The sequence below is a fragment of the Panthera leo genome, chromosome D2 (assembly GCF_018350215.1).
Source record: "Panthera leo isolate Ple1 chromosome D2, P.leo_Ple1_pat1.1, whole genome shotgun sequence".
NCBI lineage: Eukaryota > Metazoa > Chordata > Mammalia > Carnivora > Felidae > Panthera > Panthera leo.
In genome coordinates, this window is record NC_056689.1 from 85,246,411 (window position 1) to 85,387,814 (window position 141,404).

At 56.3% G+C, this 141,404-nt stretch overlaps 1 protein-coding gene and 1 long non-coding RNA gene across 7 annotated transcripts; one reads left to right on the plus strand and one right to left on the minus strand.

Moving 5' to 3' along the window:
• Positions 1 to 45,579: 45,579 nt before the first annotated feature.
• Positions 45,580 to 114,485, minus strand: TCERG1L (transcription elongation regulator 1 like). Of its 6 annotated transcripts, none has more exons than XR_006194363.1 (9): positions 114,399 to 114,485; positions 111,258 to 111,346; positions 97,763 to 97,917; positions 86,681 to 86,750; positions 66,789 to 66,924; positions 54,285 to 54,374; positions 50,311 to 50,429; positions 46,012 to 46,287; positions 45,580 to 45,859 (listed from the first exon to the last, which is right to left on the minus strand). XR_006194363.1 is itself a non-coding variant. In XM_042907881.1 (8 exons), the coding sequence occupies exons 1-8, from the start codon at positions 114,444 to 114,446 to the stop codon at positions 46,131 to 46,133; spliced, it is 864 nt and encodes a 287-aa protein (XP_042763815.1). In that variant the 5' UTR covers positions 114,447 to 114,485; the 3' UTR covers positions 45,580 to 46,130. The 6 variants fall into 6 exon arrangements, 4 of the variants coding, with proteins under 4 accessions (XP_042763815.1, XP_042763817.1, XP_042763816.1 ...); XR_006194362.1 differs by having other exon boundaries at positions 45,580 to 45,902; XM_042907881.1 differs by having other exon boundaries at positions 45,580 to 46,287.
• On the plus strand, positions 53,902 to 56,485 carry LOC122201892. The gene is made up of 4 exons (XR_006194366.1): positions 53,902 to 53,988; positions 54,358 to 54,688; positions 55,262 to 55,355; positions 55,952 to 56,485. It is a non-coding gene; the product is annotated as an uncharacterized LOC122201892 (long non-coding RNA).
• Positions 114,486 to 141,404: the final 26,919 nt, after the last annotated feature.

The window sequence follows — 141,404 nt, forward strand, 5'->3', positions numbered from 1 at the left end:
ATGATCTCGCGGTTTGTGGCTTTGAGCCCCGAGTCAGGGGCTGTGCTGACAGCTCAGAGCGTGGAGCCTTCTTCAGATTCTCTATCCCCCTCTCTCTGCCCCTGCCCTGCTCACACTCTGTCTCTGTCTGTCTAAAAAATGAATAAAAATTAAAAAAAAATAAAGTGACAGTGATGAAAAAGTATGAAAACAGAACTTTTTATTTATTTATTAATTTTTAATGTATATTCATTTTTTTGAGAAACAGAGCACAAGCCAGGAAGGGATAGAGAGAGGGGGAGACACACAAACCCAAGCGGACTCCAGGCTCTGAGCTGTCAGCACAGAGCCCGATGCGGGGCTTGAACTCAGGAGCTGTGAGATCATGACCTGAGCCGAACTCAGACACTTAACCGACTGAGCCACCCAGGCGCCCCAACAGAACTTTTTAAATAAAGGTACCCAGAGCCTTGGTATAAACAGGAGTACAACTCAACCTGAGACAGAAGCTGTGATTCAGGTGTAGACGTGTGAGTGATCAGAGACGCTGCCCTCCTTCCAAGAAAGCAACAACCCTCTTTCGTTTCCGTTATAAGCCGCCCAGAATGCCGCCTTGGTTTCCATTCCCTCCCCGGATTCCCAGCCCTGCAACATCTCCGTTTCCCGAGGCTGTGGTTTACTCGCCACCCGCTCACCCACCCACCCACCCCCCTGCCAGCCAGGCGTCGGGACGGGGCAGCCCAGGTGGAGCCGGGGCACGAGGGAGGGAGGACGGCGAGGGCTCTTGTCTCTCCTCGTTCTCGGTTCCGTTCCACTCACTGGAGGGGCACAATCCACCCTCGGCCCTTTCTGGACGTGTCCCGGGTTGGCTCCTGTCCAGGAAGGGTGCTCAGCTCATGACTGTCAACATCGTGCAGGCACAGGTGGCTTTCTCTGCTCCTTCGCATTTTCAGTGCCTTCCTCACCTACGCTTCTCTTATTGATTTACAAAGTTCTAACACTGGAGTATTGACTTTCAGATTTAAAAGCTGCTCAGTGGAAACAGGTATTTGTGTAGTCAAATTTTCGTTGTTCGTGTCTCCTCTAAGTAGTAAGGATGCTCCCTGCCTGTTCCGTTCTGCTTGGGCTCTGCTCGTTGACGGCAAATTGAATCAGGAGCTGGTGTGGCTAAAAAGGCAGGGTGAGGCGCGGGGGCAGAGGCCACCTGTGCGGCACACCCGTGTCACGGCCACTGGACGAGGACAGTTGATTCTGTGCTCATTCATCTCCGCCAGGAGCTTCCACAATCGAAAAGCAATCAGCGCCCTGACCCCTCGGCAGCAGCTTGGGCTTTAGAAGATGGCGTTCTCTCCCTTGCGTTTCTTCTTTGCCCATCAGACACTCCCACGGGTCACCGGGGAATCTCTGCTGATTCTCAGGGACATCTGCGGCCAGGCTGGGGGCACCGTGTGGCTTCTGAGGTTGGGGGGACATGGCAGTGATACACACGGGGACTCCAGGATGGCCTGCGAACACGGTCCGCCGGGACCCCGCCTGGCAGGCCGCTGGCTTTTTGCCCACGGCCATGCAGGAAGAGAGCTGGTGGTTACGGAGAACAGTCTTGACTTAATGTTGCCTCACTTGTGTCTCAGGGCAGCCTTCTGGAGGCAGGTGTCCCTGTCCCCCTTTACAGAGGCACAGACACGAGAAGTGACCTCCCAAGGACACAGAGCTGGGGTGACCCCAACCCAGACTATTCCCCTTCAAGGAACAACCTTGCGGCCTGAAGTCACAGGGGGTGCCTGCACTGTTTCTGGGACAAGTCCAACAGCTGGAGCAGTGCTGACTCAGTAAGCTTCTCCGTGCCTGCCAGGCAGGTGATGGGGCTGGAAGGAGGCCAGGGTGTGGACAAGCGGGGGTGACGGGGCTGGAAGGAGGCCAGGGTGTGGACAAGTGGGGGTGACCGGGCTGGAAGGAGGCCAGGGTATGGACAAGAGGGGGTGACCGGGCTGGAAGGAGGCCAGGGTGTGGACAAGTGGGAGTGACCGGGCTGGAAGGAGGCCAGGGTGTGGACAAGAGGGAGTGACCGGGCTGGAAGGAGGCCAGGGTGTGGACAAGAGGGGGTGACGGGGCTGGAAGGAGGCCAAGGCGTGGACAAGTGGGGGTGACGGGGCTGGAAGGAGGCCAGGGTGTGGACAAGAGGGGGTGATGGGGCTGGAAGGAGGCCAGGGTGTGGACAAGAGGGAGTGACCGGGCTGGAAGGAGGCCAGGGCGTGGACAAGCGGGGGTGACAGGGCTGGAAGGAGGCCAGGGTGTGGACAAGAGGGGGTGACCGGGCTGGAAGGAGGCCAGGGTGTGGACAAGCGGGGGTGACGGGGCTGGAAGGAGGCCAGGGTGCAGACAAGAGGAAGAGGCCCTCCAGATGGGGGCAGGGAGGGGAACAGATGGGCATGAGATGCTTCCCCCAAAGGACGGAGTGCCCCCCGGCCCCCGTGCAGCTGGGGAGGGAAGACAGTGAGGGAGGTTTGAGGGCCATCCTGGAGTCCTTGTGTGTATCACGGTCTGGCCTCAGGTACTAGAGAGTTCCAGAGTCCCACCTGACATCGGGAAACGCGAAGCTGCGTGAAATGACCTCATCTCTGTTGAGGGAATGAGGCCGTTTCAGGCAGACCCCTCTGCCAATCCAGAAGGGCAGTAACACAGGGGGCACTGAGGTGCCTGGTCCCCAGCCTTTCCCTTCCATCCACAGAGCTCTGTCTCGGGAATCCTGTAGCAGAATGTGACCCCCCCCCCCTTTCTCATCACATAACCCTGACGGGGTTTGGGCAGCGACACGCCTGCTTGGAGATCAAATCAGGATCCGTTCGTGTTAGTCTTGTGGTCTGCTTCGTCTACACCAGAGCTGGGTCTGAGACAGCACGTGACCCGGGCAGCAGGTGAGAAGCAGAAGTCTGCCGAATGCTTCTTTGAAGTATACAGGATTAAATTTGAAGTAGCTTAAGCCTGACACGAAGTTGCAAAAACCATAGCGAGCTCCTGAATACCCCTCCCAGCTCACCGCAAGGGTGCGTCTTACACAATCACAGGGCATTTGTCAAAACCAGGCAGTTGGCATTGGTTTAATACAGTTGATTTAAATACAGTTCCTAATTGGATTTATCTCTCCCTTTTTTAAACGTTTGGCACTTACGGGAGACTGGGTGGCTCAGTCGGTTGAGCATCCGACCCTTGATTTCGGCTTGGGTCACGATCCCAGGGTTGTGGGACCGAGACCCACATTGGGCTCTGCCCTGAGTATGGAGCCTGCTTGGGATTCTTTCTCGCTCTCCCTTTGCCTCGCCCCCACTTCTAAAATAAGAGAACTTGAAAAATGTTCGGCATAGAGTCCTATGCAAACCGACCACATGCACGGATTCAAGTCGCCATCCATACAGTGAGGATACAGAGCTGTCCCGCCACGACACAGAAGCCCCCTTGAGCAGTCACATCCTCCCACATGCTGACCCCAGGCCACCACCCTGTATTCTCCATCCGGGCAGCTGGGTGACTTCTGGGATAGTACAGAAATGGAATCGTACAATGTGTAACCACTTGAGACTGACGTTTGTCACTCAACCCAAAGCCCTAGGGTCCGTCCGGGTTGCCTGCACTCCTAGCTCATCCCTCTCTGTATTGCTGAGTAACGTTCCGTCGTCCGGATCTGCCACAGTCTCTCTATCCAGTCGCCGCCTCAAGAGCGTTTGGATTGTTTCAAACTCAGGGTGGCTACGAACATTAGGAGCCTCTGTGAGCAGCAATCTGTACCCACACAAGCTTTCATCTTCCTGGGGGAAAACGCAGGGCTGCGACTGCTGGGCCCCCACAGGAAACCACCACTTTGCAGAACGGAGGCGCCATTTTGCATTCCCACCAGCGACACACGGAAGCTCCGGTTTTCCACGTCCGTGTCCGCACAGCTGTCCTCGGGGTTGGCTATTTTGTCCGTCCCAGCTGGCGGTAGAGACAGTTCATCCTAGAGGTAAGTCACCCACTGCTCATGACTGGTGACGCGAAACATCTTTCCACGTGCGTATCCAACATCCAGTCCCTAAAGAAGGGGCGTCTGTGAGTCTTTGGCTAAGTGTCTGCTCAAGTCTTTTGCCAATTTTTTTGATGGGATTGCTTGATTTCTTACTATGGCACTCTGAGAATCCTTTCTATATTCTAGAGACAGTCTTGTCAAATATGTGACTTCAAAGTATTTTCTCCCAGTCTGTGGCTTCTGTTTCCATTCTCTTAATAATCTCTCACGGAAAGGGGCACCTGGGTGGCTCAGTCGGTTAAACGTCCAACTTCGGCTCAGTTCATGATCTCACAGTTTGTGAGTTCGAGCCCCGCGTCGGGCTCCGTGCCGACAGCTCGGAGCCTGGAGCCTGCTTCGGATTCTGTGTCTCCCCCTCTCTCTGCCCCTCCCCTGCTCACGCTCTGTGTCTCTCTGTCTCTCAATAATAAATAAACGTTAAAAAAATTTTTTTTAAAAATCAGAGTTGCTCATGGAAGCAAACATTTTTGATGAAGTTTCACGTGTCTGTTTTTGTGTGGATTATGCCTTGGGTGTCATGCCTAATACATCTTTGCCCAGCACCGGGTCAAGAAGAATTTCTCTTATATTTTCTTCTAAAAGTATTATAGCTTTCCGTTCTCTGTTGAGACCCATGATCCATTTTGAGTTTTTTTTGTATAAAGTATGAGGTACGCTTTTCAGAAAGCTCTGCCTCCCTGAGTTATTCAAGAATTACCACTGGATGGGCTGTTCCCACTTCCCTTTCTTTCCCGGTTGTGGACGTTACCACAAAGATGTGACGGCAGGAGATGTCTGGGATCATGCGGCAAAATGCTTCGGGGTGAACAATACCATGGCAAGAACGGGGGAAAAGTCACCAAACCCAGGCTGGGACCTGGGACCTCGAGGTTTCGTGTTGAGTAAATGTCCTTATAACTTAAGACATCGTTTGGGTTTTCTTCCACTTATAGATGCCCCGACCCGGTCAGAGAGGTGCCTGGTATACGTGCATTACTCATCACCTTTCAGTCCACAAGTTCACACAACAAGCCTGAGAGAAAACGCCGGTCCTCACAGAAGCCAGCTGTGTGTGCCTGCCTGATGGGGAGTGGATGGAGAAAGGGCGTCTGAGGCCCCAGCCATCAACTGTGAACATGACAGCACCCGATGTCTCAAAGTAAGAACGGCAGATGAACCGAGGGCTGGAGGTATGGCACTGGAGGGGCACAGAGGGGCACACAGGGTCCCCTGTCAACGACAAAGCAGAAGGCTGGGGCGGTCGCCTGGGCAGGGCTCCTGGGTGCAGCTGATTTTGACTCTGCCCAGCTGGGCTCTGTAATAAAGTTTCAATTCTGAACCCCTCCCAGCCCTTCTTGGGACCGGGATGGTGGCCAATCCCGGGTCACTTTGCTGTCCCACCGGGTACCGACCCCGTGAGACAAGGCACTTTCCGGAGAGGCTGCTGCCTCAACGGATTGCCAGGATCCAATGTGAGCGCAATCTTTGAAAAGCAGGCTGCTTCTCCAGAGACGCAGATCTGAGTTCACCGCGTGGTTAATTGTGGTGAACAGAAAGTGGTGGGCATGCGCCAGTATTTATGCAAATAACGAGGCTGCTGGGGCGGGGGGGGGGGGGGTGGGGGTTGTGCCCTGGGGACGTTAGCTCAGCGTGGCCACCTTCCAAAGAGGACATGCCCGTTTTCACGGGCAATTTAGATGTCTTTGCATTTTGGATGGAGATGCATTTTGCACATTAATGCTAATGGTGTCAAAGTTCTTAATCAGACTCCAGGGTCCTGATTTTAGACCCGCAGGGGCATCCTTGTGACAGAACAGGTGGGGGGTGTCTACAGCCATCATCGCGGTGGGGGGTTGATAGGTCGGCTGCTCACCTTTCTGGCACCGGGAGCGCTTCGCGTGGGCATCCGTCTCTGGGAATCTTACGTGCTGACGATGCGATCGAAGAAACGCCTTACGTACATCCCTGGGGTCTGTGAACCCTGCTGGCTGCTGCGGGCCCAGGTCTGGTTCCCCCGAAGCAGCACAGGAGACAAGATTCGGGTTCAAGTGATGGATGGCACGCGTCCCTCTTGAGACACGGGGGTGGGAGAGGGCGGGGAGGGCAGGACGGGAGCTAAGTGAGCACGGTCCCTGTGACAGGCCAGCTTCATCCCAGTGAACCCGGGGCAGCCGGGGCAGGTGCACCTGCCGGTGTGGCACCAGCGGGCCGCTGGAGCCCGGGCCCTGCCCCGCCCCCTCCCCCTGCTCCTCGAGCGCACACAGTCCCCGTGTGGCTTCTCCAGGGTCCTTGCCGGTTACAGTTCAGGGAGGCTTATTCAGAGCAGCACCTAAATCTGCGCTTGAACTACAGCCGTCATGGCCCCTTCCCATCTCCCTCCTCCACCACGTGGATCCCTCTTTTCCTGGCCAGCACTCTTCTTGGTGGCTTGCTTGGTGAGGTCACTGGCTGTCATCCCCGAGGGGTCTGAGTCCTGGGTTGCCGGGACTTTGTCAGGCCGTGAGTGCCGTACTTCCCGTGTGGAGTTTAAAGGGGGCTGAGGGGGCTCACCTGAGTGCCCGTGTTTCCCCCGTTCCCACTGCAGGCTCTGGGGAACCACAAGGACGGCGGGGGGCAGGCTCCCCCTTGTCAATGCTGGTTGACACCTGCTGACCCGCTGTGCCAGGATGGTCTCCTCATCTTAGTGGACTTGCCCCAGGCAGAGGCAGGAAGGGAAACCAGCCTGCACTTTTGAGAAATGACCGCAGAGAAGAAAGACAAACGATTACGAGCCATTTCTTTAACGAAAGAATGGAAAGGGGGTTTGAGGGGCCGGACTGTTCGCTGTCCTGGGAGAGCGCTGGACCCTCCCCAGTCACCACACCAGCACCCCAGAAGCCGTTGTCCCCTCGGCACCCTGGGAGCCTCTTTCAGATCGAGAGAGATGGAGAAAACTTTCCCCCGCGTCTCCCTAGCATCCGGCCAGCCAGCGGGGACTCCACTCAGACGTGCCTGGGGTTTGCTGCCCTGCCTGGACGCCTCTGCCGTGTGTTCCTGAGGGCGCCTCAGAGGGCAGCGGTCGGGACGTGCAGAGACAGAGATGGGGGCAGGGAGCAGGTGCAGGGAAGGTCAGAGTCGGAGGTACAGGGGCAGCACGTGTTCAGGCCCTAGGTCAGCACTGGGAGGACCCTGGCCCCTGCACGGTGACCCAGCTCCCCCGGCCCGGGAAAGCCGCACCCACGGACCACAGCACGTCCCCTGATAGAGCCAGGATGGGGTCTCCCACACAGGGTGCCGGGAAGCCGCCACCCCTCGCTGGGGTGGGCAGGTGAATCGGCAAATCTAGACCGCGAGAAGCTACGGAGGCTTGTTAATCTCAGAACAGTCTGAGATTAAGGAAGCAGAGGTAGGGAGCACCGCCAGGGAGGACCGCAGTGGGGTCCACTGGTCGGGCAGCTTCAGGAGAGGAAGAACCCGGTGGAGGGGGAGGAGGGGCGCGGCGGAGGGGTGAGGAAGGGTGCTGTGGCAGGGGCGGGGGGCTGCGGTTGTATGCCGGTGTGCGTGATGGGGGAGGCACCCCTAGGACCCCCTGTGGCCCTCCCCACAGCCAGGTGAATGGAATCAGGGACCGTGAAGCTGAGGAACCCCTCCCAGAAGCAGCTGAGTCCAGTCTCCTGTGCGACTCCGCCGCTCCCTTCCGGATGCTTCTGCGCAGGAGGGAGGGTGGGTTCGTGGCGGGAGGGGAGCCTCCAGGGGATTCTCACCAGTGCCCCTGCCCCACCTGCCATGTGGCTAGTAGCCAAGGGAGGAAGGGGTGCAAGGGCGCCCCGCTCTGGCTGCTGAGAAGCTCACACTGACCCCCCGAGTGGAGGAAGCGTCTCTTCTCCGCTGAGAAAAGGCACGTGGCATTTAGAAGGACCGACGCCTCAGTGCTTCTCATTTTCAGAAGCTGGGGCTGCAAGACTTACCAGAAGCTTCCGGTCCCCACTGCACTGTGCTGCCCTGAGAACTGGGTGGGGTGGAGTCGGGCCAGGCGGCCACAGAGGCGCCCAGTGTCTGCAGGCGGTCGCTGTGGCTCCCGGACCGTCCCCGCCCGTTAGCCTGGTCACCGTGTCCGTTGGGTGCACCTGCCTTGAGCAGTGTTACAAAGCTGGTCGTCAGGAGCCTACAGCGCCCTTCCCCAGGACCTGGGCAGGCCTGGGGTCACGCTTCTGCAGAAAGATGGTGACACAGAAGGGACCCGGGTCCCGGGGGAGTGAGCCCAGCCTCCGCTGGGGCACAGAAGCGGCTCGTCCAGCACAGCCCGGGTGTTCTGTCAGTGCAGGTGAAGGGGTGGGCGGGTTGCTCGCCCCTCTGCCGGCCTGGCTGCCACCCCTAGGAGGCCACAGTCCGTTCCAGGTTATGGGGACCCGTAAGGAGTAGCAGGAAACCCACGTTGCCCCTGCTTTCATAGTCGCCATGGCAACGAGAACAGATGTGTTCATCTCCCTTCGCCATCCTGCTGGAGCACTTGAGTGGGTGAAGCCGAACTCCTTTTTGATGACTTACCTTTAATACGACGCTAATTATAGTCACGGAAAGGGATCACAGGGCGGGAGGAAGAAAGCCAGCACCTGCTGAGAGCCCGCGGCGAGCCCCGCCCGCCGCTGGCACGGCTGACCCCTGATGGCTGGGTGTGCCCCCCCTGCGCCTGGAGGGGGGTGGGGGCTGCCTGAGCCCAGAGCAGGCCAGGGCACCCACACGGAGGTGGCGGGTGGGTCCCTGCGTCCTGTAAGGCCTGTTCCAGTCTGTGTCCTGCCATCGGACTGTGGCGGTCTCAGCCATAGGCGCCTGTAGTGTAGGGAAGGCCACCATGTCCTTCATTAGGCGTCTCCTTGGGACTTTGAGAGAGAGAGAGAGAGAGAAAGCAAGTGGGTTGGTGGTGACAGGGAGGAGCAGAGGAGGAGGGAGGGGAGGAAGAATGGGAGCGGTTTCTTGCTTCAAGTTTCCACTTTCGGCCTTTACGAGCTTCCTGGAGGTGCAGCTTATAAATGAGAGCGAGAGAGATTCTGCGAGAACAACCACTAAGTAAGGAAAACAGTAGAAACTCACACCGGAACACGTGACTAGGAAAATGGAGCAAACATCCTATTTTATAAAAACAAGTGTGGGGGTTGTGTCCTGCCCGCCGCGGGTCATGGGCAGACTCCCTCTGCACATGGAGGCAAGGGGTTGGCAAGCAAGATAGGGCTCCACCCGCCCCTCCTCCAGCTTCGTCTGAATCCCAGCAGAGCTGAGGGACTGTAACCCTAAAATATACGCCCAACTCATTAGTCATCGGTTAAAATCACACAAATGGCCAAAGGTGGGCTAGAACTTCAGTTTTGTGCTTATTTAATTTTTTTCCTGTTAATCACCAAGATCAGTCACAGATTAGTTCCAACTTATTATGAAACCCAAATAAATCTGTGTTTTTCCCACTTGCTTTAAGGCCCACCTCAGCGTGATCACACATCTGAAAGAAATCAATTTGACCCCAAAAGCCTCAAAGGATAGAATGAATATTCATGAGAGGCTTTCCTCTGGGGCACGAAGAGAAGTTGAACTGCTCATCACATAGCAAATCTTCCCCCACTTCTCTGTGTCATTAATCTCCGCACCGTCCCGAGCAATCTGGGCAGGTGCCCCCCACACCCTCTCACTGGATACGTCCCTCTCAATAATATGTCCCCAGACCGCTACCCTCCTTGTCGCCCCAGCCCTCGTGGCCACCTCCACAGACACGTGGCTCAAGAGTGCGGTCCGTCATAGTCCGGGCGGCTCTGCACTGACTTCTGGGGTTCCCTGGGGACCCGAGGAGTTAGGGGCCCCACAGCACGCTTTCCCCGGGCCATCACTGGAAGGGGAACAGTGTGGGCGAGACAGGCTTCCAGGACGTCCCCTTGACGGATGGACACCCTGTGCCTGGTGCCTCTGTCACCTGGGCCAGGGTCAGAAGGCCACACAGTGAGCGCTGTCACCATGTCCTGGACACCAGGTCTGACCTCGTGCAGGCACAGCAGGCTTGTCCACATGGAGCCACCACTCTCCTGGCTGAGCAGGAGGCTGGGGGCAGAAAGCATGAGGCGGATTGAGAGGAACCACCTGCCAGAGAAGGAGGAGAAATGGGAGAATAGGGGAAGACGGACATCCAGAAAAGCAGCTTCCAGAAGAGGAGTGTGGGAATGCTACCTGCAGGAAGCCGCTGCTTGGGCTGGGGGTGTCCACTGTCACCGTGGAAGGGCCGAGATGGAAGGAAGGAAGGAAGGAAGGAAGGGGTGGAAGGAGGGAGGGAAGGAGGTAGAGAAGGGAAGGGGGAGGGAGGGAGGAAGAAGGAAGGAAGGAAGGGAGGAAGGAAGGGAGGAAGGAAGGGAGGGGTGGAAGGAGGGAGGGAAGGAGGTAGAGAAGGGAAGGGGGAGGGAGGGAGGAAGAAGGAAGGAAGGAAGGGAGGAAGGAAGGGAGGAAGGAAGGGAGGAAGGAAAGGAGGAAGGAAGGGAGGGGTGGAAGGAGGGAGGGAAGGAGGTAGAGAAGGGAAGGGGGAGGGAGGGAGGAAGAAGGAAGGAAGGAAGGGAGGAAGGAAGGGAGGAAGGAAGGAAGGAAGGAAGGAAGGGAGGGGTGGAAGGAGGGAGAGAAGGAGGTAGAGAAGGGAAGGGGGAGGGAGGGAGGAAGAAGGAAGGAAGGAAGGGAGGAAGGAAGGGAGGAAGGAAGGGAGGGGTGGAAGGAGGGAGGGAAGGAGGTAGAGAAGGGAAGGGGGAGGGAGGGAGGAAGAAGGAAGGAAGGAAGGGAGGAAGGAAGGAAGGGAGGAAGGAAGGAAGGAAGGAAGGGAGGAAGGAAGGAAGGGAGGAAGGAACGGAGGGAGGGGTGGAAGGAGGGAGAGAAGGAGGTAGAGAAGGGAAGGGGGAGGGAGGGAGGAAGAAGGAAGGAAGGGAGGAAGGAAGGAAGGGAGGAAGGGAGGGGTGGAAGGAGGGAGGGAAGGAGGTAGAGAAGGGAAGGGGGAGGGAGGGAGGAAGAAGGAAGGAAGGAAGGGAGGAAGGAAGGGAGGGGTGGAAGGAGGGAGAGAAGGAGGTAGAGAAGGGAAGGGGGAGGGAGGAAGAAGGAAGGAAGGGAGGAAGGAAGGAAGGAAGGAAGGGAGGAAGGAAGGAAGGAAGGAAGGAAGGGAGGGGTGGAAGGAGGGAGAGAAGGAGGTAGAGAAGGGAAGGGGGAGGGAGGAAGAAGGAAGGAAGGGAGGAAGGAAGGAAGGAAGGAAGGAAGGAAGGAAGGGAGGAAGGAAGGAAGGAAGGAAGGGAGGGGTGGAAGGAGGGAGAGAAGGAGGTAGAGAAGGGAAGGGGGAGGGAGGGAGGAAGAAGGAAGGAAGGAAGGGAGGAAGGAAGGGAGGGAGGAAGGAAGGGAGGGGTGGAAGGAGGGAGGGAAGGAGGTAGAGAAGGGAAGGGGGAGGGAGGGAGGAAGAAGGAAGGAAGGGAGGAAGGAAGGGAGGAAGGAAGGAAGGAAGGAAGGAAGGGAGGGGTGGAGGGAAGGAGGGAAGGAGGTAGAGAAGGGAAGGGGGAGGGAGGGAGGAAGAAGGAAGGAAGGGAGGAAGGAAGGGAGGAAGGAAGGAAGGAAGGAAGGAAGGGAGGGGTGGAAGGAGGGAGAGAAGGAGGTAGAGAAGGGAAGGGGGAGGGAGGGAGGAAGAAGGAAGGAAGGGAGGAAGGAAGGGAGGAAGGAAGGAAGGAAGGAAGGGAGGGAGGGGTGGAAGGAGGGAGAGAAGGAGGTAGAGAAGGGAAGGGGGAGGGAGGGAGGAAGAAGGAAGGAAGGAAGGGAGGAAGGAAGGAAGGAAGGAAGGAAGGGAGGGGTGGAAGGAGGGAGGGAAGGAGGTAGAGAAGGGAAGGGGGAGGGAGGGAGGAAGAAGGAAGGAAGGAAGGGAGGAAGGAAGGGAGGAAGGAAGGAAGGAAGGAAGGGAGGGGTGGAAGGAGGGAGAGAAGGAGGTAGAGAAGGGAAGGGGGAGGGAGGGAGGAAGAAGGAAGGAAGGAAGGGAGGAAGGAAGGGAGGAAGGAAGGAAGGGAGGAAGGAAGGGAGGAAGGAACGGAGGGAGGGAGGGAGGAAGGAGAAGAGAGGACAGTCTCCCCGAAGGAAGAGTCCGGAGGGTTTAATTTTAGGCGAGGGGATACCCTCACCATACACCAGGGATCTGTGTGTGTACGCATAAGTTACTCCTTATCTACATCCCAAAATTGTTTTGAGGGGAAATACGAGAAGGGCCCCATACAGAGAAAGGCTATAAACACGAGTGAACAAACAAAAAGAAAAGCAGTGAGGAAAAACACATTAAACACCTATGATGATATTTTGTCCCGGATCCTCAAAGTGTTCAGGGGCTTTGATCCAGCAACCCAGCTCTCGGACAATGTTTAATCGGGGGTATTTGAAGTTAATCCAAATGCTCCACGGTGAGAAAATGGGTAAGTGCCTGGTTCCACACAGACCGAGCGGAAGGCCACAGTCACCGCGAATATGCGTTAGAGTTCCTAGTAATGGGAAACGTGTTTGTTGCAGTGGGCGAGAAAAGGTTTTTAAAAAACCAGGCGTGCAGCATGATTTCAAATATCTGGAAAACACAGCCAGCGGGAAGGAGGAACCACGTGAGGCTCCCCTGCGGTTGGTGGCCTTGGTGGCCTGGCTGCAGGGCGGGGGGGGGGGGAGGGGCTCCTGGGAAGGAGGGGGCGGGGCTGCCTTGGGGAAGGGCACCTGTTTCGGGTTCCCCCCTGGAAGGATGACGCTTGCCCAGAAGGAGGGAGGCTCTGGAGTCTGACGGGTGGGGGGGAGCAGAGGGCCCCGCGGGAGGGCCTGCACACGTGCTGCCTAGACACGGATGGTCCCCAGAAGGAGCCCCGTGAGGCCACCTCAGCGCTGGGCCCCGTGCCAGCTTTTGCCATCCCTGAGCCTGGGGCAGGGGGGACCCCCACGATATGCTCACATGCTCAGGTCCCTTTTGTAGAATTCGTAAAAGTTCTGCGGCCCTCCCCTCCACGCGCGATGGTGGGGGGTCAGATGCGTATTTTTCGGGTGCAACTAAGGAGGAGTTAAACTGGAAATCATGAGCTTAACGAGGGATATTTGTGGGTTTACAGCTAGCATCTGTCCTGGTGCAGGGATGGCTTTGTGGGAGCGTGCCTTCCCGGGTGACGACCGCACAGGCACGGGGACACCGAGGTGCTGGCATTCTGGACCACATGAACGTGGCTCGTGGCACCCAGCACTGGCAGCATCTGGGTAGCGGAGGAGGAAGCAGGGGTGGAAATGTAGAGACCGAAGCTGGCCGGGGACGGGGGTGTGGGTGGCGGGAATCCCCAACTGTCATCTGGGGAGAACTCCAGGAGGAGAATCTGCTTCCAGGGACCTGGAGAAAAAGGAAGTGCTCTCTGGTCAGGTTATACTCAGTGACTGGGTATGTACAAGAAGATTGTGTATATAAATGTGCCGTAGATATAGATTCTCTGTGGATAGACAGACCGACAGGCAGGCTTTATTGACTCTGTACGTATTCTGTTTCATATAATTCAGTAAAATAATTATGTGTACAGTAGGTCTACACAAACCTATGCATGTATAGAGAAGCATATATAATTAGTTTGGACTAAAATAACATGAAATCTAATTTATCAAACTTCCTATTCTATAGGCACAAATTAGCAGGACTACAGGGGCGCCTGGGTGGCTCTGTTGGTTAAACATCTGACTTCAGCTCAGGTCATGATCTCATGGTTCGTGAGTTCGAGCCCCTCATCGAGTTCTGGGCTCACGATGTGGAGCCTACTTGGGATTCTCTCTCTCTCTCTCTCTCTCTCTCTCTCTCTCTCTCCCCCTCCTACATCTCTGTCTCTGGTCTGGCCCTAACTGTCTAGGGTTAGTGTGGACACCACACTGTCCTCAGCAAGACTGTCCTCACTTCAGGGACCAGCTGCAAGTTCCGGGGTCCCCAGTCCCCCTGCACTTCCAACCAAACTGGCTACAAATCTGAGTGTTTCCTTACCTTTTCTGTTTCAGTAATTCACTAGAATGACTCAGAACTCAAGAAGGTGCCGTGCTTTTGATTCAGTCTTGTTATAAAGGACACCAATCAGGACAAGCCTCACAAAAAGAGGTCTAGCGGGGACGCTGGGTGGCTACGTCGGTTAAACGTCCGACTTCAGCTCAGGTCGTGGTCTCACGGTCTGTGAGTTTAAGCCCCACGTCGGGCTCTATGCTGACAGCTCCGAGCCTGGAGCCTGCTTCGGATTCTCTCTCCCTGCCCCTCACCCACTCACGCTCTGCCTCTGTCTCTCAAAAATGAATAAATGTTAAAAAAAATAAAAATAAAAATAGAGAGGTCTGGCAAGGTCCCAAACATGGAGCTCACCCCCTGGAATCAGGACAGACCAGCTTCCTGCCTGTGATGAGTTCACCAACAAAGATACTCACCTGACCCAGGTAGCCAGAGTTTTTACTGGGGTTTCATCACACGGGCATGTGTGGTTGAATCCTTGGTCATACACCTGAACCCCGTCTCCGGCGCCCCTCCTTTCCCACGCATCCGGGGGTAGCTGGTAGCCCCCTGCCCTGTAATCACAGTTGGTCTTTCCAGCATGGCCGCGAGTCACCTGACTAGCACGAGCTCAGATGTAGTCCCAAGGCCTACCATGAATAACGAAGATGTCCACGCTTACCTCTCAGGAAACCCGAAGCGTTTGAAGCTCCCTCCCCACGCTCAGAGATAAAGAGCAGACACGTTATTTATTATGGACAGTTATTCCAAATGCAGTGGACATTGATTTCTTGTTCACTGTCATTTCTAGCGAATCACGAATTATTATACCCTTGATTCTCTCTAAAACTACGAAATAAGTTTTGCACGGCACCTGCATTTTCCACGTATTAACAGTGCTAATCCCGGTCGCTGGGAGAGCACAGACCCCATAAGGCAGTAGGAGGAGAGAAAACTACACCTCTTCATGCAGATGAACATAAAGAAATTGACACATTTGAGTAAAACACAAATGCAGTGTATCCGATACAGAAAATCCTGTTTCTGAACATGTATTTTTCAGCCTAAAGATAGTAACTTCCCCCAAATTGTCTAAGTCAGCACGTGGGGACATAGCATCACAACCACGGGGGAGTGAGATTGTGTTCTCGTGGATCAGCGGCGGGATGGCGAGTCCCGCGGCCACTGTCGCTGTCTGCGCTCAACGTGACCACGTGACAAGAAATGCAAAGGAGGGAAGTATTTGTACGGGAAGTGTACAATTTGCCCCCAGAATTACTGCAGGGTAGAATCTGACTTTTGTTGGGACGGACAGTTGGCCCGAAGAAATCCTATAACACGGAGGCTCCTCCGGCAAGGTGGGAAATTTCAAACCCATGGGCGCCTCCGTGGCTCTGCTGGTTGAGCATCCGACTCTTGATTTCGGTTCAGGACATGATCCCAGGGTCGCGGGATCGAGCTCCACATCAGGCTCTGCACTGAGTGTGGAGCCTGCTTGGGATTCTCTCCCTCTCCCTCTGCCGTTCCGTAGCTCACACACATGTGCTCACTCTCTCCTCTGCCGCCCCCACTCTCTCTCTCTCTCTCTCTCTCTCAAAATAAATAAATAAACAAATAAATTGCAAACTTTATGACCCTTGACGATTATGATTTACGTGTAGAATGCCTGAAATGCTCCAGAACCTCCTTGATTTTTGTCCTAGGCTTCTCCTAGACCATCTCCAGGATGGAGCACTGGGTTTTCAGCTTCTGGGACACAGCCCCCCTCCATTTACAACTTCTGCTTGTGAGAGAAAATAAATAAGTTCTTTTCCTGAAGCTCCAGTTGACGTGAGTTCTAGTTTAGAGGAAGTTTGTCCTGATGGACAAACATCATTCAAAAGAGGAAAACGGGAGCCCCTTGCCTTTATGACCAGCGGTAGGAATTAAAGAAAACGACTTTGCTGTTACTGGTGTTTCCCTCTTATGTTTCTTTGGATGTAATTGAGGAAAGCGACAAAAACAACAACAAAAACAAACCACACAAACACAACAAAATCAGAGTGTCTGTCGGATTTACTTTTGTCCCTGAGTGTGACAGGATCCGAAGGCAGGGGGCTGTTTGTCAAGGCTGTTGACAACTGAGGCAGGAAGTAGCTTGTCAGTCTGGGCACCTGCATAAATACACTGGATGGTACCGTCCTTTCAGAGGACAGTAGCTCTTTTCAAAAAGACTGTGATTTAAATAAAGTTCAAGTTGGCCCCAAGGCAAAAATCTGGCTTGGAAACACCCTGGGAGGCTGCCCAGCTCAGGCCAGGGGAAGCTGTCAGGTGAACTTGGGAACAATGGTGGACCCTGGGTCCTGGAGAGAAGGGCTCTGCAGATGGGAGCCGAAGAAGGGAAAGGCTGCGTCCCTGTGTCCAGAAGCAAGGCCATCTGGCGGGACGCACCCAGGCAGGCTGCCCCTCGTCACGCGGCCGGCGGAACCTTCTGGCGTCGTGTCAGGCAGCTAGCTGCACCTGCGGCTCGTGATGTCCGCTTCTGCCATCACAGAATCCGTGTGCTTTTGTGCTCTGTGTCTTCTGCTTCGTTCTTAAACTTGAAAGGATGTACGTGTCTTTGAAATTGTGAAAACTTTCTTTTCAAAGAGTCACTTTGACCGGAGGAAGATCTCAGAGTTCAACACACAGAGAGGACGCCTCCTGCATCCGGCCCCGCATCTGGCTCTGCTGCTTTCGGTGGAAAAACTCCTCCAACCATCGTGTTTCCTCCCATTCCTGATGATACGTAAGCACAGTCAGTAATCTGGAAAGTGTCTCACGTATGACCGTGGAATTTATCAAATTCATAAGAGATCGTCTGGAATTACTGCCTTTCAAAAGATTTCTGTCAAGATACGGAAGTAGGGTATGCGATTTTTCTCATCAGAAATCCTTTGCTTCTGGGGCATCTGGGTGGCTCAGTCGGTTAAGCGGCCGACTTTGGCTCAGGTCATGATTTCGCAGTCCGTGAGTTCAAGCCCCGCATCGGGCTCTGTGCTGACAGCTCAGAGCCTGGAGCCTGTTTCAGATTCTGTGTCTCCCTCTCTCTGCCCCTCCCCCGTTCATGCTCTGTCTCTCTCTGTCTCAAAAATAAATAAACGTTAAAAAAAAATTAAAAAAAAAAAGAAATCCTTTGCTTCTTAGGGAATCCGTTCTTCCTTGTGCACGTGGCTCTGGGGGACAAAAGGAAGAGTCGGCTCTGAGAAGCTGTGATTCGTGGCTTGGCTCCGTCGGTGGATTTTGAGCTGTGAGATCAAAAGCCCTCCCGTCACTGTGTTGACTGCGGCTGCGAATCTTCCACGGAGGAGAGGCTCGTCCTGCTTCAGAAACTTCAGGGCTGCCTCTCACGTGTTCCTGCAGGCAGAAATCAGGTGGAAAGTTCTTTCTATGTCTCTTTAAAAAGGAATCTGAGGCCTCTTCTGGCAAGATGGAGGGGCCATACTCTTTCCCCTTATGTACCCTCTCAACGCAGCTAAACACCCAGGCGTTATTTACATGCAGACCCAACAGATCTCTGCCAGGAAAGACAGGAAGCTGGACTGGCCAGGCACCCGGGGACCTAGGAGACAACTAGCGGGTTGTCTCTGGGTTTCTCTTTGCCTCTCACACCCCACCTGGGAACTGAAGAAGCCGGCAGCCCACCCAGGACCCGAAGCCAGGTGGAGAGCCTAGACTCCCGCCCTCGCCTGGCTGCAGCGAGGCTCCTGGGCTCCCTCACCCAGGTGTGTCCCAGAAGGCCAAGTTGGGAGCCACACTTGCACCTCACGAGGCTGTCCCCAAGCCTGTCCCTCCCCATGTGGTCAGCAGAGGCACCACTCTGGGTGCTAACAAGATGTCCTTCATAGCCCCTCCTCGCTGGGGTGAGGTGGGGGGGGACTTTGACCACCCTCCAGAGGTAACAAAGCCGCCCCCACCAGGTGCCATCAGTGGAGGTCACCTGCGGAGCAGTAACAGGGATTCCTACCACTCCTGGCTACAGAGGGACCCAGTAGGAGCCAGAACCTCCGCCCTCCCCCAGGCTGCGGTAAGGTCCCCGCCTTGTGCATCGATGGTGCTCAGTGGGAAAATGGACTTCTGTCCCCGCCTATTAGTGATGTCAGCGGAAACCAGCTGAAACAGAAGAAGACTGAAATAGTTTCTAGAATCTCAAAACGTAATACCTCAAGGGCCAGGTTCCAATAGAGGATCCCTCATTATACCAAGAACGTCTCAAACTGAATTAAAACAAAATCAATAGATGCGATTATGAACACTTCTCAAGCAAATGGGAAAATAGAAAGTTTTAGCAAAGAAACGGATGATTTTCAGAAGAAACAAAGGGAAGGTTTAGGACTGAAACATACCATGACAAAATGACGCCCTCGGCAGCAGAACGCAGGGGGGCGGAGGGAAGAATCGGATTGTACCTAGAAGGTTCTGTGCCACGTGAATGCGGCACAGTGCATCATCTAAAGTGAACAATGGAGAGAAAATAGACTAGAAACAGTGCGCGGAGGCTCAGGGACCCACAGGACAATAACGAAGCTTAAACATCCATGTCAACAGCTTCCTGAGGTGACAATGTGGGGTGAGCTGGAAAGGTGCTCAAAGAAAACAGGGCTGAGATGTCCCAAATTGGTCAAAAGACAAAAGTATAGATTTAAAAAGCGATCTCAAATGGGATAAACTCCAAGAAATCCACACCGAGATGCATCATTGTCAGACCCTGCAAAACGAGAGACAAAGACAGTTATTTTAAAGGCAGGAAGGTGAGCGGACGTTTTACGAGTGGGGGTAACGACTGGGATGCACGGGCTTTTCCTTGGGGGTCACAGGGGTCACAGGAGGTGGGTCTTCAGTTTTCCCATCCCGACGGGAAACAGCAGCCAACCCAGAATCTGCTATTGGCAAAAATCTCCCTGGGACGTGAAGGGAATGAGGTCTTGTCCGTCCCAGGTGATGGGACACAGAGTGAAGGTGCCACCCCTACAGAATGTCTGAAGAGAGCAGTAAGAGAAGAGTGTGGGGAAAGGAGCTGGAACAGACGGGGAAAAGTACCAGCACAGACAGTAGACTGTTTGCTGGTTTCTTTATTAAAAAAAAAAAAAAAAAAAAAAAGAACTAAATATGTAGCTCCCAGGTGACCCAGCAATTTTACTCGGGGACGTTTATCGCAGAGAAATGAGGACTTCGGTTCACACCAAGATCTGCACCCGCACATTCGTGGGGGTTTTGCCCATCATGGGCCCAAACTGGAAGCAGCCCGATGTGCCCGGGTGGGCAAATGAGAGGACGGCCGTGGTCCTCCCCCCTCCCGCCTGTACCACGGGGCACCGATGGCAGTGAGCAGGAGTGAGCTGCTGTGACACACAGTGACCTGTATGAGTCTCCAGAAAATCGTGCTGAGTGGGAAAAAAAAAAAAAAGCCAATCCTCAAAGGGCACACGCTGTCCCCTTCAAATTCTGGACGGGGGGTTTGCAGGGGCTCGGGGGGAATGGGCACGCGGGGGAGCCGGTGGTTAGGAGGGTGTCGCGTGAGCTGTGTGATGCCGGGACCGCTCTCTGTCTCAGCTCTGTCGATACTGATGTCAGTTATCATGGTCGGGAGAAACAGGCCCTCTGTGCGTGGGATCTACAACTGTCTCAAAACACAAAGTTCACCCGAGAACAGGGGGGTCTGTGGGAGCCTGGGATTCCGCCCAGCTCCTCCCCTGTGCGTTTCTGAGACTTTGGTCCTCGGCCGTGCGCTGGCGAGGGAAGTGTTCTCAGCGGCAACCTCGCCCGTCGGACCCACACTGAACTCCAGGAGCGCTCTGGCTCTTCGGCAAAAACAGACTCTCCTGGAAAACCAAATTCTGGAAGCTCCACGTGTATTGCAAATGGCGGTTTCGAAAAGCAGCGTTTTCGGGACTTACTGCTGCAAGATGCAAGGCAGCAAGGACGCCAACGATGTCAGGCGTCGTGCTGTCTGCCCCCCCACCCCCCACTGGAGCCCAGTCCGGGGCGGGGGAGGGGGGCCCATCCACGCCTCCTGCCGTGCACGGCTGACGTCACTTTCTGGTGCTACGGGCCCAGCTGAGATTTGTGTCGATTATTTGACAAGAATCGGAAGCCAAATTGTGCGCGAGCGAACGACAGCTGCAGGCTCTTTCCTGAGACACCGGGTCCCCTGTCTCTGTTTAGGGTGGCAGGGTCCGATGCAGCGAAGCACAGGGACACGCACGCGAGCTGTTCTGGGCGCCAGGCGGTACATCAGGTTTTCGCCAGGGTCTCCGAGGCCCAGGCCGCACGACGTCAGCAAAGGGCCGCTGAACTCCGGGACTCCTTCAACTTCTATTCCCAAATTTCCAAAGGGGAATTCTCTGTGGAGCATTCATGGCAGGCCTGCCCGAGTACGACGCGCTTGAGAAGAGAAGGACAGCAAGGTGCCGTCGTCCCCGGAGAGCAGGAGCTCCGTGTCGGGCTTGAGGCACGTTCGCGCACAGAGGCCCAGGTGTCCCCATTCACGGCGTCCCTCAGGCGCTGCCCTGCGTCCCCAGCATGCGTGCTGGCCCGCGCTCGGCTCTCCAGGACACGGGCAGCAGCCTCGGTTTAAACGGCCCGGCTACCAAAAGACCAGAGGCGGAGAGCCTCCTCCCTGGGTGAGCGAGGAGGCCCTTGGCTTCCTCGGCTGCGAGAAGAGGGGGGAAGGAGCCATCGCCCCGGGCTCCAGGCGCCCAGGCGCTGAGACCACGCGTTCCTGGATGTGCGGGGAGCACCCCCTGCTCCTCAGGCGGGACCCCGTCTCGGCTGTCGGAGCAGACCAGGTGGCCGCGTGTGGATGACGGGCTCTCGAGGACGCCCCGGGCCAACGTCGGGCTCGGCTGTAGGAGATGCGCTTCCTGAGCACCTGGACTGTAAAAAGCAGGAGAAAGCAGCTCAGCGTGTTCAGCAAGGCCACGTGTTCCGCCAAACAGCGGCAAAGGGTCGTGTTCTCGCGGGGAGAACACGGCGGGGGGGGGGGGGGGGGGGGGCCCAGGACCGTACCCCGCCCCCTCCGTGTCTCCGGGATGCTTTCACCGGGAGCCCCTGGGGAGCCCTGCCCGTCTGCACCGGGAGCTGTGCCGTCAGGGACCCGCCACAGAGCTGCAGGACAGCTTGCTCTCAGGCAGGGGTTCGGGGGGAGTCGGCCTCGGGCCCAGACGGAGCCAGCGAGGAGGCACAGGCTGGGCTGAAGGAAGGTGGCTGCGGGGGAGCGGAGGCCCCAGGGGCTTGACTTCAGCCACCGAGCCCCTCCTTCCCCCGCCCCCCCACTGACCCCAGGCACTGGGAGTGCCTCTCCTCCCCCTCCCCTTTCTGAGCTCTCTGCTCCCACACATGGCACAGCCCGAAGCAGTCCATTTATGTGCCCACACTGCTTCCTCTGCCTGGAGCTCCTGCCTACTTCCTGTGCACCGGAAAACTCCTATGTGTACCTCAAGACCCAGCGCAAACATGGTCTTACTTTAAAAGTTTTTCCAGATTTCCTCGGTGCCTGCCTGTGTCTCCACCAAGTCCAGGGCACTGGGCTCACACCCTCGCTGCCACAAAGAGCATTCGTAAAGACAAATATCCGTGAGCAACCTGACCTTCGCTGGATTCAGAGGGCCTCCAGGGGAGGGCCTCCAGGGGAGGGTCTCCAGGGGAGGGCCTCCAGCAGCTGGGGTCTGGCCCCCACAAGGAAGGTCTTGGGGTGTTCTACAAGGGAAGGAGGAAGGAAGGGAGTGTGGCTGGAGGCCACTTTCGCATCCCTGGGGCCAAACACAGAGTGGCTGTAGGCAGCCCAGACGATGGCCCCAGGCCTGGGGACATGACCGACGCTTTGGCAGCTGGAGGCATCCCGTGGAGAATGCAAACCACTTCCTGCCTCTCAGAGCCATCATGTGGGTCACAGCCGGGCAAAGTCCCCACCTGTGGCTGGTCCCCTCCCTCTACTGAGGGCCCCGGGGTGGCTGAGATGGGAGGGAATGGGGAGCACAGATGGCAGTCTGTGCTGAAGGGGTCCAGAAGCAGGGGTGGGGCCCTGGGGGTCAGCGTCTGACCTTCTGGAGAGAAAGCTGGATGAGTACCCCCCACCCCTCGCTCCCCCAGGCCCCAGACTTCCTGCGGAGCCTGCTGGGCCGGCTTCAGCTACGACAAGGGTGCCCTTTCAGAGGCCAGCGCCCAGAACCTCTGTCCCAGAAGAAGGGGCCTCCAGACCCGTGGACCCACCTCCCTTGTAAGTCTGGGCGGAGCTTCGGGCATCCCTTGACCCGACTTGGGTGTTGTGCGTAGGAGTCAACGGGCAGCTTCGGTTTTGTTCCCAGAACAGGCCAGAGCGGTCTCATTTTGTTCTCCTGGAGTCACAAGCCACCCTCTGGCGCCCCACACTTCAGGGGTTGCAAAACTCCTCCCATCCGTGACCTAAGTTAATCTTCCTGTTAATTCTACCCACCGCACAGGCAGAGAGGGGGCGGAGGGGGGGGGGGGCTCTCGGCCGCTACCCCAGCCTTACAATCGGCAGCCCGGATCTGGATCCGGGCAGCGCTGGTCGCTGGTCGTGGCTGGGACTACTCTCCTCGCAGAGCGTGGGGCTCTCCCTCCTCCCGACGTGCCCAGGCGCTGGCGGGGGGGGGGGGGGGGGGGGGGCTCTCTGGAAGGCACAGCGTGAACCCCAGAGCATCAGGGGTGGGAGCCCCTTGGTGGGACAGGACGCCGTCTCTCCGTCCCTCCAGAACTGTCCCTTGTGAGATTCCGGGAGCTGTGACTGCCCAGTGGCTGAAAACACTTAATTTCACAGGAGAAGAATGAAAAACCCAAAATTGTGTTTCAATCATACACATAAAATAAACGGAATAACAATGAACCAAGAAAGGGGAAAAACAGCCCAGAAAATTAAGATCTATAAATGTGTAATGATGTATGATGAGTTGCTCCTTTAGTCAATAGGGAGCAGAACGGAAATATTTGGTTTGGGCGGCTGATGAAGGCCGCAGTTCTGGAGGAGTGGATTTTAGGGTGAATTTGGGGTTTCGAAAACTCCAGTGCGCTAGCTGGCTCAGCTGTGGAACCCGTCCTGCTCTTTATGAGAGGCTCGCGTTGGCTTCCTCTGTCGTATTATTTTTGGAACGTGATATACACTCGTGAGAAAGGACAAAGACGAGGCCTCCAGGGGTAAAGCACGGTTACCTCCACTCGCGTTTTCTTCTACTCTTATGCACATATATTTACATAATTGAGATTACACCGTGTGTGCAAGTTTATCTCCTGATTTTTTCACTTAATATTCTGCAGTAAAAAGTTTTACGAGGCGTTGACAATTTTCAAGAATTATTTTAGTGGTTATGTAATTATCTGTTGCGGGATCTAGCACACTTTAATTATTCCCCTATTGTGGGACATATGATTTTTGCATTTTTTCACTGTTGTGGATAATATTGCGATGAGCACCTTTGTGAGGAACTCTTTCATGGTCACTAAAACTGCTTCTTGAGAACAGATATTAAGGCCAGGCGTCACCAAGTCAAATTATGTAGGTCAAGGACTCAGTGCCGATGAATCCCGAGGTAACAGAAGCAAAGCGCCTGCACTCTTCCCTGAGGGGCGATCACTATCTCATTATTTGTAAACTTTTCCCATTTAGTAAGTAACAAATATCTCACTACTGGGCTGAATTGTGTCTCCCTAATTCTCCAGCACATTTAAATCATTTTTATGTTTTTTTATCAATAACCCCCTTATAAATAATTGACGCACTTCCTTCCAACACTTTTCAGTTAAGGAAAATGAAGCACTTCTAATTTATTAATTGCTCGTTAGTTTTTAATTTTTTTAACGTTTTTATTCATTTTTGAGAGACAGAGCATGAGTGGGGAAGGGGCAGAGAGAGGGAGACACAGAATCGGAAGCAGGCTCCAGGCTCCGAGCCGTCAGCCCAGAGCCCGATGCGGGACTTGAACTCACAAACCGTGAGATCGTGACCTGAGCCGAGGTCGGATGCTCCACCGACTGAGCCACCCAGATGCCCCTAATGGCTCATTAGTTTTTGACTCTCAGAAAACTGACCGTTTGTCTGGCATTTTTGTAGAAGATTCTCCTCCCTAAGTCCTGCCCCTGGGATTGCAAATCATTTCATATGCTTTTCAAGTAATGTTTCAAATATTCATCTTATCAATAATCCTCTTGTGTGTGTTTTTTTTATTGTTTACATACTTCACAACCCAACACACATCTGACAAAACCTTCCTACCCATCCGGATCTCAAATAACCTCCTAACGTTCCTTCTCTTCCCTCCTCTGGGCTGCGCTTCAACATTCAGCCCGGTGTGGCTTTTATGTGGCACAACCACATGGTGTAAGAACCCAACCCCTCTCCCCCAACCGCCCCCTCGGCTTTTTTTTTTTTTTACAAAATAAGAACTCCCTTGACAGAGCATGTTGAGGAACACATCCCTTCCTGACGGGTGGGTGGTTCCCACTGCGTCTGAAGCCCCGGGGGCCGGTCTTACCTGTCCCACCGACCTCCCAATTCTTCCCAAAGCATCGCACCCCTCCGGGGACTACAGGGTTAGGACATCTTAAGGTCTAAATAGGCCCGGCCGTTCTCGCCTTCTGATTGTATTCTGACTCATGTTCTCTAGTAGCCAGCTCTAAGTAACTGTCCCAGGGGGAACGAGAAATGAGTGTTGCCCCTCCCCTCGCCTGGAGTGCACTCTCACAGCGACCTGACCGCACGGGAGCGGGTGCTGGGGACAGGGGGATGCCCAAGGCCTCCTTGTCCAGCTCTTAACGCACTCCCCACTTCAGGGCCGCCTGCCAGGCCCCCTCTGCCCCTGGCCCTGCAGGCACCGCACCCGTGGAAGCTCTTCCGGGGACCCGGGGCCGCTCTCCTCCCCTGGGGGTCCCCCACCCTCTGCACGTGAGCCCTTGAGTGCCACCGGGAGCATTGATAACGCCTCCCCAAGGATATCAGAGGCTCGGGAACCAGGTTTAAGAAGCACAGTTCACAGGACACGGTCCCTCCAGGCATGTGATCTCGGCCGCTGGGCGGTGCCCTCGCTTCTTGGACCTTAGTTTGCGGGTCCCCGAGGGCGCCTCCCGAGGCCCGGAGTCATACTTAGAGCACCTCTCTTCACGCGGACCGTGCCTGGCGTGAGTCTGGACAGGGGGAGGGGGAGGCCCTGATGCAGGAAACAGTAAGACTGAGCAGCCACACGCAGAAGGAGCGGCTACGGAACCCTGAAGTGTGGATTTCCACCGGGAAACCCGGACACCCTTGTAGGAAATCCCGCCTTCCAGTCGCGGCACTAACACGGTGACGTCAATGCTCAGGACCGACGGTGGTTGATTTAAAAAACGGGAAAGAGACTGTGTACTCCACATGCGTCCTTAAGTCGGTTCGCAAGAGGGGACTTCGGGCTTGACCAGTGCTGATTCCACGAAGAAATGTTGTCGAGAGCTTTGCGTGCAAACATTCTGAGGGCAAACGCAGGAGTCAGGGCGATTCTCTGCGCTCCCGTGTCGGCAACTCAGAGCACGACACGCGCACCGTTACTCCAGCAGGCGGACTGTGACGCCGGCTGGGCCCGTAATCTCCAGGTCTGGTGTGGGACGCGTGCTCGACGGATGCTGGGTGAAGGAGCAGAAGGCAGGCGTTGTTCTAGAATTCAGATCTCCACTGTGTACGGACGAGCCTCGTGCGTCATCCGCCGGGTCCCCAGAAGCGGGGGTGGGGGTTGCTATTCCACAGACGTTCATGATGGAGGAGCCAACCTCCGCTCCGCGAGAGCCCCCCGGGACCCCCGGGACCGCTCGGCAGCCTCTGCCCCCGCCTGGAGCACCTCTGGCAGCAGATGGGCTCCGCGGGCGTCCTCACCAGGAAGAGGCGCGCTGGGTTGTGGGGAATCTCTCCCCCGATGACACCCAGCCGGTGGCTGTGTGGGGTCCCCAGCATTGAGAACCCCACCTCTGAGTCTCTATAGAGCCTCTGGGCCAAGCGTGAGGCCCCCCCCACGCCGAAGTGCTGACAGGTGGCCGCCCTGTGGGTCCCGCCCCTTCTGCCCAAGCCACAGTGGCTGAGGCTGTGCTGGCACAGCGGGGACAGTGCCCTCTCTCCAGGTTTCGACGGACAGGGTGGGGGTGGTCAGCCACGGAGCTCCCTGGGAAGCTCCCAGACCCGGAACAGCAGGTGCAGGGCGAGCGGCGCCGCGGACAGTCTCTGGGCCATGTCCTGCCCCTTCCTGCCACATTCACCGCTGCAAGAACAGTGGGTCCAAGACGGAAGGAGAGCCCTCCGTAAGACAAGCCCAGCGTGCAGCGCTCGACCTGGGAATTAACAGCACAGCTTTGTAAAGAACTGACCCTGACCCATCCGTGAATTCAGACGGCACTTAGACTCACTGGGCATAGCAGGTGTTCATCTAACACCCGTCCCCGCAGCCGATGGGCGCACGGCACGGCACACTCTCCCGGCGGAAGTTTCCACGGAAACTCAGCATCCTCGGGGACCACTTCCACCCGAGTGCGCCCACCTGCCACGGCGGGACCCAGGTGCGTGTGGGACACAGACAAGCTGCCGTCTCAATTCCTACCCCATCTTTTCCTCTTTCTGCCAGGTGGACCCAAGTCCCCCACGACCAGTTCATGATCGAAACAGCAACAAAAATGCTCACTTAAACAGGAATCACTTAAACAGTAATATTCTGACATGAGAAAGTATCCTTCAGTCCCACAGCCGAGCGCGGCCTGCGGAGAGCGCCTGGTGAGACAGGTGCACCCCGTACCCTCACCTGCGGGGCAGCGAGTCAGACAGGAGAAGCCCGCAGAGGCCCAGGAAGGGACCCCTCCGTCTGCCATGGCGCACAGAATCCCCGCGAAGCCCATCGGAATCGAGGATGAAACTAAAGTCCCTAAAACTGAAGCTAAAACCAAAACTTAGAAAAGCAAACAGATTAAATAGTTGTGTGAAGTGTCAGGATATAAAATTAAAATAACGAATAGCCTTCACACAATGACTGAATAGAAAAGATAATGGATAAGAGAACACCGTTTACGCGGCAATAAAAAGAAAAAAATACATAAAAAATAAACTTAACAGAACTGTGAACTTATGGGAGAAAAACTGAAATGTCTCCTGAACAGTAGAATTAGACTTACCTACATACAGACTCACCCTCGTTCCCGGGTAAGACAATTCAAAATTATAAAGATGCCGTTTCCTCTGGCAAACGTATAAATTTCTGAGATACCAATAAAAATGCTAATTAGTTTTTTTCTGAAGCCAAATAGGTAAATTCTCAACTTCATATGGAAACGAATGCAAGATATCTTTAAAAAAAATATCAAAAGCAGGGCAATGAAGGGAGACTTATTAGATCTGAAAAGTATGATAAAGCCTCTGTGATTAAAACAGTGTAATACTGGAACATGAATCAACACACCAATAGGAGAAAATAGAAATCCATAAAGAGACCCAATTACCTGAGGAAATTGAGCATGTGTTCACGGCAACACCTCGCAAATCCTGGGGGAAACAGAGGTGTTTTCAGAGGTGCGAGAGACCCGAGAGCCACGTGGGGGCCTGGACAGGTCCTCCCAGCACTCGCCGCAGCCCCCGGACGGGCCCCACGGTAAAAGTGGGTAATTGGAGAGTGAGGAGAAGGCAGGGTGAACTGCTTTTTAACCTGGAGGTGGGAGAAGCTTTTCTACGGGGAACTCAACATTTGGAAGCAATAAAATGCAATGGCCTCCTTTTTAGTCGTGTGGTAAAATCACCACAAATGAATCCAAGATACATCGCAAACTGCGAGAAAATATCTACAACTTTGCTCACCATGAAGGATAACGCAGTAAAACCTGCACAAGGTTCAGAACGTAGGAGGCAGAGCAGACGCCCCGCACGGGGACCGCGACACCCGAGGACTCCCAGTGGCGGGGAGCTTCTCTCCGCCGACACTGGGGAGGACCCGCTTTACTTCTAAGTGAGAAAAACGAAGTGCAACAGGGTGTTCATAGTGTGCAATCACTCACTCTTTCGGAAAGAACCACAGGAAGCATCAAGTGTGGAAATAAGGTGGAGGGGTAGGAACGATGAGACTTCTCTGCTTAATCGGGTTACGGCTTTAATTTTCAACGACATAAATACCTTACACATGCAAAAAAGTTAACTGAGAAAGGATGACCGGGGGAGGGGGGGTGGGCATTAGGCCCCTGGGTGGCTCTGTGGGTTGAGCTTCCGGCTCTTGATTTGGGCTCAGGTCATGATCTCGAGGTTCATGGGATCAAGCCCGGAGTTGGGCTCCATGCTGACAGCACAGAGCCTGCTTGGGATTCTCTCTCTTCCTCTCTGTCTGCCCCTCTCCCTGCACATGCTCACTTGCTTGCCCTTGCACTCTCTCTCAAAATAATTAAGTAAACTGAGAAAGAAGAAAAAAGAAAAGGAGGAAGGAGAAGGAAGGAAGGAAGGAAGAAGGAGGGAGGGAGGGAAGGAAGAAAAGGAGGGAGGAAAGGAGGAAGAAGGGAGGGAGGGAAGAAAGGAAGGAAGGAAGGAAGGAAGGAAGGAAGGAAGAAGGAGGGAGGGAGGGAAGGAAGGAAGAAGGAGGAGGAGGGAGGGAAGGAAGGAAGGAAGGAAGGAAGGAAGGAAGGAAGAAGGAGGGAGGGAGGGAAGGAAGAAAAGGAGGAAGGAAAGGAGGAAGAAGGGAGGGAGGGAAGGAAGGAAGGAAGGAAGAAAGAAAAGGAGGAAGGAAAGGAGGAAGGAGGGAGGGAAGGAAGGAAGGAAGGAAGGAAGGAAGGAGGGAGAGGGAGGGAAGGAGAAGGGAGGGAGAGAGGGAGAGAGGGAGAGAGGGAGGGAAGGAAGGAAGGAAGGGAGGAAGGAAAGGAGGGAGGGAGGGAGGGAGGGAGGGAAGGAAGGAAGGAAGGAAGAAAAGGAGGAAGGAAAGGAGGAAGGAGGGAGGGAGAGGGAAGGAAGGAGGAGGGAGGGAGGGAGGAGGGAAGGAAGGGGGGAAAGGCAAGCCATGAACTGAAACGGAAGTCCATGGTCCAAGTGTGTATCATCAGATTCACAACAGAAGTCACACCAGAAAGTGACAAACAGCTGTTAAATAGCAAACTGTTCGTCCTTAGTGCCATCCAGTCTGGAGCAGTGACAGCAGAGTCTGAATTCCAGCTGACAGGTTTATCGTTGACGCAATGCGATGCCAGCTCCGAGATGTGTCGCGTGGTGCATGTGGCACTTGTGGTGGCCCTGGGTGTGGGGCTGCTCGTGGGGGAGACGGGGGGCCAAGCGCAGGTGGCGGAGCCATCAGATGAGCCCGCGATGCTGCCCTGGAAGTGAAGGCACCAGTGTGAACCACGGTCTTTAAAGATTCGTGTTTAAATTAAAAACCTACGTGTACAATTCCATAATTAGCTAGTATAATCACAGGTTGTGTGTATGATCTCCTATGTCTGCACATTAAAAGGAGTCGGGGCTCCTGGGGCGCCTGGGTGGCTCAGTCGGTGAAGCATCCAGTCGGCTCAGGTCACCATCTCGTGGTTGGTGGGATCGACTCCCCGTGGGGCTCCGTGCTGACAGTGCGGAGCCTGCCTGGGATTCTCTCTCTCCCCCTCCCCCTGCCGTGTTCTCTCTCAAAAATGAATAAACATTTGGGGCGCCTGGGTGGCTCAGTCGGTGAAGCATCCGACTTCAGCTCAGGTCATGATCTCGCAGTTCGTGGGTTCAAGCCCCGCTTCGGGCTCTGTGCTGACAGCTCGAGCCTGGAGCCTACTTCAGATGCCATGTCTCCCTCCCTCTGACCCTCCACCGTTCATGCTCTGTCTCAAAAATAAAATAAAACATTAAATTTTTAAAAAATAAACAAATAAATAGATAAACATTTAACAAAAATAAAAAATAAACAAAAGGAATCAGGGTTCCTGACTCCAGCCCCGCAGAGCACTTGGTGACCCCACACGTCTCATTGCCCGCGAACAAGAAGGAACGTGTGCACGAGGACACAGACGACTGCCCCCCCGGAAAGCCTTCCCCTGGCCGGACCCAGGACACTCGAGCGTCACAAGGAGTACTGGCAGCAGCGGCCGTAACACTCTGAAACATGTACTTTACAAAGACCGTGAGAGAGAAAAGGGGCGGAAAGGGACTGTTCTTTGTTCTAACGCTGGAGTGCACTCTCCAGACTTGGCCACCGGTCCCTCCCGTGAATGGGCCACAGCGATGGAGGCGGGGTGCCAGGGACAAGGTGTCTGTGCGGACTGAGCATGTGCCCCCCGCCCCGGAGCACACAGCACCACACAGGAAGGGGGAAGGGGAGCCATTTCCAGGCGCACTGACAGCAGGACCAGCAAAGCGCAGCGGCCTCGTGGCGCTGTGCGTGTCCCCGGAGGAGGCGGTGACAGGACGCGTGTGGCATCTGGGCAGAGATGGGGCAGCAGAGGCGACTCACGGAGAGGTGATCTGCCCATACCAGTGCTGGCACCGGTCCTCCACGGATCCGAGGCCAGGAGAACAGATGGGACACTGGGAAGTCCGGATTTTCTTTTAAGGTTTATTATTTATTTTTGAGAGAGACAGAGACAGAGCATGAGTGGGGGAGGGGCAGCGAGAGAGGGAGACACAGAATCCGAAGCAGGCTCCGGGCTCCTAGCTGGCAGCACAGAGCCCAACGTGGGGCTCGAACCCACCAACTGCGAGATCATGACCTGAGCTGAAGTCAGACTGAGATGACTGAGCCACCCAGGCGCCCCATGGATTTAAAAATGTTCAGAGTGACCTGGCGACCAAATCTAACGAGTAAAATTTGGTTGGATCCTGGGCGAGAAAAAGTATAAGAGATACTTTGTAAAACGAGCACAACTTGAGTGCGGACGATTAACTGACGATTGAGTTACGGTTGGAGAATCTTGGGTAGACGGTGGTGTCTTGGCTGCGGGGACGGGACTGCTTGCTCTTTGGGGACACATGCTGTGGTACTCAGGGGTAACGTGTCTTAAATTCACCTGCAAGTACCTTAGGGAGAAAATGTGTGTGTGTTTCTGGCTGTGTGTGTACGTGTGTGTGCACGTATGTGCCTACAGAGAGAGCTCACGTATGACATTGTTGCAAAGTTACGAATCTGATAGGTGTGGCAGTGTTTCTTTAACAATTTTTAACAATTTAAGAATAGAAGTTGGGTAACAAAGAATGATTATAAACACACAAACTGTCCATTTCCTTTAGTCACGGCTGTGAGAGTCGAGTCAGAGCTGGTTCTGGTTGGGAAGCAAGGGACCCTCCGATAGCAGGTGCCTCAGGACACGACCGCATGGGCCCGGGACCGCCCCTGGGTCTCCGGGCACATCGTGGATGGCCGCGTCCTCCGCCGGTCATGGGGACGCCTCCAGGTCCTTCCATCCCTGCCCCGGGCTCCGCGGTCAGCTCGCCCCTCTGACCCCGGCTGCGGTTTGTGTTCGGGGCCCAGTCGGAGATTCCTCAAAAACATTCACCTCCTAAGCCACATCCCTTGGAAAAATATGCTTGTAATATTGTTCCGCTCAGATCTACACGCTCATGGTCCCATTTATACAACAGCTACATGATGTTCCATGTTTATGTGCTCATTAAAAAAAATTTTACAGCAAAATAAAATCGATATTTCAAAAGGACATTATACGTTTAATGATTTCCGTGCCCCAGATGATCTCACACTTGCGTTTTCCCGTGTGTGCAGGTGTGTAGAAGCAGGGTGCATGGGGTCTCTTGGTGCACACAAACCCGGGCCCTGCCATGCCACGGCCTTCAGTCCAACCTTGTAATCCAGTCCTGGCCACACCGCCCTCCTGCAGCACTCTCGTTCCTTCCACGCACACGCACATGCACACACGTGAGTCCTTGCCCCGGGCTGTTCTCCGTTACAGGTGCATGTTTAGCCTGTGTAGCTGGGACCCTGCAGTGTGTTCCTGCAGCCTCTGTGCGTTCAGATCACGAGAGCTCAAAGCACCGTGACCCTGGTCCTTGGTTCCAGTGGGGCAGCAGTCCCTGCCGCCTGTGGCCCACACTCAGTTCCTGCTGCCTCCAGCCTGAACCCACCCGTCTGCCAGCCTGGCCCAGGTCCACTGCTGCTCACCTGCCGTCTAGCTCACTGAGAAAAGCAGAATAAGATGGCTGGGGAGGGGAAGCCTGTCCCTGTGTGTCCCTGCGAGCCGAAGGGACCGCTGTGGCCCCGAGGACGGGCACCCAGGCTGTCCATACCGAGGGAGGAGACAGCCCCGACCGGGACCGAGGATTCCACCCGGAAGCAGGTTACTCCACGGTGGGAGCTCCCAGCTCGGTCTGGGTGGGCGGGGCAGCCTCCCAGGGCACAAGTGTCCTGCTTGGGACCCCTGACCTCTGCCTCTGGCTTTACTCCAGCCTCCAGGCACTGCTAGCTCTTTTCTACAGAATCCCATGGCCCATTCCATCCTGACGGGAGGCGTCTCTGAGCACTTCCTAACAAGAGACCCTCGTCACCGGGAAAGCGCCTGCTGGCACTATCCCAGATGCGAAGGCCCCTCGAGGCTGGGGCTGGGCACCCTCCCACGGTGCCCTCCCCCGACCTCGACAACCCGCAGACACCTCCCCGACCGTAGGGCAGGTGCTCGCGGCCCCGACGCGGCCCTGGGAGGCAGCCTCCCTCACGTCCGGGCGCGGGAGTCGCAGTGGCCGCTCCGTGGGCTCGGAAGGGCCTGGACGTTCCAGGGGCTCAGCACACCCCGACTGCAGGATAATCTGCCCACCCCCCAAGCCCCCGCCCCCGCTGCAGACGGGAGCTCTGGGTCCAGGGGCTTCGGACAACATCCTTTCCCCGCGTCCCTAACTTCAGCCTGACCGACGGAGCCCCCGATGCATTTCTGTCAGGGAACAAAAGCATCTATCAATTAATCGATGTTTTGTACCACGACTCTGCTGAGGCTATCGATAAATGTTTCTAAAGATGTGAATTTTGTCATTTCATTATTGGACTTTACTCACAAATGTATATTTTGAGTAGCTGATTCTAAAACGAGGAACGCAGCAGGAAGGCGGCCGACCTTGAGGGGCCCAGGACCCCACCTACGTCCGCAGGGCCACACCGACGGGCCAGGTCTGCAGGCGCTGAACCCGGCCTTCCCAGGGCAGCAGACCGTTCCCACCCGGATCTCACCTCGGTGAAAGCCGTCTACACCGCACAGGACAGCACGAGGGACACAGGCAAATAAGAGCCAAGCGCAGCGAAGCAGCCAGTTCCACCTGCTCGGGGTGGGACTGCGCCGCGGGGGACGCCAGCTCGGGGGACGCGGACCGGGGGCCGGTGAGCGCGCCGCGGCCTCGCTGAGAGCCCGTCAGCACCGAGACCCTGCCGAGCAAGGGCAGAGTCTGGGCTCTGGTGCCCACGCCTGCGCCAGTTCCCAGAGGGGCGCCCGGGTCCCGCCGCTGCCCGTGGCTGGCGCGGCCGTGCGAGACAGAGGGACCCTCCTCCCTTTACGTCGGGCCGTGGGGGCGGGCCTCTCCACTCCGAGCCCCCGGACGGGCACGAGGGCACCGGCAGCAGGACGCCGATGACGCCCCAGGGCGTGACCGCGGTGCCTCGCGTGAGCTCCGGACCCTCCTCTGTTAGCACTGACCCCAGAGCCCCACGGGCGGGGGTCTGAGGTCGGGAGCGCACAGGGAGGGGGGCACCCGAGGGACCCAGCTTCGGGGTCTGGCGGCTCCTGATGGAGGCGTGGGCGTCTGGGGGCGATCCTTCTCTGCCCGCTCTTCCACGTGCATGAGCACCCCCCCGAAGGCCCGGCTCCACCTGGTTGAGCACCCAGAGGCCCCATCTCGGTACGTGCAGTGTTGTTCGGGGCCACAATGCACGAAGGCCGCCCCGTATCCCTCCACCCCGTCCGGCTCCTGCATGAAGCCCCCCAGAGGTGGCCCGAGCCTGTAGGAGCTGCAGGGTCTCCTCGCGGCCCCATCGGGCACAGCGCCGGCAGGCAGCGCCCCTCCCCGCCCCCGTCTCTGTGTGGTGGCAGGACTTTGGGGAAGGTGGTTCATTCACGAAATTCGCACAGAGGCTTCATCAAGCCCCGGGCCTGTTGCGGGCTGGGGGCCTCATCTGCTCCCCCAGCTGTGCTGCCCAGGGCCACGGGGACACACGTGGCACAGCACGACTCCCACGAGGACCCGGGATTGGCCAGCTGTGGAGCCCGGGCCACGCCCCAGTCCTGGCCGGGACGGTCACCTTGCCTCTCTGGGCCTCCGCTGCAGACCAAGGTAGGGACCGAGTGACAACGAAACAAATCAGATGAAGGCCTCTCAGAGACAGGTGGGGCGGGCAGCCTCTGTGTGGGGCCGAGAGCTAAGTCGCCATCCAGGGGTCCGACCTTTAAGGCGAGGCATGGACGAAGGTGGTGGCAGCCAGCGGGTCACCTCCGCCCGCCCCTCCTCGGCCTGGGGCGGGGGAGGGGCTCTGGACGGTCCTCTGCTGGGGCTGGAGGGACGCGGGTTGGCAGCACAGATGGTCAGCCCTGGCTGGCTGTGGGGTCAGCCAGCCCCGAGCTTTCTGAGCAGAGGGGACAACCGTCCCACTGCTGTCCCCTGTGACACAGGGAGACCAGCCCCGGGAATGGGTGTGAGTCGGGCTCAGGCGAGGCAGCACATCTGGAACCGGCAGGTGGGAGCATTTATCACAGGCGGTTGGCCCCACAGGTGCGGAGGCTGGGCAGCAGGGAAGGAAAGGGGTCAGCGGGACCACCGGGGCGGGGCCAGCTGCCCACCTCCGAGCCCCCATCCTGGACAACAAGTGAGCCCAGGGCAGGAGGAAGAGGAAGGCAGGGCCAGGCGAGCCGCCGAGCCCACCGGGCGAGCCAGCGGGTCAGTGGCTCCAGGGTGCGTGATCCCCAAGCTGCCAGGAGCTGTGCTGGGAGGGGACCCAGGAAGGCGGTCCGGCTCAGCTGTTGGCACAGTGCACCCCCCATCACAGGCTTTGACCTTGGCAGACCATCCTGGAATTCAGAGCAGAGGCTTAGAAATGATGGAATCTGAATCTCAGGCACAGGTGCATGGGGAGTCGGAGGCCCGTGGAGGGGGAGGCGTTGACGGCTGACCCTGCTGCTACCTGCCGCGCCCCACCCGGGAAAGGGGGTTCTGCCGGCTGGCGTGCTGGGGACGGGGAGCTGGGGACAGGCTCTGCCCGCAGCCACCAGCCCCCGCGTCATCAGCGACCTCCACGGAGCCCACATTGTAGCCAGTCTGCTTTCTGTGGCCGAAAGGGACTTTTAAATCCTAAATATTTTCATGTAAATTTGTCTTTAGACTTATGCTAAAAACACAATACTGTCAGAAGGGAACACATAGCTAAGAGGCTGATTTTTTTTTTCCTGAAGATATTTTCATTATTTGATAAGGATTTAAATGGATTTTAACTACCTCCCCAGATAGTTCTTTTTAAATGTTTTAATTTTAAGACCTTCCTGGCTTAATACATTATATGGTGCATAATCAGGTTATATATTCTCTGTCCTATCTCAGCCTGAATAATAGGAAAATGGGATTATAATAATACCTCTGCAGGGCAATTAAATGCAGCAATCACGGTGCAAAGCTGGTCTCCTCCCAGCTCGAGCTGGCTGGGGGGCGGGGGGGGGGTCTCCCTGCCTCCCACATCCCCACACTTCTGCCTCCACAGGGCCCGGCAGGGGCCCGGCAGCGGCCATGCCTGGGGCAGCCCAGACCCAAGAGTCCTTTCCCGGTGACAAGGCCGTCATGCGGGTGGCATCGACGGAGCCCGTGGTGTGCCGGCCATCCTCACACATGGCCCCTCTCCCTTAGGGGCTCCTGCAAGATGGGAGCCGCTGTTCGGCGGAAGAAACTGAGCTTCTGAGAATTCCACCGGCCAGCCCGAGCTCACCCACTGAGCACCGACTCTGACCCCACAGACTCCAGGTTTAAACAGCTCTGCCCATTCGCCGACCCTGGAGGGAAACTGAGGTCGGGTGGGTGCTAGATCTGTGGCCCTGAGCAGGTGGCTTCTGCCTGAGGAGACGCTGAGTCTAGACGGAGCGCTTAGCTCAGAGCCTCGGGTGATGTCACCTGCCGTCCGTGCTGCTGGGGGTCCCGCTGAGCAGCGTCTGGACACGGGGCCCTTGAAACAGTCTGCCTGAGCCCCTGCCCCAGGTCAAATGCTCACTGCCCTTCTGTGAGTCAGTCTGCTCATCTGTAAAATGGGGGCAATAATCTCGACTATCTGGTGGGTCCACGTAGGGATTACATGAGTTGTGCCTCGAACCGGAACGCCTGGCGAAGGTCTGCGGTGAGGACATCCGAGCGGCATTGTTGCCCGGAGTGTCATTCCAGCCCAGGGCTCGGCGTGCGGGGCCAGCAGGGTTAACTTCCCCGCTGCTGCCTGAGCTCCACGGTGAGTTCCCGGGGGCGCGGGGCCTCTGTCTGCCCCACGCCTGAGTCCCCAGAACTTACCTCAGCAGGGACGCACCTTCGCCAGCCGTGACCTGCTCGTTCTGCCGTCCGCGAGTAGAGACACGGGGCATTCGGGCAGCCCGTGACCCCCCCCGCACAAGGGACTCCCAAGTCAGTAGCCCAGGGCTTGCTGTCCTGGCCTCATGGGAGAGCCCCTCGGCCAGCAGAGCTCAGGCCAGCGGAGGGGAGGGGACGGACGAGGGGGGTGCTTAACGACTCTGCCCGAGGACAATTTACGGCGAGCTGCTGCACCGGAGGCTGCCAGCGGGGGCCGGAGACTTCATTCTGCTTCCCGGCACCCGGCGATGTTGATGCAGAATCGTCGGGACCTTTATGGGCCGTTTCCAGTTCTAAAATACGGCATAAGTGGCAAAGTGATCATGCGCGTGGAGAGAACTATTTATTACGTGTGGGACCGTGATAAATATTTCTTTTATATCCTAAATAAAACCCCCAAATCCTGGGTGTTTTGTGGTCCTCTTTTATATCTTCCCATTATGGCCCTGGCCCTGGGATTTAGCCAAAATTTAGTGGCAGTGAACATGAGCTATGTGGAGCCCCCCCGACCCCGGCAGGTGTCAGCACGGGGTGCCACCGGCTGACTCGGCCGCTTTTGTCCAGAAGGAAGCCCGGCTTGGAGGGAAAGCGGTCGGACACGGCACAGAGGAAGAGCTTCTCAGAACACGGGCCCCTCGGTTGGACACGCCGCTCTCCGCACCCAGAACAACGGCCCAGCACACACCCCTTTCCCGAGAGCAGCGCACGGCATGCGTCCTAAAGTCGGTGAGGACCGTGTGCAAATACATTGGATCCAGACGGCATTTCAGTTCTGTTAGTCTGAGCTACGAAAAATGGCGTAGATCCGGCTCTCGTATTCAATGCGCACGGCGAAGGTAGAGGAAGTCCCAAGGGCAGGGGAAGTGACGCGTTCCTTGGCACACCTCGCCGGCAGGCGACTTGTCGAAGGGACCATCTGAGACGCCCACATCTGGAGACTCCCGGATGCGATCAGAGGACTGAAACGGAGCTCCGTCTCGGAAGGACATGGCTTTGAGAGAACGTGAAAGAGATCCGTCCCTCCTGGGGACGGCATCCCGTGCTTCTCAGGTCCCTGCCTTCTGTCCGCTTGGGGTCGAGGCCACTTTCCAATGACGGTCCCACATCCGGGTAGGTGCACAGGGAGAGCCACAAATATGGATGTTCCCCAGGGTTCTGTGGAGACACTCGCCGTCCCAGAGCCTCCGAGGGAAGGACCGGGCATGGGTAGGTGGGTGACGGAAGGTAGACAGAGGGGACAGTCTGGAGGCACAGGTGCGCACACCCAGGCACACACAGACACAGGCACACGCCCCACGCACCTGTACGCAGTCCCGCAGGGCAGCGCTGGCCTCGGTGGGCGAGGAGGGAGCAGCCGTGCCCGGCAGGCTCATCGCCCTTCTGTGGAGTGTCAGTTCTGTCCCCAACTCCACCATCGGGCACCGGGCACCCAGCCGGCTACATCCAGCCCTGCCTCCAGCCCCCTCAAATGCCAAGGGGATATTTTCCTGGATAATTCGGCACAACGCCACTGAAAAGAAAACGTTTGGAATGTCTCTGCCCTGCGACCAGGCAGCTGGTCCTCGCTCGACCTCCTCTGAGACGGTCCCGGCCGGCTGCGGGGGCCCCGTATGTTCCAGGACAGAGGGACAGACTCAGCATGAAGTCCTCTGCTGGCCCGAGCTGTGCCCGGCGAGCTCCCTTCCTAAAGATAGCTACGTCCCAGGACACACAGCAGGTCAGCAGAAGCAGAGAAAACAAGAGCCCAAACTGAAAGGACCAGAGTCCCTTTCCAGCCGCCGCTGCACTGGCCGGCCCGTGGGAGGCGAGTAGGGACAGTCGGTGGCAAGAAGGTGCTCGTTTCTGTGGTGGGAGTAAACCTACGGGAGAAACACCCACCCCTGGGGTTCGAGCAGCAGGGCTGTGTCGTCAGGTCGGAGCCCGGAGCTGGAAAAGCTCTGCTGTGTGTGCTGGGCACTGGGAAAGGGCAGGGCCGTCTGTTCCTTCTCCCCCAGCAGGTGGGAGCAGGGAGGGCTTTGGAGGAGACGGTGTTTGGATGGAGGCGAAAGAGATTCAGGACCCAGAGCAGCCGGGAAGCGGGCCCTCCGACCGGCCACCCCGGACAGATGTCGCCGCCAGACAGGCCCCCAAGCTCCAGAGTGTCGGTGTCCCCGCCGGACGTCACCCGCACCCCCACACCCGGGCACCCGCTGGGGTCGCCCTGCCCTGGCAGGAGCCAGCGTGAGGCTCACCGTTTGTCAGGGAGCAGCACCTGTGGGGGGGGCTGGGCTGCCGTTGTTCGGGGCCACGTGGCTTCCGGGGCCAGCCGGCCTGGGAACCCCCCTGGGCTGGTAAGGGCGGCCGCGAGGTGGAGAGGCGTCCCCCTGGGTTACGCCCAAGCTGCCAGTGCAGGAGCGCCCGTGTGCCCCCGAGAGCTTTCCTCAGCTCCTTCCCCACCAGCGGCAACTTGGGCATTTCCAGGAGCGTGTGATTTCAGAGCAGCTCCCGCGAGGCTCCACTCACCTGCATTGCTGCTTGATCGCGGTAATGAACCTCCCGCCCATCAGTGAGCCGCTCGGGAGGCTTCCTTCCAGGGGCGCCTGGGCCAAGAGGTGACTCCCCCGTGCCCTGGGGAGTCTCGGGGCCGGGGGTCTGGGGTGGGGGGTGCGGCCTGGAGCACAGATTCTGGAGTCAAACGGACTGTTGGGCAAGTCCTGGCCGCAACTCTCTCCAGGAGACTTTGAGCAGATTGCTCGATGCCTCCAGACTTCGGGTTCTCTGTGAGCTGAGGACAGTTAACAAAACCCACCTCGGGGGATTGTTGGAGGCACGAAACGAGGCAAGGAACCAAGGCCCGGCGGAGAGCGAGCATTCGTCAGATCTCCCGTTAGAATGACCAGTTCTGTGATTTATAGGTCAAGTGTCACGGTCATCCCGAAGGAGGAGCTTGTTGGAGTTTCAAAGCCTGCACAGCAAGTCGCTGACACCGGCGGGCCTGCAACAAGGGCCACGTCTGCATTCGCTCGTGGGCCTGCCGGGGGTGGGGGGGGTGGGGCTTGGGGAGGGGGGCTGGTGTCTGGGCCCCTTGGGGTCCGCGCCGCCCCGGAAGGCCGGGAGCTCCACGCTTGGCAGCTGACGCCGCTTGTCACCAGAGACCCCAGCCAGAGACGAGGGCCACGGCACCTTCCCCTCCCCACCCCGCCAGCCTGGGCTTCCCCGGGTCACGGTGGCTCCCAGGGGAGGCCGCCTCCGCTCTGGGGCCTGGCCCGGCAAACCCCGCGGCCCCGCCTCTGCCACGGGGCCCGCCCACACCCCGCCCCTGGCAGGCTTGCCCGCACGCGGTCCGGAGGGCATGCGCGGCGGTGCGTGCGTGTGCGATCGTGCGTGCGATCGTGTGCGTGCGTGGTCATTTTCGGGACGTTCGATCCAGCACAAACTTGCACCAGACGCGTGGACGCCGCCCAGCGCTGCGGGGCGTGGGGGGGGGGGGGCCGCCAACGCCCACGGGGGGCTCGGTCCACAGGCTCCCTCACTTTCCTGCAACAAGCAGGTGTTACTTCGATGATCATTAGACATCGCAATGTTTTCAAAAGTGTGATATGGTGTTTAAAGACTGTTTCTTGGCAAACAGAAAGTGGAGACAGAGAGGGTTTATACCACATGACAAACATCTCTAAAATTCCATCCAAACAACTCTCTGCCTCAAATTCCTCTCCCTCCCCCCGAGCAGGCGTCTCCACCCTGCGCTGGCTTGGGGCGCCCGCCAGCCGACCACCGTCCTCCCACGTCACCCCTCCACGTCCACCGCTCTCCCCTCCTCACGGGCTGTCTCACCGGTTGTCCCGTCCAACACGGCAGTGTTTATAGGCACTGACTCTCCAGCCATTTTCCCCCACCACTGACCCCAAGGAGGCATGACTCCATTATCTCAACAACCTTTCTTGAGTGATCAGGAAGCTTTAACCTGTTCACACTTTATTATTTTTTTTTAATTTTTTAATGTTTATTTATGTTGAGATTAGAAGAGAGAGAGAAAGCAAGCCGAAGGACAGAGAGAGAGAGAGAGAGATGGAGGGAGAGAATCCCAAGCAGGCTCCACAGCACAGAGCCCAGCCCGGGGCTTGAACTCATGAACCTCGAGATCGTGACCTGAGCCAAGACCTAGAGTCGGAGGGTTGACCAACTGAGCCACCTAGGTGCCCCTGGTTCACACTTTAAATACCTTATGGGGAAAATGTCAACCAAGCAAAGGTTAAGTATTTGGGGACAAAAGACAAATGACCGACTTTCTCCCGCTATTGTTGGGGGATTATTTGAAACAGATCATTCAAATGAAGCAACAGGAAAGTAAATAGTAGAGACAATAAACACTTCGTACAAAAATAAACCTTAAGCAAATCCAGGATAAGAAATCTGTCACTGCCGTCATCGATAAAGAAACCAGTGAGAACGCATCCATGTGCTCTGTCCTTTTTATTCATTCACCAGCTCCACAGGGATCCCTGCTGCCCAGGGCCCAGGGCACCTGCTGAGGCCCCTCCCTGCAGGACCTGGGGGGATGGGGTGGTGAGCTCTTCGAGGGGCTTCTGCCCACAGCAAGAAGATCTATGTGGGGAGCACGTGACAGATGTGGCTTCACCGAGAAGGCAACGGAAACTGGGCAAAGAGAGGAAGACGGGGCCCCGTGGAACCAGGGGCCTGCACACCAGGACCCACGTGAGCGCGACAGTGTGTGGCAGGATAGCTGGGCGAAGGCAGTGGTCCAGTGGGCGGTGACTGGCTGGGTGACGCTTGGGGAGACAAGCAAAGGGGCAGGTGGGTGAGAGGCGGGTGCTCTGGAGGTCGGGGTGACGGACGGGACTCAGACCCCATGGCCCTATTGGGAAGCTCTGGCCTCTGGGACGTGGAGGGTTAATCCAACGATCAATGACAGTGACCCACCACTCCTTCGTTCGTCTTTTGACTGGATGCATTTTTACCTGATCGACAGGCACTCAGTTTCCTGCTGGGTTTTAGCAGCTCAGAGGGCACGACTGAGTTGCCCCACGTTACCCGGTGGTGTTTCCAATGAAAGGAAAAGGTGCAAAAATTAAGCAAAGCTGCCATTTAAAAGAAGTCTTCGTCTGTTGTCTTCTTATCATGTCTTAACTACATATCGATGGCTTAAAAATGGATTAATTCCACAGCCCTCAAAGTGGGCAAATGTTTGAAATACAGATCCCAGACACCTAGGGAGCAGCTTTTTCTCAAGCTGGTTCCCCTTCTTCTCCCTGAGGGTTTCCCTGATTACGCCAGAGTTGACCTTGCATCTCCAACCGCATGATGACTGACAGACAGACATGAGCATAAACATGGATGTCGATAGACTATCTGTCTACGACCTTCAATAATCTCATTTTCTGAGATTCAAAATCACGGTCAGAGGAACGAAAATGAAAGTTCCCAAACGTCTGGGTGAAAACCAGAAACACCTGGAACTTCCCATAGGGGCCAGGAGGTGCCTGTGTGTTTCTAGGTGCTAACATCATGGATGTTTTCCACCTCCTTCCAGCACAAAGTCTGGGCTTGTGTGATCTCCTATGTCCTCCCACTGATATGGTTTCTGGCGTAATTCTGTGCCGTCGTGAGCCTCGGATAACTACCCTTGGAGTGTGATGATGGTGGTGATTAAGTCGTGCTGACAGCAAACAGATGGCCCGCAGCAGGAACGACTGAGCAGGGCTTAACAGAAGGGCCGTTAGGGGCGCGGGAGCAGCTATGGTCAGCACGCGCGGCCGGGTGCCCGGGACCAGCCTTCGCAGGGACTGTCCTGCTGCGGGCCTGAGGGAGCAGGAAGCGGTCCTCACCGGAGCCGGGGCCCCAGGAGGCCCCCAACCGGGCCGAGCAAGTACCCCAAATCCGCTGCTGCCCACGCGGAAGCACCGAAGGCCAGAGGTGTGGAGGGGAGGCTCCGGGGCCACCGGGCAGGGGAGAGGATCTCAGGCAGCGAGTCGGCCGCCGGGTCCCGCGAGGCGCTTGCTGCCGTGGGTGTAGACAACGCTGTGGCCCCAGCGTGGCAGGCAACCGACCCAGTTCCCACACGTTTGTGGGGTGAGGCGAATGAAATCAGTCACGTGTCCGAAACCCACAGTAGTCCCCGACCAGGAAACAGTAGGGGCAAAGAAGGGAGAGAAAACTTAATGGGAAAGCATGGTGCTCAGCCTCTGCTTCTGCAGACGGTCGCGGAGCCCAGATGGCGATCGCACCTTCAGCCGACCCCGTGGTGCCCCTCGCCCCTCGCGGCACCTCGGACCCCAGTCTGCTCCCCACGGGCCCTCGGTGTCTGGCAGGCCCAGCTGTGTGCTGACTGGTGCCCCGGGCGCCCGCTGAGCCCTCTGGCCCCGGACACTGTCCCTGTCCCACGGGATCCCGGAGACATAACTTGCCCTCGGCAACTGGGATAACAGCCCAGCAAGCGTAGCCACCGTCTTCTCCACCCGATGTTTCCGCGCCACGAGGCGTCAGAAGGGCCAGGGGCCCGGCTTCAAATCGCATCAAGATGGTGCGTTCTGCACTTGGGCCACGGGTTCTCCAAATCCACTAAGCCCGGGTGGCGGGGATGAAGGTTATCGGGTGGCATAATGAGAAGGGTCGCTCCCGTCTCCCCTTTTTGGGGGCCAGTGTCTTGCCCCGTGATGCCAGGGAGACGGCGACATATGCCAGCTGCTGGTTTAAGGCCAACAGGTGACCCCCGCAGGACCCTACCCGACCTCGCCCGACCTCGCCCCGTAGATGTACCGTGCCTTCAGCAGGCCGTCCCAGCACGGGACCAGCCAGCTGCTTCTGGGCCTGAGGGTTCATGGGGGTGCCCGTGGGGCCTGGGCGTGAGGGTTCGGGGGGGGGGGGTGGGGGTGCCCGCGGGTCCTGGGCGTGAACCTATTGTTGCGATGACTGTCCCTTAAAATGCATTTCCTGGTCAAGACCACACTGTGTGGGAAGCCGTGTGGCCCAGCGGCCATTCTGCGAGAGCGTGGGCGCTAACTAGGGGAAGGGAAGGAGCATCTGAGATTCACTTTTGTGAGGGGGAGATTCTCCCCGGAACAATGGGGGGATTTGGGGGCGCCTGGGTGGCTCAGTGGGTTAAGCATCCGACTTCGGGTCAGGTCATGATCTCACAGTTTGTGGGTTCCAGCCCCGCGTCGGGCTCTGTGCTGACAGCTTAGAGCCTGGAGCCTGATTCGGATTCTGTGTCTCCCTGTGTCTCCGCCCCTCCCCCACTCTCGCTCTGTCTCTGTCTCTCAAAAAATGAATAAACGTTAAAAAAACAAAAACAAAACCAAATGGGCGGATTCACGGGGCCAACCCGGAACAGGGGTCTGGGTCGGTGCACACAGACCAGGAACAGTGGGGAGGGAGACACTGGCCGACGGGCCCACACACCCAGGACCGCCCACCTGGTGACCCGGTCTCAGAGCTCCGTACAAAGAGTGCGGGACGTGCGAACTCCCAGTGCTGCATCCACCGCGCTCCCCTCACCTCATCGCCCACATCCCAGTCTTGCGCCTCGTAGACCCCCAACCAGCCGGCAGTTCAGCCAGCCCCCAAATCAGTGTAGACGCGTGCCCCGGGCCCCCTCTCGTCTCCCAGGCAAGTTTACAGAACTGTCGTTCGGTCTAGCCTGATGCTCCCCCGTGGGGACTTCCTTCACCTGCCCTCGGGGCCACTCCTGACCCGGGGGTGGGGGCTGAGGCCAGCACAGCAGGACGTGTGACCGCTACTCTGGGCCTGCCCCTTCCTCCTCAGCTGACGGACGGCAAGGAGCTGAGCAGGGGGAGGCAGCAGCCAGGGGAGCAGGGGTCCACCGAGGTCTTCCAGAACCACTCAGGCTCAGCCCTGCCGCTGGCCTCTCCATCTGAGGTTAAATGCTGCCCCGTACGTCCGGCTGCACGCCGAAGGGGTCAGGTCACACTTCACGCTGACAACGCGGGTGCAGTCACGTGGGATCTTGTGGCCAGGCAGCCGGCCTCTCTCGGGGCAAGCAGCCAGTCAGCTGGCTTTCCAGTGGACGGGACAGATGGCAGGAGGGCCGCTGGCCTGTGCGAACCTCAGGGGTTGCCGGGGGTTCCGTCTCTGTCCCGGCTCTGCGTCCCGAGGCCCGCACAGCCCGCCGTCTCTCCGGGTGCTGTTGGGCGAGGGTACGCCACCAGACCCTCCACACGAGCCACTTTCCCGGCATCTTAGAGGGCGGGCTCCCGGCGCTCCCAGAGCCACAGCCGCGCCTTCTCCAGGGAGGTCCCCATCTCTGCACGGGTGGGGGGGCTCCTTCCGTGGGGGCTTCTCTGAGCCCTGGGGGTCACGTCTGCTCCTGTGGCTGTCGTCTGTGCGTTCTTTGGTGGTCACCCGGACTCACCAGCCTCATTACCCGAATGCCTTTATATGTGATAACTCTTTCCATTAAATTTCTCTGTTCAGTTTACAAGGTGGTTTCTACTCCAGATTGGACCCTTACCGGAGGGTCGGCCTCCTGGCCCCTGCCCCGGATGCCCAACCCCACTGGCTGCTGCCTGAACCCAAGTGATGGCCCCAGAACCCAGATCTAACCCAGAAGCTAGCCTCACAACACTGGTGCTGAGACCAGGGCTTACCCCAAAGAAGAGAGAAACCCGCCCAATTACGTCCTAATACGCGTGGCAGAGAGCGTGTTCACCGCACTGAAGAGGGACCGGGGAGGCGAGGAGGTGTCGCTGTGCCCTGGGGCAGTGGCAGCGTATCTGAAGAGAGGCCCCGTAAGCCGCGAAATAAACAGGCGACAATTTAGAGAACGCGGTTAATTAGCTGGGTTTTAGCCACCATCGCTCCCCCCAGAACGGGCAGGTTGAAAGGCAGGACTTTTGTTTGTGCTCGCTCAGCCCTTGTGTGCGTTCACAAACACTGTCAGGAGTCTTTCAAAACAGACTGTCTTCAGTTGAAACACTGCTTTGCCGCTGGAGATCGCAGTGGAAATCTTACCACCAAAACACACTGGTTTAAAATATTTATTAATTAAAAAAAATTTAAAATTCTTTTTATACAAAGATGATGAGAAAAATCTCATGCAAACTGGGCATACAATAAAAATAACTCAACTATTCGTATGATGGTTTTGTACAAAATAATCCCATTTTGAGTAGGGCCCCCGACAGACGTCGCGGCCGCCCTGTCTGGGGCCCGGCGCCCCCTCGGACTGCTGCGGGGGTCCGGGGTCCACGTGTGGAGGCGCTCGGGGTCGTCGCTATGACTGGTGATGATGATGCTATTGCTACTACTCGGGACACGGGACGGACACCCAGCACTCGGAAGGAGCCCCCGCGCCACGGGGCTCAGAACCCAGGGAACACACAAAGGTCTGGAGAAAAGTTTCGGGTACTCAGATCAACTCATGAAAACACCTTGAGAGGGATATAGATACTTCTGTTGAGCTACAAACCTGCGGTGGGTTTATGATTTGTACAGATTACAAGTACTTTGCATAATTAAACAATTAAGGGAGCGACCTACCATGGCAATTCGAAACGCATCAGACTCGGAACGCCGTACAAAAGAGAGCTTCAATATGAAACAGTAATCCTCCGAGAAGTGCTCCGCTCTGCACCTGTCCTACTGCGCCTCTCACACGCTCATCTCATCTTCCGCAGCCGCAGTCGGTTTTCCTTGTCCCGTTTCTTAAGAATAAGTATGAATTGGTTGAAAAAATGCTCCTGGTCCTTCTTTCTTTGAACAAGACGAAACCTCTGGTCCCGGCCGTACTTCTCCGCAAACTCCTTAAACGTGGTTCTGAAAAACAGGAACTTTCCTGAGGCCTGTCTGCCCGGGAGCGGTTTCCGCACCTCCTGACCCCCGCAGGCTGGCATCACCTCCAGGGGTGGACAGCGGCTACCACCCGATCTAGCTGTCCTCGGGCCACAGGGAGAGGACATGGGGAAGGTCGGGGACAGGGGCGGGACTTGGGGCAGGTCGGGGGACAGGGGCGGGACTTGGGGCAGGTCGGAGGAGAGGGGTGGGATCTGGGGCAGGTCAGGGGATGGGAGCGGGATCTGGGGCAGGAAATGGGCATCCCACACCTGCCCCAGCTACTCCCGTGCTGGGCGCCACTCCCCGTGGGGGCCCTTGGGATCCTGACCCCACCGAATACCCGCATGGCTACCTCTCCCCAGCCTCTGGAGATGAACCCAGACTCTCTGGCTTCTTCAGCCTCCCTCACTCGGAGCTCTCAACTGCCCACCTGCGTCCACCACTGCTTTGGCCACACGGGTCCCCTCCTGTCCCCTCTTAGGATGTCCTGGCTGCCACGGGCCACTCAGGCAGCCCCTCTGCCTGGCACACCGTCCCTCACGTCTGCTCTCGTCACTGGCAGTCGGGCTCCGCGTGTCTTTTTTGAGGAAACTCACCCTACAGACGGGGTCCCTCGCAGCCCTCGTCAACAGCCACAACCGTGGTAAGCCCAACTGTGCCATCTACTCCTCCCCGCCCCCCGCTCCACTGGAGGCTCTGTGATCCGTGTTGTTTCCCGCCAAAGGTCCCGGGTGCCTGGCGGCAGTGGCCGGCGTGTGGAAGAACCTAAGGTCAACTGAACGGGCCCGGGAGTCCGACGCAGGGTCTGGGCGGCTCAAAGGGCAAGTGGGTAAGCCCCTTGCAGGGACAAATGGCACCTTCGCGAGCACCGGTCCCCACAGCCTCCCCCCTCCCAGGCCCGAGCTGGCAGCCGGGAACAGGCCCGCAGGGCTACATGAGCTCCGTCCGGGGATCCAAAGTCCTCCCGCTTCTCCTTGTGGAGGACTTCATACTCCGCTGCGGACATTTCACTCTTGTATCAAAGGATTATGATGTAACAGCTGTTTCACACATAAACAGGAGGGCTGCACTGACATGGCTGTCAGGACCCCGGACACATCCCCACCTGCCACCAGCGTCCCTCTTCCTGGTCCAGCCCCACAGCCTCCTGGGTCACGCCCCGGGGTTGTGCCTGCTCATGGGCATCTCAGAAAGAAAGCGCTTCTCTCTGCTGCCCTCCTTCCTTCTTCCCTCTTCCTCCTTCTCTGGACTGAAAGTGTACATCCCCCAGGATCCTAGGTGGACCTCCCGGCACCCCCCGGTGCTAGTGTTGGGGGGGGGGGGTCAAGGCCTTTGGGAGGTGACTAGGTCACTAAGGGCTCACCAGACCCTGAGCCAGAACGCTGATCTCGGACTTCCAGCCTCTAGAACTGTGAGGAATATCCGTCTCTTGAGGCCCCTGGTTTGTGTTCCTGGGAACAGGAGCCCAAATGGACTAAAGGACTAAGGCCCTTGTTTCATCCTTCCTTCCTTCCAAGATGAGAATCACAGGGACTTGTTAATCTCTTCCCTTGTCTGGATAGCAGCCTGCATATCTTCCATTCAGAGGCCGAGCACAGATCTTGTCTACAAGGTCCTGCTCGGGGCACTTCTGAAAAGAAGTGTCCCTGAGAAGAGAGGGAGAATTACAAATCTGTGGCCCCCCAGCCATGCCGTGGGGGCATCCTGGCTTCTGCTGGGCCTTCCAGTGGGCCGGGGGAGCCCCTGAGTCACGGGCACAGCACCCCCCTTTTCCCTCTGGCAGCTGGGGACACAGCCCACCTGCACCTAAAGGAGGGAGACAGTGTGGCCTTGGGAAGAAGCACAGAGTGCAGACCCCACAGCCTGAGCGGCAGACCGAGGGGAGGACCCCCGTGGCCCCTCGCCCCATCTCAGGACCCCCAGAGCTGGGCAGGACTGGGAGCTGGCTCTGGCTGTCCCCGTGGCTGTGGTGGCAGGGTCAGAGCACAGTGTAACTGGCAGAGCCGCTGAACCCCGAGAGGCTGCTTCTAGGGTGCTCAGATGGCCTGTGCTTAGCTCACCTGGCCACCCATGTGCAGCGACTTGAACTGCACGCATGCTACTAGGATGCCTATGGAACAGTGAGAGGAGAGGGTGAAGCGGTCTGTAAAGTCTTGACGATGTTGCAGAATCAGCCATTCTGACGTAAAAATGGTTTAATAACCATAAAAGTACGTATGCACGGTGCACATTTTTAACACAGCAGGCAGTTTAATCTACCTTTAAAGAAGAGTAAGTTTAACTTTCTGATTTCCATCAGTCATTTTCCTTCTGTGCGTATGTGTGTGTGTGAGAGATCTTTCTCCTAATTGTCAGACGCGTTATGAGTATGTTCTCCTTTGTCTTCATGACGGGAAGGGGAATGTGTTGACTTATTGTTAACATTTTACCAATGGACAGATTGAGAATATTTGATGATGATGGTGACGGAGCTGGTGGTGGGGCTGGTGATGATGGCGATGAGAGGCATCTCCGTCACCAAGCTCCTTCTACCTGCCAGGTGCTATGTTCGCTTCCACGTCTGCACCACCCGGGGAGTCTGCCGTAGCCGAACTGCCCACAGATGATGCCGGAAGCTCAGAAAGGTGCAATGCCTCACTCCACTGCAGGGCTGAGGAGGGCTGGGGGGGCTGTGCCCTGAGGCAGGGGCTCCACACCAACTCCTCTCTCCTAGGGTCACCATGTGGGGACACAGAGATGCCAGTGTTCTCATCTCTAACCACAGGAAATCACAATTTACAAACGTTTAGATGAACATTTGCTCTTCTAGATTAGCCTTTTGTGATGGGGGTAATTCATGCTACATTTTTCCCCATTCAGAAAACATCTGTCCTTCAAATACTTGCAGAGGTTTTATAAGGACCATATAACCAACATCCAATTATTGACCAGGTGAACTAAATAATAATCAATCAAAACATGGGAGCCTACGTCTTCACAGAAAGCAAACATCAATTAATGTTTTTTTTAAAAAAATAATGTTGTATTTATGCATTATTACTAAAATGTCAAAGTGCCCGCATTATTATTAAAAATAATAATGCATAAACGTCCGTTCAGATGTATCTCCACCCCAAATAAAAATAAACCGAAGTCAATTTTTTTGGCTTATAAAAGTTATAGTCCTATATTTCTAAAAGTAGTACAATGTTCATTACTTCTTAAATATTAGCCAATTTTGGGGGTGCCTGGGTGGCCAGTCAGTTAAACGTCTGACTCTTGATTTTGGCTCAGGTCATGATCTCACAGCTTATGAGTTTGCACTAACAGCATGGAGCCTGCTTGGGATTCTCTGTCTCCTCTCTCTCTGCCCCTCCCCCTGCTTGCATTCTCTCTCTCTCTCTCTCTCTCATAAATAAATAAATAAACATTTTTACACAGAAGCCAATTTTAAAGAAGACTTAAGTTCATGCATTTTTCTAAGTTCTAACATCCAGTTTCCTATTGGTTTATTTCACGGGAACAGTGCCAGGTTATTTTAGGTGACTTTGGCAGCAAAATTACTTGGCTCATTTGCCCTGGTGTGTGTCCCTTCTTTCCACCCTGGCCGACTGGGAAGACGTCTGCAACCAACGGCGAGGTTTATTTTACTGCTGCTGTTCGGGCTCTGTATGCCTACTCTCCGAGTTCGTGTTCCGTGCGCTTACTTTCTGATCCCTAGATTCGAGGTTAGCCCTCATCTTGAGTGCTGACCTACTGACTAGTTATTCAGGTCATGGAGTCAGGGTGGCCACGCTGGAAAACCAGGCAGGGCAGCAAAATGGAAGGGTGTGGGGAGCAGAGAGAACCGTGGGCCGCGCAGGCAGGCAGGGCTGGTGGCTCAGTCACCCACAACTTCACCATTACGCTCATGAGGTCTCCGCGATGGTAGGTTACACGATTTAACCAGAACAGACTTTAAAAGCCCTCTTACAGTCATCGGTAAGTCTCCCGCCCCGAAGTCACCCGGTATTTCTGTCTCCATACCTGGTTGACACCTTAGATTCCTCCAGAAGTTTTTTGAATTCTTCTTTGGCGAGCAGCAATTTGTTTTTCTTCTCCTTATATTCTTCTTTTATCCTTGTCTTGACAAACTGTTCAAATATCTTGAAACACACACATACACACACAGAAAAGTATTACAGGTTGCATATCAGAAATGAAATCTTGTGCCTCAAACACAACACAAAAGAACAGCAAGCATCTGTGGCTAAGCCTTTTCTTTTCCATAAGGTGGAAGGCACAGTCCCTCCAGGGAGGGGCTCTCCTGAACCAAGCGTCTACATAAGTAAGCCTGGATTCCCAAGAGAATCTCGGGTCAAACGCTGAATCAGCCCCGCTTGGGGGCGGGGGTGGGTCCTGTTTCTTGTTTCGGAATTCCATGAGCAGCTTCTAGGGTCATGCGCTGTCTGGCTGACCTTCATATCGCTGCTGGTCGTCCCAGGAACACATGAGGTTTTGTCATTTGTTCTAGTCAATTCCTACAGTGACACAATTGGTATCTGAGCCTCCAAACGTGATTTTAACTTGTGAAAAGAAAGTCAACCCAGCATCTCTGATCCCCCAGCCTCTAGTCTCTAAGAAGACCACTTGTGGTCTGGTCATCAGGGCGGGGGCGTCACGCAGACACGGCAAGTCTCTCCTCGGGGTGTCACGGAGCCTCTGGGTGGTCAGACCCAAAGCGAAGACCTGACCCTCGGACACTGCGTGATCCCCAGTTGGACAAGAAGTGGGTTTTGAGCAGGAGAACCCCATCCCCTAGCCTGAAGGATACGAGTATCGTCTGGTGGGCAGGTGCATCATGGCCCCGGGACCCTCTCCCTTGCGAGCTGACAGTCAACACAGAGACGCGACACCGAGGACCCTCTCTGCAGCCGTCAGTCCGTCAATGGATGGGGGCAGCGCATCGTTGTGGTATGAGGTGCCATTTACAAACCGGAGCCTGAAGGAGGTAGGGACAGCTGCTTCATTCCTAATGCCATCCGAGCCTCAAGAGCATTAAAAAGAAAATACCGGAGATGACTTGAAAGTGTGCGCACACATGAATAAAAAGATCAATACAATTTTCACGTGTGACCCTGGAAGGCCTATAAACAGCAACTCTGTCCCAACCGGACCCAAGGCCACTGCCGACATTAGACTTTGACCCGAGCGCTCTGGGGGTCTCCTGCACTCCTGCCCCCGAGGGGGAGGCGGGGAAGACGCGGCCAATGCAGGAGGCTCTCTCAGCTTGGACGGGGATTTCACACTGCCTTTCAGTGGCCACTCGCCTTACGGGATTATAAACACCCAATGCTCCCCTGTCCTGAAGACTCTGCACGGAAAGGAAACATTCAGGAGCAGGACTTAAATGGAGAAGGTGTGCTTATATATTAAAGTAGGACTATATCGGCTTATTTCACCTTCAAGGCAAGTGGTGTGCAACCTCGCCGGCTGTCTTAGAATTTAAACTAATAAAACAGGTGAAGGAAGGGTTATTATCCACATAAAAGTGTGGGGCTCCATCATTAGAGCTTTTGCTCTACTAATTTTAAGTCTGGACAGAAACCCTGCCTGGCCGCGGGAGACCCGCTTCTCCTACCGCTGAGCCGCCCACCCATGGAACCCAAGTTCTTGCCTCTCCCTCTGCCCTGTCGCTCTAGTTACGCCGCTGTAATTTAACATAGCGGCGTTTTTCTCCCCGCTTTGACAAATTACACCAGCTTCACTCAAAGTGGGGCACGACTTTTTAAAAGAGATACCACTGGCCATTGTCTCGCTATGGCGTGTCCTCCCATAATGAAAAGGAAACACTATCTGTTACCGTGGAAACAGGTCTGATGAGCGTGGCCCGACCCCTCGTCTCTGTTTGGGTTCAGTCACTTCTCCTTTGCAGCCCCCTGTGGAGGACGGGCCATTGGCGGTTTGCCCACCATGAGCTCTAGTTTCCGCATAGAAACATGTGACAGCGGGGCCGGTACAGATTCTAGCCGGATGCTTGCCATCAACGGTGGGGGTGGGTGGGGTGGGTGGGGGTGGGGGGTCCTGTGAGGAGCACTGGGGTTTCGGGGGGCCTGGATATTGCCTCCTTCTCCGGCGCGGCTCCAGCACCAGTGCTCATAGGAGCTGCGGCTTCCCCCGCGTCGCGGGTGGTTTCTGATCCCAGGGCTCTCTGATGCTGCTCTGTGTCGACCACCAGTGAGGCCCAGTTCCCGCTCTTCCTCCCGGGGCCTCCGGGGCCACGCTGCAGACTGGTGACCCTGAAGTTTCCTCTGTCTGATGGTGTCCCCCGAACAGCGCACTCCGGTCTGATCTGATCTGGTCTGATCTGATCACATCCAGGCGTGGGGGCCCGGACATCCCAGCCCAGGTGGCCACAGCTGCACCTGCTGCCATGGGCAGGGGAGGGGGGGAATGCGCAGCCCCATGGTGCTCACACGCACGAGTCTCATGCAGGATTCCCCAGAGCAGTTCAGCAGCACACCGAGTGCTGCGTGCTCCCATCAAGTGCGGGGGGGGGGGGGGGGGGGGGGCGAGGGGTAAGCGTAAGATCCTGGGGGGGGGGGGGCAGGCTTCCTCAGCTTCCTTCAAAGGGTCTAACGGTCTCTAAAAACACCCCTGAACTGGCAACAATGGTGCTGACCGCGCCATCAGCGAAAGCACGGTCCACAGATGGCCAGCGTGCGGGTCTTAACCAAGTAAGGCATTCTTCACAACAAGCGGACTACGAGAGCTCACAGCCGAGCAGTCTGACCGTTTGCTCTTTAATATCGCACAGAAGAGTGAAATATTACTGATGATTAAAGTCTACAGTTTTTTTCAGCTGTGTGCACGCGCGTGTGTGTGCGTGTAATCTAACCTCCTCTGACTCTATTGTAACTTTTTTTTTTTGGAGCCACTGCTAACACGTTTCACGCATTTTCAGATGTTTCCTTCTGGAAAATACGAGCCAGCTGCAATGCAACAAAAAGGTCATTAATTCTAAGTTCCTCAAAGGTCTAAGTTCCGTGTTCCAGTGTGGCCGACCCAGCACCATCCCGAGCCCCGGCGTGTGCCAGCGGGGCCCTGCCATCGGCGGGACGGGCAGGGGTCCGCAAGCCCGAGGCTCCGCCCGCTCGGTGTTTCGCTGATCGTGCCGGCGCGTGCTTGAGGAAACTTCAGGACCCACGACAGAGCTGGAAACGGGGTTGCCCTTTCTGTCCTCTGGGCCCCGGGCTCTGCTGTCTGATAGCACGCGGGCCGTGGAGACAGAGGCCACGTCTGAAACAGCTCTCCGGCCTTCTCTGTTTCCAGCAGCCGATCCGATGACCCGCTTTCCATGTGCGTCATTTCACACTCAGAAGAGTGCAGACAGAAGAGGCAGGACTGGAGCAGGAACCAGAGACCCCAGAGACCTCCGGGGAACACCAGACCCCGGCCGGGCCGTGCATCAGGGCCCAGGCCCTCAGCCGGCAGTCAGCACCGCCCGTCCCTCTGTCCGTCCGCTTCGTCTTGGAAGCCGTATCGGCTCCATGATCTACGCTGACAAGGAGCCAGCGCAGACCGGCCAGGCTAACGTGTCCTCCAGGCGAGCTGCCTCTCGCCCACCTCTGCCCTTTCTGGGGACCTGCCCTCTGGACCTGCCACCCCTTCCCTCATACACCCTCTTACTGTTTCCGGGACCCTCCTCTCGTTCAATGTCATCGTGTAAGAGCTTAACTGAGTCTTAACACAGCTATCTGGGGTGCGGTCAGTGTTCCCAGCACGTGCATTTTCACCTGTCCTGTGGGGTCACCCCCAGATGGTTTGCTAAGACACTGAGGGGATGACCGTCCCCTGCACCGGCAACCACTGCCGCGCACAAGCTCACACGCGAGACCACCGGGTCTACCCCTTCCCCTCTGACAAAATGAACGTGACAGGCGTGTGCATGTCACGAGCGTCAGGAGGAGCGTCCCGCTCGCGCTGGGTCTCCAGGGCCCGCCAGCCCGCCACCACGTTACCTGCTTCCGCTCCTCAGAGTTTAGCAGGAGGTAACGCGGATCAAACACGATTTTGTGTAATTCTTTCTCCCAGGTAGAAAACGCTGACACCTGAAGAAAGATATTCAACAGAGTTGTTTTTAGCATCTAACACAGAGCCCGAGGTCATGCCGAAATCATCGATGGGGGCAAACAGCATCGGGGTGCCGTGGGCTCAGCGACGCAGCCTTGCACGAGAGCGTTAGGCACGCCAAGGTTCCAGGAAATCAACACCTAGAGCGCCGGGAAATTAAATGCTACACTCGTGCCACTATTTCTTCCCTGGATGTCTTCCAGGGCCACGTGCCGCTGATCTGAAGCCCCCGTTCTATCTGTGCAGCTGGAACGCCATTCTGGAACGTCACATCTTGAAATCAGAAATAACGGTAAAAACTTTCAGAACCCCGCAGACCACGACAGAGGGCGATTTCTTATGGTCTGCACTTTGCAACAATTTTAGTTGATTTTTAGTCAATATTTAAATCTTTTTAGGTACGCCATGTTTTTAAAAACGAACCATGTTACTTTACAATAGTTTTAGATTTACAGAAAAGTTAACAAGAATATTACAGAGTGACCACATATCCTACTCAGCTTCCCATACTGTGAACATCCTACGTCAGTATGGATGCCAGATCTGTCTACACGGTTGTTAACAAAAGTCCACATTTAAGACTTCTTTAGTTTTGGGGGCACCCGGGTGGCTCAGTCGGTCAGGCATCTGAGTCTGGCTCAGGTCATGATCTCGTGGTTCATGGGTTCGAGCCCCGCATCAGGCCCTGTGCGGACAGCTCGGAGCCTGGAGCCTGCTTCGGATTCCGTGTCTCCCTCTCTGTCTGCCCCTCCCCTGCTCACACACTCACTCTGTCTCTCTCTCTTAAAGATAAATAAATATTCAAAAAAATAACAAAGAAAAAAAGGCTTCCTTAGTTTTGACCCAGCTTTCTTTTTCTGCCTAGGATCCCACCCAGGACAGCACGTGACAGTGTCATGTGAGTTTCTCAGACTTCCCTTGTTATTCGGGCCTTGACGGTTTTGCTGGTCAGGAGTGTTGTGAGATGGCCTCTATCAGGATTATCTTTTAGATAATTAGATGATTAGACCAGGGTTCTGGGTTTTGGGGAAAAGCACAGAACAAGGCGCTGTCTTCATCCATCACGTCACAGTACTTCCTGTCACCGTGACTGACGACACTCGGTGTGGACCCAGACCACTGGGCTGAGGCTGTGCTCAATAGCTCTGTCCTGCACACACTCACTCTTTGTCCCCTTCCCGCTGTGCTTTCTGGGGGGAAAGTCACCGTGTGCAGCCCACTCCTCGGGTTACGTTCCACCTCTTGGGGGGGGGTATCCCAATACGAGCTATTTGGAACTCTCAAGGGGATATTTATCGATTCCCCCACATTTACTTATTTATCCCATCACTTATTTGTATCATTACAGGCTCATGGGTATTTCTAACCCGGGTTATAACCCAATATCATCCAGATGCTTTGTTTTTGCCCACATTCTTCCAGCTTTGGCCGTTGAGAGGTTTTCCGACTGGCTCCTGCGTGCCTTTGGCGTACCCCATCGTCGTTTTGGGGGGCCCTTCCTTATTTTCTGAACTTCAAGGTGCCCCGGCCTCATCTTGTGTCTCTCCTGCCCCAGCCCTAGAGTCAGACCATTCTCCAAGAATCGCGGTTCCTTTTGCTGGAGAACAAATCAGAACCGTGACCTGGTGCGAGTGGTTCTCCGCCGTGGGACACAGAGCTTCTAGCTTCTCCCCGCTGACAGAGCAAGGAAACCTTTACGTCATTTACACGATGATGTAGCCACTTAAAAGCATGGACTAGGGACTGCCTACGCCCTAGGCCCCACGCTGCGTGCTGAGGACTCAGAGAAAGTCAAGGTCCTGACATCGGAGAGCCCGTGGCCTGGGGCAAGGCAGACAAGCGAGCTAATGATCCCCTGCGAGGCATCTGTGCCATACGAGGGACACTCCCGGACACGGAGAGGCCACGGCGAAGGGACATCCCCATCCCCAGGGTCAGTTTCCAGAACACTGACTCTTCTGGAACATGGACACTCCTCAGGCTCCCGAAGGGCCGGGGGGTCCAGGAGGGGCTGTCTGGGGTGCAAAGGCGTGCTCGTGAGCTGGGGGTATGTGACAAGTGCCAGCGGCAGAGCATGCTGGGGGGCAGGGAGGGGTCGGGGAGAGGCGGGATAGTCCCAGGCTGACGGAGGACCTGCACTTGACCTGGGGAGCCACGGCGGGCAGTCACACGTGCTGCGCATTTGAGGGAGGCTACTCCGGCCCGCCGGGCGGGGAATGAACCCTGGGCCCAGAGGAGACCGCAAGCTAACGGTGGCTTTACAAAAACAAAACCCGTTCACCCTCTCACCTCTGAGCACATTGACGCGTTGCTGGTAGAGACACTATTTTAATAAACAGGTGCTTACTTGGTACACCTTAACGTGTGGGTTTTTTTAAATAGACGCTTTCTACCTTTACTAACAAGAGTCAAAACCCCTTGTTAATATTCATGAGCTCCGTTACTGGGCGGGATGACCCAGGCTCCACCCGGGGGACTTCTTCCAAGGAGAACATGGTAAAGTGTGGACACGCCCCAGGGATTGGGGGCAGGGTTCCCGGGGAAGCATCCAGGCAGAGCGATCCCATCATTCTTTGGCTCCCGACCACAGCACCGTTAGGGCAGCTGTGGAGAGAAACTGTGGGCCGCCTCGGCTCAGCCCAGGCACACAGGCTCCTGTCCACCTGCTAGGGACCGGTCTCTCAGCTCGCTAGGGAGGGCAGAGGATGTCACAGAATCGGTGTCACGTAACTAACTCTACCAGGATTATGATAATTTGGGGGATTCTAGACGTATAATAAAATCATTAAAAAAAATTAATGGTATATGGTTGCCTCCAAAGGAATTTGCAATCTGTAAGAGGAGATAAGCCGCGTCTACAATGACTGTAATTCGCAGTGACAGAACAGGTGTTGTCACATTACCTGAGAGCCATGCTAACAGGTGCTGCCCAAGTTCAGAGGATGGCGGCCGTGGTTGCGAGAGGGACAACCAGGTGTGGGACCCAGGGCTGGGGATCAGAGCAGATGGGACGGATGGATGGCCATGTTGGAACATTCGCCACGTGTGGGGGCACAGCCTTGTCTGTGAGACCCAGCTGTTCCCAGAGGTCCCCGGATCATTGCCGTTAGGATCGATTACAAGCATCGCTGCAGACAGAGCCTGATCTCACTAGGCCTGCGCCTCCCACGTCCCCAAGGTCACGTCTAGGTAAGTTCATTCTACGGGGCCGGGAAGGAGGTCTCCCCACTCTTGCTGGGTGCCAGCAGGAGCCATTCTCAGCCCCAAGGCCACCGTGTTCCCTGCCGTGGCCCCCCACCCCATGCCAAGTGGCTGGCTTCTCCAACACCCACAGGAGAGTCTGTACGAGCCCCGGCCTTACGTTACATCATGTGATGTCCTTCCGGGTTGACCCACCACCCTATTCACGGGCCTGCCCAGTCTCAAACGAGGGGGTTACTCCGGGGGTGCACCCGGGGGTGGGGACCTTGGGGCTGCCTCAGGATCCTGCCCACCCGGCGGGCCCAGGACCGACTCCAGCACACGGCTGTTTCTCTCTTATGTCCAGCCCACACTTCCCGACACTTTGGCACTTCCCCGAGATTTCGTCTTTGAACGGTGGAATTTTTCAGCAATTTTAAACCCTCGCGTGCAGAGTCCTGCCGTCCCTCTGCAGCCGGGCGGTGTTCTGTGCCGATTCCGTCTCCCCCGCGGGGCCGTGTTCCGTGATCCGCGATCAGCTCCCGACCATCGGCAACTGTGATCCAGGCACGTCTGAGCGCCTGGGTGTGCCGGCCACCAGGAGACTCTGCCGCCAGCCTCTCCTGAGCCCCGCGCACGTTCTCTATTTCATCCACGCTGGGGTGTCGTCGCCGGCCAGCGTCGTGGGCACGTGCTGGACGGGTCACTGAGTGCTGGGTCACGGCCCTGCCTTCTTCCCGCACAGCCTCCTGCTCCTGGCGTTCCTCGGGCACACGCCCTCCCCGTCGTCTCTAGGTCCTGACTTGCTGTTGGTTCCCTGGCGTCTATGCTGCTGAGGACACTCCTGGCAGACGCAGCTGTAAGACAGAACTGCGGACAGGCCTTGACCTCCGGGCGGGGACCAGAGGTGCCACATGGCTGGCTGGGCGGGGGTGTCCCTGTGTGGCACATCTGCACCCACAGACGTCGCTGCTGGGAGCGGCAGGGGGAGGAGGATGAGACGCAGGGGAGACGCTGGCACCATGGCCGCAGGAGCTGGGCCCTCTTCCAGCCGCTGTCAGTGTGCTCCCCGCGAAGACAACCTCGCTGGGAAAACCCCCGAGGGTTTTGCAGGAAGCAGCTGCAAATGGAGGCTGGTCACTGCAGTGCTTGGAGACGGTGGTCTGGTCCCCAAACTGCTCTCCGTCCTCCAGCGCTTTTTTCCCTGGACCCCAGCACCCACCCTCCCGAGGGCTCCGTTTCTTGAGATCTGACTGGCCAGCCATTCGTTCAGCCAGGGCCCCCGTGGCGGCTTCTTGGCCAGCCAAGCCCTGAGCTGCTCCCGTGCAGGGCCCATCTTCCCTGAGCGAGGGACCTCCTCGGCCCCCTCCACCTGCTGGGCACAGGCGAGACCCACCCTCTATCAGAAGCCCCCTGAAGGTGACCAAGGTCTTGTGCACGAGGAAGAAAAATCGCCGATGAGACTGTTTCTGACCTCAGCCCCAGCGTCACCAAAGCCTCTGAAACCGGAGGAAAATGGTCTCGCATTGCGTTCCGGCCGGAACGCCAGGTGATATGCCAGCAAGAGCCTCCCGGGAGGCCGTCACAACCAGAAAGGCCCCCGCAGGCAGGACACCGCGAAGGAAGCAGGCAGATGCTGCCTTTATCTTCAAAGCCAAAGGCCATTTCACGAACTTGTCACTCACTGGATCACACACAAGACCAGGGACCCTAAGGACCAGAGAAAATGAAGGAAGGCTGGAAACGGATGGCTCGTGCCCGGCCCTGAACTTGAGGGTCAGTTGGCAGGACGGCGTGTTCCGGGGCACACTGGGGGGTGGCAGGGCCACCGGGGCTCCCCTCTCATGCCCTGTGGGGCAGACGATGAGCCTGTGGACAAGTGGTGTGACTGAGTCGCCTGTCCGTCCACTGCACCGCCCCCCCGCACCGTCCTGTCACCTCCTGAGGGCTCTGTCGGGGTGCCCTGGCTGTTGGCTGGGCTCAGGAACACGGAGCTGGGTGGTCTCAGGGTCTCGGGGGCAATTTCCATCTCAAACACAAAATGCACTTATTTCAGAAGCCAACGGTTTTGCCCAAATTTGATTCTCAAACACGTCGTGTTTACTCTTTCCTTCCTCTGCGTTCGTAAATGTGATACGGAGCCTGGAGGGTGGACGGTCCATCCGCAGGGTGGCTTTTCCCTCTGGTTTTCACGGCCTCCACGCCCCGCAGAAGGGCATCTGTCACAAGCACCTCCCAGTTCTGTGACAAGGACACTGGCCTCTGAGACACGGGCCGCACCTGCCTGGCCAGTCGGCTCTTGTCTTAGGCTTCTGCCTGCACACGGTGTCTTGGTGCAGAGAGGTGAGCGAGGCTCCTGTATGACGTCTCCTTATGTCATGTGAAAAACCAAAGAAAAGAGAAACAGGAGAGCGAGACCCCTCACAGGCGTGTGAGGTGACGGCCTATTCTCGCAGCTGCTAAGCAGTGGGCTGGGCTGGGCCCCGGGGACCCACCGTGCTCCCTGGCCCCTGGCAGGGCCCCACACTCCGCCATCACTGGTCCCCTGGGCTCAGGCAAGTTCCCCAAAGTATCCATCGGGGCAGCAAAAGGTATCTGTCACCAGATGGAGGGAGGCGGGGAGCAGGTGCAGGGGTCTCCCAGCCACCCCAAGACCACTGGGTGCAGGTGGACATAATGTTTGCCTAGCCACACCAGAGGCCCAGTGGCCCCCGGAGAAGGGTCAAGAACCTCCCTCTGGCCTGAGCCCACTGACCTCTGCCTCCAGGACCAGAGGCTGGAGACGCGGCCCCTTGTTTAGTCTGTGTCTGCGTGGGGTGTGCCTGCCAGTCTGTCCACGCCACTCAGGAGCCCCCAGCCCCAGCTCAGCTCCCCACCCAGTCCGCCCACGGCTCCCCTCCCAGGACCGGTTCCTCCTGAGCACCGCAGTGCCGCCCCCCCCCCCCCCCCACCAGCCATCTCCCACAAACCCGGGTGGCACCAGGTCTATGCGAACGAGTTCTGGTTCCGAGAATTTGCATAGCTGCCCTCCACCCTTGTTCCCGTCCTCCCTCTTCCCTCCTCTCCCGCTGCGTCCCACAGGCTCAGGCTGATACCGAATACAGTGTTCGCTGTAATTAGCGATACCATTACCCTCTTTACCCAATTTCCTGGAACGCATGGCTGTGTCTTCTGGAGCTCCTGACAATTAAAGGCAGCGTGAGAGGCCAGAAGGACAGGCGTGCTCCCGGCTCGGCTCGTCCTTGGTGGGGAGGCACGGGCTTCCCTGTAGGCCGCCGGGATGAGGCCTAGGTGCAGGCGGTGTGTTTGGGGGGCAGCCGCAGGCATGCTGGGAGGAGAAAAGCCAAGGACGCTGCACAAATGAGCAGGTGACCACGGCGGGCCACCGGCAACCTCGGAAGACTCCCGTGGAACAGGCCCACGGCTGCCTGAGATTTGTCCCGCGTAGGATGGAGACATGGGGATTACCTCCTGGTTGAAAACCATCCACGGACATGTCCAATCTCTAAACCTAGACATGGGAGCGGTCCACACGAGCCCAGGGGAGCCAGATGAGCTACAGGTGGGTCCAGAGGTGAGCAAGGGGTCTGCCCGCTTCCCCTGAACTCTGGGCACTTCGACTCCCGCCCTCACCTCCCAGTGCTCATGGGGCTTTAGCAACTGCAGCTTCATTCTTCTGTTTTGACAGATAAACAGAATTTTGTGCCATCGTTGCACAACATCCTACGCCGATGTGATTTACGTTTGCGGGTTGTTTTCACCTTAGCGACGGGCGGAATCCTGCTGCGGCAGTGAGAGGGGTGGTCCGCCTCCCTCCCCAAGGGCATCTTCATGATTAGAACAGGGTCTCATCGCTAACCACACGGTATCTGAAGATCCGGATTGCCAAAGGCCACGGCCATCAGTCCAGGAAAGAGGAACCACAGCACAGGAGCGAGGCAAGACATAAACCCCAGGCAAAGAGCTTTAGTATTCAAAAAATGGTATTTACGTTTCTTACTATTCAGTGCTGCTGGGAAACGCCATGTCAGGAACTCTCAGACGTGGCCACCGAACTACTCTTCCCAGAGCAATTCAGTTTATCGACCACATGTTTGTAGCCCGTAGGAAATAATTCCGCACACAAAGTACACACGTCCATATGATCATCAGAGTATTATTTGAAACAGCAAATTTGGAGAATATAAGAAATGAATGAAAATGCAGGATTTCTGAATTGACAACGAATTGAATATTATGACCTCATCCAAGTGTTTTCCAAAGGATTATATGAATGCTTTTTAAAAATGCTGGAAAGGGGTGCCTGGGTGGCTCAGTTGGTTAAGCATCTGACTTCGGCTCAGGTCATGATCGCACACATGGTCCGTGAGTTCGAGCCCCACGTCGGGCTCTGTGCTGACAGCTCAGGGCCTGGAAACTGCTTCGGATTCTGTGTTTCCCTCTGTCTCTCTGCCCCTCCCCGCTCATGCTCTGTCTCTCTCTGTCTCTCTCTCTATGTCAAAAATAAATAAACATTTAAAAATTTTTTAATGCTTGGGGCACCTGGGTGGCTCAGTCGGTTGAGTGTCCGACTTCGGCTCAGGTCATGATCTCACGTTTTGTGAGTTCGAGCCCCACGTCGGGCTCTGTGCTGACCGCTCAGAGCCTGGATCCTGCTTCGGATTCTGTGTCTCCCTCTCTCTCTGCCCCTTCCCTGCTCATGCTCTGTCTCTCTCTGTCTCTCAAAAATGAATAAACGTTAAAATTTTTTTTTTTTTTAATTTTAATGCTTAAAAAGGAAAAACAGTACACAAATTTATAAGTAGGTTAACCTCATAAAATCAACTACATTAGAATGTTTGGTTGAACCATGTTCAACTACAGTTCAATCCTGGTTATGTTCTAAGACAAAAATACTTATTATTGATATTTTTAAATCTAGTTTTAGAAACAAAAGACTGGGAAGAAATGTATCTGAATGAAAATAATGATCTCTTAGGACAGACAGGACTTGGGGTGAATTATTAGATATTCTTTTTTGCAAATTTTCTTTCCATGCACACGTCACTGTGCGGCAGGACTGTGTGTTGTTACCGGTGTGACGTGTGCCCCGCGGGGTCCGCGGACTTGCCATAGGTCCACGAGGAGCAGACACCGCAGGTGTCCAGGCTGGGACTCACACAGGTACCTGAGACGCCTCGCCTCCAGGGCCGTCTCGCCTACGTCGGCCGCTGGTCATGAGGATGACGGAGCCCTCCCGCGTGCGTCCGGAGGCAACGCCATGTGCGTGTCTGAGAGCAGGGGCGCCAGACACGGCTCACGGGGAGGGAAGCGAGGTGGCGCTTCCTGCTGCCGGGAGAAGGCCTCCCCCGCCGCCCTGTTAGCCAGAAGGCACCCAGTACTGTTACTTTACGGCAACCTTGTACGACAGCATCATGGTGGACGGCCAGCCCAGTGCAGAGAGAGACCCGTATGGCCGGTGGGTGTGAATGTGTGGTCTGTGACTCAGATCCCAACTCCACGGAGCTCAGCTGCACAGTCAGCCACCATGCCAGCCAGTCTCCCCGAGGCCACTCACCGCTGGGAAGCTGGCCGAGGGTCACCCACACAGGGACCCCAGAGAGCACAGCAGGTCTGGGCCGTGGAGTCCCTAAGGTAGGATCTGGGACTCTCCAAAGGCCCTTGGAAAGCCGTACTTCTTTTTTTTTTTTAATGTTTATTCATCAAATTCACCTGAAGCAGGCTCCAGGCTCCCAGCTGTCGACACGGAGCCCGATGCAGGGCTCGAACTCACCAGCTGTGAGATCATGACCCGAGCCGAAGTCGGATACGTAACCCCAGCGTCCTAATGGCTAGGTGCCCCAGCCGTACCCACTTCTAAGGGATACTTTGCAGGAGGAAGATGTTCTCAATAAAATGTTTCTAATACATTTGCCTGAATAGGAGGGATCACATTAATAATCTGCTGTTCGACGAGACCTGCCCCTTCACAGGCTGAAGTTTTTTTTTCTTTTTTTTTTTAAGGCTCTACTGTGGTTTATACAGTAAAGCAAAACAAAAATAAAACCTTCCTTGAGCCGTCAGATACATATTACAAACACGCAAAGCCACAGGCCCTTCCCCAATCCGTGATCCCCACGGAAAAACCCCAAACATGCCCTTGTTAAACTACGAGAAACCCACAGGACCTGGCTCCATCGTTCCGTAAGTACATGCATTTCTGGACTGAAGCATTGTACAAATGCAATAAAAAACATTATTAATCACTCAGTCCATGAAAAGAGTGACCTTTCTGTGCCTCATTTTCAAGCAACAGGAAATCTTATGGGCTTAGCTATCAAATTCTCTTGAGCACTGAGTAACTTATAAAATATGCTGGCATATTTTATAAAGTCAAAAAGCCATAAATGGTGGCATTGCTTTATGACATCAGCAGTAAATTCAGGTTAATCTTTTCTATTCATGAGCTGCGTGTGGGATTCTTGCAAAATCCTCCTAAGACAGGGGTTCAGGCTTCGCCCAGGTCTCTTCTTTCCAGGGAAAACTCAGAACTCCGGGTGGGTACTTGGCATTTCTGTGTCGTTTTGCTGATTCGCATCTACACGACCTACACAAGGTGCTCACGCAGAAGAATCTACGAATCAAAGGCCGAAAGGAATCACCCACCTCGGTGAGGCAAGAGCGTAGTGAAAATCTCATTAGTAAAGCTGCTCGACCACAGCCGTTGGGATAAATTCAAGAAACCGCACAGCCCTGGCTTGCCGGCGGGCTTAGCAAACACAGGTAGGTGTCTCAGGCAGCCCTGGGCTCTCCCGGGGGTCGGTCTGAGGCTGTGCTGGTGAGGCCGGGCTGGTTGGCTTCCCAAACAAAGAGGGGGACGTGCAGACGAGATCAAATACATTCCTGCCTCCATTTCTCCAAGGCTCCTAATGCCATCACGTCTCAGGGAAGAGGGGTCACGTCTCCTGCTGGCTGGGTCAACTGGAACAGACTGGCCAGGTCGATCCAGACACTGAGAATTACACGTATTTCTGTGTGTGACAAGGGCAGACAGCCACCCGCGTGTTGATCGACGCCTAATGAGACTGGAGACAAGCCTCAGGAGTGTCCACGCCTATGGCTTCTCCAGAGCAGAAGCAGCCCATCCTGGCGATTCTGTCAGGGGAGGAGTATGTTTTATCACTTCTCCCGAGTGATGCCGAGACCTGTCCCGCAGACGCCTGGTGGCCACGCGAGTGGGGAGAACAGAACGGGGAATGACAGGTGCTTCGGAGACAAGCCCCTTCGTCATGGGCTCGGCGGGCGGGCTCCGGGACCGGCGGGTCGGCACGTGCGGCGACACCACGGCCCAGTCCCCGATGGCGTCCACGTGGACACTGAGGGAATCTCGGGAGGTCGTTGAGCACCTGCTGCACACCAGGCCCTGGGGACCCAAGGGAGCATCAGGCGGTCCCGACCCTGCAGGAGCTGAGGCCTCTCACGGCAGCTTGGACAATGTGGAAGGGACACAGGAGTCACGTGGCATCCTGTGTTAGCCAGGGGACGGGCGGCAGGGCAGGGGACCTGAGGCGAGAGTGGAAGGCGGGCAGGTCATGGGAGAGACAGGACAGGGTGGTGGTCGGTGGTGACACTGGGCCATGAGGCCAGCCGGACCGTCACAACCTGAGCAGCCCCAGGGGTGGCGGTGACGGCATAAACACGCTGTTGGCAGCATCCGGGACCCCCCGGGAGGAAGGGGAAGCAGCCCGCAGGCCCGCGTCCCCAGCGGGCCCAGCTGAGCAGAGTGCAGGACGAGGCCGAGAGCAGAGCGAGGCCCCAGTGAGGGCCGTCCCGGCTCAGCGGGTCTCTCCCTGTCCCGTCGGAGATACGCAGCCGCCCGGGCGGGAGCAGGGGGCCCACTGCTCCCCGGGCCATTGCACACGGCAGGATTTGTTCCCCAAAGGGTCTCAACGTCTTGAAAAAATTGTTTGCGGGGGGAGGCAGGAACTGACGTCCTTTTGAAGATAAAATTTCAGCCCAACACCTGCAGGTTCGAACATCGCGTCTGTTCAAGTAACCCGTCGTCATCAGCGCACACAGGCCGGCCCCCACGGGCCTGTGCCCCCGGCCCCCCTCCCGGCACGGCCGTGTCCCCTCGCATCCGTGCCAGTTTGGGCTTCGCACACCCCACCGCAGTTTTGACTTCATGAGGCGACTTCTCCCTCCAGGCCCTCACGGCCAAGGGCTGTATTTCATTTGTAAGTGAATGACAAGACCGATGAAGTGATGCAGACGTTAAAGCCCATGGTGCGAAGGAAGAGAGGCCCCCGCTGTGGGCCACCTCCGTCCTACCTGTAACACTTAAAGCTGACACGCCCCAGTCGCCCTGCATCGCCAGGGCCTCCTGCCAGCCTCACTCTGGGGAGCCCCGCTCGACCTCCCGCTCCGGGGGAGGTGGGGTCTCCCGACACCCGGCCTCAGGGCCCGTGGCACCTGCTGTTGGGAGGGGCCGGCCCAGGAGGCGGCCTGGGGACAGCTATCGACCAGGGAGGGAATCTGCTCCCTCTGCCAGGCCTCCCAAGGCCACCAGAGTGTCCGTGATCGTCACCACCGCACAGGGCCCCTGGTACCGCGTTCAGCCTCATTTTGTGAAGAAGTCCAACTGGGCTATTAGAGCTGACTCATTTTATACCCAAGAGCCAAAGCTGGAAATAAAAGTCATTGGAAGGAGATCTGGTTCTAAAATGTTTCTCTCTTAAATTCAAAACAAGGTTCACAAGCCAACTATAATGAAGACATCCTCATTTTACTAAAAATAGTTGAACGGATCCACAGGTGTGACAGTCCTGGCTTGTCCAAGTTAGAACAGGGGACGCCCCTCTGGGGGGCACGGACCCGAGACCTGGCCGGGCTCCAGCAGGAAGCTTATCAACACAGGTGCTGTCTGTACACAACGCCAGTGCCCGTCCCCCATCCGCCTCTCCGGGGCCGGCATGAGCAGGGGGGGAGGGGGCCGGGCGACAACCACAGACCTCAAGACCAGAAGCAGGGGCCCCTTTTCATGTCACTTCCGCCTCAAGTCTTTTGGCACCTGAATTTCACTCAGCCCGATTCGCTGCACTCAGTGCGGGAGGAAAAGCGTCCCTCGGGCTGCGGGGGTGATCGCTCGGCGACTGGCTTCCGAGGGGAGCCGTGATCTGCATTCGGGACCCGCCCCCTCGCTCCAGGAGCACGTCTCCGAAGCGGTTCCTTACCCCTCGCTCCAGGAGCATATCTCGGAAGTGGGTCACCCTCTCCTCCAGCGGCAGCAGGATCTGGGGAGGCGGAGTCTTGGTGTCCTTGTCCGCTCCTTCTGCCTCCTCTGGCCCGGGACTCGCGTGGCCTTCTGTCCTTTAGGGCACGAGACACAGACAGTTAGCCGTGCCCTTGGAGACCCACCTGCAACCCCTAAAAGTCCCCCAGGAAACTCTTTAAGAAGCAGACGCTCTGAGAACCTTTCAAAGCCTGGTGCAGGCAGCCCAGCAAAGGTGGCGATTTTTGCTCTGGGGCGAAGACTGCTTTGTTGTGTTTCGGGCAGAGCTGAGGCTGAGACCCTGACCCCAGGGGCGCCGGCAGGGAGCGAAGGCAGCAGTGGGTGAGTGCGAGGGCCCACGAGGTGGGAGGAAGCCCAGAGTCACCGTTTCACTGCCTAGACCCGGCCGTCAGAGGAGGTGAAGAAGCCTTTCCATCTGACAAACCACGGGAGCCCACACCCGGCTCTGTTCCTGTTGTTTGGGTTTGTTTCGTTTCAGGGAAGACCTTCCTTTTGGACAAATGCAGGAAGACAATTACCGGAGACCAATCCATCGACACTCTGGGTACAGAAAACGCCGTCCCGGGGTCTAGCCCGACAGGGAGATTTCAGTGACAACAGGGGGAACTCGACCCCCACCCCAGGCAGTCTGCGCAGGGATCGGTGCAGAGTGGGACCCGCAAGCCCTGGAGCTGTTCCCTCCCTCCGGTTCCCCCCGGCCCACAGCCACCACCCAGACGCAGCGGGCAGCGTCGGGAGCGGGCACAAGCCAGGGCCCGGCGGGCACCAGGGGATCCAACAAGCCACCTTTACCAGGCTGGCGGCCGACAGGAAGGAAAGAGCCCACTCTCGTGAAGCACCAACCTGGCACCTGCCTTCTGTTACATACCCGGCCGCTCGATGGTGCTCTCGGGTCCACAACTCATTCCAGCAGCATTTGGGAACCTGCTTCCCAAACACCTGGGCATTCGTTGCTGCAAGATGTTCAGGGAACCGCAGACATGGCTCTCTCGCGATGCCCCTCTCACCCCGGACCTGGCCCGCACGGGAGCAAGCCCGTCCAGCCGCCGCGCCTGCCCTGCCTCACAGCCTGGGCTCTGCCCTGAGGCATGTTCTCCCCCTGCCCCGGCCTGGCGAGCCACGCGCTCTGACCCCACGGAACCCTCTGCTGGGCCTCCTTCTGGCCCACCCTGCCCCACGCTTCCCCACAGTCAGGTCCCACGGCCAGTGACTCCCGCAAGGACGGGTGCAAATCCATTGTGTCCCGAGACCCCCTGGTTCAGAGAACCTGCACTTCTGATGCGCTTTGGTCAGGTTAGACCAGCAACTGTAAAGAGAAGTCACCTGGGAAGCGCCTGGACTCAGCACCTCCTGCGGGCCCGCCAGCACCTACATGGAGACGTCAGAGCAGAGGATGTGCCCCTCAAGAGCACGGCACGTCCCTGCTTCTTCGCAAACCCAGCCTTACCCTGGGAGTTAGTCAGCGAGAGTCACTTACGCCAGATACAGGGAGGGGCTTCCTGACACAGGTGTGGCACGGTGCCCCCCCCAGGGGGACTGCGCTCCTGGGGGACACCCAGCGGTGCCTGGAGACATTGGTGGTTATCACCGCCAGGGAGGCGCTGCTGGCACCTGGAGATGTAGAGGCCGGACGCGCTGCTAAATGCCCCGCATCGCACAGGACAGATGCCCGTGAGGGCTTGTCCGGCAAATCTCCACCATCCACGCATTTGGGGAGGAAGGGGGCAGGCCCACTGAAGGTCATACCATCACTTAGTGGCCGGGACCAAGGTGGTCCCTGCCTCCTGACACCTGCTTTTTCCATCACTGTCTATCCAAGATACCGCGGAAATCTGTTAGTTACCGGCTTCAGGATGTGCCGAGAATATACAACGTTCTATGTCTAACACTCACCAGGGTTGCGCTACGGCTTAATCCAACCTAATACAAAATGTGCGAAGGGAAAAAAAAGAAAAAACATTGGCTCAGCCCATTAGGGATTCTTATTTATAGACCAACGATTTCAGGAGAACTTACATTCTTTGCTGCTTATGTGATTATGTGGAATTTCAAGAAAAAGAAAATTACCAGTGGGTTTGCAATTGTATCATAATCCAAAGGGTATAATTAGGAGTTCTTTGTAATAAATTTTCATTAGTTAAAAATAGAAGTGTGGAAACAAGACATGTATTGTAACTTGAAATAAGATTAATAGGAACGTTGTAAGCCCAGCAATGATCACATTTTACTGCTCATTCAACACAATACTTTGTTCAGAGGTGCTGGGTGCCTTCCATATTGTGAAGCTATGGGTTCAATTAGAATTGGTCAAAAGTAATGCAAACTTGCTAAATATATTTTTAGTAGTCTCATGGCTGAATGAGTGTTGTACCTTTACCAAAAAGCAAATTCTAGTACTTGGGATACAACTAGCTTCAGGCCAAATCACCAGGGACGAGAGGCAGAAACCCCAAGGACACGGTAACTGGTGCCCACGGGTCGTGCTGGCCGGGTGGGTGGGAAAGGCCTCTCATCCGGAAAGAGTTTTGCCGCATGGCAGACCCCTCGCCAGGTCGACACCCTGCTTTGGGAAATCTTCCAGGTCAAGTGCATAGGTTGAGAAGGGCCTGGTCCTGCCCAGCCTTTCCCCCAGAGCAGGGGTCCCCAAGTCTGGGCCGCGGTGCTGGGGTCCCTTCACTCTGCGGGGCAGCTCCCTGGCTCCCGGCTCCCCCTGCCCTCTGACTGCTACTGAGCTTGTCCAGCTGAACCGCTAATGGCCTGCGTACGTGAGCACACGTGGCGTCCACCCGGCCGCTGAGTCTGTAGCGACAGGGTTTGCCGACCTCGCCCGTGTGCACAGGGCAGCAGGCTATTTGGTAAAACTCACCAGACGCATGCTCTGTGCAACCAGATTCTAGACGCGGCACGTCTGGTCACTGTTTCCTTTTTGTGGATGACAACCTTTAATGAGCTCATCTGAGGCTGAGGGAGCTCAGGCCGCGGGACTTTGCACATCTGCCGTGTGCCCAGAGGCCACCTCGGACTCGCAGACGCGCCTCTCTCCAGGAGAGGAGGGGAAGAGGCCCAGAGACGGCACCGTCTCCGTAGCAGGTGCGCGCTGGGGGGCATGGTGCTCAGCACGTCTGAGGCACCCGCTGTTGACCCCAGTGTCCATTCGCCAGTGTGCCATCATCCTGCCACCCCACGGGGAAGCTCACGAGGGGCTGGACGCATCAAAGGCCAAACCTCGGTTTGCACTGACGGACTAAGGTCCGCACACCTCAGGGTCCTCATGTGGGGCGATGACAGTGCTCACCTCACCGAGCTGTAAGGATTCGTGAGATAACCTGTGAACCCCACGAGCACCCGCCCCCCTCCCCTCTCCCCTCCCCTCCCCCTTCTAACACTATCACGCGAGAGGCTGTGCACAAATAGAAGGCATTCACCATAACGCTGCCCCGACGGCAGTACCGGAGCGGGAGGGAGGTGAAGGCCGAAGCCTGGTTCTGGAGAAGAAGCCACACGTGGATGTGCAGAATTCAACGTGCTTCTGAGCCTCCGTGGGGACTGCTTGTTGCAAACTCTTAGGCAAGTTATGGAAGTTCTCTGGACCTTGTTTTGGTAAAACCAGGTGGTTTGGACGAGACGATCTTGACACGCCTCGAAGCACCTCCATTCTGTGATGCAAATGGGATCCTGCTCGCTTAGTCCTGGTGAAATAGTCCAGCACCTGGATTCTTCCATAGATTAGCTCTGCCTCCTGGTTTTGACTATAAATTTGGTAAGAGGCTTCCCACATCTTCATCCAGATGGTCATAAAACGTGCAGCAGGAAGTGCCCAGGGCAGTGGCCTCTGGAGGGACCCACCGGCCCCGCCCCGCGGCGACCCTGCGTTCTCCCAGGTGGGCGATGGGCAGGGGGGCGGCCACGGCGGGAGCAGCGTCCTGGCAGCACTGTGTCTGCACGTGCCACGGCCACCACTGGGGTCCCTGCATGAGACGGCCAGCCTGCGGTGCTCTCCGAGGTGCCGGTGGCCCGTCTCAAGTGACCTTGGTTTCATTTAAACCACCTCTCTCTCCCTCCTTGTCCTTGGGTCCGCTTCCCAGGGGGAGGGCAGCTTGGATGGCGTTTCTGCTTTACCACCATCGTCTGCAACCGGTGACCACTTGGTGCCACACTCTGCCGAGGGCCGGCTGGCCGGGCGATGAGCTGACAGGGGTGGTTCCATCAGGTAATAAAGACTGTGTCTGGTCTTTGTCCTTGCTTTCTTTGTGAATTTCCTGAGTGACTGGGGTGTCCTTGTTAAGGAGCTCGTTTTGGCCACCCCTGAGGTTAAGAGACACAGTGACTCGGGGTGTGCCCTCAGACAGGTTCAAGGGAGGGCCAGGCCCACTGGAAACAGCAGCACGTGAAAAGAGGGCTGGAACCCTCAGGGAGGGAGGGGGCTGGAAGTCGAGTTCGGTCACATGGCCAGTGATTCAATCCGTCCTGCCTGTATACTAACACCAGTGGCTTTGGAGGAGCCTCCTGGCTGGGGGGCCGGTGTCCCAGGAAGGAGGCGCACCCCAAATCCACAGGGACAGAGGCCCAGGACCCTTCCAGAACTCACCCTATGCATCTCCACCATTTGGCTGTTCCTGGGTTGTGCCCTTTATGATAAAACCACAACCTGAAGTACAGTGCTCTCCCGAGCTCTGTGAACCATTCTAGCAAGTCATCAAACCTGAAGGGAGGTTATGAGAACCCCCGGATTTACAGCCAAGTCAGACAGAAGTGGGGACAGGCTGGAGACCCCCCGTCTGCTGGTGTGTGGAGTGGAGGCAGTTTTGTTTGGACGTCACCTGCGGGGTCTGTGCCGACTGGGGGTAGTTACGATCAGACTCGAGTGTGGGACACCAGGTGACTCTCAGAGAATCACCCTCAGAAGGCAGGCACAGGTTTTTGGGTTTTTTTATTCTGTCAGCAGGTGTGCCTGAGGGCCTGCTGTGTCGCCCCCAGTGGCCAGGGCAGGCCGCATGGCTCCTGGGCTCCTGGGTCATTCATGGCAGACCCCCCCCAACCATGCAGCACTCGGCCAGGATCACCGATGGGTGCCTTTCAGAGGTCGAGAGACTCTGTCCCCAGTCCCTCCTGGCTTGGTGGCTCACCAGCTATACCTGGTGTCCCCTGGCCCGTAGAGGCATCCACCAGGTCTCTGCCCTCGTGGTCCCATGGCGTTCCCCCATGGGCATTCATGTCCAAATGGCCCCCTTTTTTAAGGACACCACTCATTTGATTAGGGCCCACTTTAATGACCTCATCCTAACTAATTACCTCTGCAACGACCCTGTTTCCAAATAAGGCCCCATTCTGAGGTTCTGGGGCTAGGACTCCAACGTATGAATGGGGCGGGGGACACGATTAAACCCATAACTAGGTCCATCCTCACCGGGCAGGAAAGTGCCACACCCTCCAGGACGGTCCAGGTTTTGTCAACGCGAGAAGCAACGGGCTGGAAATCGGGGGCCCGAGGTCTCCCTGTGTGTGAAGTGGGGTCCCGACACGCCCCCCAACCCAGGAAGCACCGCACCAACCTCACTCTCCCAGGGATGGAGACCGCCTGGGTCATGGCTTTTTTTCTAAAACATTCACGTTGGTTTGTGCAGAGAGGTCTCAGCTTCTCCAGGACATGCCTCTGTTTGCCCACAGCCCACGCAGGTGTCCCCTGCGAGCCTCTTGGTGGCCTCACCACAGAAGAGCCACGTGCTTTCTCAGCTCCTCAGGCTGCCAATCGGTCCACCTGCCTCCTGTCTTCATGGCTGTCTCACCTCTGTGCCTTCGCCATGAGGCTTCATCTTGACACCTGCTCTTCCTGCCCCTTGTCCGCTCACAGGCCTGGCTTGGTTTCCATCTGGTCACCTGGCCTGCACGCCACACCTTACCCTGAGTGACTGAGCCGCTCTCTCCTCTGCACTTGCAGGTGTGGGGTTCCTGCAGCAGGTGGCCCGGACACACGATGCTTTCGTCGGAGCCACCTGGAGCTCTGCCTCTCTGGCTGCCAGGCACGTCCCTGCATGCAGCATGAGGGCTTGCTGGTGTCTTCTTCTCCAGCCCTAGGCACGTGCTGGGTGCCCAGAAGGCAGTGGCTAAACTGTTGACTTAGATTCTGTGGTTGAGTTTGTTCCCTGCGATTTCCTAGGAGACACGTTAAATGCAGGAGAGCCTCAGGTCTCACTTCCTAAAGGGGACAGGTGTTGTGGTCTTTAGACGTCTTTCTTACAGCCACAGAATGGTGCCCTTCTGAGCGTTTCCTCTCGAATTTGTCCGGATGTAATTAACACATTTTTGTAAGCCTTCTGAATGCATGGCTGTTCTCTCTGAGAAGAGTTGTCAAAGGAATTCATAAAACAAGGTTGTTTTGTAAATGTCCTGTGGTTTGGTATCCACCGCTCTGTGCCATGCAAAGTGGCTGAGAGCAACGCTTCAGGACCCAGGCAAGACTAGAACCCCTCCATGGCTCACGGTAACTGTCTTCTGGATATTCATTAGCCTCTTCAAGCTTCATAGTCCTTGTCCTCAAAAGGGGAGGAACACGGAGGAAGAGGAGAAGGAGGAGGGGAAGACAACAGAGAAGAAGAAGGAGAAGGGGAAGAGGAAGAAGGAGAAGAAAAGGGGGAAGAGGAGGAAGGGGAGAGGGAGGGGAGGGGGAGGAATGGATGAGGGGAAGAGGAGACAGAAGAGAAGAAGGGGAAGGGGAAGGACAGGAAGAGAAAGAGGAGGAGGGCAGATCTACACTGTAGGGATGACACAGGAGGCAGAGCATTTGTTGGGCAAATAGTTTGACCTCAACAGACTTGTCTTTGAACTTGGACTTTCACCCAAACATGCTGTGTATTTTCAGACAAGCATCATCATTTTCCTTTTTTTTTCATCTGTAAAATTGGAATTATAATAGTACTTGACTCTTAAGATCTGTCGTAAGAATTAACTGCAATAATATGAATACCTGATATTTGTTGACATTCTGTGTGTAAACCTTATCCTCCTACTTTGCCTACATCACTTCATTCAATCCCAGTGCTACAGGGTGACATGGTTATCATCCTCACTCTACAGATGGGAAAACTGAGATGATGCCTGAAAAGTAGTTAGCACAATGGCTGCTCTATACATAGTGCTGCTGCTGCTGCTGCTGCTGATAGTGGTGATGATGATGGTGATGGTGGTGGTGGTGATGGTGGTGATGATGATGGTGATGGTGGTGATGATGATGGTGATGGTGGTGATGATGATGGTGATGGTGGTGATGATGATGGTGATGGTGGTGGTGATGATGATGGTGGTGGTGATGATGATGATGATGGTGATGATGATGGTGGTGATGTTGGTGGTGATGGTGGTGGTGATGATGGTGGTGGTGGTAATGGTGGTGATGATGGTGGTGGTGGTGGTGGTGATGATGGTGGTGATGATGGTGGTGATGGTGATGATGATGATGGTGGTGATGTCGGTGATGATGGTGGTGATGAGGATGGTGGTGGTGGTGGTGATGATGATGATGATGGTGGTGGTGATGGTGGTGATGATGGTGGTGATGATGGCGGTGATGGTGATGATGATGATGGTGGTGATGGTGGTGGTGATGGTGGTGGTGATGATGGTGGTGATGGCTATGATGAGGATGGTGCCACGTGATAGTGGTGGTAACAGTAATGATGATTCTTCACTTTCATTGTCTCTGGCAGCCTCTGACCATGCACACCAACCCTCTGAAGGCTGGGATCCAGTCCTCTATGTGGCTGGATGATGCTCATCTTTTATTTGATTTAATAGAAGGGGAGAACTTGTTCTTTCTCCTGGCAAAGAAGGCTGGGAATTCATCATCAAAATACTGCCAGCCTGTAACTCTGGTGTTAGACACAATACGAAATTCTGCAGGAATCAAAGTCTCTGTGAACCTCTGCCTTGTGGGGCCTCAAACATTATGTTGTGTGGTTGTAACAAACAGTCCTCAGATGAGGCGAACTTTGTAAGATGCGTATTCTCTGCTCTTTAGCCCTGACGCCGAGCGTGGTAGCGTGCCCCTGGCCACTGTCAGAAGACTGGCACATCGATCAGGGTGGGCTCCAGGTCCCTTGACGGGGTGGGAGGGTGCAGGGGTGCCGGCTCTTCCAGCAATGCCCTTCACATGCGGATGGTCGGGATCCAGCAGCGGCCTCGAGCAGGGCGCCTCTCCCGGATGAAAGGCAGCCACGGGCAGGATCCTGGCTGCGGGGCCTCGGCACCGGTCCCGGGCAGGATGGAGTGAGGAGCCGTGGGAGCACAAGGATGTGGCTGTCCCTGCCTGCACACAGAGGTGAGGCTCAAGGCTGATAGGGACACAAGGTGTGCCCGGAGGAGCAGGACTCAGGCTCCAGGCCGGGCCCGGGACCTCGGGTTCTCAGCGCTGCCCTGCTCTGCCTGACTGACCGCGGACCCCCTGGCAAACCTCTGTGTGTCTCCTCGCCCGGCCCCACCTTCTGGCCCTGATGACACCTTCAGGGGGGTGTGGGCTGGGGACCAGCACAGGCACCCCGGCTCTGCCGAGGCCAACCCCTCCGTGGCGGGCTGACCACTCAGCCGTCCCCTTTCTGTGCACACAGTTACGATTTGCCAGTTACCAGCCAGGACCTCCTACCACGCGACGCTCTGCTGGCCACGGCCTTCGGAGGGACCGAGGGGTGCCAGCTGCAGACTTACTTGTCAGCCTAAAGGCCATCTCTGCGCTCGAAGGCCAAGGTCCCCTCCGTGGAAAGCAGCGGCTGAAGGCTGTTTTCTGGCTCATGGCAGACGGCCCCATTCTGGGCTGCATAGAGCTCGGACCCCTGTCTCCAGAAATGGGTCAGTCTGGTTGTCAAAAGGGCAGGTTCTGAGTGTAGTCCCGCTTCACGACCCAGCTCCGTGAGGTGCCATGCTGTCCTGGCTTCAGTGCTTGTCTTGGAGAAATCGGAACAAATTCCCAGCAGCTGGGGGTCCTCAAACGCCTCAGCGGATCCTGTGCGGTCTCATCTGGGAACGCACAAGGCCTCAGCGCCCAGGACCTGATCTCACACGATGGCAGCACAGGGGGCCCGCGGATGGGTCCTCACTGTCCCTCGAGCAGGTGTTTCCTCCTCTGAATCCTGAGCACGCCCAGGCTTGCTGGGGGTGGGGGGCGTCCTCGGCTTGGGGGACGTGGGCCGGGGCCCACGGAGGCTGCTGTGTCACTTGTATTGCAACAGTCACGACAGAACTTTGGGGAAGCACCAGAAGGAACGCATCAGCCCAATCCCACGCAGCTCGGGACACAAGACTCTTGGACATTTGAAGCTTTAAACCACAGGAAAACCTCCTGACGTGAAACAAAGCAAAGGCAGAGAAGTTCTCAGTGTCCCCAAATCCTCATGCTACAGCAGGCCATCAGGACCGCGGAAGACAGCCTGCAGACGACGTCTTCACAAGTAGAGCGGAGGCTTCCCTGGGAACTCTCACTGTGGCGGGCACAGCCAGGCCCCGGGCACCAGCGGGCCCTCGGGTATCAGTGACGGCCCCAGGAAGCAGGGAGGTGGCGGAGGCCCAGGGAGCCTGATGTGTCCCCGGGGCTGAGAGGCAGCCACGGGGCAGCAGCTGCCCAGAGGGGTGGTGCTGGACCTGGAGGGGCTCCGGCTTCAGAGAAGCCAGCATGGTGGCCGGGCTTGCGAGCTAAGGGTCCCTCAGGTTAAAACCCGGGACAAGGACAAAGAGAAACTGGCGTGAACTTATCGGAATTACACAGAGACACCAAGGAAAGGGAAAGGAGGGTGAAAGTGGGGGGCACCGTGGACAGGCTCCAAACACAGGGGCACATCCCCATGTCACGACAATGAGACGGAGTGTTCCAGAGCCCGGTGACCAGGAATGCCGCCTTGGACCATCTTCCCAGCACCCTCTCGTTTCACTCGAGCTGCAGAAAAATGTCACCGTGCAACCCCACGTACAGGAGTAAGAGAACAATGATGCCCCTGCAGACAGAAGGAGCAAGGCCCGATGTCAGCCAAGAATCTGATGAAAATAATAACCAACCACTTGAAAATGAGCTAACTTTTCTTTCTTTCTTTTTTTTTTAAGTTTATTTATTTATTTTGAGACACAGACAGCACGTGTCGGGGAGGGGCAGAGAGAGACGAAACAGAGAATCCCAACCAGCTCCCAAACTGCCAGCGCAGAGTCCCACGAGGGGCTCGAACCACGAACCGTGAGATTGTGACCTGAGCCGAAACCAAGAGTCGGATGTTCGACCAACCGAGCCACCCAGGTGCCCTGAAAATGAGCTCACTTTTCAAAGGCTATGGTGGAGGTTATAAAATCATAGCATATATCAGAGTAGATAATTCAGGGGGAAAAGGGCATGTTGTTGCACCAAATAAAGATCTGAAAAGAGAGCTGGATGATGCGGGAAATTACAAATTAAAGGGAAACAAACTAGAAATGAAGCATAAACCAGAAGGCGCACAAACACGCCTTAAGATTAACAGATAAGAACGAGAGGGAAAAACCTAAAGAAACCAGGAAAGGTACAAAGAGGATGTGCAAGAAAGTGACATAGAAAGGCAAAGAGCTACTTGTGTACTTGGAGTGGCCAGTAAGGAGGCTCAAAGCATAAAATGGAACAAATTCTAAAAAAAAAAAACAAACTCAAGAAAAATCTCCTCGTATTAAAAAGACGTTCACCTACATTTTGAAAAGGTACATCTCATGCCCGGGGCAGTCAAGCAACAATCACCAAGACAGGGACAAGCGCTTCGTTGTTGTTGTTGTTGTTGTTAATTTTTATTTATTTTTGAGACAGAGAGAGAGAGACAGAGCGTGAGCAGGGGAGGGGCAGAGAGAGAGGGAAACACAGAACCCGAAGCAGGCTCCGGGTTCTGAGCTGTCAGCACAGAGCCCCACGCAGGGCTCAAACTCACAGACCGCGAGATCAGGACCTAAGCGGAAGTCGGATGCTTAACGGACTGAGCCAGCCAGATGCCCCTCTTTATTTATTTTTGAGACAGAGAGAGAGACAGACCGTGAGCAGGGGAGGGGCAGAGAGAGGAGGAGGCACAGAATCCGAAGCAGGCTCCGGGCTCTGAGCTGTCAGCACAAAGCCCGACATGAGGCTCGAACTTACGAACCATGAGATCATGACCTGAGCCGAAGTCAGACGCTTAACTGACTGAGCCACCCAGGCGCCCCAACAAGCTCCTTGTTTTTTAAAGGACAGGACCCGTAACAGGTGGAAACACACCAACTGTTTAACTCTGGGAACTCATCGTGAGTTCATCACCTTTGCAGGACACTACCAAGTCAGCACAAGGCTTTGACAATGAGCTTGGAAGGGGAAGAATCCAGCTTTTATCCTGTTTTCTATCTGGGTTATAACTTAAGGGAACCAAAAAGTTTATGAGGCCATTGCTCTTTGTAAAGTGTTCAATCCAGCAGGTGCAAATAAACTGGGACGACTCACACACTGGTGTTTAACAACCCTTACGGAAATGACAGTCCTACACAAATCACCCGCTCACGTCACGAAAAGACAGGTGACCAGAGATGCTGAGGCTCCTGGCGGAGGGAGCTCAGTGCTGCCGTAAGGTTTTCTTACCAAACCTGGACCAGACCGGAGCTGGGACGGCCTGTACGTGTGGCTGCACGCACAGAAGCTCAGGGGCGGTGGAGCCCATGGACGTGAGGTCACGGATGCGGGACTTGGGTCGGGGGAAATGCTGATTTCTTTCAAAGCAAATGAAGAAAACCAAACTGGGGCAGGAGAGGAGAAAACCACAGATTAAAACAGACTCAGGAAGGTGATCAGCAGGGTGTGGAAAGCAAACCTGACTCGGACGCTGGTGTGAAAACGAAAAGAGTTAAGAGAAAAGAAAACCATCAAGGGAATTTGAACAATGTCCGGGCGTTGATTTGATCACATTAAGGAATTATTGTTTGCTGCTTGTTTTCAGGCGTGACTACGGATAACTTCTAAAAATCTGGTATGTTAGTCCTGCGCCCTGAAATACGTCCAAACGGAATTTATATGAGACCTGGGTTTGTTCCCAAATAGTCTGAGTGGGGGGCTCAGACCAGACATGAGCTGCACTGGCCGTGACGTTACTGAGGCCGGGAACGTGGCCCCGGAGGGCGGATGTCCTGCTCTGCTTTCTATACTGAACTTTGCCCCGTTGAAAAGTTCAAGGATGAACTCAGGGCTGGGTCCGCTGAGTTGACCTCACCCGCGTTTTCCCCGCACACAATCCTGCTCTCATCCCGGACCATCCTCTTGAGGCCGCACCTGCTCTGTGTCTGTCACCATAGAGGCAAACGCCGCCCTGCCGCCGCTCCAGCCACCTCCCCCTGCCTCCCGCCAGCTGAGCGATCTTCGCGGCAGATGCGATCGTCAGAGGGCGCGGAGCTGACCCATTACTTTTCCCAGGTCTGCAGCACGTACATTCTTGCTCATGGGACACAAGAGAAAAAGCTGCCTCGGGCTGTCACACGTGTACACCTCCTGGGGTTAGGGAGGGAGCCCAAATTCTTGATAGCCAGTCTGGAGAAGAGGGAGGTGAGACGTGGGCCAGCACGTGGCGACATCTCTCTGTGTCCCCTCCGTGACACCGCCATCACGCCGCCGCAAGGGTCAAGTCTACTGGACGGAAGGGCTGCAGGAGACAGGCTCACTGTCACAGCAGGCGCCCGGCTCCAGGCCGCACCCCCTTCCCCTCACTGGCCGTCGGGCGCGCCCGCACAACAACGTCTGCTGAGGCAGAAAACGCATTTCCCATTTCCCCTTCGAAGGGCTGCAGTGACTTCGGACATCCTAACTGCAATCGAGGCAACGCATGCAGGTTGCTGATGCTTGGTCGCTCGTTCCAGCGGCTTCTGGGGAGCAGCTGTAGCCGCGATGACCTCTCGGTAGGGACAGCCACCCTGGGTGCGCCACGGTCAGCGGGATGGAGAGGAGTCTGGGGATAGGAAACTCCCTGGATTCCGTTTAAGACGGAGAGTTTGAGAGTGGGAATTTTGAGGAAGAGGTGGAAATTGAAACTGTCTTCTCAAATCAAAGACCGTCTCCAGGAGCGATCCCGTCCTAGGCTCCCTTGGGAGCGGGCGGCAGAGGGCACCACGCAGGGGTCCCGGGGAGGCCCCCGGGGCTCATCGTGGCGGAAGGAGAGAAGGGCCAGCGTGAACCCAGACCCCACACGTCTCCTCGGGCTCCTCCGTCCTGGGTAAGCCTGTCAAAGTCCTGATTGTTTGAGACTCTGCTGACGCCTTGCCTCCCTGACCACCCGATGTCCGCGTGGCCTTGCAGGGACCCCCTGAATGCTTTCTCAGGGAAGGCAATGCAGACGGGCACAGCTCCGGTGTCGATGGCCCGTGTCACGCCCGCGCTGGGCCCTCCCTTCCTGAGCAGGGACTCAGATCAAACAACAGCTGTGGTTCTGTCACGCAGAGGCCCGAGGAGAAGCCAGATGCCCACGGAGGGACAGACCGGAATCGGTGACTGTGCCCGGCCCCGGTGCAGGGGCGGCAGGCGGTCCCCGTGCCGAGGGGAGGGGGCTGCAGCTCAGCTGTGGTTATCGTACACCCGGCAGCTTCAGCACAGAGACACAGGATGGCAAGTTCCGGGATCAAGGGCTAGAGCGGGGAGTGCCGACATGGTGGCACCAGGGACAGAGACATTTCTGCTGCAACCAACTGGCCCCGGGGTGCCCCAAGCCAAGGAGGAAATACGGTTGGTCCAGCGGTGCCGCGCTGCAGCGTCTGGGATGCTGGGTCCGTCTGGCGTGGCCTTAACACTCCTGTCTTCCTGGGCTAGAGCTGCCGGAGACGGAAAATGACACCCAAGTGTTTGTGTGTCCCTGGGCCCCACACAGCAGGTGCAGGGGGCATCTGCTCGGCGCACGCCCGAAAGACAAGGGGGAGAGCCAAGGATTGGTTATAATCTGGGAACGCGGCCACCTGTTTGTCCGTCCATCCGCTCTGTCTGTCTCTCCAGGAGCCATGGCCTTCCGTGGGAGGTCCCAGGCCTCCTATGCATGACCATTTGACAGACGTGGGCCTCATCCTGTCCCTGAAGTGTCCATCCCACCACAGAGATGGGGGCCATGGGAAGCTCCCAGACGGGACACCGGGGGCCCGGGCACACAGTGCAGCACATACAGCAGGTGCTTAGCATTTGACGGATGCATGGGCCAGAACCTAGCTTCTCTCTGCTGGCCCGCCTGTGGGCGGGTGCCACGTTGGACTTAGGAGGTCACGGCAGGCCGGGAAGGTCCCCAGGGTCTCCTGTGCACCCTGCATGTGGGTGTGCTCTCGACGGCATGAATGGACCCCGCGTGGAAGAAAATTCTCCAGCAGTCCCTCCCCCATGTGAGGGAAGACAGACTGATCACAGACATCAGTTTTATCTCAGAGTTCAGGCACCTGCTGCAGCACTAGAGGTCCCCGGAGACCCCCTGCCAGCCCTCCCGCGCAAAGGTTAAGTGATGGCAAACCAGAGTCCCAGGAAGGAAAGGTAGGCTGAGAGTTCTGACGAAGAGCCAGCGAGGGAACTCTGGGGGGGGGGGGGGGGGGGGGGGGTTGAGGGCTCTGGTCAACTCGGCCTGGCCTCCTGCAGGCCGGATTTCAGATCTCTCCATGGGAGACCCTTGCGTGACGGGTGACAGCAGAAGTCTGCCTGTTCACCCCAAGGCAAGGGGCAGCGCCCACCGCGTCTGCGTGCAGCTGGCGTGCAACACGGGTCTCCTTACCGATGCTGGTATCTGGTCACCCCTTCAAAAACACAGAGGTTTATAATTCTTTTTGAAGAGAAAATAAATGGCAGGAATATGTGTGTTCCAGTTCAAAAAGACAGTGAAATCCCAGCACAACTGATCACTCCATCCCAAAGGCAGCTGTCACAAGGTAACCTGTGTGGGACGCTCTAGTGACCTGTGGCACAGGTTTCTATACAGACCCCACTGGTCAGCTGAAATCATGAATTATGTACGAAGAGTAGCAGAAGGGCAGTGGGCGTTAATCGTTTGTTTTCCATGCTCGTCAAAGACCACAGAAAGACGACGCACTGTCCTATCTTACGGAGTCGCCTGGAGAAGAACGCCAGACTCCCACCCTGACCCTGGAATGCGGATCATTCTCGTTCTATCAGGGCCAATTAAAGATACAGTTTTATAGCAAGTTTATTTTTAAGCCCACCTATTTTCTAGCATTATCTGATGGCATTTCAAAGAGGCGATGCTCTCACTTTCTCAACAGCTAACCTCCGTGGGATTCGAGAAACCCGGTACGTAGAAAGGAAAGAGCTTGGCTCCTGGTTGTCTCTGTGGCGTGATGCCCCCGCCGCTGCCCACACTTACTGATAATCGTTTGCCTGTGCGCCGGAGACCAGCGGCTTTCTGACTGCGGTAGGAGGGTTTCCTTCCACCTGCCACAGTTGGCTCTGTCTGGATACGGGCTTGACTGGGGAACAGTGTCAGGGGCAGTGTCTGCAACACCTCCACACTTTATATTAGGCTTGTCTTTTGGATGGTAATGTTTTTTTCGTACTAGATGGATTGTCCCAGCCCTAGATTGCCCCCAGGTGGGGTGTAGAACTCCAGGAAGACGGATCATAACCTCGCGGCTCTGGGCGGGGCACCTCGGGATCACGTGTGGACACGGAGGATGGGGGTACCTCCTCAGGTGACCCCAAAGATCCTTCAAGACCCAGCCTTGTCCAGAGGCCCTGCTTGGGGCGTGCCTTGGCCACGCTGGTTTGCCAAGAGAAAATATGCGGGACGTACTTGGGGCAAACAGAAAAAGGACCGGGCACTTCCTGCCGATTCAATGTTCTCTTAGGTCTCCAGCCCACGCTGCTCACGACCCCAAGAAAGCGCCCTATTGATACGACTTTTTTATGGTATGAGGCCAACTTTACCCCTTCTACCCAAAGCCATCAACTGGGCATCCCCAAACTTACAAACTACAAAATTTACAAACTTAGAAATAAGCAATACTCCAAGCCAAGAGATTTCTTTTGGTCACCCACAGGATAAAAAATCTGCGCCACAGCTGTGGGGCCAGTGGTAACTGAAGGAGCAAGGCCACCCTTTCGTGCTCCAGGAAGCCGTTAGTGAGGAGGAACCCGCAGCCCGTCAACTGGTAAAATCAGGCACCTTGTGAAAGAGCTAAAAGCCACACATATCGTTGACAATTTCCTCTCTAATGCATCTTGCGGATAATTTCATTCTGATGTTTAAACTACATGACGCAGTCGCTGGATCCTTGAGATCGTACCGTTCAATCACCTGACATAAACCCTAAGTTCTTAAAATAGACCGCACATGTGAAAAGCATGTCTGAACTTAGAGAAGACCACACAACCAGAAACCGGCAAAACCCGTAGACACTGCACAAAACGGCAAAACGGGGAGACACGATCACTTTCCCACTTCCCAGTCCCGGGGAAGATGCAGGGTCACATGTCACGGGCGCATCCCATTAAGTAGTAAATAACAAGACACTTGAAACTGCTCACCAGGTCATGTAAAATATTTTAGTAATTTGAAAGCTTGTCACTGGGACGTATTTCTCTTCCCAGGGAGTTTTGGGAAAAGTATGATCTAGACCCGAATTATTGGAACAATGGAGCTAATTCCACCTGTGGAAGAGTGTGCAAGATGTATACGAGTCGTGTCGGGGTTTGGAAGAAACGCAGGAGCAGAAAGCAACGCCCAATGTTTCCTGAACATGGCGGCTGCTGAGTCACATGCCGTGGGAGGATTTGACACGCTTCTTGATGACGAAAAATTTCATTAGTTATACAATAAAGGTAGGTCAGAAGGGACTGATTTCAGCAGGTCCTCTGAAGGCTTGTTCTCTTAATACCTATGCCAGAATCCGCCAATTAAAAATACACAAACGCAGTCAGGAGCTCGAGAAAAGCCCGCACTCACTGACAATAACCTTCCCAAAGACAGACACGGTGCACGGAGATGCCGGTGGTCTGGCAGCCCAGGGCGATTAGCTCTGAGCAAATGACACGCGGATCAGGCTGTGGGGGGAGTTTGGAAAAACCGCACAGGAGTGAGCCTTCCAAACAGAACATGTGGTTTGTGTAAATGGCTCAGAGATGAATGACCAGGACAAGTGAAATATTCTAGAAGCCCAGTCCAGATGCATTCACTACAGAGGAAGCACTTCCTGCTAGAGCTCAGCGGGAGAAAAGCGTGGCCAGGACAGGGACCCCCAGCCGGGGAAGGAGTCTGCAGGAGGAAACCGGGGCAGCAATGCCCACAGCTTCTGGGTCTGTTCCAAAGCTGGTGCTCATTTGCGGAAATCATTCAGACGAGTAAGACCAAAATTAATGTTCTGGCGTTGCTTGAATGCCAGCTGATCAGCATTCAAGGCCAGTCCCATGGGAACATGAGTGAAATGGGGCCACGTGTAGGCAGATGTCCCAGCTACTCTGGACCCCATCCAGCGTCTCCTCCAACCCAACTCCAACATCATCAAATGGGGGCTCCATGTGCATATTTCTGGTGCCTCGGGAAGCTCGTTTTGTTTTTCAGATCGTGGATACATGGATGCAAAGACCAACAGAGACCGGCTTGGCTGATCCCCATGGTCTAAACATAAAAACAAAGACATGACACTCTACTCCCTTTCCTGGAGCCGTTGGCCCCATGAAAGGCACATGGCCACAGGGAGCCTCTGGCTGTGCGGACCGGCAGCCCTGGTCCCCTTCGTCCCAGGGAGGAGCCATCCCTGAACCCAGACAGCCCCCTGTCTTGGGGAGGACAGTGCTCACCATCCCCTGCAGTGTTTCTAGAAAGTTCTGTGCTGTCTGCTTGTGATCAGTTGAAATTACAACCTACCTGGGCCCTGGTCAGCAAAATGATTTTTTAAGGGGCGCATAATAGGGAGAGACCCAAAGGCATCGACATGAAAGGAATGGGGACCACACAGGGCTAACTCTGCAGGTCTGGGTCTCCAACCTCACTGGTCCGTCCTCAGTCCCAGAGAAGAGTCCCATCCCGACTGGAGGTCAGGTGTCAGGCGCCCGGTGCCCAGCGCTCGCTCTCCCTCCCTCCCTCCCCCTCCTTCCCTCCCCCTCTCCCACCTTCTTTTGCCAGGGAGCCACCCCTAAGGGCTGAAGAGGCTGGGATGGGCACAGGCTGAGACAAGATGGCATTTTCCTTCATCACTGTAAACAGGTGTCACTGCAGGAGTCTTACTTCTAAGGCACTTTTTTTTTTTTTTTGGTAGAAATAATATTGAGAGTGTATTTTTAAGACTGTACAACATAAGGCTAAAGAAGAATCAGGTGAAAGAAGGGCGCCTGGCTGACTCTCTCGGTGGAACATGTGACTTGATCTCAGGCCCCATGTTAGGTGCAGAGATCACTTATAAAAGAAAATCTTTAAAATGTTAAAAAAAAAAAAAAAAGAATAATTGGGTGGCATGAAAATGGTGACAGATAATGGTTTTCACCAAAACACATAGATCAGTGATGTGGAGTCTGTTTTCCTCAGATATATAGACGATGATTTTTCTTTGCCACTATAGTGATCACACTTTCCGTTGTGATGCTATTAAAAAACCACCAATTTTCACAAGTTGGCTTTGGAGTCTTAGCCAGCACCTTCCCCTTGTCTCCCTCGCCCTCACAGCCCCGATGGCAGGCTGGAGCCCGCCCACCCGGCCATCTGCCTCCCTTGTCCACACAACGAAGCTCTTCTTTGCACTGTTTCTGTGTCCAGAGACTCGTCTGAAACGCTTTCCTTTCAAAATGACTTCAAACGTGAGGCTCTTTTCTGCGTGAGCAGGGTGGGGGCTGGGCTCTGTCTGCAGCACCTGCCTCCTCCGTGCTCGGGTTCTAAGGCACATTGTGTAAGGAGAACGTACCCACGGTGCTCACCCTCCGGGGGCACGCTGATCCCTGCCCCCGGCCGAGGCCATCCCGTGTGAGGCGGGACAAGGGGGCGGCTGGTGCGTGGCTGGGAGCACCCACCGGGCCACGATGAGGGCCGGGCTCTGGCAGGACACGGGCACCCCCTGAGCTCAGGAAGCGGCCCGTGACTCACTCTTCACGGGTGGCCTTTTATATCCTCCTCCTTCTCTGCCAGAGGCGGGTGCCGGATAACACGGCCACGCCTTCTGCCTGCTTCCTAGGGGCTTAGACACACGGACCCGGGCTTCACCCCTGACGTGCGGGTCAGAAGGGAAGGAGCCACGGAACCGGCCCAGCAGGAGGGGCTGCAGGGGTAGCAGTCAGAGGAGGGTCCCGCACCTGCGTGTGCTGCCCGCACCACAGCCACAGGGTGACAAGCACAGAGAGCTGTGTATTCGCTAGCGTGACCACAGTCACAAGCCCCCCCTCCCCAATCCTCTGTCACCTTACGCTGTCATCGGGAGCTTCCGCAATCTCGCGCAGGTGGGAAATCTGAGGTCAGGGTGGAATTACTTTGCCCAAGTCACAAAGCAAGAGGCACCCAACTCCAGCCCCAGACCTGCCTGACCCACAAAACGGTGTCCTCTCCTCCCCCCACACCTGGCACCTTCCATCCACGCCTTCAGGGCTCCGGGTGCCAGGCCAGGGCTGAGCATGTGGGCACCAGGGAGGGCCAGTGCGGGCCCGACGCTGGCCATTGCCCGAGGTGCCTGGAGCCCTCCCGGGCACCTGCCTGCCGAGGCACAGGGCACCCGGAGCAGCCACTGAGGAGGAACCTGGGACCTCCTGTTGTCTGTCTACTGGTTACACCTCTTCATTGCTCACTCGGCAGGGCCAGAATGATCCCTTTTCTTTCTACGCCCCCCGATTACCCACTGAGGAGAGACGCAGGAGCAAAAGGCATCGTCACCTACCGGTTCCTCTTGGTTCTCATGTTTCGGTCTTCCCTGCCATCCTCAGACCTCGACCCATCGCTGCGGTCGGCTGGAAGAAAACCAAGTTAACAAGATTGCCGGTCAGCGCCCATCACCCTGGCAAAGCCCAGGCAGCCCCCACTTCCAAGCGGAGTCAGCTGGAGGGTCAGGAAACGTATTTCCCACAAAGACTGATATCAAATCCTGGAACCAACCTTCCCTTGGTACTCGCTCCATGTTCCAGCAGAAGAGAGATCTGATTCTCTTTCGTGCGGAGAAGGCATCTCTAGCCACCGCCCGTGTGCAGAGGCTGCTAGATCGTCCAGAGAAGCCAGAGGCTGGGGACTGGGAAGCGGGCATCACCCCACCCCCACCCCCCCAGCCCCGGCACCTTGGGACTCAGGCCCTGGATAAGCCCTTCTGTGTCACGTGCCCCTGCAGGTTCTCACAAGTGACCCGAGAGACCTGGTCCCCCCTCTGTCCACTGCAGTGAATCACCCCACTTTCTTTTTTAATATTTTATTTATTTTTGATAGAGAGAGACAGAGCACAAGTGGGGGAGGGGCAGAGAGAGAAGGAGACACAGAATCTGAAGCAGGCTCCAGGCTCCGAGCTGTCAGCACAGAGCTCGACGTGGGGCTCGAACTCACAAACTGCGAGATCGTGACCTGAGCCGAAGTCAGAAGCTTAACCGACTGAGCCAGCCAGGTGCCCCTCTTCATTTTTGAGATAGAGAGAGAGAGACAGAGCGTGAGCAGGGGAGGGGCAGAGAGAGGAGGAGACACAGAATCCGAAGCAGGCTCCAGGCTCCGAGCTGTCAGCCCAGAGCCCGACACGGGGCACGAACTCACAAACTGCGAGATCGTGACCTGAGCCGAAGTCAGACGCTTAACCGACTGAGCCACCCAGGCGCTCCGTGAATCACCCCACTTCTGCACACGGCATGTACTTCACTACTGGCCATGCAGCTTCTTCAAAAACCCAAATTGATTTTGAAGACAGACCCCCTATTTCCATCCTGAGGAGGCTGGCCTTGTAAATATTTGATGAGCTTTTGGAATGAAAAAGTAAAAAGGTGCTTCAGCATTTCCTATTTGTCTCCAAAAGGGAAAGAGGAAAAATGAGTATCAGGATGCTTCCAGAGCATTATTATTTCAGTCCTGACAGATGAATGATTTCCAAACGCTCCCTGGCTTCACAACTGATTTCTGCCCTGCTTCTCATTCTGTGTCCATCGTGCACAGGAGACCACTTTCTTGTGCCCGTGTCCCGTGTGGGCAGAGGTGCAGGGGGCTGGGCTCCGTGGAGCATCCCGGGTCTCCGCGTCCCCCAGCCCACCTGGCTGCCTGAACTCCGCCCTTCCTGGGGAGGCTCTGCCATGAGAACGGGGCCACGAACGATGTGCTGTTTGGAATCCCAGCGAAGCCTCCGCCCCCCACCTTTTCATAGGCTTCTTTTTATGTTCAGTGTGGGGCTGCCTACAGGAGGAGAGAGTCAGGTTCTGGAAGCTCCCGGCTGCCCCAGCCCAGCCCTCGTCCTGGTTGGGGTTCCTCCCACGCACAGCCACCCACGCCAAGCTGCGTGCACTACACTACGCCATCACGGGACCAGTGGGCGCTTGCCAAGAACCTTCTGGAAGCACCTTCTGGAAGAGGCTCGCCCAGGAAGGAGACGTTACAGACACGGACATTGTCCAAATGAAGATGGGGAGCGGGGCTCCTTGTGGGACAGTGGGGAGGGGTGTTCCGGGACCTCAGCCCCGGCAGCCTCAGCGGCACCTCGGGAGCCCTCGCGCAGGGAGCCTCCTGCGCTGGTGACGCTTGGGGCTGGACGTGCTGCAGGTTGCTTAGCAGGGGGGACGGGTCCCAGGTGCGACAGCCAGAAATGTCTCTAGAAACTGCCGAACACCCCCTAGGGAACAGAAGCCCCCTCCTGGTTGAGAACCAGGTCTAGAGACGAGAGCATTTGTGACACCAGCTGATATGGGGAGGACTCACCGTCTTCACGCTCCACACTCTCTTCCCACATGGCCCGTCCAGGGCGCCAACAGTCAGCCCTTCTAGGCCGCTGCTCCAACAGGCACACGCACCTCCCTGCCCCTACCCTGTCCTCCCCACCCGGCCTCTCTGCTTCAGTGGCCCACGGGCACCCCAGCCCTGCACACTCAACCTGTCCACCTCTGTACCCACTCTCCCCTGTCCCTGCCTCCATGCCTGCCAGACCCCTGCACCTGAGATGCCAGGACTGGATCCCGGCCCCTCTGCCCCGGGGGGACAGGGGTCCCCCAGGGGCTCCGCCTCAGTGACCCCAGAGCGGCCGCGAGCCTGCCCGGCTGCATCTCAGGGTGTCTGAAGGTGCACCTCCTTCCCAGAGCGCCTGCGGGGAGGGGACGCTGCAGCCAGGTTTCGCAGAAAGAGAGGGACCGTGTTTTGCCATCTGCTGGCCTTTTAGGCAGAGAGGACGGGGGTGACGGGGAGCAGGCAAGGTGTGGCCAGAATAAGAAACCAAGGGGAGCAGAGGCAGACCACGCCCCTTGCTCCACTCCAGTACATACCTGAGGGAGGGCAAAGGGTAGACGTGAAAAATCAGAAGTTTTTTCAGGAAGAATGAGGTCATACAGTTATAAAGCTATTGATTATTTTTGAAAGATCTTTTGTTGGTTTGTTGCGGATAGTCTCGTCGTGAGGAAAGTAATCAAGACACAGAATCCAGAAGCCGTAAAGGAAAATATTCGTAACTGCGACTGCCTTTAACGGTACACGACCAGAAGGAAGATCACGCATTCGGCAGAGCGGGGGGCGCTGGGGTCGGCAGCTCCTCCGGATGCCCACTGAGCTCTGGATTCGGACGAGACCGCGGAGCCGCCCGGATGAGCCGCCAGCCTTCAACAACCACAGAGATAATAACGGAGCAGAGACTCCAGAGGCCACACGCAAGGACCACACGTTTAAGAAAATTGTTTGGAAAACTCACAAACGGATGCCTCCAGTTCTCCACAAGCAGGAACCAGAAACCCGAGGATAGGAGAATCCGTTTCCCAGGATTTCCGGGTAATAAACCCAGAAAGTCCAGTTCTCAACAAAAAATTACAACCCATACAAAGAAACAGGAAAGCGTGGCCCATTCACGAGAAACAAGAATTGGACAGAAATCATTCCCGAGGAAAATCACCTCCGGACGGATGAGAGAGATAAATGTGGGAGCTAAAACCATAAAACTCTTAGGGGAAAACACAGGGAGACATCCTGACAGCAGATTTGGTAATGGTTTCTTACCCATGACACCAAACCACAGGCGATGAAAGGAAGAAAACCCGAGAAATGGGACTTCATAAAATTAAAAACTTTTGTACATCAAAGGACACTGTGACCACACAATGGGAGCAAATGTTTGCAAATCACATATCTGCCAAGGGATTAGCACCCGGACCATGGGTAAACTCCTCCCGCTCCACAACAACACCACAAACTAAGACAAAAACAACCCAATTATAAAAAGGACAAATGACATGAAGGCACGCTTCTCTAAAGAAACCATACACGTGGCCAAGAAGCACGTGACAAGATGCTACACACTCTTAACCATCAGGGAAACGCCAGGCCAAACCAGAATGATGCGCCACTTTACATGCACTAGGGTGGTGATCACAATAGCAGTGACAATAATACTAACGATAAAAACGAGATCAGCGGGTTCTGACAGGGATAGAGAAGGATGGGAAGACCCCCGTGTTGGGAACGCAAAACAGCGTCACTGCTGTGACAGGAGAAGTCTTGGCCGCTCCTCAAGAGGCCAAATGTAGCACTGCCCCTTGAGCCAGAAATTCAACTCCTCGGTATAGACACAGAAGAACTGAAAACAGGGACTCAAACAGATATCTGTGTGCCGATGTGTATACTAACACAATTCATGGTAGCCAAACGGCAACAGCCAAGTGCCCATCAACCGACGGATGGACAGGAAATGGGTCCATCCACACGATGGAATATTAGCCGGCTGGAAACAGGAATGAACGTCCGACAGAGGCTACAGCCTATGTGGATAAGCCGAGAAGACACTAAGCTCGGTGAAGCCAGTCAGAACTAAGGGGGCGGGACCGCCTGGTGCCACTCGCACGAGGCCTATGAGCCGGCGAGTCCATAGCCGTGGGGGGCGGGGAAGGGAGGCTCCCGGGGCTGCGGGAAGAAAGTCACGGGGACTTGCTGATAATGGTTACGGAGTTTCTGTCTGGGGTGAAGACAGAGCTTTGGAGGATGTAGTGATGGTTGTACGACAATATTAAGGAAGTTAATGCCACCAGATCGTACACTTAAAAATGGTTACAAAGACAGACGCCAAGTTACGTATATTTTAGTACAATCAGAAGAAATTCGGGACCGATTTTTTATGGAAAAAAAATCAAAAGATGAGGAAAAAAAAATACTGTAATCGTGCTGTAGCCCAAATGCTGATATCTACAACACTCCATATATTTCAATAAAAGAGACAAAGACTTAAGCATGTCACGGAATACAAAACAAAACAAATGGCCAATAAACCTGTGAAAAGGTTCAATTTCACTCAAAACTTAAAAAACGCCAGTCGAAACAAAGAATGGTTTTAAAATTCAAATGTGGATGATCTCTGGTGTTTGCAGAAGTGTGCAGAATCTATTAGTGGGTCTGGGAGCTGGGCTATTGTGGAGGAAAATTTAAAAGGCATGTACCTTTTGACCCGGCAGTTCGAATAATATGAATCTGTACAATACAAATGCTTGTAAAGATGCTCCTAAGATAAATACATGTGCACAAAGACATTCTTATCAGCACGTCCAGCTGAGGGAGGGGGAGCGGGAGAGAGGAGGGAACCTTGCACAGAGGACCTGAGCACTCTGCGGGAGAAGCCTGGGCCCCGGGAGCCAGGGTCAGGGCTGGCCAGATGTCCGAGTCCCGCCTACGGGACTGCCCCACGGGCACGCCCAGAACACAAGGCTCAGCAGGCCTGTCCTTCCGCTCGATGGGGGCCAAGCTTTGACGGGACAGCTGCACCCCTGACCTGAGTTCTCTGCCAATCGCCCTGGGACAGCTCTGTCTGCATTTCCTAAAATCCATGAAATTTGCAACGGATGAGTCATTCACTTAAAATCGTTGTCCCAGGGGCGCCTGGGTGGCTCAGTCGGTTAAGCATCCGACTTCAGCTCAGGTCATGATCACGTGGTTTCTGAGTTCGAGCCCTGCGTCGGGCTCTGCGCTGACAGCTCAGTGCTTCCGATTCTGTGTCTCCTTCTCTCTGCCCCTTCCTCGCTCGTACTCTGTCTCTCTCTCTCTCTCTCAAAAATAAATAAAACATTAAAAATAATAATAATAAAAAACACATAAAAGCTGCTGCCCTGTGCTCTTCAGGACTGCTGTTTGTGAGCCAACGGGAAGAACGGGCACCCCCGTTCCCTCCGAGACACAGAGGAGAAGCAGCCCCCAAGACCGTGGCTGCCCGGGGCGAACGGAGGGGCAAGGCGGGTGCACTTTCCTGCTTGGCCGCGAGCCCCGAAAGCTGTCCCCCAGGCTGGGTCAGGGCAGCTGGCGGAGGTGGGTGGGGGTGTCAGCGCCGGGGGACACGAGGGAATCCCGGGGCAGATCCAGGGCCCTGCACCGTGCCTCCATCACCTCCACCAGCCGGGGGGCTCCTGACACCGAAACTGTCTCTGCGTTTCTTGTTTGTCTGCAGGTGGTGTTCGGTTTACGGCCTGGCCGCTGGTCTGGGACTCACTTTGCTCCTCCCCCACTGCCCCTGGGCCCCCTGCTCGCTGCCGGGGCCGGGTGTCAGCCCCGTCCCCAAGTACACAAATGACTGGTCTGGAAAGGAACTAATGTCCTCCTCCTTCCCCTTCCTTCCCTTCCTCCTTCGTTCCTGGGTCCGCAGTCAGGGGGTGACAGCTTGAAGCATTAGGTTCTGGGGAAAACCACTTTGAAAAATGCTCTTCCCGCGTCTCGGGGTTAACAGCTGCACAGACGGGACCCAGCCCCTGCATCAGCGCTAACTCAGCAGTGTTGCTGACCCCGGTTGAGCCTCTGCCCGGCCGTCCTGGCCACCCAGCTGCAGGAAACAGGGAGGTGACTGTGACGGAGCCTCAGGAAGACCCCTGCTGTGATGCCTGTCCCAGCCGCCTGGCACATTCTACTAGGAGTTCAGGCCCCCTGACCCTGCTTTCTGGAGGCATGACCTGTCCCCACTCATCTGCCCCATCTAGGGTCTGGGTCATTCATCCCGCAAAGAGGAGCCACGGGAGGGGCCCCCACGTGTTGTCAGGTGTGGGACACACGTCACATGTGAAGGGCAGCGTCCCTCCCAAATAGCCGGGAAGGCTGAACTCTGCTTGGGGCGGGGGCTCTGCAACCTGATCCCCGGGGACAGGTGATGCCCACACTGGAGTGTGGAGGACGAGTCGCTGAGCCCGGCCACCCGGTCCCCCTGTGGCTCAGAGATCCTCGTGCTGTCCCTGGGCAAACAAAGCCGGGGAAGTCACAGCTGTGTTGACTCACGGGGATGGTTCCACGTCCTACTTGGCGAAATGAACGTCATTAGCATTGTACATCTGTCTTGAATATAAATGACTAAAATGTTTACAAAGTAATTGAAGCCAAGTGACGTCCGTGCCCCCTCTGCTGCAGGTTGGGGACAAAGCGGCATTAGAGGACAAAGCCGCCTGCACCTGACTGTGGGTGTGTCGGGCACAGGGGGCGGTGCGTTCCCCTCACAGGCTCGCAGCTCACGAGAAGCCTGGTGGAGTCGGACCCACCACGGTGCAAATCCGGGCCCCCCACCCGACAGAAGCGTGACCTTGGGCCATCTCTTTTTTATCCCCTCTTCTGTCAAATGGGTATAAAGCCAGTGGGTTGCAGAATGATGACCCCAAAGATGGCCGTGCCCGGTCCCTGGAGCCTGTGACTGTATCAGGTTAGGCTGCAAAGGGAGATTTGCAAAGCATCCTTCCTTGAGATGGGAGAGCATCCCGGGTCGTCCAGGTGAGTCCAGTCTCACCAGAAGGACCCTGCCGAGCGGAGGAGGAAGGCAGAAGAGTGTCCAGAAGGATCTGAGGCGCTGTGCTGCTGCCTCTGGTAGAGCAAGGGGCCCGGAGCCCCGGAAACCAGGCGGCCAGAAACACGTCTGCCGACACCCTGGGACTTAAGTACCGTGACAAACTGGCGTTGTGGCAAGCTGCTAAGCGTGTGATGGCGTGTCCCAGCAGCGACGGGTAGTTCACACAGACGGCGCCCGCCCGGTGAGGCTGGGGTGGGCTGGGGCCACCGGGCGACGCACCCCTGGTTTCCGTGCGCGCATCCCTGCCCTCCCCACCCGTGCCACCCGCAGCCCAGGTGCGAGGCCCGGACGGCCGGGAGCCCTCCACCCGGCACGAGAAAGGGGGGCTCTGGTGCCGCAGGTGAATGCGGCCCAAGAGCCGAGCGTCTGATGGGGCCGTGGACACCGAAGCCCGTGGACGAGCGCGAGCGTCCTCTGAACCGAGGCCCCGGCCAAGGCCCCCGCGCGGCCGGCGGGGTCGCAGGTGCGGGCTGAGGCTGGCGCCTCTCCGTTCACTCCGGTTCCGCAGGTGTCTACTCTCAACGAGCCGTGGACTTCGAGAGCCAAACCCAATCAGGACACGCTGCCAGACGGTCAGGAGACGGTCCCGGGCTCTGTCTGACTCTCTGAGCGACGCTACCAGAATGAAGGGGGCTCTGCTGCTCGTCTGCTGACTGACGAGCGGCTCAGCACTTTCGGCAGTGCTGTGTCCTGGACTCCGAAGCCGTCTGGCACCATCAGTCCCTGCTTGTTTGCCTCACGTCCGCGGCAGGCACACACGCTTCTAGAACCATCGCAGCTAGATGTGGCAGCTCTTTCATAAAACTCGTGTATTTCATTTGCCTCTTGAAAGATAATTGGTATCCGCTGGAAGGCTTAATTGTTCCATTCCAGACCAGAAACAGGTATTCATATATTCAAATCCATAATGACTCACAGTCGAACAAAATGTGAAAAACAAAATCCTCCACCAAGAACAATCTCCCCTGGAGCCGATTCTTATAATAATTAGGGTCAGATCACTGATGAGTCATGATGGATGAACAGCCAGGGAAAAATGTCACTTGCTGAAGGCTGGAGGTCATCAACTCTGCCCACTAATCGCTAATTAATCCTCCAGAAACACCCTCTGTCCTAATTGTTTTGCCGCAAACACAACAATTTGGGCGGGTGGGTCTTAGGAAATTAGAAATTATGCACGTAAATGTCAATCCTACCCTGCGACAGGAAGTTGCATTGAGGTCATTTGCGTATCTTGAAGATTCAGGTTAAAAAAATACTGGTTTAAGAAAATCTCTTCCTCTCTTTACAAGAGGAAGCAAGGTGAAAACTTGTTTTGTAACTACACATAATCTTAGTAATCACATATCTATCTAGGTAGAGTAGTTTGGGTCATGGTAGCAGGTTAATGGATGACAAAATATCCTGATATAATAAATCTAAATTCATCAGATATTTCTGCTTGTGTTTGTCAGACTTAAGACTCAATTCTCTACCTTTTTTAAGTCTAAAATGAGATTCTTGTTAGGAGACTCAAGTGGAGCACTGATCTATGACCCACGTAACTCAGATCCCTGCCGTTAAATTAATTAAACAAGGAGGCCACCAGGCTGACGTGGCTCTGATTCCTTGGAGGTCTACTTAAGCAAACCGAAATCTAAGCCAGTAAATATCTCAGGTTGCAACACCAATCAAAACACTAAGGATGACCGGGGCGCCTGGGTGGCTCAGCCTGCGAAGTGCCCCACTTTGGCTCAGATCATGATCTCGCAGTTTGTGGGTTCGAGCCCTGAGTCGGGCTCTGTGCTGACAGCTCAGAGCCCGGAGCCTGCTTCGGACTCTGTGTCTCCCTCTCTCTACTCCTCCTCTGCTCATACTCTCTCTGTCAAAAATAAATAAACAGTGAAAAAAAGTGCTAAGGATGACCAATCACAAATAGGCACCTGTGTCTGAAGCTGCCACCAATCAAACGGTTTCCCTTCTTCGCTTCCCCACCTTGTCTGTCCCCCCTTGCCGCCCCGCCCCCGCCGGCAACCATCAGCTGCCCTGAACTGCTTCTGCTTTGGTACTCCCCAACTGGAACCGGCTTCTGCTCAAACAAATTCTTCAAATGTTTAATATCCCTCAGCTAATCCTTAACCCTGTCCTCCACCTACAATCCCCACAAGCCTTGAAATGGCAGGTGACTCAGCGGGGAGCTCTGTGCATGCCTCTGTTTCTCCTAGACCTGGCTTCATTCGACCCAAAGGACAGAAGCCACAGGGCAACCATGCGTTGACTGTTAATGAGCTCCTTCCTCATGCCTACCAATACTTCGGGGGGGGGGGGGGGGGAAGAGAAAAGGGAGGGAAGGGAGGGAGACAGGGAGGGAAGAAAGGAAGAAGGAAGGGAGGGAGGGAGGGAGGGAGGGAGAAAGGGAGAGAGGGAGGGAGGGAGGGAGAGAGGGAGGGAGAGAGGGAGAGAGGGAGGAAGGAAGGAAGGGGAGGAGGGAAGGAAGGGAGGGAGGGAGGGAAAAAAGGAGGGAGGGAGGGAGGGAAGGAAGGAAGGAAGGAAGGAAGGAAGGGAGGGAAGGAGGGAGGGAGGGAGGAAGGGAGGAAAGGAGAAATAGCACCCAATTACCTAGAAGTACGTAAGCTAAGGACACTGCCTGCATTATCCATCTTTTACCAATCAAATAAAATCACAGCTACTACAACTGCACCCCGTGTTTCTAATGGGACTGGGGAGTCCTGTGAGGCCCCAAGGTATGCAGTGTTTTGCGGTCTGTGAGTCAGGGGATGGTTTTCTATGAGGATTTGTTTTCAGACCTTCTGTCAAGAAAATATTCCCTGTAAAAATGGACACCACTCAGTCAAAGGAGGAAACAAAATCACAAACCCAATTCGTAGTGTCCCTGAATGCAGCTAAGTTTTTACAGATTCAGTTCACGATGCACCTAAAGCACTTGTCTTTTCCCAATGTGGGCTGCCCCAGGCTCTCTGGAGAAGGGAGGGCTGTCTTATGTGAAACAGGCATGTCACACCGTCACCTCTCAATCCTGAGGACCACCACCAGCTCCTGAAGGGCAATACTTTCCAGGCTCTCAGCGCTGTTAAAAATGCTAAGAAAGCTTTTATAATACCGCTTTCTAAAGTTGTACTTAACGCCTCTGCCTCTACCTTTGACTAAGAACTGTGGGCAGGTGCTGGCTTGTGTTGGCCCCATGTGATGGAATGAAAACCATCGATAAGCTCAATAAAGCACCCCATAAAAATAAAGACCCCTTTTCCAGGGGTCAAGATCCAGTTTCCTGGCCTCTCGGCCAAGCGCGTGCATCTCAGGTCGGGACAGTGCTGCTGATTTCAAGGTTCTCCAGCGTAGCCAATGCTATTTTAACCCACATGCTCAGGGAATGGGGCTTTCCCAACACCGCAGCTAATAAAAAAAATATATGGCATCTAATCAGAAAGTATCCTTGCTGAAAATGCTGAACGTTCTTCTCAGACTCTGGGGAAATGAGATTTACATGGGTTTCTTCAGACACCGTCACCTCCCTGCCAAGTACCCCGTCCCCTACAGCAGGAACGCAGGAACATCCCCCACATGCCCACCTCTCCCTGGAATTCAAGCACCCCTGAAACAAACGATGGATAGATTTTGTTCAAGGCTCTAAAACGAAGGTAGAAGGAAGTTTGCTCTGGTTTGTGAGCATCTGGTCTCTCAAGTGGGGCTCACGAAACAGTTGGAATAAAAATTCAATGTTGGCTGACAACGATGCCAGAAGCTTCCAGAGGCGGACAGAAGGCCTCTCTGAGTTCACAACTTTCCATAATGCGGCAAGGAAGCCCCAGCCAGCCCCCGGGAAGGACGTGCCCTCAGCAGAAAGTGCCATAAAAATTTAATTCCTAAATTCTAGAGTAGCCAAAACAATTCTTTAAAGATAAATTTCCTGCATAACCGGGAAAACCCCACTTCCCATCACGACCATCAGGAACACGCAGTTCAAACACTAGGAAAGAGGACGCAAACGGCCCCGCTGTTAGTCACCTGTCGGGGCCTCCAGCTTGCGCTTGTGGGGCGGGTCCTCGATGATCCTGTTGAGGTCCCCACGGTTCTTCAGGTCCATGGGCTTCTCCCACACGGACAGCTGCATCGTCGGGTTGAAGAAGAAAACCCGGTCATCTCCCGTCCACACCACACACCTGTTTGAATGCAAAACTCACCTCAGTTACCCTCGGAGACATTTAGTTAAGAAATCATTGGCCTGCACCCTCACCCAATAATAAACCCTGTACAAATAATGATGACCGCGTCTGGCTTTTTAGGGGTCCTTCACAGAGATTCTCGTACTTCCCCATTTGATTCACAGGTCGATACTATCCTAACCATCCTTTGACGGACACCGAAGTGGAGCAAAGCAAGCAGCCTGACAAGGTCCAGGCTCCTCCTGGCCAACAGTCTCGGCTTTGACATAGCTCGGACCCTGCGCTCTGCCCCAAGGACTGCATCCTTTGCAGGGGGCTTCCTGGTAAACATTCTTAGGTACCGTACACGTGGGCAGATTCATGGGCCGTCGTGGCCCAAGGGAGTCCGCATCAGAGACATTAAAAGGGCTGCTTTGATTAGCAACTTTGGCCCTCGTTTCCTGGCTTGTTTCTAAAAGATCAAAGGGTGAAGCTTTGTGTTTTCATATGCAGGAATCTAAAACCTCCAGAAGGAATAATATGCAATTTTAGGACCCCGTATCTGGGGAAGGTTATCAGGCAGGAGAAAAGATTAAAAAGAAAAAGAAGGGAAGAAAACAAAAGAATTTATTTCACCTGTTCCGAAGGAGCGTGCGTGGGTCCGTAAGGACTTGGATCTGGGGTCCCAAAGAACGCAGCCGCTCAAGGCCACCAGCCCAGCTTCCAGCTCTGTCCCGAGACTCGTCCCGGGACGGGGCAGGGAAGCAGCGGTGTGCTAGCTTGGGCTCCCAGAAGCTTCCTCTCGGACAAGGCCTCTCCCCTCCCTGGGCCTCAGTTGCCCACAGTGGTCTCTCAGCGCCCTGCAGCCCCAGGCATCTCGGACTCCCGGTGCTGGGGGCTGAGCGGGAGAGCCCACGTGAGCTGAAACCCTCTGGCTATTGATTGTCCCCTGAGGTGGGGGCCTCTGCCCAACGGGAACCCGCCTGCCAGGCACGGCCTTCGTCTCCGATAACCAGCTCCTCCCCTGCCCAGCCAGCGGCACGGAGCCGTCTGCCATCAGGATAGAGCCAGCCGTCGCCAGCCGCTCCGCTCTGCACAGAGGAAACCCCTCCGGCCCTGAATGTACAGCCCAGCTCACCCAGGAAGACGTTTCCCACGGGCCGCACAGAGGGCTCGGGCGCTGAACCCATGTTCTGGGAACTCGGAACAAATCAGTCTCCTTCCCGAAGGTGATGCTGAGATGGTCTGTCGGATTTACTACCCCAGCCAGGCCAGGTTCAAGGGTATGGTAGGCAGAATGATGGCTCCTAAAACGTCCACATCTTAATCCTTCAAGCCTGCCAGCGGGTGACCTAACATAGCAAGGGGGGCTTTGCAGATATGATTCAGTTAATATCTTCGGATGAGGGAGGATCCTGGATTGTCCGGTAGAAGAGCGAGGCAGGAGGGTCCGAATCAGAGGGGGAGACGTCATGGAACCAGAGGTCAGCCGCGGGAACCCGAGAGACACAAAGACCTCCTGCGGCTCTCAGGCGGAGGAAGGGGCTCCGGAAGGCAAGACGCTCCAGAAGCTGGAAAAGGCAAGGAACAGACTGCCCCCTGGAGCCTCCAGAAGGAATGTGGCCCCACCCACATCTGCACTCAGTCCCGTGACACCAGGGTGGGACTTCTGACCTCCAGAATGGTGAGGTGATACATTTGTGGAGTTGAAGCACCTGGGTTTGTGGGAGACCGCTCAGCGGCTCGCCTGTGGCCCCTCTCCGTCCTGGGCACCAGCATCGGGACCCGCCTCCAGCCAGCAGTGACCCAGGCCCCAGGCACCGGGCCCACAGGCACTGGCCACCACTGGCCCAGGCATCCCAGGAGGAAGAAGACAGCAGCCTACCCTCTGGCTGACATCTTCAGCTCGAGACCTGTCCTTAACCTTCAGGTGACCTTGAGAGCTTCCCTCACCCTGCCGGCCTCTGTTCCATCATCCGTGTAGGAGGGGGTTGGAAAGGAAGTCTGCATGATTCCAACACCCCCCCGCTACGGGGACGTGAAAGTAAGACGTCGGGGTCCCTGCCTTTGTTAGAGGCGGGAGGGCTCCCGGGCCCACAGGGGTGCTGCCCGCGCTGGAGCTGGAGGTCCAGGGGGAGGGCTGGCAACCAGGAACACAGTGTTCCCATCCCTCCCCCGTCCCAGGCAGCCTGGGCGGGCCTTGCCTAACCCCTGCAGGCCGGGAGGGGGGCGCATGGCTTTATAGCACGCAACTCGAGGCATAGAGCTTTTATGGAGCGTGAAGCCGAAGGTAATCACGCTGGCCATAAGTGATGCACAGTTCAGCCACCGCGTGAGCTCCCCAGACGGGCTTCTGGGCCAGCAGGGACCATAAACCCTGTCAGGGCCGTGAGCCTCCTTCCCCCTCGGATGCAGCTCCGGGGACAGAAGGCTCCCCGCCCGTCAGGGGGCCTCGCTCCTCACCACACGCAGCCCTGGTCTGGGCACCCCCACGCCCTGGGCCTGTGACCTCCGGGGACTGGAGGGGGCTGGTTTTCCTGTCGTCACAGCAGCTTCACCTGGAAAAAGGCTGTGGGTCAAGCCACGTCGGAGGCCAGCTCCTTGCGGAAGGCGACGGCGGACCCCCGGCCTCTTCCTGTGCGCTGCCCTGTGTGCCTTCGGGCTCGGGGCGCACACGGACCCACACGTGGTTCGGGAGCCTCCTCGGGCTGGGCTGTGGCTGGAAAGGGAGCTGCAGGCCGCAGCGTCGTGCATGCTGTTCGACAGCACGGGGCCTGAGTGGAATGTTCTAAAGCATCCCTGGCCCCTGCATTCGTCTGCTCACTTGACATAAAAGAGGGGCCACATGGACCCACAGCGTCTCCCCGAGCCCTGACCTCACCTGACAGAGAATAACCTCTGTCAGCTTGGCTGTGGCTGACACACCTAACGGGTCCCTCGGCGCCCGGCAGCCGGGCGTCCCGTCCCCACCGCCCCCACCAGCCCCGGGGACCCCGCCCCCACGCTGACTGACCTGTTCCCTCCCCTAGAGCCATGGAGGGAGACGGCACTCAGCTGGGAGTCCAGGGGCCTGGAGACCTGCCCTCCGGGGCGGCTGTGCCTCTGCGTCTGTACCACCCGAGCCTGTGGCTTCATGCCTCAGCGTCCTCATTTTTGAAAGAAGGTTGGCGGACTGGGATCTAGTCCCAGACGGTCGTGTAAGTCCCTCCAGGCTTCGATTCCAGTTTCTAGACTTCTCTCGCAATTTTCCAGGTTGGTGTCAGGACCCCAGTCACGGTCAAGCTGGTGTCCCTCCCCTCAGACCGACGTTCCGGGCAGGTGCGCCCACGCCTGGCTCCCTGAGCCCGGCAGCCTTGGGTCACGGCCGCACGTCCGAGGTAGCTCTGCTCAGCCAGTCGCAACCTCACCCGGGGCAGTCTGCAGCCCCCCACTTCAGCTAGGGTCAAGGGGCGGGTGCGGTCCGTGGTCCAGGGCCCCCAGGCTCGGCCTCAGCTGCCCTGACCCTTTCCCTCTCCCCTCTGCCTGGAAATCACTCCTTGGCAACACAGACATCCAGATCCCTGCCTGCCGCTCCTTCTGGGACATCTGATCCGGACAAAGCCCAAAGGGGAGGAAGGACTGTGTTCCAGGAGATGTCCCAACAGGTGAAACAGCAGGTGGTGCCTGTGCCGGGGACACGGTTGCCCCCCTCTGCCCTAGAAAACCTGCACTTTGGGTTTTCAGAACGAAGACCTGATCCCACCAAACACAGCACTGTCATCGTTACGGTGGCTCAAGGACTCAGGCGTGAGATGTTCATGGAGAAATGGTTAACTAGGGCCTGTGGATGTGACACGGTCCTGGGGCACATCAGTTTGTCCCACAAGTAGCTGGGCCATTTCACATGAGAACTACTGAGGAGCAGGCAGCCTCGGAAAGGCAGGTGCCCAGTGGCTTGGAGCAGAGAGGGGGCGGCATTGGCTCCAGGCCAGCCCCCCAAGGTCCATCACGGGGACCAACCTCAGATCACCCCCAGGCTCTCTCACCTGGCTCTGGGAGGCTGTCCCACTCACGGAGCGGATGGCCTCCTAGGTTGTTGACTGTAAGTCACTGGTTTCCCAAAGGCCCGGGCAGCGTGCTGGGTCCTAAGAATGTTCTGGTCAACAGCAGGGAGGAGACTTGAGAACAAGAAGCTGAAGACAGATGAGGGAAGATACCCACCACTCCTGGCTTGGGCAAGCCCACAGCTGTCATGCGGTGCCATGGGGTTTAAGAGAGATGGGGTTTCAACTCTGGGCCCTAGGCTGCCACTTGCCCATATCATGTTGTCCTGACATTAGACTGAAGGGAGGCCCGTGGGTCCAGGCAGGGGTCCAGGCAGGGGTCCGAGCAGGTGTGTCTAGCAGGTGAGTTTGGACAGTAGGTTCAGACAGGTGGCTTATGGTCAGGTGGGTCTAGGCAGACGGGCTTGGGCGCATGAGTCTGGACAGGAGGCCTGGGCGGCTGGGTCCACGGAGGGGTCTGGACAGGAGGCCTGGGCCAGCAGGGGGCTCTGGGCAGCTGTGTTCAGAGAATTAGGGACTCCGCTGAAGCCTACCCCAGATAGGCTAAATGGCGTCAGAGGGACCCCTGGGTACCCAACCTGCTCTAGTGTAGACAGCAAGGTGGGAGCTGCCCGGGTTGGACTGACCTCCAGCAGAGCCTGTGGGACCCTGCCCCGAATTCCTCCCAGTGTCTCGGTTTCCAAAGAAAACCAAATAACACTCCAGCAGGGATCAGGGCAAGCCGGGAAATCTGGTTCTCTCGAGATCCGCTGCTGAGGGCTGACAGTCTGACGTCCGGGGTCCTCCCTCTGCTGCCTCTCCTTTCCCCGGTGAAGCCCATGTACAGAGACGCTAGAAAACATGTGCTCCAAAGAGCCGCACGATGGCAGGACCCCCGATGTTCTCCGTCAGGTGGACGCGGCTCGTTTTGTCCCGAGGGGCTTGCAACCAGGCTCCAGGCACCGCTGTTACCGCCAGGAAGAGACTTCACACCCGGGGACTTAATTGGTACCATCCTCCCCAGCTCCTGGGTCAGTCCCGTTCCGGGGACACGCTGACTCCGTAAGCTCCCGGTGCCGGGTCCAGAGACACCCGGCTGGCATCCGAATCCCGGGAAGGGCCAGCACCCTGACTGCCCCAAAGTGTAGAAGCAGTCACTGCCCCCTGACTTCCATCACCGAGCGTCCAGCACAGGGAAAGACAGCGGCTAATGAGACCCTTACTAGGAGATTATTACCAGGAAGAGAGCCGAGGGACAACAATGAACATGGGACCCACTTCCCATCCAGGCTGCAAAGAACCCAGTTCCTGTGCAGTAGGGACACGTGTGGAATGGAACCAAAGAGCTGGTGGCAGGGTAAATAAACCTGAATCCCCAAGAGAAATCTGCCCATCCACTTGTCACGGCTGGTTTCAACTAGAGCCAGCTGTAACATGGAAAATTAATTTTATGTACCATTTCATGCACATTTTAAGTAATATGTATACGTTCGCCTTCTTTAATCATGCTGCATAATTTTTGGATAGCTGCCATAGTCCCTCTTCTCCTTAACTGTCCCAGTATCCCAGAGGATGTAATTGGCACACCACAGCTATTTAAGTCTGGTACAGAACATCCACACTTAGCAGCCCTAACAGACGAAGATCCGGATCCCGTCGAGTGGAATCTGGGCTTGCAGCTGTGGTGCGCTGAAGGGTTCCCACGGTCGCCTTTTGGACGGCGAACCCCCAGGGCTGCAAGCTCCAGGGGTGAGGGGTGTTTCTGCTTCTCTCTCCAAGCATGCCCGCCCTCCTCCCCACATCCAGGCAAAGACTCGCTTCGGGTCCCTGCCTGTCCCAGGAGGACTGTCCTGAGGGGACAGAGCCTGATGTCCCTTGCACCTCACCCCCAGGGCCGAGGGCTCTGGACTGAAAGGCAGGGTGTGGGTGCCCTTCACTCTTCCCTCTCTGTCCTCACCGCCCGCATCACGTCCAGGAAGGGCCCTCTGGCTGGCGCACAGGCGGCTTGGATGGGGTGACAGGTTCAGGGAGGAGTAAAACCTTCCCTCTTGTGATAGTGTGATGTGGACCAAGACATGCACATTCGGTCTTGTTTCTGGCACAGGGTTCCTGAAACCCTAGGCGTTTCCTACGAGGTGAGAGCAGAGACAAAAGGCGAGATGGCCTTCTTGCTACTTGAATCACAAGCCCTTTGTGCTAATGAGGTGACTTTGGGGCAGCCCTCAAGGATGGGGGCAGGTGGCCAGGGAACCACCCACGTGACCAGAGGGTTGGAACTTTCAACCCCGCCCACCCCCTCCTCGAGGGAGTGGAGAGGGGCTGGGGGTTGAATCCATCACCAATGGCCGATGATTCAGTCAACCGTGCCTACATGACGAAGCCTCCATAAAAACCCAAAAGGGGGAGGGTCGGAGATCTTCCAGATACTGGTGAACACGTGGAGCCTGGGGGAGAGTGGCCCCCGGGAAAGGGCACGGACGCTCCTCACCCTCTCCCCACACCTCGCCCCTGCATTTCTTCCACCTGGCTGCTCCCAAGTTGTATCCTTTTGTAATAAACCAATAATCCAGAAAGTAAAATGTTTCCTGACTTCCATGAGCCGCTCTAGCAAATTAATCGAGACAGAGGAGGGGGTCTTGGGACCTCTGATCTATAGCCAGAAGCACAGGGGACAGCCCGGACTTGGGATTGGGGTCTCAAGTTGAGGAGGGGGACCGAGCCCTTGACCTGTGGGATCTGAGTGGCCTCCAGGTAGACAGTGTCCCATTGAGTTAACCTGCAGGACACACAGCTGGCGTCACCGAATGCTGGGCATGGGACAGTCCACCACGGCAGGCGTCGTGCTCTGGGGTCTCGTGACCCCAGCAGACCCGGGCGCGTGCTTCTGTCTGTACCTCCTCGGGCTGCTCTCCACCCCACGGCGCTTACTCAGGGAAGAGCCCACAGGTAACCAGGTGGACACCTGCTACTCCAGACGAGGGCCCGGCCACGCCCCGCAGGACCTGTCATCGTGGGGAACCGCTGAGGACGGCTCGTGTGCGCTCAGCTCCAGGACGTGGAGGCCGGGCCATCTCTCCTGCGGAGGCCGGTCAGACCGGTGAGACCCCAGTGTGACACCAGACAGGTCGTCCCGCTGCTGGGAAGGGGTGCCGCCCAAGACGCCGAGGGCACACAGTTCACCCACCGCGACGCTCGGTGCCCTTCGTCCTGCCGTGTTCCTGAGGGAGGAACGAGGCTCCTGCCCCCCACCCTGTGCGGGAGGCTGAGCGTGTGCGTGAAAAGACAGGAGCAGCGGGGGATGGGGGGTGGGGAGGGCAGGAGTGGCCGCTCCCAGGCTCCGTCCTCTCCGCAGCCCCCACGCAGGGCGTTTTCGACGACGAGGGTCCACGGAACCGGTGCGTGCCGGCCTGTGCTCCCGACCACAGTCACTTCCACGTCTTTGCAGAACTCCTGAGAGCACCCGTCTGTCCTTCTTTGGTTACTGCACGACACCTCTCTTCCCATTTTCAGATGAGCAGCACAGAAGCGCCAGGAAGTCATCGGCAGAGCTGGGCTCCTGCTCCGGGGACCCGGCCTGCTGTTTGTCCGGCCTCTCGGGAGAGGAGACGAGGAGCCCCAGGAGGCTGGCTCTCAGCTGCGGAACAAGGCCCAGGACCCCCAAACTGTCTTCACACAACAAAGGCCCTGGGAACCCCCATCCTGACCATGGCCGAGGCTTCCCGACGAGTCTGCCTTCACGGAGATCCAAAGCGCCGCCTCCCTCACTGTTGCGGGCGCAGGACCTTTTCACGGCTGTGAGTGCTGGCCACTCGGTCCCCTGTCCGGCCAGAGATGCAAAGAACCGGCAGCCTGCCCCGCGCAGGTGAGGGGCCACGGCAGCTCCTGACACGACACTCCATCCCCGCCTCGGCATCAAAGCGAGGCCGCCTGAAGACTAATAAACCTAAGCCAAGAGCAGAGCAGAAGCGGCACGTCTCGCGCTCCATTCCGGGAGCCGCTACCGGGAGGCCTCTTAAGTGCGGATCTAAATGGCAGCCTCCTCGTGCGTCTCCTCCGTCTGCCTTAACGAACCACTTTGACATTTCACCGAACATTAGAATCCCCTCCCCGACAAGTAATGAATGTCTCACCTGTCCCCTCTCCCACAAAACGAAAGGCTCGATTGTGCTAAGGGGACGGCATGACACTTGGCGTCTGTTCAGTGGGACGTACGCGAGGCAGCGACGGTGCCCGGGCTCCGGGCTCGGCTGCCGTGACCGCGCGGGACCTGTGCGCACGCCCTGCGACGCGACCAGCCCAGCGCCCTCGGGGCTGCGTTTTCCACTACTCCCCTCTTGCCAAACACCATCCATGCATGTGGTGCTTTGGGGAACGTTCCTTTCTTTCTGGAAAAGCGCTACCAACTTCCTCCAAGAACTTGTCTTTTATATTAATTCGTTTACAGCCAAAAGCGTCCACTACCCAGATCTAGAAAAATCTGGAGAACCTACTTTTAAAACATCACTGAACTCAGCAAGTTAGGAGTTTTGAGTGAATAAGGAGACAGCACCGATGGGTGCTAAAATATCCAGTAAAGTGAGAATAAAAAGCGTGGCATCAGCGTCAAGTCGGGAGGAGCAGGGAGCGCCCCCCGGGGTGCCGCGCCTCCAGTCACCTGCTCCGAGGGGGGCCGCCGGAGCCCGACGCGCGCAGTGGCTCTGCCAAGCACGCCTCTCGGTGCCTCCGGGGCCTGTGGCCACTGCCCGACCCCTCGCTCCAGGGCAGAAGGCCCCAACCAGCCAGCGGCTTCCCCGTGGCCGCACCACGGCCACGAACACGCACCTCTCGCGAGACCACCCCCGTCCTCACGGTAACCGCACGGGAGCCCGGCCGCCGTGGCACCTGCTGTCGGTGCCGGCTTCCTGACCGTGAGCGTCCCCTCGTCTTTGAGCACACCGTGGTCTCGTCCCACGCCGCTGGGAAAGGACTTCCCGTTTTGCTATGACGGCATCGCGGATGGAAAACTTGTACTACGTCCACCCTGGCATTTTGGGAAATGGTACTATTTCAAAACCAATGTTCGTTTTTGTTGTTTTTTTAATTGTACAAAAACAGTGAATTACTTGTAAACCCACAGTCTTCTCAAGAATTTTAAAACGTGAATCGCCGGCTTTGGCATTTATTGTCATTTAAGTGAAAACCTCATGAATTTTACACTTTGTTTGATAGTTACTCTTGACTTTTTTCCGTGTCTTCAACAATTCCAAGGAATATGCTTTAATTATTTTCCAGTAAACAGAGTAATTGCTACGTGGGTCGAAAGCCAAGTTATGAAAAAGGAAGAGGAGGATGGGAAGGAGAAACAGAAATCTGGAAGACCCTAAGGAAGACCGTTCTAGAATTAACAGACCCGGAAGCAGGGGCAGATTGGGAAGGACAGCTCAGATGACGCTGCGTCTCTCCCTCTGGCTCCAACGCCCACTTCGAGGTGGATGGGGTGTCCCTTTTTATGAAAGTTCACACACTGTCTTCATTTTCTTCTTTCTCCTTAAAATACCATGCCCCCAATTAGGCCATCCTTAAAACCTCCCAAGGGCATTAAGCTAAATGAGCCTCTCAATGGCAGAGTTGGCCGAAGAAATTTTTCTGGGCTCTGAAACCACGTCCAGTGGTTAAGCGGGCACACACTCTCGTCCCCGGTGTCCACTCGGTGTCAGGGCACTGACGTGGCATTTCTGAAGGGCTTAGCATGATGCCAATATTTTTAAGAAGGCTGTACATCTGGCCGTGTCTCCTGGCAGCGAGAAGAGCAGAGAGAATCTCAGCCGGGTGAGGACAAATTAAGGAGGCTGTCGGCTCGGCGTTTAACGCACACCCATGAGTCCCCCTGCCCGGGAGGAAGCAGTGCCTTCTCCGCTCTCACTTCCAGACCAGCGTTCGCACCGTCAGGGTCTTTGCTGACCCTGCTTCTTCCTCCCACACGTTGAATTTCTCAGCTCCAACTGGCTAAAAATGTGACCACAGTGAACAAGGCAACAGTAAGAATAGTTTGATTTCCATTTTACGTGTTTTGAGTAGATTCCAAAACTTTGACTTCTTTATCGTGATTCCAGCTTCCCCCTCACCCCCAGCTCTGCAACGGTCAAGAGGATCCTTTCCGAGCCCATTTGGGCTGCACCGCTTACCCTGGATCCTCGAGAACCTTCTAGAAATCCTACATTTTCTCTGGAGAACGTTGGTCCGAGGTTAAGGCTCAGGTTCCATAGGTGATGTGTAATTCTCAGATCTGACCAGGGCTGGCAGGCTGACCCCTCACCCTTCCCTCCAGAGGAGGGTCTGCTCCCCAAGGCAGGAAGGGGGCCTTTTGACCCAGGGGACCGCCACGCAGAGGGTGTGCCTTCAGGAACGAGATTTCTCAAGACCTGAGCAGGGAGCCCTGGGCATTGGACTGTGACAAGAGACCCACTTACGGAAGCACAGAGCTTCTTGGGGGTCCCGCCCCGCTCCTGGGTCACCTGACAGCACCTGCCGGACACGCCAACACCCCCCACTCACCTCCAAGGGACCCAGTCACACCCCCCCCAACCCTCCCCGGCCTCCACCTCACATTAACCCCTCCTGGAACACTCCATCTGGGTGAGGGTGTCCTTAAAGCACCAGGGGCAGGTTCAGATGTCCAGACACACAAGTGGCCGGCGAGCACGACGGGTGATAGAGCCCGAATCCCCCACCCGCCGTGGGTCCCTCTGCCCCCTGACTGCCTGAGAAGCCGGCTGACCCTCGAGAAGGGCCGACCACCAGCAAACCCCAGCACGAGGCCGGCAGTGGGCGGCTCGGGTTAAGCTAGTGAAGCAGACACGGCTCCTCCGGGCGGGAGAGCATCGCTGCCGGTGACAGATGGCGGTGTCGGTAAAGAGTGCGGTTACAGAGGGTCCCACACGCGCGACGCCACGATTAGCAGACCACTCCGCTCGCAAAGCCCCCTCCCAGCTGGAGAGTGAGAGAGTGGGGGCCCCTTCACCCAGCAAGGTCGGGGGTCCGTCCCCATTTGCAGGGACGTGCAAACCCGGCCCCTAGGGTGTGGAGGGGGGTCCGTCAACACTCACATCCTTCACCCAACGGCGGCGCCACGAAGCCCAGAAGCTCCGCTGCGGGCGGAACAGGGTCGGAAGACACAGACGAGGCGGCAGCTCCCGACACATCGGTGCAGTAACACAGGTTCCGGCCAGCGAGTGTCATTCTGACTCAGAAAGTGCGTCCCCGAGGCGGGCGGCCCGTCCCTGCACGTGCACAGGGCGACCGCGCCTCCGTCCAGCCGGCGTCCTCAAGGCCTGCCCGCCCCATCCTGCCGGCGAGGCGGCGAGAAGACGCCGGAGCCTGGGCCCCGCTGCCGGCCGCTCGGCCGGAGGCCCGGGAAGGGCACGCGTCGACGTGTAATTTGCGGGCCGAGGACCCACCCTGCAGCGAGCGATTTCCCCGACCCCGCTTAGCACTCTGCGTCCAACACGGTATGACCTACGGGGCAGACAGACCACGGCTTCACAGTGAGAAACGCCCAGTGCTCAAGGTCACACATTCCACCTAATTATAACCCTGCAAGACAAGGGCAGCATCCCCAGCTGGGCGTGACAGGGCCGCTCCCCTGTGCTGAATTTACCCCAGCCCCCTACACACGACTTGTAAAGTGCACCTGCCTTAGACACACACCGGACAGAGTTTGCTTACAGAAGGCCCCAAAAGGCCCCGAGCAGCACGTGTGGCATAATAAGAAAGAAATGTTTGGTCTTCGTCCTTCACTGCACTCCTGGCACCGACCTCCTAAAGCCCTTGGGATTGGCTGAGTGATCGGAATACCTTTTTTTATTCGCCGGGAGCCCCTCTGACCACCGCTGGGTCCACGCAGACGAGGTGACTCCTGGGGGACGGGGCAGGTCACCAGAAAGACCAAGCAGGTGATTCGAAGGTCGGTCCTTCTGTTCCACCCCCAGCCGCCAGGGAGGGGCCGCAGATGGGAGTCCAGTCCCCCGGCCGGTGATGCCGGTGATGCAATCAGTCATGCCTTCGTAAGGAACCTCCCGGAAAGCCCCCGGAAGAGCGGGGTCCGGGGAGCTTCCTGCTCGTGGACACTCCTGCCCTGGCGGTGGCGCTCTCCGGGGCACGGATGTTCCTGGACGCCCCTCCCCACACAGCTCAGCCACCAGGTCTCTTCCGTCTGCCAGTCGGAGCTGTATCCTTCCTGATCAAACTGCAACCGTGAGTAAACCTTTTTCCTGGGCTCTGTGAGTCATGCTGACAAATTATCAGACCTGAGGGGAGGTCGTGGGAACCCCTGAATTTGCAGTCAGCCAGACCAAAGTGCGGATGGCCCGGGACCCCATTTGCATCCAGATCTGCCGCGAGGGTAGCACTGGGGGACTGAGCCCTTAGCTGTGGGGCCTGGGCAACTCTGAGTTGGAGTCAGAACTGAATTGAATTGTAGGACGCTCCCTAAGTGTTGGGACCACTGGAGAACCGGGTGTGAACCGTGTGTTAGCAGAAGGAGGCTCTTCCCCAAGAGGCGTTTTCAGGGCACACAGTGGCTGCGGCTGAAGACAGAGGGCGGGAGGCCGCCAGGTGCTGGCCGACACTGACCGCCGACCGCGCAGAGAAGGAATGGATGCCCAGTGGCTCCAGTTAAGACCGTTATTTACCACAACAAGCAGGTGATGGGGGCATCGGTGGTCACGTCAGACGGGGACCAGCAGCAGGTGGCTTTCCTACCCAGAAGGCACGTGAAGCCGACCCAGGGCGCTGTGTGTGCTGTCCGAATTAGCTGCTCCTTCCAGCTCTGTCCTACCTTCTAATCCTCAGGTTTTAAAACTAATTTTTATTATAATAACCTTTTTCTTCTGCTTCCAAATTACTCCATTATAAAAGGACATTTTAAAAAACCAAAGACAGTGGCTCCCTCGTGGAGGCTAGTTTGAGCACAGCATACTCAAAGATCAGGAATCCTCACAGGGCAGCTGGAGAGAGCCAGACACATCTTTAATTAACAGCCATTCAGTTACTAGCTTCTTGGAATAGAGGGAAAACAGCTCTTTGAAGCGTAATGCGTGCTACGTTTTCTTCAGACACCGTCTTCCACTGATAGATATGCAACAACTTATTATTCTAACACAGATTTGCAAACGCACGGGAGCAGGATAACTTATCACTTAAATGCTACTTTTCTTTCTGCAGCATTTGACAACAGTATGGTGCTGGTACCTGCCATGAGCCACAAATTAATTTTTTGAAGCACGGCATTATCTAAGGAACGTGCACTTTCTCTTTAGTGCCAACCAACCATCGCTCCCATGGCTTGAGGCATCTTACCAGGGGGATCCGGGCACCGGGGTAGAGGCCACGGGTCTGTTGCCCTTTGCTGCGCTGTCCTCTCTTGTGACTAGTATCGACGGAGGCTCCTTTTAACAGAAAGAGAAGGAGAGCACTTTTTTTTTTTAATTTAAACACTCGTCTTCAATTAGGCAACCAAGTGAAGGGTAACACGGTTCATGCAGACACCCGCTGGATAATGACCCGCTCAGTACAGCTAAGCCAATGGGACTGAGCAATTATGCCGAGAATATGGAATTTAAGGCACAACAGACCGTGCTGAGGAATTCAGACCAAGGCATCTCCCTGATCACCCCAGATTGGCTAGACTGTCTGCTTTTGTAGATACAGAGAAAGGCAGCCCCACCAAGAGATGGCCTGTGGATGCCTTAACATCTCACGGGCAAAACATCACACAGGATTCATCTCCAGAAATGGGCCGACCCAGAGGCTGGGGTCCAGTGCTTCCAAGACTGTGCGCTCTGGGAGGGAATCTAGAAGCTGCAAGGAGGCCTGGGTCCACCCGGACTTCCTCATCTGGGCCCCTGAGGACGGGGGGCGGGGGGCACGAGCCCACGTCCTTGTAGCCTCTGGTGATGTTCTCTCCTTCCCGAGCACCTAGCTGGGGGCGGAGATGGGGGGTGGTGCAAGGGATTCTGGGGCAGAGGTGGGTTTGAAAATCACTCTGTGTCTGTGGCTCTATTTAGAAAACAAAGAATGTTTGAACGTTACACCACCTAGAAGAAAATGAAGATGTATTCTCTAATATTAAAAAGGAAAAAAAAAAAAAACTTTAGCGGTGTGGTAAGGACATGTTTTTCCTCTCCCGGCTGTCTCTACAGTTTTAATCTCAAACTTAGAATAATAACACTGTGTTCTTCTCTGAAAAAATCAGATGAGATTACAAAACACCAGAACGTTACTCAAAGCAACAACCAGGCTCTCAGAGGAGACTGTCATTTGCAATTAAAGCTCTGGATTCATTGAGTTGAACTGAATTGAATTGAATTGAACTGAATTGAATTGAAGAAGGCCATCCTAAAATTCCGGGATCTCTATTCCCACCACTGTTCGTGCCAGGACCTTATGGGATGAGACACTGTAGGTGAGGTGATCAGCGGCCCGTGTGGGTGACGGGGCCGGGAGGTCAGCGCTGCACGTGGCAGAGCCGGCCAGCGGGGAGGGCGCGGGCACAGAAGTCCACGCGCTGATACGGGCCCTGAGGGCTGCACCCCCTGTACAGCGCGTCAGCCTCCCTTCACACACAGGAGCTGGAAAGGCAAACGCTAGATCCTGGGGGCACGGGAACACGAGATCCAGACAAAAAGCCGAGAGAATCCCAGTGTCTCCAAAGGCCGGGCCGCAGTAAGTCCCACGCACAGAAACGTGGCATCTGCGTGGCTGACCCTGTTGCCATCTGCTCACCCACGAGCTGGGGACAGAATGGCCCATGTGGTCGGGGGTGAATGGCTGGCCGAGCAGAGCCGGCCAAGAGGAAGGACACAAGTCATGGGATGAAAATGTTCCCCCAGAAGAGTCCCTGCATGGCCTCCGGGTGAGGGCAGAGGGCAAGGCACGTCTCCAACAGACCTAACGCCCAGGAGACAAGGGGTCAGGATGCCTCTTTCGCACGTATGCTTCCCTGCTGGGGGCCCCCTGCGACCCTTTGCTCACCCGCACAGAAAATTTCACTGAATACATGAGGTTTAATTTATATAATTATCCTCAAGTTGTACAGTTTAAGAATAATTTCTTTTAGACTTTTTGGGGAGTAGAAGATGCCTTTCCTTCCTGTGAGGGGGGAAAAAAAAAGGTCAGGATAAATAATGAGGGTAACGGGAAGGACTCAGACAGTGGTGTTAAAAATATATATATATTGAGACCACAGTTTCCATTACTAATCCAATTAGAAAAACGAGGGGAGATTTTCATTATGGAGCTAATTGAACAGTAGAAACCCAATGAGAGCCTCTGAGTACTAGATTACCCCAGCTAATTACTCACGCAGATCTGGCGCGGCGTGATTTGTGACGGGGACTAACGTTCAAATGTGGCAATGCTGGGATTCTCTACTGCTAATTACCAGGGTCTCCTTCTTGTCGCACGCGCCAGTTATGACTTCCTGTTGGTGATGAAAATGGCTACTCGTGGCATAAAACCCCCTTTCCATGCTACAGGAATGAAACTGAATTAGAGGTGTGGAGCCCAGTGATGAAGTAGTTAAGGCACTAGAAAGGGCATTTGTCTAATAAACACGTACTACTGGCACGGATGCTGATCTCTTCCAGAGAAATCCCGCATCAGGGAGCAAAGATGTCATCTGCACTAACATTCATGACCCACTTACGCCATTTAGCGCCGGCCCTAAGGATGAGAAGAGGCGCCGTGTCCGTGACGGTGCCCCCGACCGTCCCTAAGGGGGGGAACCGGCAGGACAGCCGGTGGGTACAGGAGGGTTCGCGGGGCCGGCGGGAGCAGAGACGCACCCGTGGAGGTGAAGTCAGAACGTTCACAAGACCCTGGGGCGACCACAGGCCTCCAAGATACCTGACAGCTCGGAGCGAATGAAATTTGTGATTTTCAAAGGCAGCGATAAAAGCTAGTCCCTCGGGTCTTTCGTGGGAAGGTAAATGTGCCGAGCACATCCACGGTCAATCCTTAAAATGCCACTTGGCAGAGAGGCAGAGAGAAGGGCCTGAGACTGGAAAGTGTGGAGAAAAAAACCGATGTGTGTGGGGCTTGACGCACACGAATTTTAACCATCCGGAAACAGGCTCTGGCTTTGCCCTGTGGGGTCCGTGGCCCTGCAGCCCCGTGGCGTCTGGGGCCCTCTCCCGAAAGCGGGCGCGGCACACCCGGAAGCCCAGGTCACCACACGGAGCCCCGGCCTTGCGAGGCCTGGAGCCAGGACCCGAGGGGAAGGCCTGGCGGCTTTTACCAAAGCCCGGGGCACCCACCCCTCTCGTCTGTGATGTGGAATCCACGTTCTCGCTGGATTTGACTCTGCTTCACAGAGCGGACCCCAAAGCATCAGCGAACGACAGGAGGGGTGAGGGGTAGGACCCGAGGGGTGCTCTGGGCCCAGTACCCCTGACCCCAGGGTTCAGGCCTGCAGAGCACAAGCAGAGTCCAGAGACCAACCTTGTCTTCTCCGTCCCCGGCCCGGCTCTTCCTGTCCGCGTGCAGCATCAGGCCGGGAGGACAGGGCGCTCGGCCGCGCTCTCTGCTTTTATCTGTTGGACCAAAACAATTGTCATTAGCATCCCGTCTGTCACATCAATTTGGAAAAACAGGGACAAAAAGTGGCCTCGGACGTTCAAACTGGCTGCACACGGTGGACCTCCCGCAGAAAGGCCGTGCTGGCACAGGCCCTGACGGGGCCTTGTGACCAAGTCCCTCCAACGACGCTGAGCTCCCTGGCAACTACATCAGAGCCTGTGCACCGGCCACAGCACTACTGGCCACCGCTGATGGACCAGGCCCCGGGGGGTGTGGGTTGACGGCCATAACCTGACGGACTTTTCCTCCTTGACGAGGAAAAGGGTCAACATGGGGCCGAAGAACCAGGCTTTCTTAGGCTTTGGGGGCTGGTGGCCATGATGGGCCACCCTTGGCCCCCATCCTGACCAGGTGACAGGCGGGGCCCACGACGGTCACACCCCAAGTCACCACAGTACACGACCCACACAGCACTTTGAAAAGTAGTTGTTTGCGATGAGGGAGGGGGAAAATGGCAAAAACACAGATTCTGGATACAAGAACAGAGATCAGATTTCACCTTCTTCTAAAATGTCCACTCAACCCTCAGACATTTGCAAGCGGGAAACAGGTGCAGTGAAACACAGCAAGACTAACCACTGTTTTAATACTAAGAATTTTAAAAATCCCAAGCCATCTAACCACACGCCAACCTAACAGATTCATCCTGGAAGGGGCTTGAAGGTCAGGACCCCGGGGCTGCTGTCTGTCCTGAAGTTAGGAAGGCCCTGGCTGATCGTTCCCTGGGGAAGGGAGGAAGGCGTAGAAACAGCACCACTTCACACGTGTGTGTGCGTGCACGTGTATGTGCACACACACGCACAGAGCAGGGGCAGGGAAGGTCCCTGTGCTCACAGGGCGGGGAAGGGAAGGGCGGAGCTGGGAGGCCAGGTGGGGCCACCTACCTCCACCCACCTTCCTTATCCTGCTGCAGACTCTGGCTTCCTCTGCTGCCGATCCCAGCAAGGAGGCCACGGGAAGGGGCCACACGGGCGGGGACCCCACATGGGCCCTGCATCTGTCCGTGGCGGGCGTCTACACCTGGAACCCTTGGGGCCACAGACCCGGGTCCTGCAGGGCAATCTGTCCCAGAGCCCAGAGGCGGTCAGCGCTGACCACCGGGCCCCGGGGCAGCCAGCAGGGGACACGCGTGAGGGCCCGGCAACCCCCAATATGGGTCCACCTCTGGATCAGCCCTGGGGAGGAACCATCAAGCTTTCATTGAACTGGGAAACCGAACCTGAGTCAAGAACATTCCAAGCTCACGGGCAGTGGACACATTTTATTGTTGCTCATGGAGATAAGCAGAGCCCAGGGCCGCGCCGACATCTCCAGAACCCATAGGGATTGCTGCCCAAGGCCCGTTTCTCGTCCAGGTGTGAGGAGCAGTGGGGAGCCTGGGCACCCAGGTCTCTGCGGGCCCACGCAGGCCTGTGCCGCCACCTGCACCCCCAGCCACACGGCACGGAAGGTGGCGGGGCCTCACGTCCACGCAGAGGGAGCGGCTAAATGGGGGAAATGACAGACGCGGCAGCAAAACACAGCAGAAAGTGAGGCGCTGCCCGGGAAAGCGAAGGGGAGACAAGCAGGACTCAGTTTACCGAATGTCTCAGGAGGGTGGGTTTCTCACCCTGAAATCACAGGACCACTTCCGTCAGTGTTTTCTGTCGTACGTGGGGATGACGCGTCCTCACGTTAATGATGCCTGATTCACCAGCGTCAACGTCAAAGCTCCTTCTGTGCACACTTCCTCCCGCGGCTGCGCACTCCCCCCTCTACTCCGTGGAGACCATCTGTGCGCAAAGACTCATGATCTAAACATCCGGCTACCTCAGCCATGTTGTCTTCCTCCGCTGGAACCAGCCAAGAAGCAAGTGCGGGCGATTCAGCTAGATCACGGGCACACTTTCCGGATACCCTGTCCCCCGCACCCATCCCAGGGGCCCCTGCCTGTAACAAGACCCCAGACCCCAGGGATCCCCATCTGGGCTGCAGCCCATGGCCCCTCGATCCGGCCACCCACCAACTGTGCTCGAGACGGGAGAGGGCTCGTCCAGGAGGCCTCTGAGAAGCGGGTCTGGAGCCCCCAACTCCTCTCCCACCAGCAGCGGAGGAAACAGGGTTGGGAGAGAGCGTGCAGCCAAGTCTAGGTGTGGGCGGGGGGATGTCTAGACGGGCCAGAGACATGAGCGGGCCTGTGTCAGGGGGACCGTGGAGGACAGGAGGACCCACGGATGGCGGGTGTCCCAAGGAGCCAGGAGACGGAAGCAGGTCGCCCACCTGCACTGCTGCTGAGCCCTCGGGGGACGGCGTTAAAGGGGCTCCCAGAGCCGCCAGGCGGGGCCCCGGACCCGTGCTCCTTGTTGCGCGAGGGAGGCCACAGAGGGAGCTGAGCCCACCCTCCTGTGTCCCCGTAGAGACCCAGCCCAAAGCAGGCCTGAGGGGCAGAAAGACTCTGAGGTGGAGCAGAGTCCCGCTCTTCGGTGATGGCCCGGGACTCCACCTGTTTAGCTACGGCACCGAGCCCGGCTTTGTGGCCAGAGATGAGGGGACGGAGCCAGGCCTGAAGGGGCTGTGCAGGGAGACGAGATCGGGTCTCATTGTGCGTGACGGGCCCCACGCCTCCCTGTGGCGTCTCCGCAGAAGGTCACAGCACTCGTGAACCAGGACGTGCATCGCTGACTTCTCCGCGTGAGAATAACACACACACCGTGGAAAGTGTGCTAGGAGACCTGACCACGGGCTGGGGTTCGCCCAGCTAATCTCAAATGCAAGTTGCCTTACTGAGGTTTGCTCCTTCGTTATCTCAACACAACACGAAAACAGCTGAAAATAGTTGATCTCGGTGAAAATCAGCTTCCGGAATCTGGCTTTGGAGGTAATGGATTTGCACGGCTCCCTGTGACTGGCTCTCTGAGGCCGGTGAGATCATTTCAAAGCCCCGCATCACAGCCCCAGACCCCAGACTCTGCAGGACATGTGCTCCCACAGAGTCTGCATCTTCTAACAGTCCTGGGTTTGCAGCCGCCCGCGGCACCGTGGGCTCTCACGCGTGATCGGGTCGGCGTCTGGGCCGTTCCGCCGTGGAAATGCTTGCTCTGCGGCTCCCCGTGGGCCCCTTGTGGGGTCCGCTCTGACAGGTTCACGGACTCCCTGCTCTGGGCCTCTCCACAGACTCCGCTGATGTCATAAAACACTCCCCGGGGTGTCAGAGAGAACGAGTTTATGGAGGGAAATGTACCAGCCGTGATAGCAGAGGCACCGAGGCCCCCGGGCCCGGGCCGTGTTTCGTCCACGGAGGGAGGCGGGTGCTCAGAATTTCAGGGCTATCTGCCTATTAATCATGCCCAGCTCCGCGATTTGAAGTGCTCTCAAATGGCCTGCTGTTCGATTTTCCTCCCGGCCGGGCTGAGAGGCGAGTGGGCCTGGAAGGACGGACGGAGGAAAGGTGTCTGCTGAAAATCGCCACGTCCGTCCACTGACAAGTAGTTATTTGCTGCTTGTGTGGAGTCCGCACAGCCCTGGTGCTGGTGGGGGAGGTGCGGGGCAAGTGAGGTGAGCAATTATACGTCCGGCAGGGTGACCCGAGGAGACCACGGAGGAGGACTCGGAAGGCGAGCAGTGGCGGTCATTAACCCCTTGGAAAAAACCGAGGTTTCCGGCCCCAGATCAAAGGCAGCTCTCAGGGCACAGGATGGGGCAGCAGGCCTGCTGGGAGCTCTGCCCTCCATTCAGCAGATGCTACACATATTAGATAAAGCGCTAGGCTTTTTTAAAAACATTCAAAAAACTGTTTTTTTTTTTAAATTATTAAAATGAACTGCAGACAAGTAAAAGTGCCTAACTTATCAAAAAGATATGAGAAACGGATCAGTATCTCCTCATCCACAGGAAAATCCTACATTCAGTCTAGTTCCAACTCAGTAAGTACTGACCTCTCTTGCTCTGAGTCTCTCCACCTACAAAATAAACTAACCTCCTGAGTGTCTTCCGGTCTGGGGACTCGAAGAGTCATCTCCATGCTGGGAACTCTTGGGGGTATATCTCAAGGAAAGAGAAGTGACCTTGGGGGGGATGGTGAGAACAGTTTTTGGGGTTCCTGCTGGGGAGAAGGGCCAACTCTGGAAAATGGATTAACCCCAAGGAAGAGGGCAGGAGAGATAATGAACCGTTTCTATTCTGAAAGCCAGTAATGACCTCTGATGGACGGTTCCTTTGGAACCCACCCTCTCCGATGGATTTGGAATTAAGTGGGAAGTCTCCTCGTAGGCCGAGGGACCCCTAACTCACCCACGTCTCCCCCAGGGTGCCACGAGGTTGAAGGGGACCGCGAGACATCCTGAGTCCTCTGGCTGTTGCAGACCATTGGCCGTACAGGAAGAAGATCCACATCACCGACCCACCACGCACGCCGGCCTCAGCCTGCAGCACGCTGGACGTCAGCCGTGAGACGGGTTCAACAGAGGCCCACGGCGGGGGAGCCGTGCCTACACACAGGTGTCTCCCCCCAGTGGCCTCCACTCCCGAGAAGCCTGTACACGTGGGTGTCAGGGGACACCCCTGCAGTCACGGCGGCTCCGTTGTCTGTGTTTGCCACAGTCTGGCGACCTCATTTCCGTGTTTGAATGTTCTCACCTCCGAGAACAGGTAGTTCATCACGTGCAAACAGCAGTGTCTTATGGAGAATAATGGGTGTGATTTCCACCTTGCACACGGTCTCCCCACGAGCACCATCTTGAAATTATCTCCCCGACGCTCGAGCAAAGCAGGGGCGATCATCTCGTTTTACATGTAAGGAAAACAGACCAGGTGAGCCGTTTCCCAGGTTACAAAATAACCCATCAGGGAGGGCAGACTTGGTTTGTCAGTTTAAGTGGCATCGGGCTCCCCTAAATATTTGACAATAAAATAAGGAGAAAAGTGCAATTGATGGTTACAATAATAAAAATGACAGACTCCGGCCTGTCGGGCATGGTTCCAAATGAGGCTGGGAGAGCACGTTGGTTTTCAGAGTCTGCTTCCGGGGAACTAACGCCTCGAAGGGAGACCCCGCCCCTGCCCGGGAAAGTGGGGCTTCCCCTTGACTGCTGCCCCGTGGTGAGTCAGCAGGGGCTGCCGGTCCGGGGTGCCGACGGACAGACGGATGCAAGCAGGAGAGGCACGGACTCCAGAGGCTGAAAACAGGTGGGGTCCCAGCCTCGGCAGAATGACGGGGGAGCGGCTGTGACGGCCTGGAACAGGAGGTCACTCCTTCCGTCCCTCTGCCCTTCATCGTGCCACCGGCCCCGAGGAGCCCCTCACCCCGTCCCTATGGGCCTTAACAAGGTCACCACGGAAGGACGAGCCCTGCTGTGAGGACTGTGCGGAAAGGGCAAGGCTGAGCGGCTGCCCTCGGGTTCTCAACCCCCAGCTCAGGGGCCGGAAGGAGGAGACGGAGACCCAAGTTCCTGGGCACCTCCCCGCCGTGCCGGCAAGCTGGGCAGTCAGCGTGGCCGCGCACAGAGGAGACAAAGGTGGGCGGTCACGGGGATCCCGTCCTCCTGTCCCCTCCTCTCACCAGGGACACCCAGGCCGGGTCTCCCACCCTCTCAAGCCTCTCAGGCCACACAGAGCGGCCGCCACGGCCAGGATCGGGCGGCCACGAGTCAATGTCCCCGGACACCTGGGAGTGTGGCTGCCTGGGTGTGAAGACGAGGCTGCGAATGTCCACTCCCAGCAAGCCCACCCCCCCGGGCAGCAAAGGCAGAAATCCCGAGACTGCTCAGAGAGTCTCATGGGGACGGAAAGACCTGGTAGCTGCCGGGCAGCGGAGCCTCGGGGATCATGACCTGGAGCCTGCTCAGCGGGTACAACGTGGGGAGGCCGGGACAGCACGTGCAGGGAGGGCCTAGGGTGCAAAGGGTCACTCAAAGGGGCCAGGGGTGTCAGAAACCTGCCGTGTCCTGGCCCGCCTTCTGGTTCCCCCAGCAGAGGCTGCCACATGAGGTCTAAGGGCACCTTCTGGAACTCTGCTGCAACTGAAGACTATTTTCCTATAAACGGCAAATCATTTCTGAGTCCTTCTAAATTTTTCATGGACAGTGATTCCCAGAGTTGACAAGCTGCAGAGAAAACTCATTTTCTGCCCGTTTGTAACATCCTGGATCTCACTTTGCAGGAACAAAGGGTTTTAAAACGCTCAGTTTAGAGGCCGTGAGCTTGGCTGTGACAATGGCTTCACCCCGGAGACGGGTTTCTGTCCCCTCCGTCCCCCGCCAAGCTCCCACACCTGCACGTGCAGATTCTGCTGCTGGTCTGTGTGGGTGAACAAGGAGCTGATGTCTCCCCTGTGGAGATGATGGGTCATCCTCACCAGATGATTCTAGAATCCGAGCCCCTGCAGCTCTCGGATGAAGGCAGGCTTGTGATGGGGCACGCCCACCTTACAACGGGATTACGTGGAAGAGGCCAGGCTGTGGAATGCTGGTGGGGACAGCGCGGCCCCCCTGTGTCCGGCAGGAGGCAGAGAGGAGTGGGCAGTGCCCCTCTCGCCTGGACGTGGTATTCTGGCCCAAGGGGAGGTCGGGGTCTTCCAGAGGAATGGCTCCAATGCTGTGCCACGGCCGGAGACCTACTCCAAAGTCAGCGGGGCCCCGAGCAGAGCAGGTCGGCACCCGGGAGCATCTGTGTGGGGAGGGACCGGGAGGGCCAGTGCCCGAGCCACCTCGCTGACCCCAATTAAAGTGTGTTCAGTGAGTGACCGAGTGACCTACAGGTGAGTCCCACGCAACTTCAAAACCTATGTCCGAAGCTATAATTATTATCCAAAAGTAAGGATATTAAAGGCAAGAGGGACACAGCGAAGGAGAATTTCCATGAGAAAGGAAGCTGCGAGCCCTCTGTCCACTATGCGGTGGACTTTGCCACCAACTCGGACCAGGAAGAGGACAGGAATGGAGCAGGTGGAGACAGGGGTGCGGAGGGGCCTGTGGGTGGCACAGGGGTGACGTGGAGATAGGCAGAGTGGGGGGGAAGAGAGGGAGAGGGACTCCTGTCACGCGCAAACCGTCGTTTACGTCCCCTCGGGCTCCGGTAGAACGTGCCCCAAAAGCCCAGCGTCCGAGCTTTTCCAAAAAGCACACCCGTTTCACAGTCCGGCTGCATCACCCTCGCAGCACCGACCGTCCGGGCCGCGCAGAGTGATGGCCTCGGAAGGCCGAGGTCACCGCCTCGCTCCCTCCACGCGCACGCGGGCCGTTCCGCCAGACTGGCCCCGCGAGGTCACGGCAGCGCTGGTCACGGCGGTTGCTCCGGGGACGTGAGCTGCTTGGGTGCCCCCTGAGACGGACGCTGCCCCCCTCCGCGCAGATGTGTGCGCAGAGACAAGGCTGGTTTGGGGATGGCTTCCTAGCCGTCCCAGAGGAGAAATATGCTGGCCGCGGTCCCCTGCTCAGTTAGTAACTCTCAGGCCCACACGGCCGGAAAGGAACGGAAGAAAAGTTGTCTCTGTTAGGAAAACCACGCATGCCACGCGCTGCTTCCGAAACACAGACGACATCTGTGAACGCTGCCCCAAAGCGCGTCTTTGGCGGGAGCCCCTCCTCTGACCCCGAGGGCACGCGCCACGTTCTCTTGCGCTCTTGCTTCCTTGGTGGGTCGGGGGCAGGGTGCGCGGTCCCACTCACATCCGCACGCCTTCCAAGGCCCCAGCCAACACCTGCTTCTGGGGCGCCGAGCGGGTGAGCAGGCAAGGGGCTCGGGGACGTGACCCCACAAGGCTGCGGGGCAACAGGCTTCCCCTTCCGCACCCCCGTCGAAGCCTTCGAGACCCACCCGTCTGTGTTCTTCAGTCTTTCACGAGGCCCGCACCCCAAACGGTAGCCACCCAGCCCCTCCGGCCTCTGGGGTCAAGCAGCTCCCCTTGTCTCCTCTGCTGACAGACCTCGGCCTGTGGCCACCTCTAACCTGACCAGCCTGTCCGTCTGGGACAGCCGCCCCCCGCCCTCCGCCCTGAGCCCTTCTCAGGCTTCCTGGCGGTCTCCTCGGAGCTTTCACAAACCCAGGGCCTGAGGTCCGCCCCTGGGCCAGCAGACCCTCGCCTCACCCCGGTGGAGGTTTCCCGGGCTAACGCAGGAAGGAGAAAGCTGGCGCGAGGCCCTCGAAGTGGCTTTGGAAAAGGCCGGCTCGCAGCGTGCACACCTCTTCCCGTCAGCCGAGCCGCGATCGATGTGAAAATGAGCCTCTTGTGGCTCTGGAGTGCTGCTTGAAAGGCCGGGGCTGAGTGTGCTTCCCGGGGCCTCGCCGAGAAGGCGGGGCTCCCTGACCTCGTGCACAGGACACCCTGCTCTCACAGGCTCTCGCCTGGATTCGGAAACTGGCCGTGGAGACACCGGGGCACGCGGTGCGGAAGCCCCCAGTCGGGCAGACGCGCTGCTAAGCACCCGCCTCGGCATAAATGCTCCCAGGTTGACGATCCGGTTTTCCACACTCGATGGCTCTCTTTTATCCAGTTAAACAACAGAATCAACAGATGGGACTCTGCTGCACACTCCAAAGAGCCACAAATTAATTGTTTAATGAGAAAACAAAGCAACTCTGATAGAGCCGCGCAAAGCTCCGCATCGGACTCAGATGTGCTCGTGAACGCGTGTTTGGGTCCCGCAGGGACGTGCTCCCCTCGAGGGACAGGAGTCCAGCCCTACTGGCAGCCAGTAAGTGTCACGCGTGGGGGCTCGGGGCCCCCAGGATCACACGGCCCCTGGCTCTGCCCACGGTAGGAACAAAGCAGGTCTGTGCGGGGTGAGCCAGGCCCACCCTGCACAGCAGGCTGGCCGCCACGACCCTGTGGCCCCCTGGGCTCTGAGCCGCACCTGCGGGTGGCCCGTGGCCAGGACGCTCTGTTTCCTTCTCCGGGTTGTGGAGACAATCCGTGCCATGATTACGGGCAGGACTGGCTTAAGTTATAAACAAAGAAGCATCAAAACGTGGATCATTTCAGTCGGTTTTCAGACTTTTCTTTTAATTTGAGAATCGCTAAACAGGGGTATGAAGAATGAGTCCCTCAGAGTGCCCTGTGTCCTGGAGAGCATGGCCCCTCCCTCCCCCAAAGGCCACAGGCAGCCTGGGGTCCACCCTGGTGGTGGCATCTCCAACCTCATGACCCTGAAAGTTCAGGCAAGGCCCCGCCCACCAATGGGGCCACCACGGACAGCTGGGGTTGGGGGTTCCCAGCAAGCAACCTCTTCCAATCCCAGGTTACTGAGCAAGGACCACACAACATACTCGATTTGGGTTTTGAGGTTCATGACAACTTTGCCAGTCTATGATCTACAGCAAGGGAACAGAACCCTCAACAATACAGCACCATGAGTTGGCGACGGTTTATGGGATGGTCTCTCCGTGAGGTCACAGCCCACACACCCCTGGTGGTCCCGCCACAGAGGGGTGACCACCATTTTCACCTCAGTGCCCCCGGACAGTGGTCCTCCCCAAAGACAAAGGGTTTACTGCTGTTTCTTCCTCTCTTGCCCCGAAGCTGGTGCCCGGCACTGCCCTGCTCTAAGCACCGCATGAGGCGTGAGGGGGAGCGAGGGACAGGAAGGGCACGTCTGAGGCCAGCGTGAACTTCGGCGGTCAGCGGTGAGTGGCCAACCGACGTGTCGCCAGGGCGCCTGGGGGAGGCCAGGCCAGTGGGGCGGGCAACTTGCACACACAGTGAGCACGGAGAGAGTCCCCAGGACGTTCCACGGAGACCCCAAGATGGGAAGGCGTGAGGACAAGGGGGCAGGAGCGCCACATGGAGACAAGGAAGAGCAGAGGCAAAGTCCCGGAGCCAGAGTCCCCTGTGTCAGCTCCGACCCTGGGGCGGGGCGGTTGGAGGGGCGGGGCCAGCGGGGAGCCGGCCCCCCGCCGCCCAGCGGAGCAGTCCCCTCCCCACATCTGCACGTCCACGAGCATCAAGAGATGGAAAATGTGAGGACAGTGACTGGGGCCAACGTAGACAATGCTTCCAGGATACATCACGCATAGAATGTTCCTGTTTCTGCACATAACAAAAGTGACTCAGCTGTATTTTCACACTGAAAATTATTTTTCAAGCCCCCTAATTACTGTTCCTATTACTTCCCAGATAAAAGGAACCTCGAGGGGGGCCTATGACATCCGCGGCTGCGTTCTCACAATGCGGGAACCGAGTCTCGCAGCCATACGGTTCAAATAGTGCCTTAACGCTGTGGTGATGCGGGCGCGGGTATCTGAGGCTTCAGATGTTCAAACATCTCCAAAGCACCTTTTTGTAACCTTTAGTTACAAATGAAAGAGAAAGCGTGACTCAACATATGCATACTTTAAATTACATCATTAAGTTTTACCAAACGGGAACATTTCTGTAGAACGATGGGATCCAACATTAAAGCAATTGTAACATGATAGGGAGGTTTGCGCTCCATATTTCTGGAACAGGAATCATGATCGCTGAGTGTGTCCGGTCATGGCCGGGCTGTGGCCGCAGGCTCAAAGTGAGTGTGGGGCTGGGTGTCTGGGTTCAAGAGCGCCTGCTGGCTGTATCTCCTGACAGGCCCTTCCGCGCTCAGGCCAGGAAGGGCATGGCGCCCCCCCAAAGTCACTGCCCCGTGAAACTGACCGGTCTGCCCCCCTACCCCCCACTGCTCTGGGTCGGCCCAGCTGGGACTCCCCAGTCCTCCAGCCCCACCACAGATGGAGCCCGGCCTGGGAGGACAGAACTGCGCTGGGGCTCAGCGAGGAACCCCTCCCCCTTCACCTGGTCGAGGAGGCCCAGGAATCAGGGAGGATAGGGCAGCGGCTGACGCATCCTCAGGGACCAGACTGGACAGGGGCTCAGGACCCAGGCTGGGCCTGGGAATCAAGGCTCAGCTCAGCCACTTCCTACCCCGAAGTATGGGGACGAGGGGCGGAGGGCAGGCCACCAAGGAATGTGCCCCTTTGGCGTGTGGATTATTTCGAGCCAAAGACCATTAAGGCCCAAGGAACAAGAAAGGCCGTTGATCTCCCCCTTCACTGCCCTGGGGAGTTTAAACAGGGGTCTGTACCAGGAAGACAGCTCTTCCCAAAGGTTTTTACATAAGAAAGACTTCTCCTCACAGGGCCCTGCAAACACCTGGGATTCCCACTCCCCATGAACTGTCCTCCCTTGGAAGCCGGACCCCACCCCTTGTCCTTAGCTCAAGGGGGCACGTAAGCCTCTACTGCCTGACGCTGGAGGGGCCTCTCGCGTCCTCGTGGGGCTCCGGTCCGCACAGGATCAAATCTGTGTTTCTCCTGTTAACGTATTTTACGCCAATGTAACTGTTGGACGAGCCAAGGACACAGAAGGGAAGGTCTTCCTACTCTCCAGGGAGAATCACGTCCCTTCCCTGAGTTTCAGTGTTCCCAACAGAATGGGACAAATAATGTTCGAGCTCTCATATCAGAATACCACACGTCAAGGGGACGTTCCAGAGGCTGGGAGTTCCAGATCCAGGTGCTGGCGTTGTGGGAGCCTGGGGGAGCCTGGGCCTGGCCGGCAGGTGCCACCTCTTGGTGCGCCTTCACACGGCAGAGGAAGAGCGCTTTCTGGCGACTCTTCTTACAAGGGCACTGATGCCATCGTGAGCGCACCCCCCCCCCAAGACCACATTTAAAGCTAATGAGCTCCCAAGGGCTCCACCTTCAAAACCATCACCCTGGAGGCTGGGGTTCAACAGGCGAGTTCGGGGAACACGGGCATCCAGTCCATACACAACCACAGGGAAGATCCCGGTGACGGGCAGTCCTCGGCCACGGCCGGCACGCACGCAATGGGATTCTAGCAATTGTGGCGGCAAAGTCATCCTAGAGCAGCTTCATCTGGGGTTGGGCGAGCACAAAGGACCCCTGTGGGTCCGCAGCAGAGGGGCTCTCTGGGCCCCGGCTCCCCCCATGGTAAACTCGGGCCCCTTGGGCCCTTTGACAAATGCAGCCTGTGTCTCCAGCGGGGTCTTTCAAAAACTTGTCGTTGCAACTGTTGTATCACAAAGAGTTTAAGGGAAACGTTGACAGTTCCTTTCAAATGTATTGGGAAAGAGCACCCAATCCTCCCAAAGCATCCTGGCTGTACTAAAATGCAGCCGGGTATCAGGACGCAGAAACCAGTGGTCCTCTGACGTAGCAGTGAGTCTAACCGTGCGCAGGTGCCAGCTTTCCCAGGCTTTGAATCAAGCCACCTGCGGAATGTCCTAGACCCTTCCCCTGGCCCCAGGGCTCCTTGTGAGCAGACATAAGAAGCAAGTCCTGAAGAATTTTCTCACGTGTCCTAAGAGCCGCGTCCGGCACTGGCATCGTATGGCAGAGATGAAACACGTAACAAGGGGACATCACAAGACCGTGGGAGGGTGCCCTCCTCACCCGGCGTCTTTCTGGTCCCCGCGCCTGCCTGGGGGTGGGGGTGGGGCGGGCACCGGCTGGCCCCCATCACGTACATAAATTGAAAGGATTAGCGTTTATTTAAAAAAACGTCTTAGCTATAAATCATGATTTGTGATACATTCGTCCCGACCGAACTCATCTGCATGGTTTCAACGAACAGGTACTTACCAGGGTGTATGCCCTGTGCACAAAAGTTGTGTTTCTCGTAACTCTGTGTGCCTGAAACAGCAGGAGACAGTAAAGGACGGTCGGGGGCCACCGCACATCCGATCGTGGTGGCCCGGCTCACGTGCCTGCCGCCCCAGCACTCGCAGTCAGCTTCTCCGAAGAGCTGATTCGGAGTCCGCTCGGACTCTGCAGTCGCATCTATGTGAAAATGCAGCCCTCACCTAGCTGATTCATGCTCACGCTTAGATGTAATAAAATTAATACTGCACTTCCCATTTCAGTTGATGAAACTAACTCAGACTTTCTAAAAAACCCAACTTCCTTCAAGTATTTTCTTTATTTTCAGAAGGGAAGTTATTCCAGTCATTTGATACAAATGGCTTTAATTAGTTTGAAGGCAAACATAACCTTTAACGAATACAGGCTGGGGATCGCTCGTCGTGTGCTGAGGGATAAAAAGCAGTGCTGCGCGCACAGTGATTTGTGATGTGAGCCTGTGTGATCTGATTCGGTGGCGTCAGAGTAAACCCCCGTCCCCCGAAAAGAATGATCCCCCCCCACCCCCGCGGAGGCCACGGGAAGCCGGCCCATCTGCTCACGCACACAAACCCAGTTTTACAACAGGGGGCGCCGGGAGCAGGACACCCAGCACGTCTGTGTTCTGCGCGCTCTGGTGGCCTGAAAATCAGACTTGCGCTGCCTTGGAGAATGGTAGATGCCTTCTAAGGAACCTGCATTTTTAATGACTTTCTTGTAAAGGTATTAAAAATTAAAAACAGTTAATCCTACTCTTGCCATGAAACACGTGGTAAAAGGAAACCTTCATCTCAGAAATACTCAAATGAAGTCTTGAGTTGACCTTCCCCCGGCTCCCCTGGGCTGGTACCACAGCGGGCAGCTCTTCGTGGACTAGAATCATCGACCAGCACATCTACTGCACGTCTGACCGTGGACCCTTTCAGTGGCACCCCCTCCTCTCAAGACAGACTCGAATCCCCTCCCTTCCCCTTCAGCATCTTGTTCTCTAGGAGCCCCCGCTGCCTGAACCCCCTCCCCAGAACAAGGGTTCCAGTGCTTTCCACACCTGCTCTGTGCAGAATGCCTTCCCCACCCCTCCCCCGCACACAGCTCAGCTCTCCTCCTCCCTGCGACTGTCCGGGACTCTCCACGGTGAGCCAACATCCTCGCTCTGCCCTCCGCTCTATTTCTCACGTCTTTACAGACTGTACTAAAATTGTTGGCTAATGAATCTCTCCTTCTTGGGAGATAAACTCCCGAGGCAGAAACCATGTCTTAGCATTTTTGTCCATCATGCACCTGCACGGGAACTGGGGGTTTCACGGGGATCCCCCAGCTCCGTTAGCCAAAGTGACTTTTCTACCTCGGTGACCATTCCTTCTCTCTGCGTCTGGCCAGGCCGAGCTGTGGGCTTTTCCATCTCACCCGCTATCTGTGCCTGTGTCTGTGTCTGTCCCTGTCCCTGTGTCTGTGCTTGTGTCTGTCCCTGTCCCTATGTCTGTTTCTGTGTCTGTCCCTGTGTCTGCATCTATCCCTGTCCCTGTGCCTGTCCCTGTGTCTGCATCTGTCCCGGTGTCTGTGCCTGTGTCTGTCCCTGTCCCTGTCCCTGTGTCTGTCCTGTGTCTGTTTCTGTGTCTGTCCCTGTGTCTGTTCCTTGTCTTTGTCTGTGTCTGTCCTTGTGTCTGTTTCTGTCTCTGGGTCTGTCCCTATCCTTGTGTCTGTTCCTGTGTCTTTGTCTGTGTCTCTCCCTGTGTCTGTGTCTATCCCTGTCCCTGTGCTTGTGCCTCTGTCTGTGCCTGGGCCTGTGTCTGTCCCTGTATTTGTCCCGGATATTACTGTTTCCTAGAATTTGTCTCCCTTTCTGCCTGACAGCCCTTGTCCTCTGTGCAGTAGAGAACGCCAATGCTCCTGTCCTCTGCAAAGCCTTCCCATAGATGGCTGCACAGAGTAAAGACCTTATTGTCCTTCTGTATTTTCAAATATATATATTTCTATTCTAGCATATCACATTTAAATGACTCATTTCATGTCTGTGAGCTCTCCGAAAACAGAAGCCATGTCTTTTAATCTTTAAATCTACTTTAAATCAACTGTGTGATGGATGCAAAATAGATGCTTAATGAATGCTGGATGGCTGATTACACTTATACTCAAATGAATGAACAACCACCCTCTGGAAGAGAGAAGCGGGCTTATCCATCTGCCCCCTCCCGTGTGCAGAGCAGTCAAACAAAAGAGAAACAAATCAGCAAATAAACAAGAAACTGGACATAAAATTCTGCAGAAGCCAAGGCAGCTAGTGTGGGGATTCTCCATTCCAGAGAAACACCGATCGTTCACGGGTCCCACCACCGAATGGCTACCTCCCAGCACACCCAAACTCCAGCAAGATCTGCCTCTGGATGCTCCCTGAGGAGACCAAAGTCGTAGTCAACTTTGTACCGGCTGACTCTGAAGGCCGAACGGGCAGCCCGGGGCTGCCAGACACCTGAGCACGTCTGCGGCACGAAAGAACGAGGCCACCCGTGGGACGCAGGTCGGGGGGCAGCGGACCTCACGTAACGGAGGAAAACGTGAGTGTTCTTATTAGGGTCTGCTCGTGCTTTGCATGGCGCCCTCAAAGGGGGTTAAGAAACTGCTGTATCCATGAAACAAGAACAAAATGCTGCCAAAAATAACTCTCAGAAAACATAACTAACCCTGGGAACAAATATATAAAGGCGGTAATACACGTTATATTCTATTGCGTATAGATACACACACACACACATACACACACACGCATATATATATATATATATATATATATATATATATATATATATATCTTTCCTAGTATATTTACATAAACTTCCATTTCAGCTTCCACCTATATGTGTAGTACAGATATGACTTTATATTAATATATGTGTATATACATAAGAAAGACCATATCAACTATCTCCAAATAGAGAAGAATGTGACCGAGACTTTTAAAAAAGACAGAAATGTGACCTTGGGTTTGGCAGTGGGTACTGGCTAGGACACCAACAGCACGAGCCACAAAAGAAAAAAACTGATAAATTGTACCTTCTCCAAAATGAAAAACTTGTATGCATCAAAGGACAGTGTCAAGGACGTGACAAGAGCCACGGGATGGCAGAAGGTATTTCCAAATCACTTCTCTGAAAAGGGTTGAGCATCAGAATATACAAAGAACTGTTACAACTTAACAAGAAGACAACCCAATTCAAACGTGATTTGCTCAGAAGGCCCCAGACCTGCCCGCCTCTCGGCACTGGGAGCCCCGCAGGCACCCTTCCCTTGCAGCCCGCAGCCTCCCGGCACCCTGACACGCGCTCCGGCCCCCCCACAATCACGCACGTCCACCAGACACACACCACAGCACCACAGGTAACCGGAAGGACGGGCCAAAAGCACTTTGGATGGAGGACCCATGTCCCTTAATACAGATGACAGTGACTTCAGTGACAGCAGGGCGTGCCGGTCAAGGACACCATCACCCCCACCCCGCCACCGGCGCAGGAGGGTGTGACACACGGAGGGGTGAGGACGGGAGTGGCAGGTATTTGCTAGGGCTCATCCAGGGTCGTCTGATGTCCAGGGGGCCCGGCCGTGAGCACTCGGTCTGGCGCTCTGCTCTGCTGATATTCAACCCCATGGCCTTGTTAAGGACTGGCCCTCATCCCCACCCCCGTCACCCCTGCTCAGTGTAGGATGTTTGCTAGGAGGAGGTGTGTGTGCCCTGCGTTCTGTCCATTCCACAAGGAAAAACTAAAGGCCGAGATAATCTGCCCCTTGCGGGTCTCCTTGGTTCTCCCTTGAATTTCCCAACTTCCTTCCACCTCCCCCCCACCCATCACCCATCTGCCAGCGACAAAACAGCCCTGCGTGGGATGTCTGGGCCACGTGAGCGCCCCTGCGGGCCCATGCAGCACCTCTACGAAGCGCTGGGTCCCGCTGCCACTTTGGGGCACTTGGGGTGAGCCCGTCAAAAGAAGCCAGAGAGCCACAAGGTCCCCGGCAGAGGGCAGCGCCCCACGCGGCCCGCACAGCCACTGCCCCTTCCTGGCTGGTCTCCGGCCTGGAGGGGAATCGGTCTGGAAGTGAGTCAACGTACGCTCTCCTCCTGGGAGGCATCGTCTCCGCTCCGTCCCCAGCACACACCGTCACCGCCCACCTCTGGTGCGATTAGAGCCCTGAGCTCGCGGCTTTTGACAAGAAGGAGGACTCGGCAGTCCTGGCGGTTAATTGGCGGTGTTATTTATGGGCGTTGAATGCTCTTGAAGTTCCCTGGCCGTTTCTGATGCAATTAGCTTCACTGGTGGCAAGGTTTATGAGTTGAAATGGTGGAAATCTAAGTGCCGCCTGACAACAGGACACGATAAAATATGGGCACGCGCTGCCACTTTCCACGCAGAACGCCGAGAAAACGGGCTTCAGAGTTTTTACGGGAAGATAAAGAGGCCTCTGGCTCAACTACTGTATCCACACTGGAGACGCACAGACCACAGCCAGAGGGCGACGAGCCTCCGAAACACAAGGCAGATTCCGCTTGTAGCCAGCCCCGCATCTAAGTGTCACAAAAACAAATCTGAATTTCTGTATTTTGGTGACTCCTACATTCAGTAACGGGCACATGATTCACATTAATCCAGGACAATTATTGCAGAAAACTCAAAAGACGTTTCACATAAATGCTTAGATAGTTTCGACTTCGAGTGTTTTGCATGTGACAGTTACATATGTACGCGAATGCGGGACCTGATTCCCTACCTTTCTTTTTTAAATCAACTTGTTAATGGATAATTACCCAAGGCCTAACTATTCAAATTCCAAACAATACAGAAGAATATAATGGGAAATAGCTCCCTCACTCCTCACCCCAGACACACAACTGTCTTTGGAACCAGCGGGTGTCAGCCCTGTCTTCTGTGAGCTTCCTTGGGTGTTCTATGCATTTACACACGAATACGAGTGCACCTGCTTTCTTTTTGTTTCTGTACACAAACATACAGTCACACATACTTGCGTTGTGCCTTTTCCCTCAAATCTAATAATGTATGTATCTTTGAGATCCAGGTAAAGGAAGTCTGCGTTACCCTTGGGAACAGCTCTAAATAGTCACTGTATGGATGACTGAAGTTTGCATAGCACTCGCTCCCTCCCCATTTCTAGGTGCTCTGCATGAAAATTAGCGGAACGTGCTGATTTTTATTGTGTTCTATTGTTTTGGGCATGAAGATTTTTCCAGTCTTTTGCTATCACTGCTATTATTGCCCCCGCAGGTAAAGCCCCAGAGGCCAGTGGCGGGGTCAGAGGCCATGGTCTCTGTGATTTTGACCTTTGCCGAATTGACCATCCCATTTCTCATTTTTAAAAAATTTTAAATGCTTATGTTATTTTTGAGAGAGTGCGAGAGAGAGAGAGACAGAGTGTGAGCAGGGGAGGGGCAGAGAGAGGGAAACACAGAATCTGAAGCAGGCTCCAGGCTCTTAGCCTGTCAGCACAGAGCCCTATGTGGGGCTCGAACCCACAAACCCTGAGATCATGACCTGAGCCAAAGTCAGACGATTAACCAACGGAGCCAGCCAGGCACCCCCCATCTCTCATGTTAATCAGTGACCACACCTCCCACCGAGGGGAGTGCCTGGCTGCCTGGCTTCCTGGCCACACAATGGGACATCAGGTGCCGCCTGGGGCCAGTGGGAGACGTGATGCTTGTCTTAAGAGAGATCACTTTACTTTGTTTCCTCCATTGAACAAATGTTTGTGGAGAACCTCCCCGAGTGCCGAGTGCCGGCCACAGTTCTGACGCTGCCGGGGAGTGCACGGGGAGCAAACCACATGAGATCCCCTGCCCCCCGGACGTCCGTTCTGATGCAGACAGACCTGGCATCATTATGACTGTGGACAGCATGGCCCCCGGACATCCATTCTGTGGGCAGCACCTTCCACAGCTGCCCTTCCTGCAGCCAGCGGCCCCGCACACAGACACAGACACACACACGTGCACACACACACACACACACACACACACGCTGTTTTAAGATCAAAGGGCAAAGAGAGCTGATGGTGGAACCTGGCAGACGACACACCCATGTTACTAAATCCGACCCCCCCCCGACATTTTTGCTGCCCCTCTTCCTGGGGTCCTGCCAGCAGCAGAGACCCCCCAAAGCCAGGGCCTCTGGTGTCCGCAGATGCTGCCTACGTTCCCGCTGGCCCAGGCGAGTGTCGGGGTCAAGCGGCTGGGGACCTGCCCCAGCAAGCACGGGGACGGTGGTGAGACGGGGAGCAAGTGAGTCCTCTCGTCACATTGGCCAACCTCCCAGGAGCCTGGACCCCTGAACGGTAAGCCGGGACCACGCCTGGCCGTCCTCACGGGGCAAGCGGTGTGGCCGTCCTCCTCGCGTGAGCTGCACATCTCCGCTCAGAAACCACAGCGGGACGCCCACAGCAAGGCCGATCATCCGAAAGGCTCATGCCCCTGTGAGTACAGCCAGAACCCGGCTTATGAAATCAAGCTCAAATTGAAAAAAGGAAATCCCCGATTTTCAAGGTTGATTAGAGTTGGGAATCCCTTCCTGAAATGGGCGCCATTTCAGGTGCGAATGCGAGCTTATTCCTAAGGATGTTCTCCCGGATGGTCTTGCAGCTCTGCTTCTCCCATGGCTTCCGTGGTAGGGGTGGGGTGGGGGCAGCACAGGACCAAGAAGGAACCCCCTGCCTGGTCCGGAGCGCCCGTCAGAGGGGCTGTGGTCCCACCCGTGCCGCCTGAAGCTGCCACACAGGCAGACACGCCTGCTGGGTGCAGTGATGCTGAGGGCTCTGCCCAACGGCACAGGCATTCTGGAAAGTTCTGCCTTGTGGTTTTGTGGGATTACCATGGGAAGTCACGGTGTGCTTGCCATGTACATGCTTCCTGATGGAGTATATTCAGACAGGCTGCTTGTTATAAATAAATCCTCACCGGGGTGCCTGGGTGGCTCAGTCGGTTAAGCATCTGACTTCAGCTCAGGTCACGATCTCAGGGTTCGTGGGTTTGAGCCCCGCGTCAGGGTCTGTGCTGACAGCTCAGAGCCTGGAGCTGCTTCAGATTCTGTGTCTCCCTCTCTCTCGGTCTTTCCCCTGTTCACTCTCTCAAAAATAATTAAACATTAAAAAAGAAAAAAAAAAAAGGAATGAATCCTCACCTTACCATTGTACACATCTGAGGACTGAAGGACGTTTTCACCCACCTGCTTCCCACCTGGTCCCGAGGGACTGGGCACCCACATGCTTCCCCCGTGCAGGTGAGAGCAGAGGAGGCTCCCCTGGGAGCCGTGCCCCCCTGGCATGGCTGGCCCTGCCCTGCCGGAGGCAGAAAGGTGCCCCCACCGCACCTGCCACACTAAGCGAACTCCCCGTTCACTTCCCCACGCCGCATCCTGAGCGCCCAGGAGCACCCCACCCCCACCCTGCAGAAGAAGCCGAGGAGGGGTGGTGGGGAGAGACGGCACACAGCGCCTGTATCTTTGCAGAGTTGAAGTGAGCACAGGGTCAAGTGCACACAGTGCCAGGAGCTCCCCGGGGGTCTGGGAGGAGCCTGAGGAGGGGGCCCTGGAGCTTGGGCTTCATTCAGGTCTCTGCAAACCCGTGGCTGAAGCAGCAGGACTGTTTGCCTTATCTGCTATTTTAACAGACCACGTCCATGCTTCCAAAGCCCTTCACGACACGAGCATGATTTTAATAGCTGCCTAATCTCTCAACAGAAACGTAGACTACAATTTGCTCAGTCCCTGCTGTTGGACACTTAGACTTTTATTATTTCTGATTGCCCTATTTTACACCATATTCTGTGGCTGCAGACCTGTCATCATGTTCTAAACTTTCAGCTGCCATTTCAAGCTTGAGCTGGACAGGTCACTTTGCTAAGGAGCCTGATCCCTACCTCACCCCATGTCCAGGCGAGCCCCGTGCGAGTGGTCCACTCGATCGGCTGCTTTTTAGAGGGGAGGAAAGAACGGATCGAACAAGAAGGAGTCAAGCCCCAAGGCTATGCAGGAGTAGCCGGCTTGACCTGTCCAGGGGGCTGCAGCCCTGTCCTGGATTGCTGACAACAGGGCTTCTTAGGACCGGGTCCCAGGATTGCAGCTGCTGGGCTCAATTATTTGTAACATTAAGCATCTTGATTGATATGAACCCATTTCTTTCTAGAAGCATTGTACCAAGTTACATTATCGACAGCTACATGATACTTTGCCACCTGCTTGAAGAAGCGTGTAGAAAAAACTCACCAAGGACTGTTTGTGACGGGTCCACATTAGGAACACTTTGTCCAACAACAACAACGTATGTTTACGCCCATACCACGGAATATAACAAATACGTTTATGCCCATACCACGGAATACTCCTAGAGCAGTTAAGATTGGAAGCTCTTTCTGTGTCACTGCATTTTGATCTCCAAGGTATGTGGCTAAGTAAAAAATTAGAAATACCTGCACTACAGAACCCCATGCAAGACAAGCATTCTCCACACAATCGTGAATGAAAGCGTGTGCACATAACGCATTCAAAACATTCTATCACATGAACCTTCTAACAGACGTCTCTTCTGTGAGAAGAACAGGGTTGAGAGCAGGTAGATTTCTATATGCTTCTAAATTGCTCCCCTTTGTTAAACAGAATATATTCACATCTTATACTTTAATTAGAAAGAAGCAAACATTTAACTAATCAAGTCTCTAGCCCAGGAGACCCACACCTCGTTTGAGACTGCCTGACAGAGCAGACCAATCAACCGCCACCCTAAGCGGAGGTTTGGGCTGAGAGGTTTCTCTGGTCCTCAGACGATGGGAGAGTGGCGACGGCCCCACTGGCAGGCACACGTGTGACGCAGCGCGCCGATGCCACTCAGGAATGCAAGAACCATCGCGACAACAGCCCCGGAAGAATCTGGAAGAGCTGGGGCAGGACTCGTCAAGGAGCCGCAGTGGGAGTGAGTGGTGCTCACACTACATCAAGGGCCCCCAGACCCTGTGATTCCCTGAGTGCGTCTGCGGCGAGAGGCCCCTTCAAGGCGGCCGGTGCGTCCCCGCAGAGCGCCGCACAGCACTCGACGTGGCTCATTCTGGTGAAGGACGAGGGACCGGGCGTTAAAGGAGGTTGACGGCAGAGAAGTGCCAGATTGCTCTTTTGTCATCGGCCAAACCGTTCCTGGTAGATTCTCTAAATTGGCCCCACCCACACGAACGCGTTTCTACTTTTAAGGAAACGCGTGTACAGGACTCACCGGCTCTCCCTGCCGTGCGAAACCGCTCGAGTTTGGAGATGATTCATCACTGTGTCAGAACCCATCAGCGTCAGCGACGACGACTCCTTCCTTTTCGGGAGCCCGCCATCCCCAGAGCCTCGGCGTGGCCGGGATCGGAAGGAAGGCAGGGGATTCGAGGTGGGGGACACACATCCCCTTCCCGGCTGCCGTGCCAGGGACCTGACGCTCATCACTTCTGCATACGCCCCCGCTGGTTGGCCTGGCCGCCTGAGCCGCCCTGGCTCTGGGTGTCCAGGGCACCGCAGTCTGGTCCCAGGAGCCACTTCCCAGCTACAACCACACAGCCAGAAGGGACAGCTGGTGTCTCCACCACAGCACGGCTGAGACGGCCGCCGGCGGGCGGCACATTAGGCCACAAACCAACACGTGGGCTGCTGTGACCACCCTACCTGCCAGGTGACCACAGGTCATCAGGCTCCCGGATCTCAGCTCCACCAGGGACCTTTGGGAATCCCTCATCAGGGTCCTGGTGGGGGTCTCCTAGAGTCCAGGACGAGGGTCCTGGGCACCGACCTGGCACCCTCTCTCCTCACACCGTTCCTTGAAGGGGGACAGAGTTTTGCTGCCATGGAAAGCTGGCTTGCCCGGGGATAAAGTGAATGCTTTCGGAGGAGAGGATTAACTATAACGTTTGCTCTTAATTACAGCCGTTGTAATCGGGTCATCTGGCCCTGGGCGTGCTGCCACCACCAAGTGTGGCCTCCAGGACATCCCAGAGATCAGTAGGATTTTGAAATCCTCTGGTGGACTTCACCAATCTTGAACACTTCTGCGCCCTCACGGGCTGCCGATGCTGCTGCCAGGCCTCGGCAATAAAAAGCCGACCCTGCAGTGGGAAGGGTCCTGGGGGGCCCTGGCTGGGAAGATCAGCCTTCCTGGATCCCAGGACAAGCCCTTCCCCTCCATGGCCTGTGCAAACCGGAAGGAAATAAAGGGGCACCTGGGGGTTCCAGGAAAGAACATGGATCTCGACCCAGACCCGCCACTGGCAGGCGCCAAAAACTAGTGACTTACTTGTCCTCATAACCTCCGAGTTATGAGGGAGGCCGAGCAACGGGGGGGATCACGGTTAGATTCTTCCCCCGCCTCCCCCCCCCCCCCCACTGCCAGGTGCCAGGAAGCACCTGTTGAGCTCTTTCCAAAGGGAGGAGTTTTCTCGAATGCTAGCTGACCCCCACTGCTGGCTCACCGCCCATCAGCTCCGATGCGATGCGGGTCTCAGGTAAAGCGCATGCCCGTGTCCTTCCACGGGAGCCATCTGTCCAACGTTCCTCCTCTGGTGGCTAAAACGAACCACGGAAGCCGCGATGTGATAAGGGGAAATTTGTTTTCAGAGCAGAAGGCTTCCCGTAAGGGAGAAGCCCCCTTGGTAGGGGACTTTGTCCATCAGCCTTGTGCTTCCCAGGCCCCCAGTCAGTGGGGGGCCACAGGCCAGACCTGTGACCGCCCAGCCGGTGAAGAGTCCCCGCGGGAGCAGAGAGGAAAGCCGCGGCAGGACGGTGGGGGAACCGGGGGTCGGGGAGGGGGGCAGGACGTCCTGCGCTGTGTCACGTACATCACACACTCTCCCAGTATTTCCAACAAATTTCACTTTGCTCATTGTACTAGTGTCCTGGGGCTTCCTGAATAAATTAGCACAAACTGACTTAAAACAGCAGAAATGTGTTCCCTCATGGTTCCCGAGCCCAGAAATCCTAAATCGAGTGTCAGCAGGGCTGTGCTCCCTCGGAGGCTCCAGGGGAGGGTCCCTCCTGCCTCTTCCAGCTCCTGGGGGCTCCAGGCATCCCTAGGCTTGTGGCTGTATCGCCCCTCCCCCAATGCGGATCCCTTACTCTGGCCATGTGGCTCTGTTCCCCATTTGTGCATCCTTCTCCTTTTCTTGAAAGGACACCAATCATTGGATTTAGGGCCAGCCTAAATCCAGCCCAGCGTCCTTCTGAAGTGGGTTTCTTTTTAGAGGATGCTACAAAGTATGGTTCCTGCTTCCAAGTTATTACAAATTGAAGCCACCAAGGGGTTTGCGCAGAAGAGTCACAAATGTATAAACTGAGATACTCAAAAGCTTAAATGTCATTTAGTCCTTTATACCAAGAGAAAGTCTGGGGAATAATGTCACCCACCTCCCGACTTTGTCAGTGGATGGAGGGAGAGGTTTGCAGGCAGGCTGGAGACGCTCCAGACCCTGAGCCCAGCATCACGTCCGTGGACCCAGGGCTCGGCCGGTCCACGTCCAGGGTCTGGCCCGGGGCCGGGCTCCATCTCCACACTGGCCCCTGTGTTCTCTCTGGGGCCGCCGTGGGAAGCCAGCCGCGTCACATCAAATGGCTCATTTCATAACCAGACCCATCCTCCCTCAATCCAGTCTCATCAGACCTGATTTCATTGCCTTTTGTGCTTGATAAGTGGCTCCCTTAAAGAGACAGAGAAAATGTTCACCTTAGCACTTGGTGCTTTCATCCCCGCAGACCTCTTTGGAGGGGCGCTGCATAATTAAACAGGGACACAAGGCCCGGTCGTGAGGCACGAATCAGATGCGTCCTGGCGACCTGGCAGAGTCACTTACCTCTAAAATGTGAAGCTATAAAACCTAAACGGGCTTTCAATTCCTCCTGACGTCAAAAAACAATGGCAATAAAATCAAAAAGTGAGGGAAAGGAAAAGGGAGGCAGGCTCTGGGAGCGGCACTGGCCACGAAACCACATCAGACGCGAATCATTCCCACGACGATCCCGCGGAGCGGCCTCGTTCCCACGTGGCTCCCACACGGACACTCGTCAGTGGGCAGAACGTGTATTTGGAAAAAGAATAGAAACTTCCTCCTCCGCAGCTCCAGCTGCAGAGGGCACCTCTTTCCGTGGCCTCCTGTGTGGACCTAATGAGGGCCACAGCCTGGAACGGTGGACCTTTCCCCGGAGCCTCCACGACGACGCCCCCGGGGCCTGCAGGCCCAGTTTTGCACAGACCCGACTGCCTTACAAGCCGTGCTCGAGTCACCAGAGGCACAGGAGCCCGAGACGCAGAGCCGAGGACGTGGCTGCTGTCCTGGGGCCGAGGTGATGGCCCCCGCCCCACCCACCCGACCCCCAGGGGCTGCAGATCTGACCCTGCAGACACTCACGGCCCCCACCATTCCCATCTGGGCAACTGGCGGGTAGCCCTGCGTTCTAGAATAACCAGCACAGGCAAGGTCGCCAGCACACATCCAGCATCAACTGCCCTGCCCTGCCGGGTGTCCAGCCAAGGTCAGGGAGAGAACCCTCACAAGAAGGCTGAGGGGCCCCCCTCAGAAGGACCAGGTCTGGCGATGGGCGTGATGGCCCCACAGACAGCTGTCGACCTGGGCTAGACTGAACGCAGCGGGGCGCAGCGGAGGGTCCTCTGGGTGGACACGGAGGCGGTGCGCTCAAGCACGAGGCACGGGGGTTAGGGATGGGCTGGGGGGCTTGTCACTGCCTCCAAAGCCCCCCAACATCCAGGAAGGACAGAACTCGGGACGGGACACCAGCCCTCCTGGACAGGCACCTGGGCAGCAACCAGCCATCAGCGCGAAGGGCAGCTGCTGATCCGGGCGGCCACCAGGAGGGGCAGAGCGGTGGACCTTTGATGCACGTGGATGCGGCCAGCACCTGGGAGGCCGATCGGGAGCCCGGGCAACGGATGAGAGTCCATGAAGACAGAGACCCCCATCGCTGGGCTCACGGCCCGCAGCAGGGGGAGGGGGTGAGGCAACCGGGCCTTGTGTCCCCATCAGTGACTGAGGGCCGGACCATCGTGGCTCTCGGAGCTGGGGGAGACAGGTGGGCACGGTGCGGGCTGGAAGGGGGCGGGACACAGCCTGGGGGGTCTGCACGTGGGGGTGAGGGAGGGGGTGCCTGGCCTCCGCATGTGGTCATGCAGTCATCGCTATGAATCAAATTCTGGGCATAATTTTAACACAGGGACCCTTGGGACCAACCCCAACCACAGAGCCGGCCCCACCTAGCCCCCCAAGGACAACAGGGCACAGGACCCGGAGGCTGGGAGAAAACAGATCGACCTTCCTAAGTGACCTCTGATCTTCTTGAAGGTCCAATCCTGCACCCTCCTCTGAGGGATCCCCCACATCCTGGACCCTTCCCTCAGGGATGCCCCAGATCCTGGCCCTCCCCTGGGGGATCCCCAGACTACTTCCATTGGAAAGCTCTGAGGGCTCTGTCGTCCGGTCGCCCTGGCCGCCATGCCCGGGAGGGGCTGCTGGCCTTCCTTCCTCTGCTCCCCCTGGGCTCTAGCTCCCCGGTGCCAGCAGGGACACGACCCAGTCCAGGACCACAAGCTCCACGGGCATGTGCTCTGGCCAGGCAGGAATGGCGGCGTGAGCCCCCCGGCCACCGAGAGACCCCGGTTCACACAGGGCCTCTGTTGCCACAGCACCGTCTCCACGGTCTGTGTTTTAGCGGACAGATTTTCACCGTAGGAGTCAAGTGCACACAGTGGGGATGCACAAACCCTGTGTGATCCGTCCGCGCCCAACCACCGCCAGTGAGGAGCAAAGGCCAACGTCCACCTCCAGGAGGGCTCTCGGCCCAGCCCTCACACCCCTGCAAAACCATGAGCCTTTTCAGTAGAAACGAGAACGAAACACAAAGTGGATACTCGCCTACCGTAATTAGGATAAAAAAAAATTGGAGATTTGCTTAAAAAGCATTAGGGGATCATTATTAGAACTTTGAGGAACAGACATTTTTCTACGCACATGGCTTGACTTGTAAAATAATTCTATTATCACAAATGTGAATGTTCTAGATAAACGTCCTCATAAATATAAAATGTACCATCCTCTCTGCCTGTGCGGGAGCCAGCCTCCTCCAGGATCGTCCCTGCCCTGCACGTCCCGGCAGCTGAAGGCCCATCTGTCTTCCCCCTATGCTGACCAACACCCCGGAGCAGCGACCCAGGAATCATTACGTTTTATAATCATTTAAATTCTTACGACAACACATTATT

Excerpts from the sequence above, each read along its gene's own strand:
- TCERG1L (XM_042907880.1), bottom strand. The coding sequence starts at position 114,446 with ATGCTGCACGCGGACAGGAAGAGCCGGGCCGGGGACGGAGAAGACAAG. Across the intron at positions 111,347-114,398 it reads CCGGGGACGGAGAAGACAAG|GAGCCTCCGTCGATACTAGT; the intron begins GTTGGTCTCTGG and ends TTCTGTTAAAAG. Across the intron at positions 66,925-86,680 it reads ATGAGAACCAAGAGGAACCG|GACAGAAGGCCACGCGAGTC; the intron begins GTAGGTGACGAT and ends CGTGCCCTAAAG.